The sequence below is a fragment of the Styela clava genome, chromosome 8, assembly GCF_964204865.1.
Source record: "Styela clava chromosome 8, kaStyClav1.hap1.2, whole genome shotgun sequence".
Classification (NCBI taxonomy): Eukaryota; Metazoa; Chordata; class Ascidiacea; order Stolidobranchia; family Styelidae; genus Styela; species Styela clava.
In genome coordinates this window covers 15,972,170-16,116,348 of record NC_135257.1, presented here as the reverse complement: position 1 = coordinate 16,116,348, position 144,179 = coordinate 15,972,170, and the positions used below count along the sequence as shown (strand labels likewise).

Here is a 144,179-nt window from a genome sequence, read left to right as displayed (position 1 = left end):
CTGAAACTCTGTCATTCTGCACTCCGCTGTCGCTGAACTCCACATTTTCAATAGTTTTAAAACTACCTCTCTAACTTCAGCGTGTCTTGGAATTTGCTTTAACCTGGAGTTATTTAGATCTCACCTGACTGAGTAATCTCAAAATTCATTCAAATACTAGAACAGCGGTGATCCAGAATACTCAAACTCCCACTACATGGATGAAGAGCATGAAAAAGACAATAAAACCTCAAAAAACACTCGCTGGCTTAAGGTCAGTAGTACGAAGATATATTTGAGAAGCAATAAGTGAAATGGAGTAACAAAATTTCACTATTCTATATAATAAGGTTCATTTAATTCCTATCGAAACTACACAAAGTCATATGATGTGGAAGAAAAAGGAACAACATGCATTTCAGCGAACCTAGATATTCATCTAAATCACGCTCTCATGTAAAATGCTATATAAAAATGAATGTGGGTAAATCAGTTATTTAGGTACCACACTCCAACTTAATTTCAATCATGTTTGATGGGCTCTCAGTTACCGTGTTTAGTACGGAAATATCAACACTGATTCGGTCTGAAGCTGGCAGTATTAAATCGGGGGTACAAGTCCATTATTACAATGGGGGAAGATTATTATGATAGTTAGTGCTTCGTTGCCAGGTTAATTTATTATATAATTTTGAGACAACAACCAAATTACCAAGTATTCAAGTAAAAACTGCATATCAAATAGAGTGAAATTAACTACGAGCTATTAGATGCATGGATTCCCGAAAATTTTGAAACATGAAAAAAAAAATTTTCACAAAGCAAGCCCACGTCTAGATAAAAATGATGGTAACAAGAGTGAATATACTTGGTAATAAGGTACTCCAGTAGTATATGTACCAGGCTAGGCTTAGGCCATGATTTTATCCAGTTTTCCCTTATTTTAGTTCTATTACGAGTTCGGGGAATGTTTGTGTTAGCCAAGTAATATGTCCATAGGCTTCCATCTCTTAATACAACTTGATGTAAAGTAGGCGAACAAAATTAGTAACCTCCATATTGGTACACATACTTCTAGAGCGCGCAATAATAATATATTGGAATTTCTGCTAAATTTGAAACATAAGCAGCAAATGTAATTTAACAATGCAAGCCTACATGAACCTACATTGAGATTTAAAAGATTACAATTGGTTGGCAAGGCACTGCAAAATAAATATCACTACAATCAGAGACAAAACAATTTTCCGCATCGTATAAAAATACTGATATGAGAAAACTAAACTAAATAAGGAAATATGAGATGAAATAAGACTTTGCATGAAAAAGTTTTCATAAAAAAGTGTTTAAGTATGGAAGTATCCGAAGATCGATTTTATACAGAAACATAGCATATAGAAGTGAATTATCAGGTGATAAGATAAATAACAATAGTTATAGACATGGTAATCATAGCTTCTTTGGAAAAGTATGGTAGAACAAGAGGAAAGGCAATTTGGACTAGCGATGCCATAACTTCCAACTAATTAAACTACAATATAAAAGATGTACAGTGGACTTCTACATTCTTAGGTGCAAATACCAAATTGAGAGACAGACATATTATGTGTATCAAACGAAATTTTATCAAAGAAATTTTATGATTCAAATTCAGAACCAGTATTTGATTTTAGATAGATAAAAATTAGCCAACTTGAAATTTGTGAACAATAGATCAAAACATACAAAGAATAATCTGTTTATAATGAAAGGTTATGATGGATCCTTGACACTCATGCTCGTCAGATTTATAAGATGGTTAAAAAGTCTTGCAACTTGACAGAAGTTATGTGAAAAATGTCCGCAACCATGAGGTTTGAAAGGTGACACTAAAAGATTAACCCGAATAAAATATAATAGTACACTTTAAAGTTTGAACAACTCTGAATTTAAGAGTTTGTTTTCAACAATATAAAGGGGAAAACTGCTACAATGGTAGAACCCCAATGATTGTAACCAAGTACGAAATTTCATAGAACTAAATTTACACTTATGAAAGTAAAACTAAAATTAAAATAATTGTTCATAGAAAAGCAAAAGCAGAGTCATCTTAGCCATCCATAATTGAGATTTAAATATATGAATGAAATATCAGATTACTGCCCTTTCAGTTGTGAAATATGAATTGTATTGAATCTGATCATCTATAGAAGAGTTTTCTCATAGGACAAATCTGTTATTGCAAATGATAATCTGTATGTGTTATTTTTGAGTAGCAACATGACAAATGTCAAATCTTATTCGATAAAATTCTACATTATTCATAGATTCATTGCAAATAGAAAATAATTTTGAATAACTAAATGCCCATGAAACATCTTTATTTATGGCATTGATTTTGAATTCCGTGGACCGCATTGCCTACTAAAATAAATTTAATTTGTGTTTTTTTTTAATATATATCTTTATATATAATATATAGCATACAATAAATTCTAGCTACGAACGACAAGAGTGGCAATTAGTGAAAAAATTATTGTTCACAGATATGCAAGAAAATGCAACGCTTCTTTCATTGACACTTCTATTATAGACACATGCTCGCAGATTATGTGTAAAGAAATCTTTAGACTCTGCAGTACGCTCATCAGCATAAATTTTTAACTGCTCTGAAGAACGTCTCTAACCTTTGCTTTGTTGACGTAATCTAATGAAGCATAGGAGGAAATAAGCCACTGCAATAGGAAATTCAGCGCAATCTATTATTGCGGCGTGGAACGTCATATTTTTTTTTTGCGTTACAGTGTTGAGTAGTGAGCGTGGCAAGATCACCTTTTTTCTTTTTTAGCCTCAAATGTTTTTGCACAATTAGTAAAATTTGAGTTATGTAATTCCTTCCACATTGCTATCATATCGTCACTACCGAGTTTATGCAACGTCATTATTTCTCTGTAAATACAAATGTCTTTTGGACGATTGACGCCCCAACTCTTGAATCCTTTATGATTCTGAGGTTTCATTCCCAATTTTCGCAAGCAAACTCCGAGAAATGCATCATCAATGGGAATAATAGGAGTGACTTTAGATACCTGAAGAATATAAAAAAAATTGAAATAAAATTTTGAATCTATAATCGACAAGTTACAAAACAAACTCAAATACTCGAAAAATAAGCAAATTCAATAAAAAAATTAAAATAATAATTCGATTCAAAAAAAAAATTCGGAATGAAGTCTTTTAATAGTCTAAACCTGTGGCTTCTATGAGGAGAAATTACATTACTGTCACATACCAATAATACCATACCATAGTTCCAAATTTTAGTAATTCAACAAAGTGGATATATAAATCATTTCATTAAACATGTCCAATGATAAGGCAAAACAATAATATCTAATAGCTGAAATGCTCATTTCAACAACAGTAGTTGTCTTCAGTCTTAATTTATTAGTGTGTGGGATTGAGAACAAAGCAAAATATATTGCTTCTAGGTATACTCTAAAAAAGAATTCTCCATCGGTGATATCATTCAATCACTTCATTCAAATTATAAGCAAATGGCAACTTTATTAAATGAATATTTAAAAATGTGTACACGACTTAGAATAAATACAATACTAATATAATATACATGTCCTTTCTAAAAACTGCGGAATATCAGATATTTGATTTTATATTGAATTCAGTCGACTTACCGGTTTACTCATGATTTAAAATATAGATTTACAACTATACAAACTTTTCGGGGAATTTCATACAATAAAAATCAACAAAGAAATATTTTAGCCGAAGGCAACATGATAGGAATTAACAGATAATACATCAGCAAAATGCTCAAGCGCATTCTATTTTTGTAATAAAATGGGATTGTAAAGTCAACACACCTACATCCTATATATTTATATATAAGTTGAGTGAATATACAAAAAAAAAAATCTCTGCCACGTCACACGAATCCGGTGTGGGATAGACAACAAAGTACACCATTACATGACTGACTAATTTTGTCTGTGACTGTGACCACACGAAACAGGATAAATTTTCTTTATACAAAAATATTTACCTAATTTTGAATTATTCTCTGAAAGATATTAAAAATCTTTTATGCTTGTACTATCTTCAAAAAAGCGAGAAAAAAAAAGATTTAACCGACCAAATGTATTACACAATGTTTTCATTTGGTAATTGTGATCATCTTACGCAATTCATTTAAAAATTTAAGTTATGAAAAGAATGCATTGTCCACTACGACAAAACAGACAAAGAATGGTTGTGATTTCAAATTACCAGTATTCTGGGCATTGTCCAGTTTCAACCGTTTGTTGTTTGTTGTTAATTCATTCAAAAACTTAAGAAAAAACTTCTTTGGTTTCATGAAACACTGCATTGAAATGGGTTAATATCAGTATGAATGACAGTATTCAAAATTGAACTGAACTATAGAAAAGAATATAAAACCATTCATATTCTAGTCCAGTTACCAACCAAATGGAGAATATATATAAAGTGATAGCAATAAACAGCAAATTGTCTAAAATTTAATTCAAACGTAGCTCATGTTATTCATAACAGTCATCGTTCTATTTATCCTTGTAGATCACTGATCAATTGACAATTTGATTGTTGTGCCGAAAGAGAGTAGGCTGCATGATAACAATTTAAATTGTGTACTGTATATATAATGATGAAGATGAATGTAATAGTAATAAATATGGATCTCTCAATACAAGTTATGTATTTAGGCATTTTCTGAGTTTTGATGTAGAACATATAGCAACATTTATTGAGAAATTATTTGCATTGATATAAGAAGTCATTATTATTACTTGAATATAAAAATTGCCATTTTTTCAATACATGTGGAATCCTCACTGCAATGAGAATAAAATATGAAAAGGCAACTTGGCATTTACATAAGGTAACAAATCCTGTATAGATGCCATATATATTTTGTTAATATTTTTCATTAGTGTAATTGACCCTACTGTTGAATTACAATATGAATTATTTATGGCGAATAATATAATTTAATCCACAGAATGCAACATAATTCTGCCACAGAGTGAATTGACTTAGCATGTTCAAACTAAAGGTAATATTATATAGAATTTCATTACTTTTCCATGAAATTGACTTAATAAAACAGGCTTGTGAAAACATTTTTATTTTTACTACTTAAAATTTTTATTTTGAAAATCACAATTGTCATCATACAATAAACCATTACAGTAATATTTAAGGCCTTCAACATGATATGGATTCCATTCATAAATTATTCTTTATTAAGTATAGAGTGACCCAAAAAAAACATGACCGATGAATTTCTTAATTAGGAAAATGAAGAAAATACTTGAACTCCTGTTTGTGTATGATTGAACCCAAAGTTTCAGTATCTAGGACCTATTGCATAAAAGTTATGCTCTCTCTAAAATGTGTTCCAAGTGACCTGGGTTCTGCTTTTGTTCTTGTTACTCTGTATATACCACAACAAACTGTTGTATTTAGTCAATACCCGATATCAGAAAAAAAGTACTCCTGTAGTGTGTGTACCAGGTTAGGGTTTGGCCATAATTTTATTCCGATTTTCCTTATTTTAGACATACTACGAGTTCAGAGACTGTCTGTGTCCCTTTACACAACTTGATGTAAAGCAGGCAAACAAAATTAGTTACTTCCATATTGGTACACATACCTTTGAAGCGCCGAAAAAAGAATATTATTTAACAGCTCGAATTCAATATTACTCACAAGTCACAATCTTGTGTAATATCAAAGTATGGACAAATTTCATGATTCATTTTCTAGCCATATTATTACAGGGCACTTGCAAGAATCATATCCACAAGTTCCATTGTTTTATTTCCCAAACGGAAGCGAGCAGTTGCCATGTTGGAAAGCACCATGACGAAAAAAGTCTCAAAATTTTCATTGTTTCAAGGATTGATCTTTTCTTTATTGTTTTTTCCAAGTATTAGGTACTAATAGATAATGCTAATGCCGCCTAATGCCAAATAAATGAAGTAATATTTTGCTTTATCCATCAAAATAAGTAGAAATTTAACTTGAGAATGCGCAAACGAGTAAATAAAATAGCCAAGTAAAATAATTTTGAATCAGAATATAAGATTTATTTTTCAAATATTAATAAATATAGCCAGGTACACAGAGAAATATATTTTTATTAATGAGACCAAATGTAAAAATGAGCTATAACCTCTTGATGAAATCTAGTTGAACGTATTGTCAATAATTGCCACATAAATCTAACTTTTTTGATAATGACAAATTGACATCCACGATCAGAAAGCATTATATCATAACACTTATATATTTTCACTGGCAATTACATGTCAAGGTAGATACTAGACACTGATTCTAATTTTATTTAAGGGTTTATATGTCTGATTGTAAGTCGCAATGAAGCTATATATTTTTATAGTTCACAAAAACCTTTCGATTTCAAATATACAAAAATTTTTGGATAAGCGAAATATTATAGTCAAAATATGATGACTTTTTCTAATACCTATCAATCTATCATAACATTCACTACAAGAAGTTCCGGGATAATAATTAATCCGGATCCTGTCCTTATTTTTGGAAATGAGACAAATCCTACGAAACTTAACATAATCCCTATTTACTTTTAAATTTAATAAGACGAACAATAAGTTAGCTTTCTATTTAATTAAAATTCGCAGCAAAAAAAGATCCAAGTATGAAACATGCATTATGAGAAAAAATTATCCATGGGTCATAATAAGCATGTGTGTAAATGAATAAGTATATATACATTCAAAAACCAGATTCACCATGGTAATCTGGGTGTAGTACCAGTATGTGCTAATATTGAATTAGTGACATGCGCTTGGTTAAAGGAAGGTGTGCAATTGTCCATATTTTACCAATGGTATGGATAGTCTAAAATTTTAGTTTGTGAACATATATATTTGTCCAACATCAATGTCTAAAGAAATATATTTTGTGAATTTGATTTTAAATAGTTTAACGACTACTTATTAACAAAACTATGATATATATCAAACTTTACCACATATAATTTAATGCAAATGATGACTTCATCAAGAAAACGGCCGATCCAATAAAAATCGTCAGTAAAAATTACGATACCCAGAATTCCAAACAAATATTCATTTCCATCAAATTTTTATTAAAAATTTTCTGGATATCTCAAGAAGATATCTAATATTATACCTTGCATAAGATTCACTTTCACATTTTCAAGTGAACAAAGGCGTCATTCAAACATACGTACATTTGCATAGATATAAAACGTTATGTCAGTAGCGTAGTAGTTATCATTTTACATTGACTCATCAGGGAAATGACAGTTCAGTGAGTGTCATCAGTAATAGCCTTTATTTTAATTATTCAATACAAACAATGCAATATCATTGAGTTGTAAAGTAGTATGCTCTGATCAAATCACAAAGGAATATGATCAAACATCACACATGTGAAAGCTTTATTATTATTAATATCAATTAATTCAAATGATAACTGGCCACAATGAATCATAATAGGAGTGCATCAATGCTAACCACACAGGATGCTACTGTTTGTACTGTCTTTATATCTCAACATGTATATCCATTGATATTTTCCTGAACTGTCGTGGGCAATGCCTTTCACAGTATACAAAAACAAGACAAGATTATTCAATAAGGACACAATTGTGCACAATTCATTTTTAAGGTGAAAAAGGGAATCTTAGAAATCAAGTTAAAGTTATGTTAACCCATGTGTACAATTGTTTATAGATATTGGCTGTAACGTGATAAAACTGTAATTGTAATATCATAATATTTTTACTCTAAGAGGTCATTTAGAGTTGCTGTCAATTGAACCCACTTTCATAATAGAGCATTAGTTCAAAGATAGTTCAATTTGGTAAACGTTTATCACGTCTAGGACCATTAATAACATAATAACATAAGTATTTTTGGTCAATTATCAAGTCCCATAGGACTGAAAAAAATAAAAGCATCTTTCTAGTGGCATCAACCAATCCAAAGTTATAAAAATTTGAAAGTGATTAGTCATTAACTCATTACTTTTAGAGAAAGGTATTTTCCCCAAACTTCAATCTAGCCAAACTATCCATGTGTTATGTTCAACAATGTATAATATTGTAATTATCTATAACACAAAAAAAAAATTGAAAAAAAAAACTATCCCACTGTTAGTTTTAAACCTATTACTAAGTCTGGGTGAATTTATCATGATAGAAAATATTATTATAGGTAACTAATTCTCATAATCACCAACACAGATAAGATGAGGCTATCAGAAGAAATAGTTTTACTTGCGCAATAAGTATCACCAAACTGTTCGATTAAGCAATCTACAATTAAACCTGAAAATGACCATCTATAATCTTAATTATATTTGACTGAAGTAAACAAAAACAACATATCCAAGTCCATCATTCGTTCATATATGACATAAGACAGTTTAAAGAAATTATTAGAATCAAAAAACAATTTCTCACCTCAAAAATTTTCTTTGCAACTACAGATGACATTAGGAATCCACCACCTGAGACATAGGGTGGATAATACTTTTCCGGCCACAGACTGACCGGAACATAATATTTGCTCTTGGGGTCTTTTATCCGTGGCGAAGGATATAAAACACTTCCTGTGAACAGACCTTTTCCATCTTCTGAAGATAGTGATAATAAATAGTCCACAATGTTTCCGAGATTCACAAATACATCATCATCTCCCTGGAAACCAATAGATTTAGTTTAATATTTATAATTAGTTCATTAAAATAGATACAGTTTAAGATGAAGGTAATTTGTTATTAATATGCAGGTTAGCAAGGACTCCACCCATGTAGCCCACTTCTATGCATATGGTCTATGAATGACAGAGGAATTTGAAGATAACAAAAATAAGCGCTCTAGAAGTGTATGTACCAGTACCAATATGGAGGAACTAATTTTGTTCGCCTATTTTAGATCAAGTTGTTTAAAGGGACTGAAACCTATGGGCAGGGGGTATATTCACTTGGCTAACACAGACAATTCCCAAAATCGTAATAGGAGTAAAATAAGGAAAATCGGAATAAAATTATGCCCTAATCTTAACCTGGTACACATACTAGGGGAGTACCCTAAAATGGGAATTAATATTATCAATTGTATTTCTGTGGGACTAAATATTCTTTTCCTATGTGTTTGCATCGGTGGGTATGTATGTGTATAACGCAAGAATGCGGTAGCAGGAGTATAAACAATTATTCTAAGTTATTCAAGACAATTTGGGGCTATAAATTGAGTTTCTGCATGACAAACTACTTAGCCTTCCTATACGCTCTTGCGCCTGCCAATGGTATGTAATATATATGTGTAAATTGTGCTGTAGGTAGGCACAAAAAAGGATGTAGCATAAATGAAAATACCTATCCTCAGTGATTCGAGAGCCAGTTAAACACTAACACAAATATATTTATGTAACATTTCATGGTACTTTGGCCATTATAAACATTATAAAAAATATATTTGTGTTAGTATGCAGCAAGCTTTCGAATCACTTGAACAGAAATTGATCTGATGAAATTCATTGCTATATTCATAAAACACACATTATTCATATTTACGTGTCTTAGTTTCAGTGTCGATATTACAATAAGTACAAATGTGATTAAATTGAGTTTCATTATGTTGTATCTTATATGATGTCAATGATATATAAAAGGAACTGTGTTCAATTATGTTCCTTTTTCAAAATAGTTCGAAATAAAATTCAAATACCATAACGACATAACTAACAGTGTATACCAGACATTGTTAGCAAGAAAAAAATTATAACAATAATAACGATAATTGACAAGTTAATGGTCCTCAACTACCGTGTGAATAGGTAGGTTCATATAAATTACATTATGAAAGTAAAAATAATTATGTGTCTGCGGGATGATATTATTGAAAATGTTTATCAAATACTGATTATTTGTGAAAAGGGATGTGAAAAGGGATATGCGTAACCTCATTATTCTCAACCGAACTTGACGTGGGGCAAATTAACAATTTACTAAATTGAAAACGGAGCGTCCGTTTGCATAAAACTAGAATGGAATATTAATCCAAAATCAATATCTGTTCAAAATTACTAAACTATTCAAAATGGTGTTTTCAAGGTGATTGACATATTTATGATCCAAGGAAACTAGAACTCCGTTACTGTCCTGATAATTGGTCTAGTAAAATATGTAGACTGTGGTAATTGATTGTGTGTATACTTTTGTACATTCAAGTTCATCTGTTTTGCAAACTTCTTTGCATTGCCTACCAATAATATTATCACTAGCAATAAATCATCAAACATGACAAAGTAGATGAATTTATGTTTTCAGAGACACAGCAGGGCATTTTCCACTTCATTGCCCAAACTGAATTTGTATAATACCACACACTGTTGAATATTTTGAAATATACTATCCATTAACAGCCATAAAAAGGCATCTTTTTTAGTAATACTACCTATTAAAATGCACATATTATAGGAAAATAATTCAAACTATACAACATTTGTATTTTGATACATCAGTGTGAAGTTATTTGAGAATTAGTACCATAGGCATATAGTTCAAAAAAAATTCAACCAATTTCGTATATCCTTAATTTCACAATACTTTATTACCCATAATGTTTGCGTCGTCGTTTAATATGTTGAATATGATTCATGCATTGGTACATCACAATCACGTTTCTCATCAAAAATCAAATTTTTATATTTGGCCGCCCAAGCATGTTTGCCTTGTTGAATTATCTTCTCTTATCAATCAAGTTAATAATTCATTCAGATTGAAGGTTCATATCATATTCGAAAAACTTGGTTAAATTTAATTAGGAATGAATTCCGTTGCCAAGTGTTTACAACAAGTAATTTGGAAATCCCCTCATTGAGTATAAATATCCTACCGTAAGTAAAATGCTGAACAGAAAAATAAAACGCATTCCTTTCTCATAACTTAACATCAATTTAAATCAGCGACTTCATCATCACAAGATATAACAATATTCAGATGTATAACTATAAAGTCAATAATATCAAAAGGGATATTTATGGTCGGAGGCGATTAATTTATTAGAAACAACCATAAGAATGTTTCATCGCCCAAATTTTCCTAAACCTTAATAAAATTACCTAAAAAACTATTTTTGTACTTAAATAACGCATGATTGCCACCAGGTGTATTTAGGTCGATGATATTTTTAAAGCACAACTGGTGTATAGCAAAATGATGTAATTTGTCATCGACGGCGAGAAATCCAAAAACGTGAAAATATTATAATAGACCCGGTTGTGCTTTATTTATCATTGACATATATTTGCACTTATTATGGATATGTGAATAAAATTAAATACAGGATATAAAGCTGATAAGAAAAGACCAACCTTGAATATATATTTAACTTGAGGACAATATGTCGTCATCCATCTCATAAACATAATATCTTTAATTGTGAGATTTCGAAATGAATCTTGAAAATCTCCTTGTATTATGTCATGATATTCGTTTTGCTCCATTTCTAATAACGCTTGCTTTTTTTCATCATTACCTTTTGCTAATAAAAATATCCTGTAAAATAAAATGCAGTCAGTATTCAGTTTATGTGACAAGATTTTTGGGCACTACAGAAGTATGTGTACCAATATGGAGGGAACTAATTTTGTTCGCCTACTTTACATTAAGTTGTATAAAGGGACTGAAGCCTATGGGACTATGGGTATATTCACTTGGCTAAAACAGTCTCCAAACTTGTAATAGAACTAAAACAAGGAAAATCGGAATAAAATTATGAGAATGGCCTAACCCTAACCTGGTACACATACTACAAGAGTACCAATTTTTGTGTTAAATTGTAATACCAATATATAATCTAATTTTGCTGAGCAAATATCACTAAGAGCCACTGCAAGAGCATCATACTCTTACCAGATGACTGTTTTCATAAACTATCAATTATATGATTTGTAAAGAAGATATTTATGATACGTTTTTTCATTTGGTAATTTTTTTTTTCTTTTTTATTGTTCTGTGTAAATGTAATTCAGATAACTTATTTATTATTTTAGATAACCATTACTGCTTAGAAAAAAACTGGAAACATTCTGAAACTCAAAATCCAACAACCGGATTATGAATATAAAATGAAGTATGGACTATTTATTTTGTACATTACTTATACTATATTTAATTAAACCATTGAAAAAAATATTCAATAAAAAGGAATTAAAAACACAGGACCGGTTTTAACATGAAAGTTAGATTTTGGAAGTATATACCAATTACCAATATTTTCAGTTTACTTAAAACTAATTTATGATCGAAATTATTTAAAGAAAATGCATTTTACAAGAGTATGAAAGTAGTAGCCTACATTACTAGGTTTTGTTTCAGAGCATTACTGAAAACAGCAAAACGAGAAATTATGTGTTCCACTTTTTTCCACCGATTTAGAAATTGTGCTCAAATTAGAGGTCAAAGATTATGGTCCCGGATCCTAACCTTCCAACCGGACTTTATAGTTTAACTATGTGGAAATGAACCAAGCCATGGATCCTGTTTCATCCTATAAACAATTTTATTACTTTCCTTTTACATTAAACACAATTCCCCACGCCCATGGTGTAGAAGGCTAGAAGCGATAGAAAAATAACTCAAATTCAAACAAATTCAAAGCAGACAAACAAGAAATCCCCTAGATAGCAAAAGCAGCTAACTCAGTCCTCACAAAACAACAACTTGACAAGAATCATTACCAATACAACTCGGAAAATGTCTTCTACTTGACTACTTGGCTGCAAAAACTGTGTCATGCAATACATAGGAGAAACAGGAAGACATTTACAATACAGAATTATCTGAACACATCAGAAGTATCAAAACGCAAAACAAAGATCTGATTGTTGGTGCCCATTTCAGTCAACCGGGACATTCACTTAAAGACTTCAGTGTCATTGGCATTGAAAAACTATTTCATGACCATATCTCTCGGAAAAACAAGGAATCTCACTTTATTCATCTATTTGAGACACATGAGTCACAAGGGATATCAAAGGAAGTTTAGAGGATATGTATTTCAACATTTATATTAGCCCGCCCGCTACGAAATTTCTAATCTAGCGATTCATAGTGCCTGTGTTACTTGATGGAGGTTCTGAGCATCTTTGAATGCGTACAAAGTTAGGATAAAAAAGGATAAGATTTACATATTTATCCCGGGGGAGAGGAAAGCCGATAAGGCGGCTTATCCATATGGCGAACCACGGCCTCTCGTCCGGTTACCATTCCAAGTCGGGTATGGGAACTGTAAAATGAATCTCACGGTTACAATTACAATGCATATAATTCAAGTATTTTACTAAACCATTAGTAGTGAGTGTAGTGACACACTATGCGTTCAACTCACAAATGTGGATTTGGAGTTGAATGTCCTTATTAATGCACTGGAACATAATGTTGTTGCACATTGATATTTAATAAACATTATTGAAATTTGGAATATCGGCAATTTGCACTATTGGTGAGCGCTATTGAAGGATTTTGATTGGTACTTGATCGGTATTGGTGAAAAAATGATATCAATACATCTCTAATGCCAACTTTAGTGAAATAAATTTGTAGTCACGTCATCACAAGGCAGAGCTACCCAACCTAACTAATTGCTATTCAGTCAGTTTAAATAATATTGTATGATATTTATCATGGCCTCACCTCCTCATATTTAAACCTTTAAATAATGTTTCATTTCCCCAAGTAGCTCTTATTGCTCGTCTTCTATCAAACTGTGCAGTTGTTGATTTGACAATGATTAGTAGAAATATTGGTAACTCTTCACCATTTTCATTTTTGCACTTGTTCGGTTCGTTGTACAAAAATGGATAATATTTTTTCTGTAAATTGATTTAAGAATATCGTTTATCAAACTCTGCTCAGGATCATACTGAGGGCATAGAGTAAATAGTCTATAACTACCGTAATCACTTCGCACTCGAAATCTCAAAGTCTTATTCCTAATGATCTACTGTCATTCTTAATCAAATTTAGACTTTAACGCAGGCCTAAACATGAAACAACGCTGATTTCCGAAAGGCAAATTGAGATGAAATTTCCAAATTTATTTGAAAATATTCCAAACAAAATTGTTACAGAGTTGCACTTTAAATAAAATGAAGACTATACGTAGAAATTTTACAAAGAAATATGCGTTCCTAATGCTGGTATCTAATCATTGTTTGAAGCAACTTTTAAGTATTTCAATAAAATAGTTACAGAGTTTAAAAAAATATATTTGTACCATATTTTCTTAAAACAGTTTTTTTTTCAGTTTCACCCTCGATTTATGAAAATCTCCTCACCTGTGAGTAATCTAGCTGTGGCTCTTCTTCTTTCGGTTTCTCTGGTTCTTTTTCTTTTTCAACCGTCCTTATAACTTTATTATTCAGTCTCTGTTGCTCTTGAAGAATCCGCACAGTGTTACTTAATTCCCGATATCGCAAAACAAAATAAAACATATTAGCGCTTAGCAATATTCCAATTAAAACTTTGAGAATAGACATCCTTCGATTCCACATAAAAGATGATGCATCATTGTTTCCTCTCATCTTGAAAATGTTTTTCAGATTTTTTGTGTAATTTGAATTGAAAAGTTGATAAAATACAGTTGTACAGTGTTGTCCAAGGTAAGAAAGTGTGTTTTTAAAAGCTGAAATGTCTATCTGGGCTATAGTCAGATAGCTAAGACATATTCATGGATACATCAGCAGTTTAATACAGTAATAATAGACAGCTAATGTTAGATACAAGACTGAAAGACGATTGGAAGGATTAATGTTTGGCATTATTTGAGCAGTTAAGACGTTCATTTCACCTTTCAGCCGTTATTTCAGTATTTAAGCAGTTACGGTACGATGTTTACTTCACTGGACCCGACTGGCCATCGTGTCTGCCTCAGGGCTGCCACTTTTGCCTGGAGTGGAAGTGGTGACTCCTCTTCGGCCCATGGGCCGGGGCCACGGCCCATCAAATTGGGCCTCGGCCCATCAGGCTATGGGCCGCGGCCCATCAAGTTGTGTAAAGAAACTATTCACTTGGCTAACACAAACAGTCCCCAAACTCATAATAGAACTATAATGTAAAAAATCTGAACAAAATTTTGCCCTAACCCTAACCTGGTACACATACTACAGGAGTTTATTTTTTGGTTCGAATATTGACAATTTTGTAAAAATTGAAAATTTTGGTAAGATAATTGAATTTTTACTAACGGGGCCGCGGCCCATAGCTTGATGGGCCACGGCCCATGTGGCCCAATTAGATGGGCCGTGGCCCCGGCCCATGGATCGTAGAGGAGTCACCACCCCTGTAGTTTGCCTGACTAAAAACATCTAGATTGACCTCGAAAAACATCTAGATTGAAAAATAAAACATATAGACTAGAAAATACATCTAGATATGAAGTCATTGAATTTAATGAAAAGTAACCAAAATACAGTAGTCTAATATCAGATGTCGAAGAAGCTAACATCATAATCTAGAATTCAATTCCCACCTGCAGAACTTACAAAAGGCCTTGTTCTTAAGCCAATCTTTTCTAATTATGGTAGTATACACTACGGCACTATGGCTTTTTGAAAAGTTGATGTCCGAAGAGAGACCAATTCAATAGCACTTACCGGTATAGACTCAAATAACTTAATAATTTTAAAACCCCTTGGCAACGATATCATCAGACCAACGGCGTCCTTTCTATTTAACGTTAATTAAAACGTCACATGTTTTAAACATGTTTAATTCGTTATTCTGTTATTTAAATATTTTAAGTACATATGGCAGTATGGCACCGGCGGACGAATACAATATAAATGAGTTTTATCAATCTTACATCAATACCGTAAAAGCAGGTAACTTCGGATGATTTCACTATATTATGAATATATAGTATATATTCATTCACCTATTAGTATTACAGTACCGGCATTACCGTATACAGGTACGGTACCGGTACACATCTCTCTATTTCAAGTATTTATTTCCCACTGAATAATATTTAAAACCTTGAAAAAAAATATAGATTCTATAGCTAACATCTTGGCTCCAAATTTTACATCTAGATATTGAAAAAAACATCTAGATCTAGCTATAAAACATCTAGAGTGGCAGCCCCCTCTGCCCAACCCCGTCGGTCAAAACTACCGTAACTAACACTGTAACGAGATTTCATAACCAAAGCTGTCGTATGTCATGCCCGCGCGTGACCCCGAATACTGGGCAGAAATTTGCCATATTACTAGGATGTACCGTAAATATATACTACCCTACTACTAGATGTCCAACTCTGCTCACCGTATAATAAACAAACAAAGACGATGTTGCACCTCCAAGTGGCGGGCGTCAAGGTCGGTAGGTTCAGACAACGTGCTCAACGACGACGACGCTCCTGCATCAGAGCTCGCAAACTCCCCTGTTCGTTGATGACTGATCGAAATATTTGCTGAAGGACGTGGAGAATTTGATAAAAATGAACAAATAATTGTAAAAATGAAGACACAGTCTGTCTTGCAAATTACCAGGATGATGTGACAACTTTCTTGTCGAAAGGAAGCAAGGCATCAAAAATGCAATGCATTGCAAAAAATGTCAGTCAGATGTAGGTAAAGTGGTGACGAAAATGAATACTTTGCACCTTATATAAAAAAAAACTTAGCAGCATAGCGTTCTGGTCTCACCAATGACATTAAACAACATGATGCGCAACTCCGGCATTTTTGGCCGAAGATCGTATCCGATAACACGCTCCAATGCACATACTTGACGAGACGAAAACGAGCGGATGTGTGCTGTTTTCAAGGCATAGCACGAATGGTGTTCGCGCCTGCTTTGACAGTTGTTGTCGATTTTAATGATATTTTGAAAAGTCGAGTTAAAAATAAATCGGAAAAAGGTAAGGTAAATACTATTGTTGTATATCACACCCGGGCATCGCACAGTTAAGTACATGTGGGAAAGCCAGCTTTTTCAAATACTACGAAGTTATTAATTCAGTACGGTACTTACCGGTAGTTGCCCATTTGCCGAAATTGCATATTTACTTACCACTTATGGTTTCAAATAGTTCATGCACCTCCATTTAGATTTTTCTAACCAATGAGGATATAAACTCATTGCTGTAACATACTATTGCTAATTCACTTTTATTTGCGTATTGAATCAAAGGGTTAACAAGTTCACCTAACATTTCACTCATACCGGTCTATATTGTATAGTCTGATCTCTCAAGTATATTGAGCATCGAATGCTTGTAATTTTCGGACTAAAGCCCTTTATTAGTTGGTTTATATACCAAATTCAGTAAAACATTTTACATGAGATATTGGATTTATTAGCTTTTCCATTCTAAATCATATAGATTGCTTCATTTATTCTTGACAAAAATTAATAAATCTCCTCTCTTTCTTGTGAATGTTGTGGACAAACCTGTCCAAGCATTTTGAGATTCCTGCAGCACAAGAAGTAATAGCACAAATAGTAAGTATATTAATCAAGAAATTGAGCCGACATAAAACAAAACTTTCATCTATTCGTCTAACCTCAATTTCCCATTATTTATTCACAGGACAACACTGTAGCAGAAGGGTAGATATCAGAAGTCTTGCGAAATATCAGTGACAGTGTGATTTCAATAAATACAATTAGAGTACTCCATAAATGTTTGAAATAGAAGAACAACCTATGGAGGCATGCAAAGACATTTGACCCTCCGGTAGAGTTGTGTATGGCTCCCACATCCTGCAGGGCGTGGGGAAAATAACTAAAAATTCTAAAGCGTAAGATTGCATAAGCGGTCTTATTTGTAAAATGGGAAAAAACACGCCAGACATACTTAAAATGGCTTTGTAAATGTAGATTACGGGTCACTCACTACACCTGTGTTAGAATTGGTTTATCAACTTTTGGTAGTACTATAGAAGAAATTCAGGGAAGGGTATAATCATGATTCATGATAAAATACTGTTCAATATTTTGGACAACTTCAATCTAGACCAGGGATGTCAAACTCGCGGCCCCAGAGAACTTCCAGTGCGGCCCTCGAACGCTAAACAAAAATTGTAATAGTATTTTGGAAGTTTTTTTGATTCAAATGTAAAAGATTTTTCAAACTTTTCAAAGTGAAATTGATTATTCACGCAGAAAACAAGTTACTGGAAGTAGTTTTGGATTAATTATTAATTTTTTTTGTTCACATTTTGACCCAATTAAGAATACACATCAAGCTAGCAAAAAAATGGACCTTTCCCCGAGCATCGACTTCCTTGTTTACTTCGTGACATTGGCCAATCAGCAAATTGCAAAAAGTGATGTAACAATGCTCCTTTTCGCATCCGCTCAGACACTTTTCTCACTCAGACAGATTTTTAAGCGTGGTCGTAAACATTATCTCGTTTCCGCATTTTTGAACTCTATTCGTTAGTTTTCAGTTGTGTTTTGTAAAATTGAATGTAAATCAAATAATTTAATGGTCACCCTGTCTTCCTGGTGGTTTTAATTTAATTGCAGTAATAAAAATTAGTGTAAAAATAGCTGTGATAGACTAGGCTAAAATTCTTTAACGGTACTTTTAAAAAACAGATTGTTGTATGCCATGAATCATAATGATAGTTTGAAACATATACCTCATTTCACAGGCGCCAACTTGCAAAAGCACTCTTAAAATAGCCCCGAAAAATTTTGCAATGGTAAAGTATAGGAAGAATTTTTCGGGGGTCAAAGGTCGGGGAAAGGTCCATACTTGAATAAAACACTTATAATAAATTAAATAAATTAAACGCAAAGTACATGAAGGAGGTGGAATTTTGGAAGAAAAATGGGAGTTTCAATATTTCTGCATTTCTCAAAATTCTGAAGCACATTGTTTAATTTCAATAATTTGTCATATTTCCATCAGTACAATAAAAAACACAATAAGCTCAGCAGTCAATATGACAAATTCAAAGACCAATTTCAAACAGAAAATTTCCATGTGTTTGTATATTAATATAATCATACAACGACTTAGTTACTAAAAATCAATATCAATAATAATTCAAGCAATCCTATGTCACGCAATGTGGCGCGAAATGTCTTGTCGAAAAATTCTGTCATTTGTTTGTGTACTTTTCTATACACTTTTTTGCATTACTGGAACTAATTAAACATTCTCAAGGATCCAGATTAACCCGTAATCATGTGACCTCGTTAGTTAGAGTTGGTACTATAAAATCACTTCAGCCTGACCTTAGTATGCAGGTGACACAAAAATGATGCCAAACGCCAGGACAAATGTAATTAAGTAAACATTGAGTTTATACTGTAGTATTTTTGTTAATTTTAGGTGCATATATTTAGATTAAGTCATTTTTAGTGTATGTATTATTCTTTCCTTAGCCAAAGCTTGTTCGAAAATGATTTTGATGGTTGAACATAGAATTTTATGATTTTTTGTAATAAATACAGTAACTTGCAATAATAGTGAATTGCAAATCTTAATATGTAATTGCATTTGAAATTGAAGAAAATAATAAAACTTAATTCAACTGTTTAATCGCATCACAATAAATGTCACAAATTAAAACTATCTTAAAAATATCTTTCAAGTATACATTATCCAAAACTGTTTACGGCCCATTTTACAATTTCCAAAATGCGATGCGGCATATTGTATGACTTGTATTGTAACTTGTATTTGCTGTCGCGATGTATTATCTCAATGTGTCAAATTTTTGATTAGTGTGCATATTTTGCTTCCATTGTCTTGTTTATAACCTCAGCTTGGAGTATTGACAAGAAAAAAGTGCCAGTAAATTACGTAAGAAAATTTTTTAACTCTTTGTTTTAATCAGAATTCACAATTAATAGGAAATATAAACAGCCAACAATCAATGAGAACTATATGCGAAATTCCTCAGATTAAATTTGCCTTCTAAAATCGGAGGAAGGCAAAACATATAGGTAGTTTCCATTCATCCAAGTCTTTCAAGAAGACTTGATCGAGCCAGACTAAATGAGCATCATCAGGTGATCGGTAAGGCTGCAAGTTGAATTCAGCCCTGCAACCTCCTGCATAGAAGATAATATTAATTAGTGTGCTATGAGCTAAATTCTTAAATTTAGACACAAACCTATCTACGAGGCAATAGGTACCATCAATGTTACCTACGATAAACTGAATATGTAATATGTCTAATAAATTCACCTACTAAAGCAAGTTCGATGGGTGCAAACTTTGTGTTATGGAATTGTATCACAGCACCGTTAAAAGAAGTATAAACAGTTTTGTATGACACCCTCTTTAAATGGAATTTCAATGTTTAAGTGCAAACATTAAAATTAGTAACTTTGAACTTTGTCATTATCTGTGTAGCGTACCGGCAGTCTATGTAATAATTATCCAAGTTCAGAATATCTTGCAATATGATCTGACGTCAAGTTTCCTCCAAATATTCACTTCAATTTATACTATTTTGTTCTATTTATTAATTACAATCTTAATACAACCAAATACTCCAATGAAATCAATGAAACGAAAAGCATACAATAAAAATAACAAATACCAGGCAGTACAATATGAGAAAACAATAAAAATTAGAGACGGACCCTGAAATCAAAGACAACTTTCAATAGCAGCCAGAATAATCCCTATAATACGGTACACTAAACCAGCTACTTACAATTTGCAAAATAGGCTGAGAATAACCCATGACGGGCACTTTAAAAAAACCACAAACAATTCCACAGGTGCACAAGATTTGAACAGCACTGTTGATAGCCAATTTCATGATTAAACTAAAAATACAACGCCAAAACAACTGTAATTGCACTGTACCGGTACTAAAACCATAATATCATCCTACTGTCTAGCATCAAAATATCTAACAATCCCAATCTAATAGTCATAAAACCAAGAGTAAACATCTTTGATAACCTACTTGAGACTTAGAGGCACTTTTGCAGATATAAAATACTCTTAAACACTCAAAATCTAACTGAAACAATCACAACTGCACTGCTGCAAACCACAGCATAGGCTAACAGGATACCAAAAAAACAAATCGACAGTGTCAAAGCGCCCTCAGTGTTAAAATACAAAATATAGCAATATTATCACATGACAACATTTAAAAGATAAAACAAGGGTCGTCACATTACCCCCCTCTTCTAGATGGAACATTATGACAGAATGTTTTCATCTTCATTAGAAAAATTAAACAACGAAAGAAGCAGTAGTCAACACAAAATATTTACACAAAGTCTTTAAAATATGCAGGTTGTCTACGCTCACGCTTAGACATCCTTAAAGTTTGTCCTTCTGGATTGGGCAACTCGTACCAAGGTATTATTTCCTCACAAGGCTGAAGATCCGCCCCTCCTGGTGTGTGTTCCGCAGAATTCGCCTCTTCCGATGTCTGTCCCCCCGAATCCGGCGCTTCTGGTGTGTGTTCCCCCGAATCCGCCGGGCTATCATCTAGGTAAGCACTTGGTTCCTGGGTCTCTTCATGAATAAAAGGTCGCAAATTATCCACATGAACCACACGCGTCTTGTCGCCTGGATTCCGTTGTATCTCATAAGTGTGATTTGAGAGACATCTCCTAACTGTGAAAGGACCCTGCCACGGAGAACTCAGCTTCTTTTTCTTGGGTGGGTAATAGTACCATACCAGGTCTCCCTCTTCAAACTTCTGTGGTTGCACATGAACATCAAAATTTCTCTTCTGTCGCAAGGCAGCTTGATTCAACTGATTTCTGGCCCATACAAAAGATTCCTCAGTGACATCTTTAAACCATTCCACATATTCGGTATAACAAGAATGTAGAGGAGTTTGAGTCGGACGTCCATACATGACATCGATAGGGAGGTCAATCTCTCGGCCAAGCATAAGACGATTGGGTGTAAACTGCGTACTTTCATGCACTGTAGCTCTGTAAGCCATGCACAGATAGGGAACATGGTCATCCCAATCGTCTCGATGATCGTTCACATAAGGCTTGAGCATTTGCTGAATCGTTCGATTAAACCTCTCCACTTGTCCATCGGATCGAGGGTGATAAGGTGTCGTATGCGTCTTGACTATACCGTACAAGTCGCACATCTCGGTGAACAACCGAGATTCAAAATCTCGACCCTGATCAGTGTGAATAATCCGAGGAACTCCAAATCTTGCGAAGAACTGGGTGACCAGCACATCGGCTGTTACCTCTGCAGTCTGATTGGGAAGTGGATAACACTCCACCCACTTGGTGAAATAATCTGATAGCACCAGAAGATGTTCATTTCCATTCTTGGTACGTGGTAGTGGTCCCAAGAAATCCATGGCGACCCGTTCCATGGGAGATCCGCAGAGCAGTTGTCGTAGATCCCCCTGTTTGCGCCCGTGAGTCATCTTAGCCGCAGCGCAAGGTTTGCAAAACCGGCACCAGAGCAAAATATCTCTTTTAAAACCATGCCAGTAAAAACGAGCACGAACACTCTTGAATGTTTTAATAGAGCCTAAATGTCCGGAGGTACGGGCACTGTGTAAATGCTGGAAGATTTCTCTTCTCAATGCCCCAGGAATGCAAAATTGATAGGCGGGAGCACTAGTCAATGTTTCGGGTATCAACTTGCGATACAAAATTTCACCAGTCAAATATAGCAAATGCCATTGAGCTAGATAACGCTTGGTCTCTAGAGATTCATGCATATAATCCTGTGGCTGGGGTTTATGATATGAACGGCGCTTCCAGGCAATAACTGCAGAAAGATGAGGGTCCTCGGCTTGGCAAGTTCGAATCCTTTCCTCCGTGTATGTGACTATGTGTCCATCCAGTTACAGCTTGTTGGTATCCCAGGCAAGTCAGCATTATACAGAGGTGCTACTACACGAACATTGATATCAGGTTCCTGTGAAGTAGACACACAATCTGGGCAGTCCGGGCGCTTACAGCGTCTGGTTTGACGAGATAGACCATCGGCATTACCATGTTTAGTCCCTGCTCAATGTTCAATGCTGAAATCATACGTGAACAGTGTAGAGATCCAGCGAGCCACCTTCCCTTCGGGTTCTCGGAAATTTAAAAGCCATTTCAAGGCACCATGATCAGTGCGAATCAAAAAGTGCCTTCCCCACAAATAATGGCGAAAATGTCGTACGGATTGAATCACTGCCAACAACTCCCTTTCAGTGGTACAGTATCGGCGTTCCGTCTTGGATAGAGTTCTGCTAAAATAAGCAATAACATGTTCTTCCCCATCTTGCAATTGTGATAACACAGCACCAGTACCAGAGCCACTTGCGTCGGTGTCCAAAATAAACTCTCCCTGAACCAATGGAAAAGCCAGGATAGGAGCAGATGTCAAAAGACGCTTAATGATTCCAAATGCTTCCTGACAGTCACCACTCCACTCAAACTTCACATTCTTTCGAGTCAAGCGGACTAAAGGCCACGCTATAGTGGCATAACCTGGTACAAAACGTCTATAATAGTTGGCAGTTCCCAAGAAACTTCTAACATCTGATACCCCCTGAGGTGTTTCCCACTCGACTATAGCTGCTACATTGTGAGAATCACAGCGAACCCCTTCAGCAGAAATTTCGTACCCCAGGTAGGTAACTGATCTACGAAACAACTGGCATTTAGTCAGATTGAGTTTCAAACCAGCACCCTGAAGGCGAAGGAAAACCTCCCGCAAACTGCTCAATGAAGTGTCAAAATCGGATCCGTGGGCTAAAACATCATCCAAATAATTAGAACATCCTTTCCCGATAATTCCACCCAACACTCGATCCATCATCCGCTCGAAGGTTGCAGGTGCATTGGATAGACCAAAGGGCATGACTACAAATTGATAGGTGTCCTTTTCCCGGAAGACTGAAAGCAGTTTTCGCTCTGTCCGACGGATCAACTTCCACCTGCCAGTAGCCGCTAGCCAAGTCAAGCGTCGAGAACCAACTTGACCCGCTAAGGGACTCCACGATGTCATCGATACGAGGTAAAGGGTAAGCGTCCTTGTACGTGATTGAATTAAGTAATCTGAAATCGATACAAAAACGAGTAGTGCCGTCTTTTTTTGGTATCAGAACAATGGGTGACGAGTATGGACTGTCACTCAGCTCAATAACCCCTTGATCCAGCATCTTGTCAACAGCATCCTCTGCTATTTGTCTCCTTGCCCAGCCCAAACGTCGCGGAGCCTGCCGAATAGGCTGCGGTGTTGTAGTTACTATGTGATGGCGAGCAACCGATGTACGCCCGAGTTCTCCATCGGGGCCGACAAATATGTCCTTAAACTCTCTTAACAAAAAAAACAATTGTCGGTACTGATCAGCCGAAAGTCCTTCCGTCGATGTAATCAGTCCTGAAGATGGTCAGGTAATCCATTGAATTCTTCCGCCGTTTCAGAGACTGGCGCCACCATTGTTTCACGGACAAAGTATGGTTGAGCTATGCCAATTAAAGATCCTGTGGGTAGGACAGCATCATAGTCGGTCTCATTGTTCATCCAAACGGGTACCTCCTTCTTAGACGGGTCAACCAACGTCAGCGAAGCGACCAAATTGAGGTTGCCTATCACCACTGGCTCAACAACGGCTACTATGTTAGGTCTCTGGACGGGCCACGGCTGCTGTAGCTGAGCGAGTACAACAATTCCAGAGCGTGCCGGTATTACCACATCCTCCTCTACCGTCACACGACAGCAAGGAACCGATGTTTGGTGCTGCACAGTAACATCTTGTCCCCCAAGAACAAAGCGACCCAACGAGGGATACAGAACACAGTCCCATTTGCCAAGATAGTCCATACCTAGAATGCCCATCCGTGACCCTAGATCAGCGACAACAACCGTGTGCTCCACAGACCAGCTTTCAATCGTCAAGTTGACATCAAGTGCACCATGAGACACTAATGACTCGCCACTGGCAGTACGCAGTGGTACTTGATAAAAATGCAGTTCTGGAATGTACGAATTTTTCTGTAACATCGAGTAAACAGCGGTGTCAATGAGCGAGACACCCGCACCGGTATCAATCAAAAACAAAACAGGCACGTTATTGACCAAAGCCTTGACATGCCATCCATTAGTCCATGTAAGAGAAAAAATCATAGTCGAGAGAAGTGGGTCCATATCATCATCTAAAATCATGTTAGCAGGGAGTGCGGACCTCATCCCTGCTGTTCGGAGTTTAAAGACTGGTTGGGAGTGGGAGCACTACTTACTGGTCTTTGTTCAGTGGTCTGGGAACAGTTTCGGCTAATATGCCCTGGTTGTCCGCATCGGAAACAAGTCGGTCCACCCGTGTTGTTTGGACAATCTCGAGCCCAATGACCCGTTTGCTTACAGCGGGGACATGGTGTGGACGGTAGTGTAAAAGCTTGTGGACTGCGACAATCACTGATCCTATGCCCCACCTGTCCGCATCTGAAACAAGAGGTACGAAAAGTCGGAGATACGCGGGATCTCGACGTTTCCGCAACTAAGGCCTCCAGTTGTGCCAGGCGGTTTAAAATCTCCTGGACTATATCAGCTCCAAATATCACCTCGGCCTTATCGCTAGAAATCTTTGCAACAGTAGCCCTTGGTTTGATCACCTTTTTTGCGGGTTCCCATGACTTCTCATAATATTGATATCTGGTAGCCAACGACATTGCATCTTCCAATGTGGCGGGTTGCAAAAGACCAATGTGCAAACGAACTTTGTCGTCTAATCCTCGCAAAAATTGCGATTTTGCCAAGTCATCTCGGTCAGCGGGTCTCAAGTATGGATAAGCTCGCCTAGCAAGCTGTCTCAATGCAACGCCAAATTCATTATAGGTTTCTCTTGCCAACTTCACGCGCTGACTAAAAGCGGCTCGAAGCGCTTCAATACCACCTTCCACTTCAAAATACTTCTCAAAATGGCGTACGATCGACTCAAAACATTCACGCTCATCCATAGACAATTCTAATAAATGACTCAGGCCATCGCCTACCATGCAAAGGCCCAATTCGCTCCCCATCGTGTCCATATCCCAACCATTAGACTTGGCTATAGCTTTAAAATGATATAGAAATGAGCCCCAAGGCTCCGATCCATCAAACTTCTCCGGCTGTCTTTCTGGCCTGAACCTAATCCCACATGCACTAGTACAACCCTTTGTCATAGGGGTAGAAAAACCAACCGGATACCTGGGCATGATAGGTGGAGACTCCATTTCCGGCATCGGTCTACTCCCGCAGTTGTTGTCAGGTGGTGTAACTTTTGACTCAGTGTGCTCTGCCTTGTCACTCTGGTCCTCCCTCATCACATAACTCTGTGGTGCCATTTTGCCTGCCCTTTCAGCTATTCCTCCGGATTCGTTCAAACCGACTTCGGCACTTTTGCTTTTCACTAATGTCTCAATCACGTTCTCCTGAAAACCATGCAGTGTCACTTGCAGCTCCTCTCGCCAATCTCTCACATCTTGATTAAGTACCATCGCACTGTCATAACACTGTTTTACATCATTCCCAAGTTCATCTACTGCTCCTTCGATTCCTTCTACTCGCGCTTCCATTGTTGTCCATTTAGCCTCCAGTACCTTCATTCGAGCAACGAAGTCATCCTCTCCCTTCCTTTGAGCGTTCTTTCTATTTCTGCGTGACATATTATGTTTAGAAGATATCCTGGCGTGCTCTCGCCAAATTTTGTAGCGTACCGGCAGTCTATGTAATAATTATCCAAGTTCAGAATATCTTGCAATATGATCTGACGTCAAGTTTCCTCCCAATATTCACTTCAATTTATACTATTTTGTTCTATTTATTAATTACAATCTTAATACAACCAAATACTCCAATGAAATCAATGAAACGAAAAGCATACAATAAAAATAACAAATACCAGGCAGTACAATATGAGAAAACAATAAAAATTAGAGACGGACCCTGAAATCAAAGACAACTTTCAATAGCAGCCAGAATAATCCCTATAATACGGTACACTAAACCAGCTACTTACAATTTGCAAAATAGGCTGAGAATAACCCATGACGGGCACTTTAAAAAAAACACAAACAATTCCACAGGTGCACAAGATTTGAACAGCACTGTTGATAGCCAATTTCATGATTAAACTAAAAATACAACGCCAAAACAACTGTAATTGCACTGTACCGGTACTAAAACCATAATATCATCCTCCTGTCTAGCATCAAAATATCTAACAATCCCAATCTAATAGTCATAAAACCAAGAGTAAACATCTTTGATAACCTACTTGAGACTTAGAGGCACTTTTGCAGATATAAAATACTCTTAAACACTCAAAATCTAACTGAAACAATCACAACTGCACTGCTGCAAACCACAGCATAGGCTAACAGGATACCAAAAAAATCGACAGTGTCAAAGCGCCCTCAGTGTTAAAATACAAAATATAGCAATATTATCACATGACAACATTTAAAAGATAAAACAAGGGTCGTCACATCTGCAAAATGTTCCACACAAATCTTTACACTATCGCGTTTGTAATCTTCTCTGAAAAAAAAAAACGTTTATGGTGTCCAGAATTACTCTTTACAGCTTGTCTGCCATTCCAGATTTCCAAGTGAGCAAAACTTCTTAGATATAATGATTATTTTCTTTCTTTACAGGCGCAAAAAGGCAGGTACTACACGTAAAGAAGGCACCGAGTAGCAAAAGCGAACGAAAAACGGTCGCGAAAGGCGACGCTAACTATGTGCATTGGAGCGTACCATGAAATACAATCTTTTGCCTGTAGTCTAATGGAGTGACGTCAGAGTTGCCTATCATGTTGTTTAATGTCATTGGTCTCACTCTATCTCGAATATTGTACCATTTACAGAAGATTTTTTCTCCACTTGATCTATAATCAAGGCTGCCATAACGTCCTTATTTCTAAGATTTGTGCTTATTTTAATGGCCCCTATTGTCTCAGAAAATATTTTTGTCCCTATTTTTAACAAACGTCCTTATTTTGACATGTGTCCTTATAAATGAATATACCGGAAAATTAAACTTTGAATTTGGTTTAGATCTGGAACTTCATAAGATATAAAATGAGTAGGCTAAATGTAAAAACATTAACGAAACAAATGGCCGGTGTTTTGCGCACTGCAGCTTTCGTGAATGTGACATTTACCTGGAATCCATAGGTAAAGCAGCAATTTCTGCTCACAATGCAACCCAGAAGGCAGAAGCACAAGGACTCTGCTCAAGAAATTGAATTGAATCAAGAGTCAATGATTATACAAGTGTCGCACTGCATAAATACATTCTGTTTATTTCATTCATTGTTATCTTATTACTATGTTTTCCTATCGTTATTTTGGGGTTCATATCGATGGCAGCACTGCCTATAATACTAAATCTAAAAGCGTAATAACCACCAATATCATAGTCAAAGAAATCGAAATTTTAGACTACATAGCAGGATATCTTATTAGAAAAATTTATCCCAATGAAGGAATTTCAGCTAGTCATAAACTCATATTGTTAAAAAAAATTACGCTTACGAAAGTGACAGAAAGAAACGATTTAACAACAAAACATGCTTATGGGGAACATTGGAATGGCTATCTCAATACATGCACGCAGCTGAAATTTATTTCCATCATCACATCATTGAACATCTGACACTTGATAAAGAAGAAAAACACATTCAAATCAACAAACTACTTGAAAAAGTATTCAAAAAATTAGAGCAAATGTATAAGCAAAGTATGTATGTATGTATGTATAAGCAAAGCAGCCGAAATAATAACAACAAGATGGACAATAGGATTCGTGGAATACGGAAACAATTAAAGAAAAATAGCAGCTAAAACGAAGATTAAGATATATGTGATTACAGTCAAGTTTCTGTACTCCTGAAGTGTGCGTACTGAGAATTGAGGACACGGAACGTAGTGTGTATACCACGTTAGGGTTAGGCCATTTCCATTTTTTCTATCTCAGTTCTATTACAAGTTCGGGGATTATTCAAGTGAGTTTTGTAGTATTTGTTAGTTTACATGGCTGTTTCAAATGTTTTTTTAGACATATCTTCATTAATTCTCTTTAGATGTGTTTCCATGCCAAAACCCCATCTAGTGACGGCAAATCATTCTTCAGAAGTGAGTTTCGAGCAGTCTGCAAAAATTTATATTTTAGTTACGATATTTTAAAATAAATTGCCTACAACAATTGGAGCTTGGGCCTTGTCTACCATCTAAGCATGTGTGTTTTATATATAAGTATAACAGCCACTTTGACAAAGTGTTATTTGAAACAAAAATGTGAATACCTCATAAAATAAATTGGAGTTAATAAAATGTAACGGTTCCAGGAGAAATATTCATGCATTCAATGAATGTGGTAGATTTTGCAGAAGCAAAAAAGTTCTTGCTATTTATTACAAATCAATAATTTAAAAACACTCGACAAAATATTGCAAAATTTTTTTGGCATATCTAATATTATAAATATATATATATGTTGAAGCCATGTTTGGATAATAGCAATGATATGTATCCAATTTATGTGAATAAGGGTATTAGTACCAGCCTGAAATCAAGCAAAATGGATTCACATGGCAAACGTAAAGCACCTCTTATGTTGTCATATGCAGCTGGTGACTTCGTATACAATGACAGAACGAATGAAAAAAAAATCCATCATAAAACACTCATTATTTGAAGTTAAAATATGTGTGTTCAATTTGTGTTTTCATACCGACCTTACAATTTCAGCGTGGTATCGTTCACCACATACCTTTTTTGCCGAAAGTTTTAGTTCCTCAATCAAAAATTTTCATTGATATGGTGTAAGTTGATTTTGATTTTTGAGATAAATCATCACCTATTAGTCAATTTATATCCTTGCTTACTGGTAAGCTACACAGCATAAATCGTCACACTGCAACTTTTTTATGATCCTTTTCTTCCTGAAAATATACATATTAGGTTACATAATATCTTGATCTCTTATCAAAGTTTACATTCCTTGACAAATCATTACTGTATTGGCTACCTAGGACATTCACAACTTACTCTTTTTATGCTGAACAATCGTAGCACAAAGTGATTCTCTACTACATTTCCTCATTGGAGCCTTGAAGTGAATTTAAAATCTTCAGATCTTACTGTCATTTGTCAACATGCTTCCAAGTGCATGGCCTTTCCTGTCAAATGATTGATCTTCATTTCGTCACTCCCAATCTGACACGCACCGACCGTATTTCGTCACCCTCAATCTGACACGCACCGACCGTATTTCGTCACCCCTAACTTGACTCGACGACCCTATTTCGTCACCCTCAATTCGACACGCAACGATCGCATTTCGTCAGCCCTATTTGGACACCCCCAATATGACTTTTGTGCTACCACCCCTACAGGGTGCGTGTCAGATTGGGAGTGACGATATACGGTCGCTGCGAAGAAACCGAAGATTTGATTTCTGCATGTCATGATAGTAGCAGCACGTTTTGAACTGCACATATATAATACCAAACATAGCGTATGTTCCGGTAATTTTATGAATAATATATGTGTATCATAGTCAAACGTGGAAAAAGCTACTGTTCTACTATGATGAAATGGAATCTATGAGGGTTTTTCTTTTCTTCCAATGTATCATAATACTGCCCTTATAAGACGTTTCCGAGAGCCATTCCAAAAACGATTTATTGAAAATTTTGAAAGGAGTCTACGGGAGGGCGTGATTTTTTGTTTTGTTATTCCAAAGTAAGCTATCCGCAACTTATTCCAACTTTGCGTGATATCCAGTGTCAATTTATGACAAAGTTAAAAAGATAATTGTTCAATTATTCAGAATATTTAGTTGAAATACGAAACCTCTAATAGGTTACATTTAAGTTACAAAATCGAAGAATATACGCTACGGTCGGTATTATAAGTAACCTTGTCAAACCGGGCTGCTTCTGTTCTGGTAAAATGAAATGGAATCTAGAAGGGTTCTCCTTCTCCCGCAATGTGTCCTAATGTTGCTTTTATTTGACATTTTTATGAAATCACTGTTTGAAGAAGACCTATTTTTACTATCGAAAAATTTTGAAAGAATCCGCAAGAGGACGTAAATTGTACTACTACTACATTGTAATTTACGCAAATTATAACAACTTTTTAACAAATTATTTACTCGAGTGTTAAGTAAATTTGAGTTGAACCACAAAACCCCACTGGAATATTTTTCGAATTGTTAAAAATTCGAAGATTATACGCTTTGTTTAGGATTATATACAATTATATTAAACCGTGCTGCTATTGTTCTGCTATAATTAAATGGAATCTAGAAGGGTTCTCCTTTTTTTTCTAATATTTCGTAATGTTGGCTTCATTGTAGGTTTTCAAGAAATCGACCAACCAAAACTGTAATTATTCAAAATAGAAAATAAAATCCACGAGAAGCCGTATAATGTTTATAGTTGTTTTATACCATTCCTAGCTTATTCCAAGTGTATTAGACGTTCCGTATCGGTGTATGATACGGTAAAAAGGTAATTGTTCATTTATTTATTAAATTTATTTGAAATACAAAACCACTTTTAACTATGATAAATATATATTTTTCATAAAATTATCGGAATATACACTATGTTTTTGGTATTATATATGGCCAGTTAAAACGTGCTACTACTATTCTGCTACGATGAATTCAAAAATACAAGATATCTTTTTTTCTCCCAATATGTTGTATAGGTGGATTTCGAAAAATCGCTCATTCAAAACTGTAATTTTTCTACATTTCTAAAGAATTCACGAGGTGGCGTAAAATGTTTTTTTTTTATTTATTTTATACTCTCCGATACTTGTTTTAAATGTATTAGACGTTCAGTATCGAAGTAAAAAGATACTTGTTCAATTTTTCAGTAAATTTAGTTACATAATTTATTTAAACTATGATACATTTATATTTTTCATTAAATTATTTGAATATGCGCTATGTTTGGCAATATATATATATGATCATGTTGAACCATGCTGCTGTTCCTGTCATCATAATGAAATCGAATCTATAGAGTTTCCCCTTTTTTTAAGTATGTCGTAATGTTGGCTTTATTGGAGTTCATCGAGAAATACCTGCCTAAAAACGGGTCATTAGATCAACTGTAATCAATCATTCTCATAATACTTGTTTTACAGTTTATTTATTGCTACTGTTGCTTGTCTATGAGAACTACAGGGTTGTCGCTATAAAAGCAGAAAATTTATCAAACATTTAATTTATACAAAGAATAACTTTAATGGAATTATTAAAGGCATATGCTATATTACATTCATGAATGCTAAAAATGTCGTCTGTGCAGAGCAGTATCTTAGTCCAAGAAATTAGTAGGAATGCATTTTATCCCTGATCTCATTCGAGCTTCCAAATTTCTGCTTTGCTAGCGACCACCCGGTATATTTCAAATGTGGCATCCAATGTCATCCAGCGAATTTAGAATTTAACAAACTAATTTAAAAGGTTCCACCGAATCGCACATAGCCGCATAATTATCATTTCGTATTTACATAAACATTTAAAAGATTCTCCGTAACATTTCGAGTGCAATCTTCTGATTGGACCCATTTCTTTCAAAACCTTTTCCTCATTTCGACTTTGTACATTCGTAGATGCATCAGATGGAATATATATGGGTGGCACTAAGGCAGGGTCGTCCAACCCATGGCCTGCGGGTCACATGTGACCCGCCGAAGGTTTCCGAGTGGCCCGCGCGATATTGTTCGAATCCCAATGTTTTCATAAATCTGAGCCATTATTGAAACCTCTAATAAAAAGTTATTCCTCGTCGAGAAACACCACTCAGCTATCGAAAGATTTTTTTATGTCCCTTTGTGGGCGTAATTGCTGAAGAGAGATGTTTGAATTTATTTTTATCGTCTGCCATGTATTTCAATCTGATTTCCTGTCTTTTTTCTGCGAAGCTGGAAGAGGCAGTTTTCATGACCTCAATATTTAACAGCATTCACTTGTGCAGCAAGTTTTTTCACAGATGAACCATGTCAAATCCCCCATGAGATCACTAATTTCGCTAATGAAAAATTCGCTCTGCATTGCTACCTCGTTCATCGCACCAAATATTGACAAACTTATTAGATAAAAGCGGTGTCACACTTGACATTGAAATATATATGCGTAGTAAAAACTTTTGACTTTACTGTATCTTCGTATTTTCATTGTGCTTATAATTTTGGTTTGCGGGCTTTGTTTGTGTTTCATTAATCTGCAGTCGGCATAGTAAAAACTAGAACATAACCACCATGTCAAGTGGCCCGCGCGATCATTCGTGAACTAAATGTGGCCCTTCGGCCAAAAAGGTTGGACTACCCTGCACTAAAGATGCGTTTCACTTACTTAACATCTTCTAAATAACGTTTCATCTCTTACAGACATTCTCATATAATTCGGTTCATAACTGAAAGAATGAAAAACCAGTGTAAATTACATTCTAACATGTGTATTCTTCCTGATATTTTACATGATGCTTGTAGACCTTATTCATACGAAAACATTTGAGCTCAATTTTGATATGATTGTTTTTTTATACCTACTTTGTTGCTCCGAACTTCAACACACGAACAACTTGACTATTGCAGTGACGTTTTAATGCCCCTATATAGATGTTACTTTGAGTCATTCATCATTTCCATGTTTTAATTTGTCTGAATATATATCTAGGTATATTTAATTAATGCTTATATCATCACGAACGATTGCCAACTAAATTATTCTTCCATTGAAAGTTATTGATTGTTCCGGACTAACCTACAATATCACATCCTAGATGTCTTATCGCATATAGAGCCCTTGTCTTTCACGTTATAAATATTGAGTGGTACTGGTAACTGATCTCGATTTCCACATGGTCGTATTGATACCAGTTGCTATACAGTCCATCCCGAGAATTGGTTGTTACAATTATATTTTGTCGTGTTATTGTTTTCTGTTTGACAAACAGTACTCCTGAAGTATGCACACCAAGATGTCGCATAACCTGAACCCTAACCTGGTACACAATCTGAGTTCAGGTTATGCGCCATCGTGGTGCTGATACTTCAGGAGGTCTGGCAGAACAAATAAGTTCTTTACTTAAAATAGGAGAAATCTGTTACTATTTCGAGATGTTCAAGACTTGAAGAGCAAAATGTAATAATATATCAAACATACCTTCACATTAAAAATTTTATTCAAATTGATAATCGAGAAAATTTGAAAGAAACTTCAAGAATTATTTATAATGTTTAGTTAAATAAATAGCTGATTTCGATTTTATTTAAATTTGGCATACGACTCGATCACTCTGCATAAAGAGATTTCGTTAATTTTAGTCTCTCTAGGCAGAGTGATCCCAGTCGTACGTCAAATTTAAATTAAATCACAATCACTTTGCACGATGACATAAAACATGTTTTTTCATGTCATTTCTATGCATAATTAGGTAACATAAAATATTAGAATTGGAAAATAAATTGTCTGACACTATTTGACGACATGGAAATTTTCTTGAAACAAATTTAACTAACTGTAAAATATTCTGTTATTCGTTTTTCATATCTTGTTTTAAAGCTCCCGACGAACACAAACGTATTTCAGGCGACATTGTACAACAAGATAATAAATATGCAGATGTATTTCATAACGTTGGCCTCCGAACTGTGCCTCCGTTTTTGACTTTCTGAATTTCATTGAATGTGACATCTAGGGCGCGAAATTCCGAGAGAAGATTGTTCCTTTGAGCGTTGACTGTTTTTACAATACGGCGTGCTCTTTTCCGAAATTTTGGTCCGTGATCGGTTCCTCATTCATGCAATAAAACACCAGATGCATGCACCATTTTATGAATCACAACTTTCAATACCTTTTCAAGGTTTGTCATCGCCGATTCCATAAATAATTTCTAATTAATTCTATATTCATAATGGCGGTGATGTTACCGATAAGCGGTTACGCGAGTCGCTTTCTATTATGGCATTTTAACGACATTGAAGTTACGATAAAATGCTACGTAAAACATTTCACGACTGAAACTTTTTAACAACAATACTGTTAAAAAACGTCAGTCATTTAACAATCAAATGTCATTTCACCGTAACTTTATATTTTTTCAATTCTAATAAGTACAGCTCCCACATTTCTTTGACACATGACACAGAGGTTATTTTGAGGATACTAATCACCAACAAAACACAAATCCGAATTCAAGATATAAAAACTTTCAAGCATTTTTTAACACACATTTACAAAAAAAGCAGAAAATGGTATTTTATTATTGTGTCACACACAGGTTGGCCTGACCAACGCAAGGGATTTGAGTTGGAATGAATATATATAATTAGTGACTTAAAACGCGTAAATAAACAGCGAACACCAGCAAAATGTTCAGAAACTACTGGCGTGGGATACAAAATGTGTTGATACATAACGGGGTTGCAGTCAGGTTCCGCCACAAACGACCACAAACAAAATAACTATTTATTTCAACTTGTTCAGGGCAAGAAATATAAAATATTTAAAAACCTTACCAATTTTCAAATATTTAGCAATACACAGCTCTTTCTGGAACATACATCATCTGTCAAACATGTGACAGATAGACCTTGAGTTATTCTATTTGAAGGTGCTTGGGATTTCTCAGTTTAGTGGATAATTTCTCTATCTTTATTTCTTACTTTTTTGGAAATAAGGTCTTTCTTTGACCAATCAAAGACTGGTTTGTCTAGTTTTTGATAGAAAAAAATTGGGCTGGGCAAGATTCTTGTAATTTAGGTCAAATATCTTGTAAGTTTGATGAAATGACCTAGTTGACGTTAAAAATATCGATGATTTCTTGTCCCGTGAATATGAAATCATTGTTTTATACCGGTTGAATATTACAGGTGCCTAAGATTGTGGATTACAAGATGAAGACGATGAATTGGAGTTGCATTCGATAATTTCAAAGCGACAAATCGTAGCATGGTTTAGGTGAACTTTGGTCGGTTTGCGCTTCCTCTGCCATCAATTCTAATGGCTTTCAACCTTTCTAAACCGGCCATCTGGTAGCAATATATATTATAAAATGTATTTACAGACCCGCGTCAAAATATTGCAATAAATGAAACAAAAAATAACTTGCGTTGTTTCGTCAAACCATGTATCTATTATAGAACCAAACTAAAAAAACTTCAAGCAACGAACTGTTAGTTAGGTTCCATTACATTTGAACTCAAGTACATTTGTTGAACCCGCGGATATACGGGTGCAAATGCATGAGTTCAAGTATACGTGGGTTCAAATGTACGGTCACCGTTAGGTAGACTCTAATATCCACATAATATAAGAAATAAAACAAAAAACATGTAGTCCATGCATCATAGGACTGGTAGCCGAAAGACACAGGTGGGCGGCAGAGAGCGTTACAATATTTTGCCCATTGTCTGAACAACATCGAACAAGCATGGACAATATATAACGGACTGAAATAGTTGAATAGCTATAGTTATTCATTCATCTTGTCATTCGGCGGGATTTGGGCGCTTACTGGATTTGGGAAAGCATTCCAGGTTATTTGGATTAAGTAATATCCAATATCAAATCTAATTTTCTGACATCTCTAAAATAGAATAGATATGCTCGTTTATGCAGATGTTTAGTCCGCTTTCGAGATTTTGTCTTCGTCATGTCTACTATAGTATTACCAAAAAAAGGAGTATCACATGATAGTATATTGAAGAAATTGAAAACTATACTTTCTTGTAAATTCTTCGAAACGAAATTAAAAGCTTTTTTATGCTTGGAAATTGGAAGTATCTGATATTGGAGGGTTATTTGGAATATTAAATGACTCGTTAAATGAAAAACGGTAGGATTGGGTATATAGATATAAAGAAAAACAATTTAATGGATAAAATCAGCATTTAGGATAGGATAAAGTTCCCATAGTTGTCCCGGGGGAAGCAAAGACAATAATACGGCTTTATCTTATGGCGTAATTAATGTTATTAATAAATATGTACTGTGCTAAATATATATTTAGAAGTTTTTATATTGATAAATTATCTTCATGGGAAAGGAAAATGATACAAACATAAACATGGCGGAAAACGCTTCCTCAAATACCATACCTCGTGTATCACAGAGAAAACTACAAAGAGAGCATTCGAAATGCAGCTCGAAGTTGAGATGGAATAATGTGAATTCAGAAGTGTCAAGGAAATCAATGTGAGCTAACCTAGTTTTTACAAGAAATCACATTTTTCATTGGCAGTAAATTGAAAAAGCTTGTAAAAATAATCAGTGAATTTTTATAGATTTAATCACTGATTGTAGTGCATTTTAATATTAGATAGTAATTCTGCAAAAACAAAATTAAATTTGAGATGAAATAGTTTATATATACAGATAAATTCATTGCCTTAAAATTATCTTTATTTCTAGGATGACACCAAGTCTGGACATCAAAGATTATGATCCTTCCTTTGCATTGCGTAAAATTGCTATGTTGTATGAAAAAGATGATAAACAAGAAGCGATTAATATCATCTCTCATCTTTCTATCGATACATTGCTTGATATATACAAAGATTTTCCGCTTGATATTTTTATGGACTCCATTCCTCAGTCTTTGGGAATATTAGATTGTATATTGACAAGGTTGTTTTTGCATGTAAGTATTTTGAGTAGTTTTTATGAGTTGCTTTTGCTCTGAGCAAGGCGCTGTACAAGCTACCACTGATATCTAATGATATGCTGATATGTGAGAAACTACTATTTTTGGAAGGACCGAACTCTTTCCGATTCAAAAAAACCTACCCAATAGAAATGATTTATACTCAAAGTTTTCTACTTATGAATTTACTATAGCACTTTGCAGATAGAAAATATTTAGGGAATATATTTGGCTACAAATTAAATTTTAAAACATTAGAGAGAATGCTTATTTTACTGCTAAATAAAAATTTTATATAAGCATGATTGGTAAATTGTTGGTATGATGCTTGCAACATTTTGACAAATGAAATTGTTTTATCACTTCCAATGTTATTGAGTTTATGTTTTTATTAGAATGCAGAAAAATTTCCAAAATCTGATTTTGAACTTGATGTCATGGTTATGCATATTGTGAAGTTGTATTCTCGTCATCAATCTGCTGATTTACCTAAACTCAGAAATTGGGAGTCAACACAGAAGTATTGTTCTAATATATTGAAAGTGAGATTATTATCTTTGGAAATCTATTTATGACTGTTTATTCTCGGAGTTATCAATTGTAATAGTTTATTTGGTACTCCTGAAGTATGCGCACCAAGATGTCACATAACCTGAATCCTAACCTAGTACACAACCTGAGTTCAGGTTGTGCGCCATCTTGGTGCGGATACTTAAGGAGGTTCGTTTATTTTATTGATCTAATTGATCTCAAGTTTACAAGTTCTGTCTCACACAAGTAGAAACATTTTGGAGTAAATTTGAAATGAATTTATACAATATAACTGATCACATGTAAAGATTCATGATCAAGTAGATTATCGAGTTTGACCCATTTTAGAGATCAAGTCAATAGTGAATTTGATATCATGTTGTATTAGTTGAATACCTACCATAAATCAGTTATTTGTCAACATTAAGCTACTCTGTATGCTTAGAAAAGTTCCAGTCCATCAATTTTGAGTCAGTCCTAAGCCATTGTTTACAGAATGGATATTTTTTTTGTTCAGATAATAGGTTTTGTTGACGGCTCAAGTATCTTGAAAATGCTTCGACATCGACGAAGATGTTTGCACAGGGCAATTGAAAGCCTGGGTAAACACGGCCTTGTTGAAGTGGAAATAACACCATCAAGTGAGGAGAAAATCATCAAAAAGCTATTGAGCCTTCCTGATGCACTCGGAGTTGAGTTAGAGAGGATGATTATAAACTCGAAAACAGCTCTACACAAACTTTCTTTACCAATAAGAGGAGAAAGTGATGCTCAATTTTCATCAAGAAGTTCAACGATCAAATCGAAATCACAATTGTCCTCGTCTACTGCACCTTCACAATGTAACCATCAAAGAATGATTGGGTTGACATCAACGCACATACAAGTATGATATACCATTTCAAATTCATGTCTGTGATATTATGCTTTATATAGATGGCAAAACAACAAGTTGAACTTATTCTTGGCACTGATAGAAGTCAGTTGGATTTTTGCTTTTATAGTGTTGTTAAAAACACATTCTTCATTGTGCTATAATTCAACTTCTTCCACTGCTTCCTCTACAATGAAGTTCATGAAGTTCAGAAACCAATAACAGGTCAACTATTCTCATACCCAACATGATCTTGTAACCGGAAAAGGTTCGCCACATGTTCAAGTCGTCTTTCCTCTTCCCTTGGATAAATGGAGAATCCTATTCTTTCTAATCACAATGCTTTACTAACTTTACTATTTCCAAGATAAAAAAATTAATCTTGTTTTATACATATTTTCGCTATGTTTTGTTTGATAAATAAGTAACAAAAAGGTTCAATTTGTTTCAGGAAAGGTTGTACCAGAACAAAATGCTGCTCAATGTTGTGGAACCTGTGATGCAATATGCACAGTTGCCATGGTTGCTGACTTTATTACAAGTATATGTTTTATCAATTTGTAAATATGTGCCTAATATACATGATAGATTTTTGAATTTATGATGTTATATTGAATCAAATTTGATCAATTTAGTTGTTCTTTTACCTAATTGCAAAAGTTTGTATTGTTACTACTCAGTCACGTTGATATGTGTTATGTGTAAAATGAAATAAAAAGACTCATTTAATTTAATGCTAGTTTCAAACCGGCCATGTATATGGTTTTTCATTTATTTATAAATTAAGGGTTTTCTATTTGGTAATTATAAAAATATTAACAGGAACGTATAGAACGTGATAAAGATGTTCTACTAACATTTTCTCAATTACGCAAAGAAATTACCTCTGTTCCTGCTGATACAAAGCTTTCACAAATATTATTACAATATTCTGATGCATTCACAGCAGTCATTGATATTCTAAAGGTAAACCTAATTTGAACAACTTTGATTATGTAAAGCAGTAGTAGAATGTCAAGATTTCATTTTTTTATGAAAGTTCTCAAGTTTTGTTAAAGTTCATTATTCTCATGACTAAAAGGTTGTGAGAACTGAAATGACACTAAGACAACAATAGTTTAATATTAACAATCAGGCATTTATTGCTGTGTCATTTTCTCAAGTCAAATGCTATAACACTATTATGGATAGGTAAACTGTAAAGCTGTCTAATGCATCAATGATATATAGAATCAAGGTCCGGTGATTTTATTGAATATTTTATGTTTGCCTCATCTCATAGGGTTATGTTCACCTTAACCATATTTTGTCTTGTTCATTTTCAAGAATTTCCAAAATTACTTCACATTTTATTTGACTTGTATATATATATATATCTTATTCAACTCGTATTACTCTGAATAAGGCCTATTACAGGCATCCACTGATATCTAACTACTTTCGTAAGGCGCTTAATCATGCCTCACACTCTGAACAAGGCCTCAATCAAGTGCCCAGGGATATCTAAGCAGCTACTATCAATTGGAAGGGGCGTGATTGGTCATCGCACTCGCACTTATATTTCAAATTTATTTAATTATATATTCAGGTATATGTCGAAGGTGACTCAGACATTCCTGATGTACCAGATAGCAGTGAAAATGGATTCAAGCCTTATATTTATGATGGAGAGTATCCAAAGCCTGCTTCACATATATCGACCGGATCACCTAGTGCAGGTATACAGATTATTATAATTACCGAAAGGAGAATAAATTTTTATGGACGTAATTACTTTGCACCAATAAATGCATTTGTTTGTATTCCATTTAAGCTTTCATGTACTTGGATGATAAACACACGAGGTGTCATAATTTTACGAAATTAACGTAATAAAGGTTCTCTTCGAGTTTGGTACAATTCAGGCTATTATTGCCAAAAATCATAAAAGCTTTGCTGGTCTGAGTAATGCCATCCTAGTAATAGAGTACCAACGTTGCTATTTTATGATGCATTGATGTTAGATGCTTATATCGCCTAATTAGACTGGACATAAACAAGAATAGAGCAAGAATTTGCTAATGGTCATAATATGCTGGCATATGGACTGATGTATGGATTTTCCAAATGTCTGCTAAAAGTAGAATGAATACTTACGCTACAACATGACAGTAATTGTTAAAATTATTGAATTCATTTATATCATGATATCACATATAGTAATTATGCTATTGTGCGGTATGGCTTCATATCCGATGATGTATTGAAAGTAGAATACTCTCAACCTATTATTGTCGTCAGACATTGTGGGGACATCGTTATTTAATCTCATCCTTCTATTGTATGAAACATGATTTCTAAACCGAGTGGAGGTATTGTTGAATGACATTTGATAGTTTTTGTTGTTAACATTTGCTGACCCAAATTCTTGTTTTTATAGCACATACCTTACCACTTAAGCACTTTGCTCTTTGGATAATTGAAATTTTTTGTTTTGTATTCATCTTTTCGTATTATTCTCTATAGGATTTTTGATATTTCATGTTTAAAGTTTATGAAATTCATACATGGCATTTTAATTCGATATTTCTGATTATATGCCCTTCTTAGTAATAAGGTATTGGGAAATATTTTGAATATGAATTATAGACAAACAAGATCATAAGCACCACTCCTTTTATTGTGTAGAGTTGAGGAGAACAGTAAAATCATTTTAAATCACCATGTTTTTTTAAAAGTGAAAACCTCATTTGAAATCTAATAAATGAATAAAAAATTGGCACTGTTGTCTATGCACCAATACATTGAAAATGATTTTGGTCATTACGGTAAGTTATCCGTGACTGGAACAAATGTCTGCAAGTTTTCATTACCACAACGAGACTAAAAATGTTAATGTCAGATTATATAGATTACCATACTTTTGAATATGACACAATTATCTTCAATTGAGTTCAATGTACCATATTCTAATGTACCATACCATAATCAATTGCACCATGTTTTTGTTTTCAACCTATTCAACTATTGAGATTTGTAAGTGTGTTCTGACAATTTTGCAGGTAACTCTACAGTTGGTAGCATAGAAAGATCACCAAGGAAAACTGATACAGGTAGAAGGCCTTCTATAACATCGAATAAATCCACTGAACAAGAATGTGAAAGATTACAGCGTGAATTAAAACGTGCTCAACAAGCAATCGATCATCTGAGAAAAAGGGAGAAAGACCTTGTCAGAAGGTATTTATTTATTAGCTTTATAGTTGTTCAGTTTGGCCAAATTTTAGATAGGTAATTTGAATCCAATGATTTGGACATGAAGTAGATCGTTGAATCACTTTTTTGAATTCCTGTAGTTGTTTGGATGATTGCTGTTTGGATTTGATTTCAAATTTTTAGTACTTGAAAATTGAAGAAGTGATTAGGAATCTACTACTTCCATTTTTCCAAGTCCTATATTGCAATGAAATCGTTGCTGTTTTATTTAGATTAATGAAGAACACTTTTTATTTCATATTGCACGGCTGCCCCCTATCTCTTGTCTGTTGATCCTTTCAGCAAACTCTATGCTCTATGTTTATTTTTTTTATGAAATTGAAAATGGATGTTTTATCATCTTTCATTCTTTGAAAGTAATTCAGTAGCATATTAAATATTCTCAATTTTTGCTTGTTCCTTCAGTTACGGATTTGATCCAGGTTTTGGTGAAAACAGTATAACAACAGTAAATTTATGGTTTTTTCACCAACTTGAATTCAGTATTCGACAATTTCATCAGTATAACATTTAGCACTAACAATATAACATGTCTTGGGAAAAAATAAACAAAATATTATTGCTTGATATTTTTTTATACCAGGTTGTCACAACAAGCTGAAACGTTTCTCAGCAAAAGTCCAAATTTCGAAACAATAACAGCGGGAGTCACAAGACCAGCTGAACTTATCAGACGATACCGTAATCTCTACAGTGAAGGAAGAGTACAAGCTTTTGATGCAATTGATGAAATATTAAGGCAGGATGAAAGTGACAGCTCAAATGCACGTGTGAATGATGTGAAGAGCAAGCTACTGTTTTCTGTGATTGTGGTACATTTATTTATGATTTGCTTTGGAATATGTAACTTTTGAATTTTGATTACTATATGTGTTATGTCATAAATAAGTCATAGTTTATTTTGAGTTCCTTTTCTAGTTTATTGAGTCAAGTTTATTTTTTCCGTCCAGTTAAAAATAGCATATTCAAAAATTAAACAAACATTTTTACTGGGGAAGGGAAGCCCGCGGATCCGAGGCTAGTTATAGAAAACTGGCACCCAAGATTGAATATCCAATTACGTTTAAATGGTCCGAAATTTTAGTTTTCAGATCACCATTGATAAGTATGGCCTTGGCGGACATCCTATTTATATTGTGAACCATGGTCGTATGCTGTTGCAGTCTAAGTTGGATGTTGGAAATTGTTAGCCAATTGATCAGTCTAAATGGAAGGACTTAATCTGCATATGTGTCTGTGCAAAATACTTATTTGAGCTTGCCATGCCAATAACTTTATACACACATATTCAAATGCACTAAACACCATGACAGAATCTCATATTGAGCAAATGGATACAGTCTTCTTTCTGTGTTTAATTTCCAAATAATGTAATATTAGTTAGTGGATAAAATCATGACGGAATTTCCACTTTGATGAAACCTTGTTTAAACTATCATACGTCATTCCAAAATTCCTATTATGCTGATCCTGTTCAAATATTATCATTCGTTTTACATCATCGATAGCAAACAATATGATTCATCCTTGAGTAAGTAAGTCGTGCAATAAAATTCCTAACTGGAACAATATGTGTTTATGAGCTTTTCCATTTGGCGTTTTCAAAGAAAACCCTAAAAATTAAAATTTTTTTTAAGTCATATTCATAACATTTAGGGCTGAGAAAGAATTTGTATTCAATGGGAAATCTGTTGGAAATGTAATTATAGCTCATTAATATATAATATACACTTTGGAATAAACTAAGCAATTTGTCGAAGAAAATTAACTCAGGGAATACTTTTTGAGTGTTCATTTGTCTTGTAATGGTAAGAAATATAGATAAGCGGACAATTATTAATGTTGAAGATAGGATGCATGCACAAGACCATGTTAGCCGGAAGCACAAATTTGTCAACAAATGTCATCATGCTCACTCAGTTTCTCAAGGAAGGGAAAATAAAGAACAAACGTTTATAAATGGCAGTCATGTCAAACTCCAGGACAAAAAAAATATCAAATATTCAAAGTATTTCTTTGACAATTTTATATTGCAACATTCCCAATAATGAACTTTTCATGGTTTGTGTTAATATATCAGCCAGGCTCATTTTTGACAAATTTGTGACTTATTTGCAGTTTTCTAAGCTTTTCTTTTCCATTGATCTTTTTTAGTTATCGTTTCGATCTGTCGCTGATACTCTTGATAACATTCGAATGAATATGAGGCAGACGTTATGCATGTCGAATGCATCAAAGAAGAGCAACATCACAAACGAAACTGAGAGAATGATATTTTCTTACTTGAAAAATACTGCCGATACATATGACGTGTCACATAATTTCAAGGTACAAAAAGTTTATTTTATTTGTTATCATTTTGTGTTTAATAAGGATTCTAAGATTGTTGTGCATTTTTTATAATGTATTCGTATATACACATAGTAAACGCATTGAATTTATTTCTCAAAAAAAAAAAAAAAATTGAGCCCTAATTGCATTGAGAAGCAAGGAACTACATTGACCAAGTTAGCTTTTGCTTTGGAATAGCTGTAAGTTGGTAAGGAGTACATGAAAAACAAATTTTTTTTTAACTTGACATGTTATGATATGTGATTTCTTCGAACGTATTAATAGTATCAGCGACATTGTAGGACTTCACTATTGCTAGATTGATTGAAACTTACTCTGGGTATTACGTTTTTCTTTTTTTGTAATATATTTGACAAAGAATCGAATTAGGAATTAATTGCTGAAATGGGTATCACCGGATATAAGGACGTTTTTTCTTACTTTAAATTTCATTGAAGTAATGTCAAACATTTCTGTTAATCAATCAATATTTCTCAGAACATTTCAGAATAAGATCCAAACCATGTATATCCTGGTTTTAGCTGTGCAGAATTTTCTCACACTGACACAACAAACTTCAAGCTTTATTGGAATTTGTTTTTACACTATGTGTATTTAATCATTGCATTTTAGTTTTATTAATTCTTGGTGCAGAAGTTGTGAAATGATACACTTTTCACTATAGTATGTGGTTTCTATGGCATGATAGAGAAAATTCAGGATAAATGTCTGCTTCACAAACTAACTCAGTGTTATTTTTATAGGAAGTATTCAACAGAGTATGCGATGCATTGTATGAATGTCCAGAGTTGCGTTCTTCTGTCGGGCTACAATCTTATGTCTCTGAATGTGTACACCTGTCTTGGTTACTGTCTGTACAGACACCACCATTTACTATAGAATACGATGCTGCGTATTTTGACGATTCTCGACATGAAAGATTTCATACTTCAGATAATGCTTCCAATGAAATCACATCATTTTTATGGCCAAGTTTGCTGGTAAAAGAATCTGGAAAATGTTATTCAAAAGGCATTGTTATCACTGGTGAATGATATGTTTCTCTTACTTGTAGCTTTAAATCAAAAGAATCAAATAATTACAAATCCCCATCCACTGTACAATTTTGCACTTAGTACATTTTTGCACTTTCACTATTATTTTTATATCCTATTCATGGTATGTAAATGTAATTTTTCATATTTTTGAAATGTCAGTATTGTAATTTTTGATTCTTTTCAAAATTATTCCAATTGTGTAGTTGACTATCCTATGTGCTGATACAACGTACACAAAATCTTACAGCATGATATAACATATATTTTTTATTGCTTTATTTTTATTGTTATTTAAGAAATACTTTATTCCATATATCAGTTCAGTTTGTATTTTTATGGGTAGTAGAAAATTACGCACTGCAATAACTCCTTAAACACTATTAGGTCGAAAGTGGGTAGGTAAAATTAATTCTATTGGCATGCATGATGATCGGTTTGATGTTTTCTTGTGAAATAAAAGAAAAATATCAGCTAAAATAAGATATGCATACTTTTTATCATATTCAATACATTGTAATATAGAATTTTCTAAATTGTTTTCTCATCCATGCCCAGCTATAAAAAACACATTTTTCATGTTAGCCCAACATTCCTGATTTGTGCCATGAAATTTTCTAATTTCTTGAAGAATGTTAAAATTTTTTATTCTTGTCCTGTTAAGAAGGGAAAATGAATTTGGATCTTATTTTTTGACTAAAATCATTTCACAATAGTTTAACAAAAAATCTGTGATGCCTGGTGATCTCCACATGGACTCTTGTTTTTAGATTGGTCTAAACCAGGAGTCGGCAAATTATGGCCCGCGGAGCAATATAATTCGGCCCACGACGCTTCACTGAATTATATTAACAAAACAGCTGTATTAACGATTATATTCTTTACGTTCTTTGTTTTGAGACACTGAATTATATTATTACCTAACAAGTATATAATTCACAATCCCTTAATGAGCCTATAATTGATTATAATTAGTCAAATGGCAACAGAATGTAAAAAAGTTGATGCTGAGTGCAAATGCTTTAATGACAAAGAAAATATTCAAATGATCAGTCTTCGCCCACTGCTTGAAATTCAACTGAAGTCTGTGTGAAAAAATGAGAATCATTGGCCAATCCTTCGGTTTTTAACTTTCTAAAAATATGTGCCGCCTGCCAATGACCTGCTACCTTCAATTTTGGCCCGCGAGCGACAAAAGTTTGCCGATCCCTGGTCTAAACTTATCGATATATTCACATTAAACTGGTATAAAAAGTCAGAAATTATTGATATATTTATATCACAAGAGTTTATAAAACTCCACGTAAGGTTTTGTGTGAATTTTTTGTGCCATTGTTTATTAATACTATCATAGATATTCTGACTGGTTTGAAGTCCTAACAGTCAATGGGTTGAAATGTTTCTGGAATTGATTTTGTTACATTTATCAATCAACTTTCTACATGTAATTATATTGATCTAAAGAGGATGGAGGTAAGTAATATATCAATAATGATTACCTTCCACTCGCTCAAAAAGTTTCAGTATTATATTTGTTCATTGTGTAACGGCATTGACAAATCTTGAAAAGACACTCAATAGATTTGTACATTATACATAGCTTAATCAAATGATGTTGGTATTGGCCCTAAGTAATAGCACTTTGCAGATTTTTATGTGGTTCCTTCTAGTGCGATTATTGATATTATTCATTATATTGTTATAATTCGGCCAATATATTATATACCCCCGGTCGTAAGAAGTGGTATTGCAATTGAGCTCGCACAAATTTGCTCGCATGAAAAAAACATAATCTGCGATAACTTTACTCGATCCCATTCTAGTACTGTTCAAAAAAATCTGGGATTGCAGAATGGATCCGACACCAGTCTGGTCACACAATAATGCTTTCGTGCATGATGCTAAGATAATTATGTTGCGATACATGCATGATGTTAAGATAATTACCAGTATGTTATATGGATTAAATAAATTATTACCGGCAATTTGATAGCTAAGTCAATATTGACATTTTTATGTGTTATGTTGCCCGCAGAGGGGTTCAGTTTGTTAATGATTCAAAGATATAGGTGCCCATTGTAAGCAGTACAACAGAGTGTAATTCTATTATCACCTGTCACGAGCATTATTCTACTGTGACTTTTGAGATTATAAATATATTCTGTATAGTCTTTATTTTTTCAGTGTTATATTTTATGTATATAATCTATTTACTGCATATGCATGACATTCGCGCATAAAATTTATTATATATGATAACATGACATTACACTTTTCTTCAAGCTAATACAGTTAAAATCCCAATATGGTACATACAACCAACTTTTCTATCCATGATGTAGCATTACACATTTTAAATGTACACAGAACACTGTTGGAATATTTCATCAGCTTTCTTGCCCTAATTATATATCAGAAGTAAGATTTTCAAATTCAACCTTGTTAATCCACTGTCTCTTGCCTTTTTAATTTCATTTCTACCTTTTTAGCAATCTAGCCCAGTAGTAGCAAAATATAAATACTGTCGACCATGGGGTACAACATGGAGAATCGCATATAATCGTAGAATGCTGTTTATACCTCTTCAATTTATGTAATAAACCATTTGAAAATTGTTAGTTTTTGTTTGCCTGTGGATTTACTGGAGTATATAAGGATAGGTACTCCTAAAGTATGCGAAACAAGATGGCGGACACCGGAACGTAGTATATGTACCAGGTTAGGGTTAAGCCATAATTTTATTCCAATTTTAGTTCTATTACAGGGACTAGCCAAGTGACTCCCGTAGTATTTGTACCTAAAATTATGGCCTAACCCTAACCTGGTACACATACTTCAGGAGCACCAGGAAATATGTATGGTACAAATATGTATGGTACTTCTGGTTCAATAACTACTCTTTGACTACTTCAAAAATACCCAAATACAAACCGGACAGAAATCTACCGAAAGCTTCAAATGGGTTATACAGGTTTCTTAACTTGGGTATTTAACAATATTCAAAATTTATCACTAAAACTCAGAATTCCACAAAAAATATATAAAAGTGCTGTGTAGATTTTAGCCTGCAATGTGTACTGTTCCCATCGTAAATTCTACTAATGAAAACAATTCATTTCATAAAACATTATCAAACACATACTCAACGATTTACAAGAATGTATTTTTGAATATGATGTAAAATAATAGTCTCTTAATAATCAGTGGCAGCTCATGCACATAAGCACTAGCATTTTGACTAGACATTGTTGTAATTGGATGCAGCTTTATATCTACCTAAACAGATCTTAACCATGAACCACCACTGCTCATAATAGATTGCAATAGATACCTAGAAGTGTAATCATTAATTGGAAGATCACACCAACTACAAGTGATAAAACTTATTCCTGTAGACCAGCTGATAAGAATTTTAATCAAGGATTTGTCAAATTAAAGATGAGGAGCAATTAACTTCAAAACAGTACTGTAACAATCAGTGTGCTAGATAAAAACAGGCCAACCAGCGAATCGTGTGTTACATTTCATAAATAAGAAATGAAATATATTTTGAATTTCCATACAACATCAATGATTTCCTAATCAATAGTTACTTAACTTTGATTTAGGTATTGATTAACAAGAGATTCTACAACCAATGATGATACATATATCAACTAAACGTAATGTCAAATACAATAAAATTACACAATGAGACTATTTAAAACAGTAATTAACCATAATAATTCACTTGGTTTTAAGCATGAGTGAGACTGCCTCTCTCAAATATTTTGCAATCTTCTTCAAATTATTGTGATAGAAGCTCAAATGGTTGAAGCTTAAATTTTTTGTCGATAAAAAAAACCAACAAAATACTTGGAATGGACAGGGGACAGCACACAACCATGATATTATAGATAGATACATATTTTTATTCAAAGTTTGTAAAATATATTGAGGCCTGATTACAAGGCAAATCAACAATTTAGACAAACCACAATTGGAAAATCATTGCTGGATAAGATTAAGAGAAGCGACAGCAAAAATAATTCATTTTTATTGAATCAATCATGATTTGCCATTTGCTTGTACTTTGTCTAGCATAAGCTAATGATCTTCTTAAAAGTGGAAAATATCTGTCCAAAACCAACGTCATGGCTGCTACTTTGCACTCATAGGCTTTGCGAGGTTGTGTTGCTTCAAATGGAGTAACGTGGATCGCATCCTAGATACATCCTTTGTGCCTTTGCTGCTCTTCGGATTGAAATCGCATAACTTTGACACTCTCTCCCATTCAGAACCTGGCCTGTTTTCATCACGCTCTGCAACGAATTCTTTTTCTGCCGTTCTGATAAGATTATAAAATATTAGTACAAAAAACATCTCAAATGGTATATTGGTCTCAGAGATCCTGGCAAAATCACAGCATACTGACTAAAGTACCAAATTGCATTTTTCTCCCTACAACAGCTTCACCTTAAATTACAATTCACACTAGTAACCGAAATGAGAGCAGGATCTATATGCCATACAAATTATGAAAATAAATTTTCATGTAATACAAAGCAGCTTTCCCAAACAGGATATATTTATAGTTAAGATTCTTAATAAGTGAAGAACGCATATTTAAGGATGACACCCTACGAAATCTGAACGTGATGGAGACCACAAATCACTGAATACTATTATCTATTGATCACAAACATGGATGTGAATAAAGAGTGATGTTCCCGACACAACAAGCCTAAAAACCATGCAAGTAGCGATGATTAAAAACTCACACCGACATGAAGACAAATGACACAACAATATTACATAGACAAAAGCAACGATCAACTGTGAAAGACACAACACCATAAGAGCAATGGAATTAACAAAACAAAAATAGAGACACAGAACGGAAAACTTTTAAACAATGTTCCATTTTACTTTGTGTTCAGTAATGAATTTTTGTGCTAAACATGTATGAGACACACACAGCATCGACAGAGTTGTGGAACATTAATTGAATAAGAATGCAACCCTCACATGCCCTCGCCTATGACACATAATACACCATGAATACAAACACAACAGTAAGGTAAGACTATACGACCATAATGTGAATCTCGCATATTCTACATGTACATTATAATAGCCCTCATTATACTGCACAGATCAGAGATATAAGCGGGATACTGTTTTCAAAAATAAACTATACTCAACCCCTGAAATCTATTAAAGGGCACAAATCAAGTCTTATTAAGTTACTGTCACCGAGAGTAAGAATTTTTGTTTACAAATTTTGGACTCTGATAAAAAATTGGGAGTCATATTGAAGTTACAATACTACTGCAGTAGAACAACAAAATAATTTTTCGGAAGGTATTTTTTGAAATTTTTATTTTGAATTCCTCCATTAAGAAACCTTCTGAAATCCGAGCAACTATTCACAAATAAGCCCACCACCAATTTACACCACAACAATAGGATGAGACACCAACACAACTACATGATACTAAGCGATCTTCTTAACATACGTGTATCCGATGGAATTCTTCTCATCACTCAGACTCTTGATAAAAGCGTCATTGGCAATTCTTTGCCATAAGATAAAGAACATGTTACAAATTATGCAGCCTATGAGGTTGTTCACCGATAAGAATAAAAAAGGCAATAAAACATACAAACTACAAAAAAGTAAACCAACATTCACAAAACTAAGAAAATTGCTAATCAAAGTGACAATACCAGTACATTTGGTACAAAGTGGATCTCCACAGTTTAGTAATCAGCTGATAGCATTATCAATGTATCGTTTTTATACTATTGAAAAATGAACGTTAGAATCAAAACTTTGATGTCTCTTTTATCACAAGCCGAAGTTGAAATTTTTAAACTGATTAGAAAGGTTTATCAACACAAGAGTTAATGCCGTAATCTTTAAATTCGGAAACACGAATCAGAGTTCAAGTTCATGTCAAACGAGACCCAAAGCGTCAAAATCCCGTTTCAATTTTCAATAGATCAATTTTAAAAGTCATGTTGAATAATTCCTTACTTAACAGCCTTGAACCAATCATTAAGATATAATTTTTTTCAGGCCTTGTATATGAATAATCACAGTACTGATTGAGATATGTAGTGTCGTTTAGTATGATAAGAATGGCAAATGTAAATAGTTATCACCTGTTGTTTGCTTTTGTTTTTTCGAGTTGTTCAAGTCTGTTTCTCTCCCAATCTTCTAATTCTTTCTTTGCAACATCGCGCCATTCTTGCTGCTTTTGCTCTTCATCTTGATCTATTTTCAAAATTAAACAACTATTGATAAAATTACTCGAAATAAAAAATATTTGCGAAATTTTGAGTCAAATAAATATTGACTATCGTGTTTGTATTATCTGAATTATAATTACTGAAAATATGTTATCAATTGAGATTTTATATGACCAACTGCTTATTCTTTTATGCTTTTGTGCTGGTGGATATGTATGCCTATAATGCAAAGATGCTGTAGCAAGAGTGATGATAACTATTCTAAATGATTCAAGAGTATTCATGCAAGCAACACACAAATATGTATAGGACATTCCAAATGCTGGAAATTGTACTTATTTCTGCGTTTAGTCTCAATGATCATTAAAACCGTAACCTACTGTTGCAGAAATCCGACAACTGAAAAATGTGTATAAATTTGTGGATATTTGACACATCGAATCATAGAAAACAGTGACTACCTTATTTTGTACATTTCTCCATGAGTGGCTTGATTCTGTTCTTACCTTTCTCTTCAAGCATCCTATTATGTTCTTCCCTCCATTGAATAATTTTTTCTGGTTCAGCTCTCAACTGTTGTATTCTGGCATCGGCGGCAGCAATGGCTGCATATGCCTGTGATGGATCCATGTCAGAAACATCATCTCCACCATTCTCTAACACTGCATTCCCACCATCATATGACGATGGTGCATTGAATAAATCATCTGTGAAGAGTAATGAATGAAATTAGTAGCACTTTTAGAATCTATATCCATAGTACACACCGAGTCTAGACATAAATTCCAGTTGAGTTATTCTCGGTTTTGTTAAATTGGCAAACTTTTGTGGATATTTTTTACATAATTTACTAGAAATGAAATTGCTGGAAAATCAACAATAATAGAGTAATCAACCAGCTTGGAACTAGTAAAAGCTGGTGAGGCACAGTAAAACAAAAGCACTTTTGAGGTATGGTAAACTATTGACATATTTTATACAATGTTTTTACCTCCGACATCCTGATTTTGTTCGGAAGCATCTTGCTGAAGAAAATCATCTGCATAACCATTTGTATCAGCATATTCAGTTGTTTGTTGTGTTGTTTCACCAATATTTCCATATGCTTCACTTTCAAGGCCTTCAAAAGTTACCAAACAATCATGTTTATTACATTAGATGCATTCACTCTCACTCGTCTCATTATTATTAAAGAATTTTCATATCAGATAACGAACATAATATTGTCAAAACAAGGCCTGAAAATCCATTTCATATTCATGCATGACTATATTACCAAAATAAAGATGCCTAGCTAAATTAGCTGTGATGAAACATCAATGATTTTGTTTAATACTATTAAAAAATTTCTTGTTCAGAATTCCAAATTTTATTCAAAACATTTGGTGCTGGGGGATTTATATTGAATAATTTCACTTAATACTTATTTCAAGATATCTGGTAAGTAGTAATACTGAATTTTTCGAGAACTTTTAGAATTCATTAACGAGTATTCGAAGAATTTAATCAAACTCATTCAGGCTAGTGATTTGAGCAAATAATTGCTCCCGGCAATCGCTGATCAATTGAGAAGATTGTAAGCTAAATAAGCATTTCTTCAAAAAAGGCATCTCAAGATTGGTAATATTAATAATTTACTAACAATTCAGCTTTATTTGTGGGTTCATTCCTGTGATTATAACCAATATAATTACCGTATTACAAGTAAAAAAACTCCATACTGCCATATCTCACTAGCATTCAATAACAGCAAACAATTTGCAAATAACAAGTTGACAAAAAAAATCAAGATCTTAATTAAAATTCATTCATTATTATTATACGACCTTAATTGTTCATGCTATATAGCAGTTGTGGCCAACACGTCGATCACGATCGACCGGTCGATCACCATGTCTTGAGTAGTTTCTACAAATTTTCAACCCCAAATATTCTATTACCAAGATTTCATGAGGTTGAGGGCAATCATTAAAAAGTTTTCAAGCACACTGAGAAAATGTAATCATACCTGCGATTTCATTTTCTTGTTGTGCTAGGAAAGCAGCTGCTGGGTCTTCTTCGACAGTTTGCTGATCTGTGGGTGGGACTGGTTCACCAAAATCATCTCCTAGAAAGTCTGCCATCGTAATATTGTTTAATTTTAAATTATTGTATATATTAATCTGTAAAATGTTGACATAATTACATAGCCATATAACTCTAGTATCACAGTATCATGTGTAAATAGAGTATTAGAAGAGAGGCCACAACATACAACAATTTTTTGAAGAAGACCCGATTCTATTCAATTGTCAGAGGAATTACTAGATTTGGAAGTCATTTTTCATACGTTTTCATTCAACAGTTCAAAGCGAACTCCCTATGCTATGACTGTATAACTCAGTAAATTGTGTGGTTATACATTACAAAGACCATCCTTTAGCAATTTCGTTAAAATTTTGTCACGAGGAATAGTTTATTTATTGTTATGTGAGTATGGAAATTCCATGGTAGCATTCTAAACTTTACACTTTATGTAAAAATCAATCATCCAATTTTATTTTTGTCGCTCTAAGGCCATTTCATTAGATACCGTACATATGTACACGCTGAGATACTACTGCAGATGTGACGTTTTCTTCCTCATTGTATTAAATAAGGCTGAAAGACACATTCCCCTCGCTCTCAAAGATCTGAAGATGGTCACGAGTTCCAGAGTTTCAACTGGCCGAGTTTTATTTGAATTGCAGTGTCGGCATATTGCCTGGCTGCACTGTTTGAATAGTCAAGTCTATTACAATGAAGTGATAAAACAAATTATATCAACTATCTTGAGTAGTGAGAAAGTAACAACAGCACGAGAACCTAATCCAGTCGCACATGTAGCCAGCCTCACTTGGCAAAAATTGCCGTACCAGGGAATCAAGGTACGGAAGAAAATCAACGAACCATGATAGAAAACGTCATCAGATCGATATCACGTGATGCATTTCAACACAGCTGATTATCAGTTATTAGTTACGAAACAATATAACTGATTTATTCCATTATGATGTCATGAAGTTATATTATTTAAATGCCCAAACTAGTAAATAAATAAATTTTGGGAAGATAGATAGTACCAGCGTATCTACGGAAAACTCTTCTCCATCACTTTAATTGATCTGTCGTTTTCACGAGATTCTTGTCCCAAATTGAAGAATGGATTTTACTATGGATATGTCGAAGTTTTATGCAGGTAAACTGACTAAGTACATTTGATATTATCTACAAATATAACGCCTAAGCCAAGTTCCTTGTAACAAGTTGCTATGCTTTCCCCAACGGGACCAAATGCTTTGAAATTCTCAGTGGTTAAAGATTGTATTTTTCGTTAGAAAGCTAACTTTTATTTATTTTAAAACTTCCTGTGGGCTCTATGTGATTTGTTTTTCACTTCGAAATTATGTGTGATGATCTTTTTAAAATTAATAAAAATTATTTGCATCGATTGTTCGACCTCTCCCGTGCTACTCTCTTGCCACCTGTACGCGAAAGTAGAAAGTCCTTTGACGGTGCTGTAAAATGTAGGATAGACCACTACTTCGATTCGATCTTCGTGTCCATATATTTGATCATCGCTGGCTTGCTGTCTCAATTTTGACACTGATAATAAAACCACAAAAATACTCCGAACGTTTGAAAATTTTTCTCATTTTTTTTCAGGGCGATCCTTATTCTTAACCGGTGTCACAGGATTCATGGGAAAGGTATTGCTCGAGAAAATTTTACGGTCCTGCCCAGGTGAGCAAACTAAGCTTGATTTTTATCAGATTCGTGTCGTAACTTGGTAAAATTACCAGTCAGTGTCCAATAACTGTTTTTTTTTTGAATTTGTTATTCCATTTAAATTTTACTTATTCCGCTTGATACCTGTAAAACTATTTTAAATAATAACTCGACAATTTTCATGTTATGATAGATGTATCAAAAATTTATGTTCTCATCCGACCAAAGAAATCACTTTTACCACATGAACGACTTGCATCGATCTTTGACTCGCCGGTATGTTGATTTTATTTTGCTTTGCTAAACGTTGATTACCGGTCACTTTTGTGCGTATTGTAGCCTATGTGTTTTACGTCACGCATAAAAAACTTTGGTTTGCTTGTTCCTAGCTGTTTGCTAAAGTTATCAAAGAAAATGCGAATTGCAAAGATAAAGTAATCTCAGTCAGTGGTGATGTTCTGCAACCGCACATGGGAATATCTGAAGAAGATAATAGCCATATACAGGAAGACGTTTCAATTGTATTTCATTGCGCTGCTTCTGTTCGATTTCAAGAACCCTTTCGGTTAGTTTTAAGCTGTATATGATTGTCGTATAGCGAGGCTTGTCAATGGGAAATGTCCAAGAGGGGGTGGGGGGGGGGGCAGCACACATTTGTATTTTCTATGGGACACTTGAGACACCAATTTATCTTCTTATCGTTATGAAAAAATCACTATCCTCCTAAACTATTACTTTGATTTATTCGTAAATTTTCTATGAATGGTATGGGATCCAAAATTTCGCTTTATTATTTTTACTCGTAGGAATATGGTTTTAAAATCTGAATCATGTGGCATAGAATATAGATCATCTTCACAGAGCCGGCAGCCGTGGCTGTTCAGGTTCGTTCAGGATGCCGTATGATTTTGGGGGAATTGATGACAATGAAATTCCGTTATGGATTTCGTGTCCATGTATTTGAGCATAGCTCTCTTATGTTAGTTAAATAATATTTCTAAATTTTTTAAAGTTGACAAAGTCAATAAAGTTTGTTGTTTTGCATGTTTCTTTGTACATGTAGTCTTATTTAGTAGACGCTAAACCTAATTTTTTTTATTGAAAATTGTTTTCAATGGGAATCCCATGGGATGGAATGGGACAGAAAAATATGTCCCATGGACAAGCCTATTGCAAAACTTCGAAGTCAATATTTTCATGCTAATATTTAATGCAAATTTTGGACAAAAAGATATCAAACAATAAAATTGAGTTATATCCCTAAATGAATAACAGAGTTAGTAAAGTAACTACTACCGACGGCGAGAAATTCGTCGCCGTTCATGATCGTCTTCCACGGTATTCAAGCTTGCAAATAACGTACAGTGTGATAATTGATATAATCTTATATTCAAGAGACATATTTACTATATATAAATACCTGGATCCTGATAACTACAATTCTTCTGTTTGCAGAGATGCTATTGAATCAAATGTCAGAAGTGTCGATAGAGTCATAGAACTCTCAAAGAAGATGCGGAAATTCGAAGTTAGTATGTAAATTTGGTTATCCTCTGCGACTTCACAGGCCTATTATTGCGGTGTATACCTGTCCAGGACAAGGGGCACTTTCCGTGTACACATAAACGTCAAAAATACAATCAATTATGATGTTTAACATACTGCTTCAATATGGCTTTGGTATATATTACGAAAAAGTAAAATAACAAAGTAAACTTTTACCATAGTAAAATCACCAGCTTTCTGGATAAACTATCTTTCCTCCGCAACACTTCCGTCCTTTTTCCGATAATTATCAAAAATTAGTTTGAAACTAATATATTATATAGTATTCAATGTTATATGAAATAATTTGTTTAATATTCCATAGGTTCTGGTTCATTTATCAACAGCTTTTGCCTATTGCTACAGAAAACACATTGAAGAGAAATTTTATCCGATCAATGTTAATCCGAAAGATTTACTTAATTGCTCCAGGTTTGTTATATTATTGAACGGGAAGTATCTGTATTACGTACAAAAATAATCCAATAATCGGAAAATGAAATATCAATGAAAGCATTAGAAAACACACACATGAAACGACAGTGACAGTGCGACTAAGTAACTTTAATATTTCTCACAGGAGGAAATTAATATAACAAACTTCTGCGTGTTTGATATATAAGCGAGTTATCATTGAATTGAAACTCAAAACAAACGTTCTGCGAATAATATCTAGCAGCATTATTTGTGTAGATGGATGTCAACGGAAATGATGGAAAAGCTGGCACCGTCGTTGTTGGGAGATCACCCAAACACATACACTTATACGAAATCAGTCGCTGAAAATTTACTGCTGCACCATGGGATAGAACATCGAACTGTCATTGTCAGACCTTCCATCGTCACTTCATCTTGGAAGGAACCAATGGCAGGTGTGATTCAGAAATTCTAAATTGGGTTAATACATCTACGATTACTACACCTGTAAATAGGATATGATAATGTTTCCAGTCATGAGGGGAAAAGGCCGATAATAGGACTCAATCCTATAATTACGAACTCGGCCCATAGTTCGTTGTCTCCAACTATAATAATTTATGCAGCTAAAAGAGGAATGTCCAATTCGCTTGCCCAGAAGATGATATGCCTGGAGAAAAACGTGATGAAGACAAACAAACGCAGCAAATACAAGTTCGTCGCTGTCAAGGTTCAAAAACAAACAGGCCGAGTGAGATGTTTTGAGCGACGAACAATCCTACAATCGATATTTCACTTCTTCATAATCATAAAGATTTTGTCTACTCTGGAATGCTATGAATTTTGTTCGCAACTGTAGCAGAACAGCGGAACATTCATTTATGTGCGCGAATTTATTATTGATTAGTCGATCGCACTGTATGCGACGATTCTAGTCAAAAATAAGCTGGCCACCACTGTTATATAGATTTGCTAATGTCCGCATACAAAGCGTTCACCAAGAGAAAGCGGGGTATCAAGATACTGTTTAAAAAGTTAGACAAAGGAAATCAGGGTGATGCTAGTTTCAAATTCATCTTGCTAATTCTGAGAATACTACCAGTTTGTTGGTATTCTTGTCTAGGTTGGTGCGATAGCATGAATGGACCTGTTGGACTCGTCATCACATTCGGAAAAGGTCTGTTACGAACAATGCTCGGAAAACGTAGTGCCGCAGCTAATTTCGTTCCTGTTGATGTTCCAATCAACCTAATGCTGGCCGGAGCCTGGAAAAATGTTACCCAAAGGTTAGTACACACGTAGAATGATATTTATGCTAATTCAGATCGGAACTAAATATTCATATATACAACTTAGGATACATAATTTGACTCGAAATTGATCAATAGTGCTTTTTTATTCTTATTTTATATTCGAGAATTCGGCAAGAATATTGGTACACTTGGAACTCCCGGCTCTCCGAAGAACAAAGCATCGCTATTACCTGAAATTTTATGAGCGCTTATGAATTGATTCAAACGCTTTCTTTAAAGATATTATAAAATACAGTATAAAAGCTTTGCCTAATATTCGATACGTCTCTCTTTTACTTTGATTCGAGTTTGGACTACCACGTAAACGGTGTAGGCTACATATGCGACACGGTACACGGAGTATGCACAACATTCGTAAAGTTAGCCTCAATCAGAACTTAACTTCTTATTTCTTCGTCTATTCAGAAACTACGAATCGGAACCAACGATTTACAACTGTACAAATCCGGACTCGAATCGGTTTCTCTGGGGGGATTTATCCGACCTCCTAGCTTACAACGCAAAACTGCTTCCATTGGATAAACCTGCAAGAATACCACTATATGGATCAAGTATTTCACCGAATCGCCTTCGGAATAAGCTCGAATGGATATTTTGCCACTGGATTCCAGCTTATACCGTCGACGGCATTCTAAGAATCGCACGGAAAAGACCCAAGTGAGAGAGATCAGACTTTCTTTCGTACACATGAAAATGATCCTATGTGGAAGTCGTAAATTTCTATGAGAATGTATTAACCCGTGGCGGAACTGGACACTGCGGTTCTGGTTCTTCATTAGACTTCAAAACATGACAAATTTCGAACCCTTTAGAACGCAAATTCTTTAGTAGTCTTGCGGTGAATCGAATCATGTTTTCTGATGAACCTAATCGCGACATTTTCAGATTGCGCTTCTTTTTAGTTTCTTTCCGATTTTTGGTTTTTGCAACGATATGGAGAAACCACGGTGGCCCGACAACGAACTTGTAAAGCGTAACACTCAATGGTTATGATTGTCTTCCTCAAACCTTGAAAATGTCGCTTCATTTGTGAAGTGTATATTTAGCTGAAACAAGCGTACCGTAATTTCACCCGGAGTTAGGATCTTTGACGCAGTAATATTACTTTGTGTCCATATCTTTGAGAATAGCTTTCTGCGCATACATGTTTCAATCATTGTTCAAATTCCTAAACATATTATGGAAGATTGAAAGTCAGATTATTTTTCAGATTCGTTCGATGGTATAAGAAGATTAATTCAATGTGTGATTGTCTGAACTACTTCACAGTCAGATCATGGAAATGGGAGAACAATAACAAACAAGAATTGCAAAAGATTATGTCAGACAAAGATAAAAAGGTACGAAATTTTTTGGGGAATCGGTGTAAAGTTGCTTAGGAGGAGTAACCAAATAACGCCGGCTTTCCTGTGGGTACTTCTGCTGCAACATTTTATTCAGCGTCAATCAAACACAACCACGAATAAACTACGCAGATTGCCGCCTCACACAACTAGTTATAATGTGAATTGTAATTACCGAATTTTATCATGACACAGTATGATAATGCTAGCAATAAATCATACAATATTAACACCTCCCCATTTCTTTCAAGCAGACGTTTTATTTTGACACTTCTACATTGGATTGGAACAAGTATATTGAAGATTATCATATGGGAGTAAAACGATATATCCTACACGAGAAAATGGATGAACTACCAAACACTCGCAAATGGATTCAACGACGACAGACAATCTCTAAGATATTAAAAGGCCTGCTTTTATTTCTAATTTTATACAGTTTACTGCAATACGATTTTGTCTCACAATCTAATATCTTGATCGCATGCCTATTTTTATTTGTGCACTCTGCTATCAGTTACTGGATGGATCCCGGTCAGCAGCCTATATCAAAACTAAGGTAAATCTGTGTCCAAAATCTTAAGAAATAATCCGAATAATCTTCTATGAAACTATTTATGATACTCCTAGTTCCAAATCAACTGATTCAGTATTCACCATATTATTAACCAGTTGGCACCTTACGAAATTAAAATTTGACACCATTCCAGCTGTGGCAAAAAAAATCCTCATCGCAACCGGTTTAACGCAAAAATCCACCGTAAATTTATTATGTTCATTGAACACCATTGTAACTGCATTAAAAACTCGTAAACAGTATTTACAATATTCAACACACCAGTATTTATCAATCCTTATTTCGTATTTTTTTATATTTTTTGTATTATTATATAAATTTTTATAACAAATAAATTTTTATACAAAAGAGTATATTTTGGAATTATTTTTATCAGAATGCTAAAATTCAAACTGTAATACAGCCTCATGTACTAAAAAAACTCAATAACAAGAAAAAGCAAAATTTATTGAAAAATGTTAGGATAAAACCATTTGGTTTTCAGTGGCAAAATTCTAAAACATTAAAATGCAACAAATATTTTGAGCAGAAATCAATTGGTGAAAAATTGCAATTTAGACAACAACTTTCGTAGAAATGTATTAAAAACAATTTTCCAGAGCCTTGAGCAGATATGACATGAGTTGATATAGACATAATGCTTGTTGCTTGCTCAAATGGGCGGATGTATTTGTACTACTACACAAAAAATAAGAAAGGATGCTTTTTTATTGTCAGCAGAAGCGAGAGTCAAAGGCCGGTTTTGGTGACTGTTGCACAAATTGAGGTCTGAACTGCGAAGGATATCATTATACTGAATTCAAAATGAAGTGTCAAAAATATGGTATAGACCAGGGTGGTCCAAGGTTGTCCGCTCCGGGGGCCACAAAATTATTTTTGCAATGTTCGCGAGTCACAATAGCGCCAAGAATAGGTAAACAGTGCAATACAAAACAAACACTTCTTTATTGTGAGAACACATTTTGATCAGTATTTGTCATTTATCAAGCTATAACATGCAAAATCCACCAAAAAACAGGCTATAAAGCTACAGTATGCAAATAAAAAGCATATGAGGTGAAGTCCAAAAACTGTGTCATGAATCTTCTTTAGATAATGCAAACATAAAAACCTTATATAATTCTGCTGGAAAGTTAGTCTGATGTTCTTCTTTTACAATCTTCATTCCTGCTTGTTTGAATATCCCTCGTAGTTGTGCATGTGTTCTTGTGACACTGCTATCAACTTTATCCCATTCCACATCACCTGATGAGATATTGTCTTTCAATATTAGCAGACCACCAGGCAAAAGTGCATTCTGGCATTTGCGTAAAAATTCTATAAAGTGAGCATCCGTCAAATGTCCTGCATAAATAAAAAAAAGAATTTACGGTACATAGTTTTCGTATAAAGGCTGCTATTAAGTGAAGTTTTCAAGACAAGTGTTGAATATGAGAGGCTAGAACTAATAGAAAGATAAAAATAAAATTTAAAAAACATGTCGTTTTGTAACATTTAAAATTCTATTTGAAAAGTGGTCAATATCAGCAAACAGTTGCTGTTAAACAACAGGCTTGGATTGAGCATGATGTGAAATATTGAACTGTGGTGTGTTACAATGATAATGCTGGGAGCAATTAACAAATAAGTGGAAAACAAAGTTTCTGTTTACGGTAGACAACCAACAGGTAAACATGTTTAGCAAAAAAAACGTGTCACAATTTTTGATTTAAAATTAGCAAAATTCTGTATATGTGGTGTGTTACAATGATAATGCTGGGAACAATTAACGAATATGTGGAAAACAAAGTTTCTGTTACTGGTAGACAACCAACAGGTAAACATGTTTAGCAAAAAAAACGTGTCACAATTTTTGATTTAAAATTAGCAAAATTCTGTATATGTGGTGTGTTACAATGATAATGCTGGGAACAATTAACGAATATGTGGAAAACAAAGTTTCTGTTACTGGTAGACAACCAACAGGTAAACGTGTTTAGCAAAAAAACCGTGTCACAATTTTTGATTTAAAATTAGCAAAATTCTGGATAAACAACATGGCCCACAGAATCCAAAGAAAATATGAAAAAATATCTTTCTAGAAAACAGATTATAATACAAACTACTTCTTGAAAACGCACCTGTTACCCATTGCACCCAGATTAAATCATAAAAATTTGGCTTCAAATTTACATCCTGTAATCCAGCACAGATATATTCTCCCACTTTCTTCGACAATTCAGGTCCTAAATAACTCGGTGCTTGCTTGAGAAATTCACCATTTTGTTCCAGAAGGTCGACAGTGTCAAAAATGTGCAAAAGAAATAATTTGGATACTCTTCCAATTCCTGCTCCACAATCTAATGCTCTCTTATGACGTAATCGCGGATTTGAACCCTGAACAAATATACTATACTTGAATATATGGTGGTAAATGATTACCAATACTTGATTCCTCCTCTAGATGAATGAAATTTCCATACTACATGCTAAATTTTTTTTTTATATAAAATTATAAAAGCAGACGATTGTTACCATCTTTTTTATAATGTTGAATTTTTTCCAACACAATAAGGGAACAAGAGCAATCATCGTTGAAAAAAATAGAATCTCATCGGTTGGGTATTATTATCCATTCATCCATTTAATAATGTGAGAATAGTCTTACTGTAATAATAGCAAAAATTGCTGTCATGCCTGTGTTAATTGAAGGGCTTACATTTTAAAGCAATAAACTGTGAAATAAATTAAAAATTATATTTTTTAGTGGCTATAATAATCCTCAAAATAAATTATTAAGTTATACTGAACACATCTTGGGTCTGGTACAGTTTAGTACCACATGCACTTCCAGTCGGCCTGGCTCAACAATTTTTGCATATGTCAATCCTAACCCCCACCTGACTACGTCACCGAAAAATTACGTCATTCCAACGTCACAGTGGCGTAACAAGGCCCACTAAAGTATGCAGATGGTCGTGCAAAGCGCGCAGACGATCACCGGAAATCGAGCAAGCTATTTCTCTCGTTTTCTTGTCACAACGATCACGATAGGAGAGAGAGATCGCCGGCATTAGCAAGTTCTTTAACTGCGGTGCAGATGCCATTTCGGGCGATCATAATTATACTTTGGCAAAGGCCTATGAAGTGGTGCCGGCGTAATGAATGACGTAATTTTCGGATGGCATAGTCAAGTGGGGATAGGAATAACATATGCAAAATTCGTTATGCTACGCCCACTGGAAGTACTTGTGGTACTAAACTATACTAGGGTCTCGTGTAGTTTCGTACCTAACGTACTTCTAGTGGGCTAGCATAACAATTTTTTGATATGTCAATCCTAACCCCGATCTGACTACGCCATCCAATTACGTCACTACGACATCCCAATCACGTCATAGAGCTTGCCAAATACACGTACAATCGCCCGAAATGGCATTGGCGCCTGCGATAAAGAACTGACTGACGTTATAGATCTCTTTCCTATTGGAATCGCCGCGACGAGAAAACGAGAGGAATAACTGTTCGATTTCGGGTGCTCGTTTGCGCGTCTTGGATGGCAGTTCGTATAGTTTGAAGGGCTCTATTACGTCACTGTAACGTCGTGTTGACGTAATTTTTGGATGGTGTAGTCAGGTGGGGGTTAGGATTGATACGTGAGAAAATTGTCATGCTACGCCCACTAAAAGTATGTTAGGTACGAAACTACACGAGACCCCTGTACTAGACCCCAGATCTTGACATCGTATTTTGTTTTTCTATTGGCTAATTTATTAGTTATAAAAATAGCAAAAAGCTAAAAACAAGTGATTTCTACTGGTAGCGAGTGATAACCTCCTTCAAAATATGAGTCAGTACAAGCAAACCTGTAGAAATTCTCTTAAAAATTTTCTAGAACCAAGAGCATCAGAAGTTGAGATATGGCTATAGCCTCCAAGCATTCCATCCAGGGTAGGTGTTATTGTTTTCCAGTATTTGTCAGCTTCCTCGTAAAAGCTTTTTTCTGAAGATACCTCCTTACATCCTTTGATCAAGTCCATCTCTCACCGGTCATTGCAACCAACGTTTTGACAGCCGTTTCCGCCACGCACACCACCACCGCGTGAAGTCAGCGGAATCACCTTGAAGTTTTGTAACCACAATTCCTAGCAGTGTTCACTTTCAAAATATTACATTCGGGGTACATTAACAAGGCTTATAAAATGGTTCGAATAACTTCAGTACTGTTTAAAAGCGCCAGAAGTTAACAGTTTAAGCAGCATTTTGCTGTAACTTCAATGCTGTTAAAAAGCATCAGTCGTTAATCATTTAGGAAGCATTTCAGCGCAACTTCAGACCTGTTGAAAAGTATCAGTTGTTAAACGCTTAGGTAGGGCTTCACCAAAACTTCAATACTCATATTGGAACTAAATTTTTTAGAACGCCCCTTATAACGGCATTCGTTAAATATCGATAGTTTTTGCTTTATATCTTTCAAACTAATATGGATTTTCTACGCTCTAAAGATAGGTTTAATTTAATGAACGGTACTTTTAAATATTTCAACTGTTAATGTGTCGATATTAAACGAAAAAACGAGACAAAATCGTAATTTTCACGGAGAAATGCGGATTACTTTTATCATTTTGAAAATATTTCTATCTCTAACGTCCGATAATTTAAAAAAAACAGAACTGAATTGGTTAAACACACCTATTTTTATATTTACCTACTGTATTGTACTTTCATTTCAAAAGACAAAATTTCTACTCCTAATGTTGCATATTTTAGCGCACAGCTACTGGCATTTTATGGGTTGCTGTTAGAGAGTTATCCTATTTTCGAGGAAACCTCTTGGTACGCAGCATCATCCGAATGTTTAGAAATGCTTGGTGCTCTAAAAAATGATCTACGATCAAGATAATGAAGATCCAAGCAATTCAGGAAGGTAGATGAAAGACACATGAATAATTCAGAAAATCTTTATTTGCCAAGAAAAACAACAATGGAAGGACTAGAACCACTAGAGTACTGCATTAAATTTCATTATTATGAAACGGGAAGTGACAAACTAAAAAGTAAAACAGTATACAAATAGCAGAAAACTTGTCAACACTCGATTGGCATTTTCAACGTATAACTTATAAACTGTCTCGTTGCTGTTATATTTCTCTCACAAATAAAGTCTCCCGAAAGCTACATAAACATCAGGAATATAAGACATTACTATATTGCACGCTGTGTTAAAGCCATACATCTAATATGTCTAAAATGCACAAAAATGTTTAGTGCTTTGCTCTCAGAATTTCAGCAAAATGAAAACATACTAAAAAAAACAAGTACGTATAGGACTGAATCATAGAGTCAAAAATTATAGGGCCAACACAAAAATCAATCCTTTTTAATTTGCAATCAAGGGAGAAGTAGAAAAATTAGGTGAGACCGCTAAACTCTCTGTGGTTATTGAAGCAGAGTTTCTCAAACTGTGCCTTCGGCTCCACCAGGGAGCACACTCAGCACAGAGAGGTTATCTGAGGCCACAAGCAAAAGCCTTCTCATATATACCATTCATGACTACATAATTTGAAGCGAAGATTCATTTATTTCTTCGACTGCAATACATATATTCTTTCACTTCCGTTAAACATGGCGCATAAATAAATTATGTAAATGCGTTTAAAAGCAAAATAAAATATTTTTATAAAAGAGAAGGCGACCACAGATTATGATAACCACCACTCCGTGGGTTACGTGCCTAGCATTGAATGCATCCTGCCTATTCACTTATTGCACTGCAATCAGATGAGCTGTAACTGATTGTATAATCATTCAGAGGACTTGATAGTTACATACATGATTTCTTTTTGTCATTCAATTACAGGACTGCAACATTATTTTGCGACTTTTTTCTAAATTTCGAACAGATAAACATGGACAGTACTCAATTCCACATTGAAAATTTGTGAAGCATATGTAAAATCAGCAAAATGAAATGAAACACAGTAACTCTTCATCATTGTCCACTGACTATTACTTTTATGCAACCATTAAAATCAGCAGATACAATTACGTTGACTTCTTGCGGATGTTTTTTGGAAGATAAAGATAAAATAGATTGCGGTTTTGATTTGGTTTTTGTCTCTGTATTATTATCAGTATCGTCGTTTTTGTATAAAAGCTGTGGATGAGGAGCAAAGACGGAACAAGTGACGACCGCATCATGAGCTGCAATGAAAAATAAGGTTACATTTGTATATTCATTGGAGAAAGAAATGCTTTAATAGATTTAAATATGGTATATCAAGTCAATGTTATTATTATCATGATGAAGGCAAAGACGATAAGAACAACCATGTCATAAAGAAAACTGCAGCCTCCTGCCCAGTTTGGATATGGAAAAAAGCTAATCGGTAAAAGTTAGCTGTACCTGGACAGCAAATGTTGGCAATCCTTTCCCTCCCTATGAAATTAGATCCCATAATTCACAACTAAATTATCAGACATTCAGTTGCAAGTGGGTTGTAATGCTCATATTCTGATGTGAGCCTGATTATATCTCTGATTATATAACTGTGATAGAAACATGTAAGCACTGTTTTGGAAAGCGATTTTATTTCATTCGATACCTTTCATACTTTCCCAGGAGTCATTACGATCTCTTCGCAGTGATGATAGTTTAGTTACATCCTGTGGTAAACTGGTTCTCCACATGTACACACATTTATCTTCTGATCCACAGATGATGTACTTTGAATCAGGACTAAAATAACAAAACAACAACTTGGTTGAATTGAGCCTACAAATTCCATTATAAAGGAATTCCAGGCTTTTCAAATATACCAACACTTCAATACCACACTAATATTTAAAAAAAAAAAATAATCTGTCTGAAAATTTCACATGAGTTGAATTCAAAATAATGATGTCTAATTCCTCAAAGAGATAAATGCCAACATTTTGTAGAAAATACCCCATAATTTTGATACTAACATACATGAGAAACCATAAAATTATGAAACTTTTTTCATCAATAATTTGCCTCAAAGAATAAAGGCAATAAAGAGTAATAATTCCATACATAGAAACGATCAACACCTCAAGATGACTATAAATTGGACAGCGCTTAACATAATCATTGAGATACAGACAGACGATGTTAGTTTGGCAACAACCAATCCATGTTCTGAGCTAACAACTAATAAAGAAGTTGTCATTTTTAACCAAACCAGCCTAACCGAGTGCAGAATATTATACAAATATGCATAATTCAAATATAATAAAAAACAAACCTGAAACTGGCTTTAATTTGACTGCTAAGATTTGTGTGTCCTTTGTATTTACAAACTAATGACAAATCTCTCAAATCATATAGACGTACTCGAGAATCATTTGACGTTACCTAAAATGATAGTCAAAAATATATTTTATCCAGTGTATCTAAATATTTTTTAGCCTTTGCAGATAATATTCTCTGAGATGAGGAACTTTGAAAAAGGGCAGAGCATGGTTTCATTATGAGGAAAAAACATTTATTTTCAAAAGAAATTCAAATATGAGTTGACTAAAACTTATCACGAATCTAACAGCACCAAATACAAGAAATGGGTTCTTATTCTTACCAAAATTTTATGTTCTCCTTGCAACGGTTCTATTCCTGTAATTTTGTGACCTTTCGTATTTCGACCTCTGGATGACCGAACATGGATTTGTGTGTGATATTTCAAGTGCTAGATGACAAAAAAGGAATAAATTAATTCCCTTCTACACATCATTATCATAGTGCAATCATTATCCATTTCTAACATCAACTGAACATAGCAATAAGGAAAGTGAAATATTGTCAAAGGCAATGAAACATACAACTCACCTCTGTATCAAAAAATATGCATCTTCCATCATAAGTTCCGCATACGGCAAATTTACCATTTTCACAAAAATTAACTGTTGTGATCAATGCTCCTCCAACAGAGCCTGATGACTAAAAATATTAATACTTTCAGAAAAACTCATATAATGATAAAAAACCTTAACTTGCTATCGAGATAATAAATAAAACTGTTAAATAGTGCATACTATGTTAAACAGATGTATTTTTTCGAAAACAGACACTGTCAAAATTTCATTTATAAACTCAAGATTTTCAACATACGGTGCCAAGCATGGGCAAGAGTTACACACCTTTCATGCACATAGTTACATACATAAAATGTCTGACAGATAATGAAAAAATTGATGATGACGAGCAAGATGCACAACTCGCGAATGAAAATCATTAATCTTAAAAACGCTTCAAAGGACATCCAGATTTAGAAAGGTAGAAAACAATGTTTATAATTCAATTTTAACATACTGATGATCCATCAGGAGATACTTCATTCCACAGTGCTACTTTCTTGTCTGGTATATTCCATAACCTTAGTTTGCTGTCTAATGAACCACTCAGAAAATACCTGTCATCCTGAAAAAAACAATACAATATATTATCAGACAGGCAAAAACCCTGCTGCAACAAAATTATTCGACAGTTTATATAAACAATGACAAAGCAATTACGACAAACTCATTACCCAATGAAATTTTTGATGGAGGCTCTGTCTGAACAAGCTGTCATAGTATCAGAAGGGTCAATAGCATACCAAAATGACAACAACCTGGTGAGGGCTATAGCTTGAACCAAAATCTTATGACCCATCATGCGAACCTTCACCTTTTCGTCGTGTTAAATACAAACTCAATCAACAATAAAGTTCGGTATTTTACAGACCATGGAGAGCCCCTAGTTATAAGGAACGCCATAAAAAATTGCTTGAGATAGGGATTTTGTCCATATGTAAGGTGCACCAAAATATGAGATGCAACAGTTTTAAGGAATATCACATACCAACCTGATTCATACTTAGGCGCACAGGCTTATAACAAGGCATACAATGGATTTTTGAGAAAAAAAAACATTATAAGTGCGCCTTATGGTCTGTAAAATACTGTACAGAGATTTATTAAATAGTCAGAATGATATTTTGCATAGAAAACCAATTAGCTAAGACTGCTAAGTATACTTACCCTCGGATGAAAAGCAATTGCAGTTACAAAGTCAATATGTTGGAAGCAACATAAACATTCTTTTCTTGATATGTGCCACAACCTCACAGTTTTATCCATGGAAGATGATAAAATGAAAAAATTCTGTAAAAAAAATGAATTAAAACTTGTGTTATAATGAATCTGACAAGACTCTGAATCAGGGAAGGCCAAAACCGAATAATTTAGTATTCCGAAAATAATCTTTCCGAATATGAAATATTGAATATATTCTGAAATGAATCTATTTCACAAGAGAAATTCTTCAAGACAATTGTAAATTCATATAAATCGAATTAAGTCATGTAGAATAATTGAGATAAAAAAAGTTTTAATTAGTATTCTCTATTTTATTTTGTTGGAAGTTTCTAATGTTTTGTCAATCATAAGATAATGAATGCTTGAAGACATTTTCAAATAAAAATATTCTAAATTTTTCAAATTAAGAATTTACTATATCGAATATAATCAATTTTGAATGTACTCGAATATTCACTTTGTTTTGAACATCCCTACTTTGAATTATGCTTTAATTGCGATTCAGTGCGTGATTTTCGTTACAAAAAAGTCCATTAAACAATTTTGCCCATGATTTTGAATTCAGTTTCACGCTTGTATTAATTCACATAAAAAAAACTGGAAATATGGGTTTGGTACAAACAATTAGGCGAGTCACCTTACATCTATTCAAGTGCAATAGCATAGTAAGCATAAAAGTTGGCTCGCCATGTGCAAACCCTTATTAAAAATAAATTTCCTTATACGACCTCCCAGTGAAGATTAGAATTACTATTGAAATGAAATTGATTTTACCTTTGACCATGCCAAGTCTAAAACATCAGCAGCATGACCAACATACGATGAGAATGGGACCTGAAATAAAAATGAAGTGTACAGGTAAAAAACGATATGAGGGAAAATATAAAAGCTTAGAAAGAGATTGTTTTAACTCTTTGCTATTTCAAAACATTCAATTAATGGATTAATGAACTTTGACCTTGACCTAACTACGGTATTGCAGATTATAGCGCTCAACCACCCTAGGTTTTGAAAGTCGCTGCAAGTGAATCCCTGTGCAATGTATTGAAAATTTTTAAAATCTCCCTTTTTTGGATGACCTGGCTGCACCCGACCTGCGGTGTAAGATATGCTGACCAGATCTCACCAGTGTAATAATTTGGGTAAGAAATGCCAATTTAAAGTATTGAATTCTCAAGTATCTGTGACCACTTGTACATTGTTAGGAGTGGAGGTAGCCCTCATGCTTCCCCAATACCTGTCTGAAAGGAGCCTCTTCTTCATCCTCTTCTAACTGACTCGGCCTCATTTGTGGTTCAGAATTAAAAACATCGTCTTCAGAATTCTGATGAAATTCTGAGGAATTTGACGATGACGAATGCACAACGTGCTTCATGGATGATGCATTGAATAATTCATCGTCTGGAAATATAGAAATCATTAGCCAATGAGTGGAATTTTATGAGTGCATTTATCGGTGATTCGGGATCAAAAATTTCGTATAGAGTGAGTGTCATTCGGCGCTTTAGGTTATTTAATTAATGATCATAGTTCAACATTTAATACAGAGTTTTATCTACTGCCAAAAATTACCCTTTTATCTACTGCCAAATGAAAGAAAAGCATACCTTTATTGTCATATTTGTTCCTCATATCATTAAAATAATTATAAAAATCTTTCAGCACCCAAACCCAGATGACATTATCTTGTCCTGAGGTTGCAAGTAATCTTCCACAATGACTGAACTTCATGCACCAAACAGCACCCTATTTGAGTAATAAAAAATTCAGGTCATGAATTTCCGATTTTTCTTGCTATAATCAGAGCTTTACCATGAAAGTTTAGTCCGTTTGAATATAGCAGTGAGGTAACTTACAACATGAACCGCAATATCCTGAATTTGTTTAGGATGTGAAAGTTGATAAGGTCCTTTATTACTAGAAGCTGCTTTTACTTTAATAGTTGAAGACGAACCAAATTCAGTTGAATCTTCATCACTCGATACATTCAGCTGATCAGTGTGAGTAACTGATAAAGTAAAGTGAGAAATCAGATAAATTACAGCTTTTTAACAGTAAAATTTATTTTACAGAACATTTACAGCAATTGCTCAGTTGTCTATTTATTAGGATAGGATTTATGTGTTTATCCCAGGGGAGAGAAAAAGCCGATAATACATCTTAAACACATGGTAAACCACGGCACACCCTCTTGTCCAGTTACCAGTCCATTTCGGGCATGGGATTAGTTTGTCATTTATTTTGTTTTCAGATGCATAACCTGGTACTCATACTATATTAAGGTTGTGCGACATCTTGGTGCACATACTTGTGGAGGTCCCGGAAATCAGCCTCAACAAATATTTTTCTAAATTGAATTTCAGTGTCAGTGAAATGTGCATTGGCTATAAAGTCAACTACCGTATTTGCTCGTTTTGTAGCCCGGGCCCATATTTTTTTAACCAAACTCACTAACCGGGTCCTTATTCAAACTGGCCCTTATTCAAGCACGGTTATTTTTAAATTAAAATTATACACAAAAATTACGGTATCTTTGAAGACAAATATTTGACAACATTAATCCATTGTGACAAAAGCGCACCTTATTTCCTATTGTTCTCTACCACTGAAAAATCAGCTTTTACATCGGGCGGGTATTCAAGCACCGACCCTCATTTATTTTTATGTTTTGTTCACACGGGCGGCTATTCAAACGAGCCCTATTCAAGATCGGGCGGTAAAACGAGCATATACTGTATTCACAAATATGATGCATGAGCTTTTATATGTTTTGTTGAAGATGTCCCAATTTGAATATATTCCATATTTGAAAATATAAATATATGTAATTCGAATTCGAAGGTATTCGAATATTAGTTTATTCGACTTTGATCATTGCAGTAGACCAGTAGTCCCAGCAGCATTGAATAATACGCCAAATAAAATCTCTGGACTCATGAACGAACAATATACCAACTCAACTTACCTTCATCTTTCACATGTTTCACTTTTTGCACCGCTTTTTCTACTTGCGTTCCAGCCGCAACCTTCACTTTAGATACTCCTTTCCCAACCATTTTTTTAAATTTCTTGCTCTTTGATTTCAGTTTCTTGCCTTCCTTATGTTTATGTTGTGACGCATCTTTACCTGTTTCCAAAAGGAATAATAATAATAGGTTTAATTGACACGTTATAATATCAAATTGACAATGTTATTATTAGATTGAATGGAATTGTTTAATGGTCAGAATGTCATCACCTCTGTTGACTTTTGCCTTACTAACAAATTGCAAATGTAAAGTTGATGAATTGAGAATTGAGGTGACAACAAGATGGGAAATCATTTCAAATACATAAATACCAATAACCATGAATGTCCAAAATGAATCGAATATTTGAATACGTTCAAAATTGGTTATATTTGATTAAAGTAAATTTTGGATATTAGGAACAATTCAGACATTAATAATTTAGATGTAAAATTTTTGCAGAATATCTCAAAATTTGAGGTCTTACAATTTTTTGTCTACCTTTTCTGTATGCAGAATCAAAAACACAAAGCTACATTCAGGAATGTAATATATAAAATAAATTTTAATAATGACAACACAGTTAAGATCGAGGTAAAATAATTTTTAGCAATAAACACATAATAAATTCAGAAATTAAGAAAGTATAGTAGAAAAAAAAATGGTTATTCAAAAGTTATATAGTTTTAAGAAAGCCTAAAACAAAAGGCAGTTTAAATACTACATATATTGATATTCCGAAATTCCATTTTGCATTTCATCTTCAATTTCATATACCAGTAATCTAAATAGCTTAAATTTACAACAAAAACTGCTTGGGATTATTCACTGGTAATCATCCTTCATATTCAACAAAAATTCGTTTAATAATACACATACCTATATCAATATCGTCACTAGCGATTGACAGAGAATCACTATCGACATAAACAGATTGTGAAATAGCTGATGCCGTGTTCATCTGACCGTCATGAGAACTCATTGTACTGTTGTTTGAGCCTCCAGAATATGAAAACTCTTTCGTTCTACTCATGATTTGCAATGCTAGAGGATTTATAAACTGAGAAACCTGAGAAATATAGGAGAAAATTTATGAAAAATAATCGTACAAGCTTTTAGCAATGCAAAGAGACAAATGTATTTTGAAAAGAGGGAGATGATCAATTTTATTCTCGATGAGTGGGTTCTCGATGGGGAGAAAAAGAAAATTTTCACCAAGTTACTGTTTATGGTAGGATCTTTATATATGACGTAAAAGAGATACATTGCATTGGCAGAATATATTTACCGTTAGCAAAATAAATGATTTATAATATTCAGAAAACGAACCAAAATACAAATGAACACAAACTCAATTGCATCAAAAAGTCGAAGCTAATCTGTCCTCTAACTTTTAAAAATCAAGTTCCGAAAAAAAAATTCATATTGTTCAACTTCACATGATCAAAAAATACTACACATTTCTATACAACCATTTCCAAGTCAAGGTATCGTGATACTGATCCTAATTTGATGGTTTCATGAACTCCTGTGTGCCCTGACACCAACTAATACAGACCTCCAGCTGGTATCAATATAATAGATTGGAATTCTATAGACATACATAATATGTCAAATAGGAAAGCAAATATTAATAGATTCTCTCAATAGGATCGGGCGTGTTCAAATATTTAGTGCTTTGAAATTTGACACATCGCCTTTTTGTTAAATGTTTTTATAAAGGTGTGTACAAAAACGTTTTTCTATTAGTTAATGAGAAATGTATTGTCTCTCCCTATCGATGTCATGTGATCCAAAAGTCAGTGAACTTTGTTATAATTAAATAGAAAAATATGAGTATGCATAATTTACATCAAGGAAGTAAGATCTATGAAAAAATTGTAATTCCTGATACAATATTATGCATTTGGGATTGGGGTTTTCGGTAGTAATAAATTTTGATAGTTTAAAACAGTGGTTCTCAAACTTTATGTACCATGGTCCCCGTACTGCACTCCATCATTGCCTGGATCAGGGTGGTCCAAGGTTATCCTCTTCGGGGGGCCTCAAAATTATTTTTGCATTGTTCGCGGGCCACAATAGTGTCACTGACAAGAATAGGTAAGCAGCGCAATACAAACAAACACCTTCAATGTGCAAACGCATTGATCATCATCACATTGATTGTAAAAAAGTCTTTCTGTATCTACATTTAGTTTAGAATTTCGAACTCTTCCTAACGGAGAAAGTGCTTCTGCAAATGTAAGTTATTTAGAACATCGATACGATTCTCAGAGCAAAAAAAACTTTAGAAAATGCTTACTGCTCGGGAGATTGTTAAATGCCATTTTATAAACTTTTGTCACCGACACAACAATGCAGGCATTGTGGTGTTTTCACACTCATATGCAGTTGAAAATCTGATTGAATTGGTCAGCTTTCTTTTCATATTCATGTTTACAAAATAACTGCAGATTGATTGTTTGCCAAATATGAGGTGAAGGAGGGTAATTACTAAATTTTCTGACATAATAGGCATCATTTTTTGTAATACGGTTTGGGTTGGTTGAAAAAAAATACATACATAAGGATTTATAATGTTAGGCCATAACATTAATATCTGGTTATCATGCATAAGCCAATATAGGCCAATGGATTTTGCATTCAATTTTTAGTTTTTTATGATGCCTATATATGGTTAGCGTATATTCCCGACCAAAAATATAGAAAGCCAGCGATTTAGACTGGCCAAACACAATATTAAACTTCGCTAGTCATAACGCTAGGCAATTCAGTGACATTAGTGATTTAACAATATGCCAAGCGATTTTTCTGGTTACATTATGACATTGAATACGATTTTTTAATTACCTCCCATCAAATGCGACGCGGGCCACAGATAATGAGGCTGCTTGGACCACCCTGGCCTAGATACCTTAGCATCATACTTAGATGAAGTAGAGAAAATGAAAAAGTGATAATACTCTGTAGAATGTGTATTTTTCATTTCTGTTAAAAAAGGGGCAAACAGCCAAAGTATCATTACTGTCACATAGCCTATTTAACGTACATACTAATTCAATGCTATTTGAACCCAAATATCTTTTTATGTCAAATTCGCCAAATGTTAATGATGTATAAAATATAAAATTAATCCAAATTATTCTTGCAAAGAAAATTATTTTCACAAATTGACATTATCAAAAGTCTTGCAAGACAAAAATCAGAAGAAACTAGTAATAATTTGTCAATAACATGATAGTTCATAATTGCTTCTTTTGAAGTCTACACAGATATCATAGTAAAGTACATGCTAACATGGTGTACACAGCATTTAATGATACATGAAGTAACAAATCAATATTATGGGTATTCAAACAACAACTTGTTAAATCAAAATTTAAAATTACTAATACATATCAAACTAGTATTGAACAAATTTAAAAAATCAGAATTATTCCACTTGTTAGACATCCACCTGTGGCTGTGAAGAACTATTGGAGCGTCTCACTATAGTAAGAGACCTACTTTAAGCTAGGTTGAGATCAACTGCTGCATTTCTATCTCTAATAGTTATCATTTATGTCTATATATTTAAGGTAATCGAGCGATAAAACCCTAGCCAACATATGAGTGTAGATTTCAAGATGTTTTAGCACTGAAGTACTACGCTAGCAGTGTTAGATATATTCCTTTTACACGAATAGACTGTTATATATGAAGATGTAAAATTACCGTTACTTACATGTTCTGCAGCTGTACTCAGTGGCATACTTTCACCAGTGTCCAAATTTTTTACTATAACACTTGCCAAGATATCCTGTTGTAAAATGAAATGATTAATAATTGGAATTGAATTTTTTTACATTTCCTAATATGAGAATCATATAATTAATCTTACTTCTTCCCTTCGTAATGAACTTGATGGTGATGTATGCGTGTTCACAGTTGATGCTGATCCAATGTGACTACTGTGTTCTGAAAATAAATTTGATTTTTAAAAATACTTCAAATTGGCTCGTATTTAATAACAACAAAAAATATTGAATTCTTCATCCATGATCACATTGAATATTTGTTCAGATTTTTTCTCTAATTTTATCAGCAATTCAGTAAAACTGATATTTTGAGAAAATTGTGCTGAGAATTCACCTCCAATATAATTTAGGATTAATAATAAAGAAGTGTTTCAAACACTTTGATCATTTTTATGAAGACTTTTTTTATTTCGTGCGAAATGTTTTTTCTTGGCAGTATAATATTTGGATTAAATATCAATTTTGTTTTAAATCGAAATGAGTTGCAAAAAAGAATCCCCACAACAGCAAATGGAAGAGTCAGAGAAAAAATTTAACAGTTACAAGTATTCTTCCCCATAAAATATCCCATGCTAGATTCAAAATACACGTGAGTTGCGACTTACATAATTCTTAAATAAGAAGTATCTTCAATCTAGCATATAATTGATTTGGAATAATCAAACAATTTGCAAATTCAAGAGCCATGTCAAACTAAATTCATATTCTGTAAATAGGTCTACATTTTCTTTTAAAATAAACATCAATCTAAATGTGGTTTTATTTTGATTAGGTAATTAGGAATTACTGATACTTAATGTTTTAAATCAATTGGTATTATAAGTTCATTTGAAGTGTGAAAGATTATAAAATATTCAAAATAGTCAATAAGTATGTATTGATTATATTGACAAATAAAACTAGCCTATGTTTATACTGAAGTAAAATAACATTGCTGCAAGTAAACTAGTAGGTAATAAAAATAAAACTGTACACTCTTACAATAGATATTCATACAACTATTTTTTGTATATATCTGGAGGTCTAAAATGGCTATCAGATAAAAATTAAAGAAAAAAATCTATGTTTTTGTTTACATTTCTTACTAGACGAGTGTCTTAAATTTAAGACCATAAACCAATAAAAAAAATATATGATAAAAAAAATTTAATTTTTATATCTGATACAAAGTTATAACATACCAGTTTGCTCTATAGTTTTTGTTGATACTTCATGAGATACCATAAATTCTGGGCTGAAATGAACAAAAAAATAATATACATGAGATTATGAATCCATCATAGATAATTGACATTTCAAGATCCGTTTTTACAGCAATAATGAGAGAAAAAAAGTTGAAAGCAAATCATATTTTGAAACCTTTCATGTAAATTGAATATTTATTCGGGAAAGCTTTTTTTATGCTTGCATTCTTTGAAATCAACATGATTGACTAAAAATCTTGAAACAGAACATTCAAAAATGTGCGCATAAGTATAAGTCCCGATTCCTAATAAGTATCTTATTGCAAATTAAATAGGAATTTTATTGATTTAATTTTGTTCAAATCACCTAGTGAAGATTTGGTCACTTTTAATTACAGAACAATGTTGGTGAAAAGTATATGTGATAATTAAAGAATAACACATAGCTCTTATATTATTAGTAAGAATGAAGCGTGTGCTTATATTTAATAAAATATTGTGAACTTGATTATGCTATGGATGTCTGCCAGGGTTGTCCAAAACGAATCGAATATTCGAAATTATTCGAATATCAAAGTATTCGAATACCTTTTCGGCTCATTTCCGAATAATTACGAATAGTAGTCACTTTTCGCCGTAAACACCGTGTTTCGTTTTACCGGAATCTTCAAACGACTTTTTACGCTTTCTCGCGTATTGTAATGACGATGAAATAGAGTCGGCATTTTGATTGTTTATATTCAGCGCGAATGTACGTCCCATAGTGTTGCGACACATTTGCACGTTTGCGTTGGTGAACATTGCCGACATTCGTCTTTTAATTCACAAAATCACTTCCATTAGTCGAAAAATCGACAATCACCGTATTTCCCGGCTAGTAAGTCGCTTTTGCTTTTCTAGACCCAATTTTGGCTTGATTTTTTGGGGGGTGGGGCGCCTTATTGAGAAAGCATGTTTATTTTATTTCTATGTGGCCTGCTTATTTTTCGCATTAGTCTTCTCAAGCATAATTTGTGTTGACCTTATATTTGGTTCTGGGTCTGCCAATCATGATATTTAATCGTAGGCCGGTTATCGTTACTTAAAAGAGAAAACACGGCCACCGCCACCCAGATAAAGTAAGTGATTTATAACCCTTTGGTTTTGCCGATTCAGCAGAAAATGACAGGGACATGAAACACAGCTGTGAAATAACCCGTGGACGTACCGTGTGGAACTTATCACATTATTATTAGCGCATATTAGCATAACTGAACAACAGGGAACAATTTTTCTTCCCGTCTTCTTGGAGGCCTATATGGAAAACCCCCTTTTTTTGAGTGCTAAAAATATACATCGTCCTATTTGCCATGTAGACTTATTAGGCGGGAAATACGGTATTTATAGCCGTAATTGTTACGATATCCAATAAATTGTCACAAGTTTGGAAACAAGTTAATTTATTAGAAAAATACTTTCACCCGCTTTCTTGAAAATAATTTTGATAATGATGGTCGAAAGTATCGATAATGAAAGTATTAATACCAAATACCACGGGTATTTGTGGGCATGAAATGTGTGGTAAACTGCCCAATTATAATTAATTTCGGATTCGTATTTACAAAATATTAAAACTATTATAACTCAAAAATACAACGGCGATTTGTGGACTTGAATGTGTAATAAAGTATAAATTATTTTTCCGACTTGTGACAATTTTTTCGTGAGTACGAAAATAAGAATCAAAAATTAATTATATTCGGGCACAATATCACGGCATTCTGTGGACATAAATTGTGAGGCAAACTCGCGATTGATATTAATTTTTGATTCCTATTTTCTTATTTACAAAATACAACCGTGATCTGTGGACATTGAATGTGTGGTAAACTACCCAATTATAAATAGTTTTCGTATTTATAAAATAATAAAAGTATTATTACACAAACATACAACGGCGATCTGCGGACTTAAAATGTGTGGTAAAGTTCCCGAATATAATTACTTTTTGATTCGTATTTTTGTACGCACGAAAAAATTGTCACAAGTCTGAAAAAGAACTCATACTTTATCCCGCTTTTTGACAAATAATTTGGATAATGGTTGGTATATAAAAGTATGGGCGTTTTACTAGGATGATTTTGTGTTGCTCAAGCATTCAAATCCATCTCCGATACCACTATTTAAAATGCCTTGTCGTATTATTTTAATTCTGTTAATTAACACAACTCATGTTATATAAAATATATATCGCAATAATCTGCAAACATGAAATGCCTGGTAATATAGCCAGGTTGTAAATAGAAGTTTTCCCATTGTTTATTGTATGAAAATTCCTTCATACACTTAGATTCTATTACTGGATTTTAATTTCGAAGTATTCGAAATTTCATATTCGAAAATAATAATTTCGAATGTATTCGAAATAGTGAACTATTCGGTATTGGCCATCCCTGATGTCTGCGTACTTCTGCTGCTTTTGCATTAATTAGGGGGTTAGGTGTTGAAAGAGGTTATTCATATTCTAGCACAATTCCAGAGAACTATTTAAATTGTGAGAGTTGCAAATGGAGAAACTCACTAAAATGCATAAACTTATCATTTAACAGAACTACATTCTTCTAAAAAAATTATATTTCAAATTTTCCTCAAAAAAAATGATAATGTTGTAAATAAGCATTTACAAAATCGATAATTGACAATGCCGCCACAACAATAAACAATTAAGCACTTTTTGGTTTCAATAATTTCAATTACTTGCACATTGTCACAGCAAAGTGTAGTGCGATTCTTACCCAGAAATCAATTCATACAATTCAGTATATTCAATAGATAAACTAAAAATTAAACGAAATATGAAACAATTACAAAAACATTCATTGAATGCAACTGTAGCATTACGCAAATAATCGCCATATTATATTTGGCATTTTTTGTTTATACTGTTGAGTGATCATATACTAATGATGAAATCAATCTTAATAAGTGGATTGTTAATCAAGATAACAGGCAAGTTAATATGGCTTGCATGAGTGTAATAGTTTTGATAAGAGTATCTGTAGACATGTCCCTGGTTTTATTGTAAAATTTTAGGTAACTCATGCTAAAATTGTATCCACTTTTTAGAACCCTATCATGAAGGTAAATTTTTCATTTGCTAGAGAAATTTCTTAGTTTTGTTCTCCCATTTTTTGCATGATTTATTGAGAATTATAAATACAGTACACACTAAACTGATATTTTTTAAATGAAGAATATCGAATATATTACAATACCCATTGTTTAATTGATTTTCTATTTTACTATGACATTGTCTACTTTTCGTTCAACACAATAACTTATACATGTCCTCCAATAATCAAGAGCTTATGGTATTCGATTTTGACCATGTTAAGCTATTTAAACAGGAACTTAGGATTAGTAAATAACACATTTCAGACCTGTTAAAGCAAACAAGGTACCAAGGTCACAATTTTATATACCAGAACATAACATGAATCTCAAAAATAGTATATTTCTATAAGATACCTGTCAGTATGTATAGATTCTTCATTTGCCTGCTGTTTATTAATACTTCTATCATGTTTCAAAGCTTCTGTAAATTCTCTTGTTAAATTATCAACAGTTGAATTTGGAGTCAAAAGGCCATCATCAGTTTCACTGCGAGTATAAAAGCAATGTAAAAGCACTATTTCATCATGATCCCCAAAACTCTACTCACAATCGTAGATTAGTATGTGGACAGTGGATTAGTACCTAAATGTCCATACCTAAATAGTTGATTCTGAAAATTCAGATCCACAATTAGTTTCATGTTGAATACCAGACAATTTTTTCAATCAATCCATGCCTTATGACATATTTTATTTCCAGACATTAAGCACAATATGAAATTAGGAGTCCTGCTTTACACTAACACAAATACAGAAACACAATGTGTTAGTGTGCATTATGACTTTTGAATTGCATAGTATGGGATTGTTATATTATTGCATTATACGCATACGATTCCATTAGCGCAAAGGCATTGAGGAACGATTGGGGGTTAGTCTACTAACCTCTACTGATAGTTATATTAGGCATAGTGCTTTAAAAAGATATTGAACAATCATAATTTAGGTTTTGATTTATTTATGCAAGATGCAATTTTTTTGTTGTTACACAAATCCTTAATTTAAAAATATACCCTAAAAATGATTCAACATGCTCTTACTTCAAATAGGGCTTCGCAGACCTAGCAGTCAAGTGTGTTCTTTTTGGTGGCGGTGGCCGTTTTGGAGGCGCTGGTCTTGATGGCGGAATCTTCCTTGGCCCAGGTGGTGGTGGAGGAGGCATGGTTGGACGAGTAATAACATCCACTGGTTTGACTCCAGGCAAGTTAGTTGGTCGATCTTGAACGCAGGCAAGTAAATCAGGCTTTTGCCCAGACATTGGTGTGTTTTCTGATAATTTTCCATTATTTTATGTTACTTTCAGTGCAATAATTACTTGCATAATTGTATTGAAAAACCAAATACAACGAAATGTATACTGCAAAATACTCTAATTAAAAAATTTAAAAAATGTAAATTTAATGAATCTTGATAAATTCTGTGCTGAAAATTTGAAAATACGAATTCCGTGGTTTTTGGTTTAAAATTGATAAATCTTAAAACTAGGATATCAGAAGAATTCTGAAAACAATACAATTTCAAAGTAAATTATCAAAGCTTTTGAAATCTTCATTCCAGTTAAAGCAAAACAGTGCATAATTATTATGATAATTTTGGCATAAACCAAATCCGAGCAAATAAATTTTTCTGACTATGACATAACCAAATTGTAAGTTTTGTGTTGCATTCAATGCATATTGCTATGCGCAGAGGACAAATCGGTTTCAGAAGTGTTATTAATCTAAAGTTTGATAGTATAATCTAATAAATTCTTAGAATTGTTTTATATGTCAATGAATAAAGTCATATATTTTTTAACACTCAAGGTTATTTTATGAATAAAAACAGTTCCAAATAATTTATTCTATCATTAGAATACCGCGGTTTATATTTTATTGAAAAAGAATAGTGAATGATTGAATACGGAATTGTCAGATGATGCAATTATTCAAGCAAAGATTTGCAAACATTCATAGTGGTAAAAATTATAATACAAATATATTGTGGCAGTGAAAGAACAAATTTTCTAAAAATGCCCCATAGTTAATATTAATCCCTAATTAGTTGATGGATTCAGGAAGTAGAAAGTAATAAATTAATATGTATGTTTTTGGATATTTAAGGCTCAAGATGACAATATCTTTTGCATAACGGTATACTTCAAATTAAAAATATGAAAGCATACTCAACTTACCAACAGTTATAGTCGGTGTCATTTCTTTTCGTTTCGTAGTATTTTTATCATCTAGTTTGGGTGAGCCAATCTGACTATTTGAGTCTCCATCTGCATATTTATCAGGTTCTACATTTATTTTAGAAGAATCAGGCTCATCATGGTTATCAAGTACTTGCTCATCATTTGTTTCCTCTTGTTCTAATGTTAGTTCATGTTCATTTTTCATCACATTTTCATGCTTTGATTCAGGAACAACTTCCTCTTTCTAAAGAAATAAAGAATTTAAATGTTTGTCAGTAACTCACAACTTAATCAAGTTCAGCTGCCCAAAATAAGTTTGTTATTACAAAGTAGTGAAGAAAATAACAAAATGGGAAGACCAGTAGTGTAACTTGGGCAGATGATAAAAGATTTACCTTTGAGCGATGGGAGTAAGAGACAATGTTAAAATGCTAATGCCACTCTTCTTTTATTCCATCAATCGATTGTGTAATATAAAACAGCCTTCATTCCAATTGTGCCGTAATAGTAATCTCAAAATTGACAAAGCCATGTACACAGTCCAAAGTCATCAAAAAATACATACCGGTATAATTATAACAATAACATTCAATAACACAGTATGTTAAAAACACCTTTAGTGAGGTACATCCAAAAAAGTTTCTGTATGCTTTGGTGTGTTTTATAAACAAAACACACAAAGTTGAATATATGAATGAAGATTACCTGTTTTGGTTCATTGTCAGGAACTGTGGGTAAAGAAATTTCACTTTTTGCTTCCTTCAGAGAAGATACCAATTCAGAAACAGGCTTTTGGCATGACCTAAATGTATCAAAATATAATTTATTTTTATCTTTTTCAGAATAATTTTATCAATTATAAACACAGTAACACCGCAGATTGTTACATCCAAAAGGCATACAAAAATAACCAAAAAACAATGTATGTATGATACCATGATGTACTAATATTCAATATTTTAAATTTTGGAATTCGCATGAAATATCATCATTTTGAAGCACCGAATTCTTAATCTTACAGAATGATCAAAAATGTCTTCATTTAAACTGTAAAAAATAGAAAACTAATCATACAGTTATATCTGTTTATACTACTTTACCGTACTTATGTTTCTTGCATTTTCAAATTTAATATCTATATTCAAAAATGTTATTTTAAAATGTATTTGAAATAATGAATTTTTCATTTGTGGCCATTACCGACAATTTTGTAGATTTATTAATTGCTACTTACCTTGGAGAGCTAACTTCATCTCTTGCATCAAAAAATTCCCCATCACTATCACTCAATGACATTTCTGAAAACTTTCTTTCCGATTAATGCAGATAAAACCCCTTGTCAGACATCAAATAGTCTGACAATTTTTACAATTCCGGAAAAAATCCTTCAACAACAGTAAAACCTGAAGGCTGAAATTCCCTCTGTCTTGTGTTAAATGAATAATGTACCGTAATATTCAAAGTAAAAGTAGATTTCTGTTGTTATAATATTAAGATGAAGAATATATTCTGTTCATGGTTTCATATTTTACTACTGGTACCAGTATAGGTGCACATTTTCTTAAACAAAAGAAAAAATCAAACATATTACTGTATTAGACATATTTACTTTATCTACCCACATACTAAATTTACAATTCAAATAAATTCTTTGACAAAATTGGGCAATTTTCTACTTTTTTCAATGTTGAGTCTATATAGCTATAAGTGATTGCTGTTCAAATTTGTTTGATTACTACATGCTGACATGGTAATCAGGAGTAGTCGATTCAAATATACCAAAGTTTTTAAATAACTATATTTCAGACCTACTACCTATTTCCCTGTAAAATAATCCTACCCTGAAAATAAGACCAAGCCTGAATTTTAGGAATGATTTTAATATAAGCCCTCCCATTAAAACAAGACCTAGTCAATAACGCAATTTTTTTTTACCTGGTCGATAGCAAGAAATCTCTCCCATACGCTATAAACGAGTAATCTAAAACGTGTGAGAGAGGAAAACGTGTCATTTAAGTAATGGATAGGCGAAACCCTCCTAATTCTGTACTTTCTAGTTTTGTTTTTGATAAATAAAATTATAAGACATTCCCCTGAAAATAAGCCCTAGTGGTATTTTTCGAAAGAAAATTGAAATAAGACACTGTCTTATTTTTGGGGAAACACTGTAATTGTGTGAAAAACCCAGAAACACAGCAATATTCAAATCTCTTCTTGTGGATAATATTTGAATGTAATAAATAAGCAGAGTCTAATAAAACACAAGTTTCATAATTTTTCTGGCATTATTTAATCACCTAGCAGTGTTTTCAGGTTTTCAATAAAATCAAAAACTTAATCAAAATATACACAATTCATAAATAAATAACAAATTCAGGTTCTTTTCCATATACTACGGTACTGTACTACCGCTACGCACAAATCATATTTCTTATTCCTGGTTTTGTTTCTATCCACATAACTGCTTGTAAACAAAATATTTTATACCGTATAATTGGTCAGCATAATAATATGAACATTTTCGCATACGGAAGGCTACAATACTTTTCGTGTTTTGCCTTGTATTGCAGTAGTCACTACGATATTGTCTCTTTCCTGCTTTATTCAGTTGTTTTGCTGCAACAGAAAATCAAAATAAAGCCTCTCTTCGCGCACTACATGCACTACGGTATTTATCTGATTCAAACATTGAATCAAGTTGCTGACTTACTTGTTCTCACTTATTAACACTCTCTTCTTCTAGTCATTCGCTTTGTTTTCACATTATAGAATCGATATCAAAGTGAATACAGTCCCTTTAATCCCCCAATCGCTTTTAGATATACCCGGTATGTTAGTCGTTGGATATACCTGACATCTGTACTAAAATCATAGTTATTCAGAAAACAATGCTCAAATCCCATGCGACATCCGGTGATCGGTTGAATTAGTTATGACCCCGCTCGCGTCCCCCGCTCGGTCGAAATAAATACCATATTCGAAATATTTGTATTTTCTTGCTATACTTAACAAATTTTGTGTGGCGGCAATAAATCGGTGTCCTACCATGTGAATTGTTTCAACACAGGATAGGATCAGGGCTAGATTACCGATTAAGCAAAATCAGCACGTGCTTAGAGCACCAAGAGAAAGAGAGCACCACAGAAATGTCCATAGTCGAATTTTCAATGGCGTTTCTCACGTGTATTATCAGAGCTAGTCTGACCGGTATGCTGGTTTCTTTCTAAGGTATCATCTTGAACCTCTATAAAAGTTTTTGGGCATGAGAAATACTCCCAAAAATATCATGCAAATTAGGCCCAATTTGGCTCTCATTCGGTAATGAATACTGAATCAATATACTGTATTCACTCCTCTCAAATCTATTTTTATCAATGCGGACCCTACGAACAGTAATTTGACTGACTTGTATACATCACCCATAGGCTCAAGTTTTTATTAGCAAAAAATATTTCTCATAGCATTAAGTCAGCAAACATAGATATAGTTCGAGTTATGACATTCCCTATAAATATATGTCCTATGAATATATAATAGGGGGCACTCAGTCTTCCGCATTATCAAGTCCAACATTCCTCAGATGTGTATAAATTTTCTTCTTGCCAACACATGCCTTTCAATGAAAGCTTTTCTCCCAATTGTCATCATAAAAGTTTATCATTAGGTTTTTGAATGTACTTGACGTTGACAATGTGAAAGTTTTATTTATTTTTTGCATAAGTTGCTAAGTGAAATTTTCCCAGACGTGACCAATTTTCATGATCATGATTTTCAGAAGTGGTTCTCAATCTTCTCCAAATCTTTTCTGTAACTGTTTTCAACACCGCTGCTCCTTCCAAGCTCCAATGCACATATCCCATGATTTGTTATCAGCTGGCATGTTGAACAAAAATTCCACCTAACTCAATATTAGATATCTAATTAGGATGTCATTATTTTCTGTATTATTTCTGTATTTCTTCTGTAATAGAAAAAAAAAAACTTTTTGTGGGCCTTTTTTTTATCATGTAACTTGGTAAAACAATTATATAGCCAAACCTAAACTATATATATTGTAGAAAACCAGACAACCTTATCCATTCTCTTTTATACCATATACTAACCCAAGAATTCTTATATGCATAATTAAAATAGTGAATATGGGGGGAGCTGACTCTGATGACCGTATGGTCGTATCGCTCCTCCCAGTCTATACCGAAAATCTATACATTTTTATTGTTGCTATTGTTTCAGTGTTGTTGTTTTTTCTGGTTGACGAAAATAAATCTCTCTCTCTCTCTGTAGATGAATTTATATCACTGAGTTGCATTTAATCATTTTTCACGTTGTGTTGGTTGTCAAACGTTTAAAAGTGTCGGTTGTCAAACGTTTAAATGGCGTTACATTCTAATTTCAATGATGTTTATGAGCGTCAGTCGTTTAACGTTTGAATAGATTAGATTTGTATCTCGTGATATCAACATGATCAAGGCCCATCCACCGGAATTAAAGAAGTTTATGGATAAAAGATTAGATTTAAAGTTTGTGTTTGGCAGTCGTCGGGTGCGGTCGCATTTTTGAACGGCGCAGAAAGATTAGATTGACAACAATGAACCAGCACTTAGGAATATCAACAAGTAAAGGCCGAAATATGAAATTACATGGCAGCATAAAGGCAACATACGGACATCATAACAGAATCGAAAGATGAATACAACAGGGATTGATTCAGATATTTTATTTTGTGACAAAGAGTATGATATACTGCTATTTCTAGAAATTCCGCTTGAATACTGAGTATTCAACTATATATGTGTAAATAGTTTGCAGTGTAACTTACAGTGTAACATTTTTAAACATTCATTTAGTGGCATATTTTTGATTTGTTCTCTCTGTGTGTATACCGGTACTGTTTTAACAATGTTGGCCACGTCAATGTATCAATTAGGCTACAGACCTGCTCACGTGTGATTAGTGTTTTTCCTAATAATTGCTTTTTTGAGTGTCCGCACACCGAATTTGCCGCCATGGTTTTGCGTTTGTTTGTATATTAAACCACTTATCACCTTTTCCGCAATGCCTAATTTAGCAAATGGTATCCCCGACAGACGAACCAGCGCCTTTCTGAGATGGAGTCTGAAAAGAAACCGTTAGAACTAAAGGTGACCCCAAAGACATCAACTCCACAAGCAAGCCGAAAATAAAAAGATCAAGGAAAATGAAAAACAACAACCAAATCAAGATTCAGACAGTATGAAAAATCAAGGAATTACAAGCGAAATACCAAAGACTCTGACAAAAAGAAAAAGACTGTTAGATTTAAAATGTGTATGAGATTCACATTATATGAACTATGGACTGTTATAAAAATATGTGTAAAACATTCATACTATATGAACTGTTTTACACCAGAAAAAAACTGTAAAATCAAAAACTAGTCAGAACTCTTGACTACAAAAACAAATGAGAAAGATATGAAACGAAAGACTTCAGAAAGAAACGCCCGCGAACCAACTTCAAGAAACCGCGCGATTGTAGCATTTTATATTGTACTATAAATATTTCAATTTCGTGTACAAAATGGACAGACATTCTTCTTCTTCACAGGTATTTCACGTTTCCTTCTTTCTAATCTTTAAGGCGTTCTATATTTGGTATTAAACCCAACGAGGTTTACTCAAAAATATTTAATTTATTCGATTTTGGCAGATATTAGCATTCGTTTTCTTTAAATATACTTTACGTTGACTTTAACATTTTTTTCAAAATATGATTTCATATACGATCGTATTTCGAATCAGCGCTTCAGGATGTATTTGGCTCATCACAATTATAGCCGGAAAAGCTTATCAACGCAACACGCGTATTTTTTATTTTTTTCAGCGCTTCAAAATTTATTATTGTGAAACGAAGTGTATTAAAGCTAAGCATTGGTAGTAATCTGTCACCTAAATTATAAAATTAAACCAACGCCAAATCTTTTTCTTTCCATACACTGTATAACACACACACATTCTGTCTCATAATCATAATTTCAACTTTCTTATGTATATATTTTCACTGCACGCCCAAGCTTGGCCACTGCTCCGCAGCTAAAGTAGGTGCATAGTATAGGATATTGGGTAATTTTGCTGCTTTTGGTTAAGTTACGTGTTTAGACTTAAAGTCATACTAATCTTAAAATTAGAAGCAATCTCTCAGTCATAAAATACGTAACAATTAGACGTCCTGTAAGGTACGATGACGATAACGCGTCATGCCCTAAGGACACCAAAACCAGCATAAAAGCGACCAATCGTTAGGAGAGAAAAGAAAGGATAACGATGGACAAGTAATTAACGAACTCGGGCTTGCAGTGAAACTTTGATTTTATGTGACTTATCAGTCATGACTTGGAACTGTTCTTTGTATTTGCAAATATACAATTGCAATATATGTATTCGGTACCAGGAGTATGTCTTCTTCATAAGATCAGATCAGAAACAACAGCAATACAGAAATAATAGCAAAAATTCAAATGTTCCCTAAAAATATGAACTGTTTAAAATACAAATGTTCCCTAAATAGTTTTTCATGGCTTGGTTTTTCTTAAAAGCTTTCATGGCTTCATGAGTATGACTATCGTCGCAAATTTATTACATTCCACTCCCCACATTATCTTTGCATGAGGTTGTAGGTATTGGTCATTATCAACGTAATTGTTGAAAGAGAGTACAACAGCCCGAAAGTTTATTACTATCGTGTATTTTGTTTTTTAAGTTTGGCCCAAGCCTCATTTAATTGGGCTTGTGTTTTTGTGTGCGTGCTGGTGGGCAGGCACATGAGATACTTCATGTTTTAAACTTTTTTGTAGGTTTTGCTTGCCCTCCAGAATTCTCCATTTTAAATTTAGGTTTGTTATGGAGTTTTCGAAATAAACTATCTAATAGCATTTCACCATAACTTGAATACTGTTAAAAAGCATCATTCATTGAACGTTTAAATTGCATTTCAACGTAAATATGCTAAAAAGCATCAATCGTTTAACGTTTATTCAGCATTTAAACGTAACTTCAATACTGTTAGAAAGTGTCGGTTGTCAAACGTTTAAATGACATTACATTCTAATCTCAATGATGTTTATGAGCGTCACCGTAACCCAAATACTGTTAAAAGTGTCAGTCGTTAAACGTTTTCATCGTAACTTCAATACTGTTAAAAAGCGTCAGTCGTTTAATGTTTAAATAGCATTTCACCATAACTTCCAAAACTGTTAAAAAGCGTCAGTCCATTAAACGTTTGAGTAGCATTTAGTTTCAATACCGTTAAAATGATTCTATTGAACATGGGTTAAATAACACGGGAGTGCAGACACGCAGACAGGGCCAACAATACCCTATAAATTCAAAAATCAGGGTACATGAAATACAAATCGAATATCACAGTGATAGTTACTAGATTTTCCACTAAACTTTCCAATCTCTGCTCCCAAATAGTAACCCATAAGGGGTATTACCAATACAATGATTTTTATTTGCGATTTAATTAGATATTTCAACATTTCAATATTTCAAGTCAAGATTCGTGGCAGTGTCATTAAAATGATTCTAAAAGTTGAAAATTCCCCTTCCTGGCTGATAACAACAACTTTATCTTATCAGACTTGGACATGTTTCCAACATATGGTAAAATTTAAAAAAAGATATACAAAATGCAATGTGTAAGTAACAACAAATAAATATTGCAAGAGTAGATCTTAGATTGAGCAATCTCCTTTCATCAACCCTTGAAGGTTAGTCAAATATTTGCCATCATGATCTTGCACTTCTTTCAGTCTCTATCAAGCATTCACGAACTAGTGCACGAGCATGAAGAATACCTGTTATTTGATTTTTAAGTTTATATTTTAAAGGCTTTAAAATTGCTTCCATGCACTGGCACAGTCTTCCCAAAGTGAAAAACTGCAGGCAGAACGTTTATCTTATTGATTACATGCGACACTTGACCAAGTGTCCAATACACAACAACCAATCTATTTTGAAAATGTGCTCATATCACAATCAGTCCATCGTATGACATATAGTCCCTGGTTACGACTTGGCTAAACCGACCTAATTTGTCACAACTTGCATTATTAGCATTGGACATTAGTAATTATGGAGCACAATAGTTTGGTCTCAGGGAACTACTGCTGGATTCCTTCGAAACAAGTGTGGGCGTGGCTCATGCCAGAGTTTATGAGGCCTGAATATAGGCTTGCTGAGGTATTAGGACTCTTCTAAGTCAGGGGTGTCCAACATGTTTTGTTGGTGGCGCGTGGGCCATATAACCTGCTGCACACCCCTACTACTAAGTGATTTGAGTCATGTCAGTGAACTGGGTTTAAGGAATGCTACCCAAGTGGAGCATACACATGATTATTGGTAATATAGTCTTCTTCAAATAAATATGAATTGTACCCATTCTCGAAGGTGAGTTTAGAAAACCTTGAATAACACAGATATTTCTAATTATGCTCTAATTATCTACCTCTTTTCAATCTCTCAGTCGCACTTCTACTTCCAGCATATGTTGGCTTGATATCCTTTCCTAGTTCTTCAATGACAGCCAGTAAATCGGCATATTTGCTCTGAGGAACTGGACTTTGACGAACAAACATTTGTTGCCCTGAACCACCAGAACCTAAAAGAGCCAGCAATTACAACAAATTCCAAATTTTCCTTCGCTATAGTTTATTTACTCCATGTTATCTACACCAATGAGGGAAAACTGTAATACATACATCAAGCACTTCATAATATTTGCTTTCTTATATTAAAGTAAATTTTAGGTCACCTGATGAAGATTGTTTGCTTGCCATTTGAAGACAGAACGGAAAACTTGAACAGTGCTTCCACAAAACAGTGAATTATACCAACAATTTTAGGATAGGCTATCGCTATTATGATTATATCTGTGATTAAGAAAATATAAGTAATTATTAGGGAGCATAAGTGTGCACTACAAATACGATTATAGAAGCAAATATAACTCAATCTATATATAATAAAGGCTATGGAATTATGCCTTAGCGGAAGGTGTGAATGAAAAAAAAAAGTCTGATTAGGATATTGTCCCTAGAGCAGGAGTTCACTACTGGTGCTTAAACTGTAGTTGTGTGAACTCAAAACCACCGAACTTAGACAATCACAATTCTACATTGAAATTACTTTACCAAACCATTTTCGTCCAATGAGCCATCATAGGTATTTGTAAAAGTGAAAATAAAATAAAAGATCAGGGGTAAATTTTACATTTGAAACTTGTAAAGAGTAAATGAGAGAATACAGGTTGAATACTCCTGAATTAAAATTTGATGCAAATACAGATATTAGCTCACGATAAAGTCAATAATAGGAAACAAAAGTTGACTAACAAAACATATAACAGTACAAATCAGTGGACAAAATTAACAAGCCTAAGTCAAACTACTAACAAAAATCGAAGAAAGTAATCTGCATTAATAAAATAGTTATTTTGCATAGAACTTGATTTTGAAAGTTCAATTTCAATTCAATAAAAAGTTCAATTAATATAACAGCATAATCATTAGAAATAAGAAAAATCATAATTTTGATTGGCTACTGATTGTCTGCAAAGATTGTACATCATGTTTTCCTTCTCTCAGACATTCAAGTTTTTTACTGATTGATTGGGCCTTCCTTCTTCTCACATGAACAATATGCTCGCCGGCTTTCTGTGTTAAACATATGCATATTGAAGCTAGTAAAGTGAACTGTAAGACAATGTTAAGCAATTTTTCCCCTAATATATATGTCAACCAATGTTAATTCAATACATTTTAGCTTCATAATATATCGGAGCCACGTCATAATATCTATGGCCAGATTTGAGAGCTGCCTACTTTACCTAAAAGAGTGCTTTTTTTTCTAAAAGGGTGTTTTGGAGCTTTGTTACTAATGAAAACAAGAGTAACTCTTTATTAGGATTGTACCAGTCAAATATTTTCAAATGAAAACAACTAAACACAGGCAAACCGTTCCATTTGAGGGATAACTTCCAATGTTTAACAAAGGTATATTCATATTAGCAATGGAAGCTCAGTTTTTGCCAAAAAATAATCCATATACCAGTGCTACTAGTGGGTCAAATTAAGTTTTTAAATTAATGTTCTATTAATTGTCACACAAAATGAAAGAGAAAATCATTTGTTTCGAAAACAGCATATATTTAAACGAAAACCAAAAGCGAACCTTGCTTATTCTCAGTGCCCCAGTCTTCTCTATGCCATGCACGCCATTGTTGATCATATCCTTGGATAAAATCTCGAGCATCACTTGATTATCTTCAATACTTTCTGCCATCCAAAGCTGAACAAGATTACAAAATTCTTTCAGCTCACGAGCATGATGGAATTGTGAAGCATAGTCACATATAAGTTTATAACAGGTCAAGAAAGGACGCAACAAATCCATGAGAAACGTTATAACGTTTTTTCCTCTGGAGTGATATCTCAAGACACTGCCATTTTTCTCTAATGCTCCGGAATGACAAAGAAAATTTAACCCTTCTTTGTAATCAGTATTTAACTGATTTGGTGCAAATATAAACTCCTTATAAAACATTTCCCTCATAAATTGAAATTCATTCGAAACGTCAGCAAAATGGATATCAAATTGTTCTGTGTCACATTCAAGTAGCCCATGTTTAATTTGAAGATCTATTGCTACCAAGGCTGGTTTTACAAAAACATGAATGAGTTGATTTCTATAACTTGCAACAATAATGTGAATTGCTGCTCTGTCACGAACCACAGGTTGCAATATAACCAGCTTTTTTGAAGATCGTGTAGAGATTGGTTTTTCATCTTGTTTAATTCTCACAGTTGCTTCCTCAGCGTTTTTGGAATCTACTTTTACAAGATGGTTGTACTGGAACAAAACATGCTTAACAACGTCTTCTAAGTTTCCACTTTGAACTCTGACTTTGACATTACATCTACGAAGTAAATCCAGAAGCCATTGAATCTGTTTTATTAAATCGATGAACTTTAACCCTCCAAGACTATGAATAAGAACGGTTGCGATCAATGACCAAACACTGATAACCATATTTTTCTGCTGAATTTGAATGACTTTGAATGCAAGATCATTAAGATAACTTTGTTCTGCTGAAGTTAAACGTAGCATGTATCGAGGATAACATGAATGTATTGCACGATCCATGTGACAGCACTCTTTTCTGATTGAAATTGGCTCAGAAAAATGAACGTGTAAACTTCCGTAGTTTTGTTGCAGAACTCCAGTTGCTTTAAATAGGCCTGATGTTGATTCCTTAGGTTTTGGCACACCAAGTAGCTCATATGCATATAAAGACTCTTCCAGGATTCTATCATAAGAAATGCTAACAGGAACAATCATGATGTCATATATTTGAGCTTTCAAATATGGCTCAGCAACAACAGAGAACAGACCCAATTTTGGATTCAAGGACTTTCCAGATCTACTTCTTGTACCTTCAATGAAAAATTCAATGGTACGATCGCCATTTATAATCAAACTGTGAACATATTCCGTAAAAAGAGCCCAATATAATCTATCTGTTCCAAAAGAACGTCGCATGAAAAATGCACCACTTGATCGAAGAAGAAAACCAACCCCTTTCATTGTCATGAAGTCCATGCCTGACGCGATTGCGGGAAGCGGCAATCCTAAATGTACAGAAAGAACAGAAACAACAAGAAAGTCCATATAGCAACGATGACTGGGCATTAAAATAACGGGGTGTTCTCTAATCGCTTTTTTTAATGCCTCCAGTGTATCAGTGTTATAATAAATTCCTTCTTGGTAAATCGTATTCATAACGTGATACATTGAAAATCCGAAAAATCTAACCAAATTCAAATGTTCCTTGTATGCCATTTCTTGAAGAATTTTCGAAGCATCTTTCAGAATCTCTCCCTTATCTTTTTCTTCCTCTCTTGCAATGTTTGATGCAATCCACTGTACACGGTCGGCATCAAGAACCCCTTTCCAAATATCTTGAGGAGTTCGATCAATCTTATGTTTATATTTTTCCGGGTAATAAATTCCTTTTGAAAAAGTGATAGGGCCAAACCAACCTAACTGTTGAACCTCTTTCAATAAATTGGAATATCCATGTTCTTTCAAATCTTCACTTGGAAGGTACAACAAGTCCATGATTTACTAGACTATATAATACAGGTAGGCCTACCTACTATCAGACTCTAAGATTCAAGCAACAATTTTTTTAACCTTATATCAGAAATATCCTATATACGGTACAAACTGATCATTGCAGTTATGTGGAATTATGGGGATACTCCTGTCTGCCTGACCTGAACCTAGTAGACTACCCTACAGTCTGACAGTAGTAAACGTTAATCAAAATTAATTTTGAATTCTATATTCACTAAATTATTATTTATCATTTTAAACTCATACTCGTATTCGTACCTATATCATTTTTAAAATTAGTGGATATTTTAAATTGTTAATTTTGCTGTTTTCTAGTGTCCGGTTGCATTTTTCAATAAGAAGGAAACAAACTGCTTAACTATGAAACACGCTACTATTCGTCGTATTCGATCGACACCAAACAGTGACACCACACTTGTAAAAACCAGTAAACAGAGTTGACAACTCACCAGGGGATCGACATGCAGACCTGACATACCGGTACCGGTATTCGTTCAGGTAAGCGCTCTTGTAACAGTGGACAAAATATTTTGTCTTGCCCCGACTGCCAGGCTTCGTTACTTAAGAATCGCGACAAAACCCAATTGCTCTCAGAATGCCTCGCCAACCTTCAGTTTAGCCACCGTTTCGTATGTCTGTTGTCTGTACAAATAAACTTCATGAAGGCAATGATTACGAAATAAAAGTCAATATCTATCTGATATACAGACATGCGGTACCTACCTACGCACTACAAGACACATGGGGTTCTCACTCCTCACACGCGATGCAACAATAAATTAATAATGGTTCAAAGGTTTTGTTTTTCAATCGAGCGCCGAAAAAAACATGGTTTCGACAATCAATCTTGTGCAGATGATGATAAACGACAGTGGCCGGTTTGTAGTCATTTACGGATATATTGTAAACATTTAAATGCCATTGGCACATTACATAAAAGTGGACGCCATAATATACTTGCTACTACTGTACTGATATTTTCCGGCCTCCGTGAACTCCAGCGGCATCCTCCAGACCAAGGGTGTGCAAAGCTCTTCTAAACAGGCGAATGAACTATAAAAATGTTGGGAAAAAAACAAGGCTCCTTTATGCCGATGCATACAGATCGTGATAAGTTATACATTAACAAAAAAAGTACGAATCATGCTATCGGCAATAAAACATTTTTCCGTAAACATCAAACAATTGAAAAATCCTTCAAAATATCTCAAAACAGTTTTTCAAATTTTATCTGCAATATACGCCCTGTGCCGTTAGCACATCGAAAACTAAGTCTTATTGTTATCCATCTCCTAAACCTTTGGTATATGCTTTACAGTTTAACTAATTTAGTAATTGGGACAAGATGGGGGAGAAGTATCCAACGACATTTTCAGACCACTTCTATTGAAGCAGATTCTTGAATTGTAATGGTTGTAATGGTCATTAATATCACACAATGATCAATATTTATTAAATAACAATACAGTCCTACATATAAAAACATATAAATCTACAAGCAACACATTTGACATTGATTCAAAACAAATGAAAAAATTAAAAATTCTATCAAATACTCCAGGCTTGATATCTTGAGTCATACGTTTAGGAATAAATTCATTTAAATTTCCATTGAACGAATGATGAGTGAAGATATAGCAAAACACATGCTCATATCTAATGCAAACGCTTCCATATATGTCCAATTACACGCATGTTCAGTTTGTAATATATTTAGCAAAAGTCTATAAGAATTATTATATTTATACCATTGGAGAACAAACTGCCTAATCATATGTTGAACAACAATCCGGATAACACTCAAGACAAAGATGCGTTAAGATTAGCATCATTGAAACAGTTCGAGGCTACGAAACAAAAGTAATGAAAACAGCAGAAATTCATCTTATGAAAACTAGGTAAGTAGGCATGTCCAAAATGTGTTTCGGGTTAATTATGCTGATTTTTTTCAGTTTTCTTGCAGCAAAGGCTATAATAAGACTCCATAACTTATTACCTGCACATAATTTTCATAAAACGTTCAAATCAAATAGATATTGATTTCCTCTACATTATATATAAACTTAATACAAAATATATAGCAACAGCAAATAAAAAGCAAGCATGTCATCTTGAAAGGCTCATACCAACAACACAGCCTTGCTTTTGATCAAAACGCATTCTTATCATGCATACTCAAAAGTGCAACACAGTATTCTATCAAAGTTTGCACGTATATTTGGAACAATGTGCTCTGTTTCTGTGTATGCGGTAGAAATATCATACAATTCAGTCAGAATCTTCTGTTTCCTCGTTTCGTTCAGGGGAAAGTTCAGAATTATCCCCAGCTGCTGCTAAATCAAGTATTGTGGATTCTAATTTGGAAACCAAATTGTTGCTGTTGTTGGCATTCACACTTTTAGTTGAATCCTTCTTGTCTGATGATTTTGAAAGTTTGAGCGTAGCAAAGTCAGCAGTTCCACCGGAATGTCCAAATCCTTCCTCCTGAGTTATTTTCTGAATTTTTAACATTAACAACATTAGTAAAAAAACCTATGGAGAATAATGTTGGCAATGGCATGGTTATTTACAAATGATAAAAATGATCCAGAAACTTACATCCTCCTGATGTGTTATAAACAACTACATTCACCAGTGTATATTCCCAAAATAGCGAATTGTCATGGTTATTACGGTATATAGAAAACATGATCGTAAGGTCTACCAACTACTTCATTGCAAATGGCCAATATTATTTCAAACATACAACCATAAAATCAACATTATGAGATTACACAACTTTTACAATTAATTTAATCTATTATAGAAATTGAAGATTGATCACTGTCGACTGACAAAAATCTAATAGCCGACTCCTGCCAACCAGAAGAGGCTGAATTCGAGCTGATTTAATATCCCCGGAATTTTGATTGAAAGTTAGATAGGATTCTGCAATGATAGCAGAACCTATTTAGATTGGAATCTGTTTTTGGGGGTGGGAGCTTGGAGCGTTGGACATAAAAATGTTGGCATCGCAGCTCGCAGGTTCGAGATGTTTGTTTTAAACTCCATGCCCAACACCTCACACAGAAGGCTATAAATTGGGTGGGCATTAGGCAATGCTAAACCGGATATAATCCGATGAGAAGCTCTTTATTTCTATCAGTGGCTGCTTGTGCAGAGAACTATGTGAAACGAAGGAGTGAAAAGACATCGAAAAAAAGAGATTTTGTAATTATTATATAGCAAACAAATCTAACTGGTTCGTCCTCTGATTGTTCCGCAGTTGCGGCTTGTATGATTGTCGTTGACAATGTATCATCTGTAGCAGGCGTCTCATCGAGAGGTGAGTCCTCGGCAGGTTGTCCATCTTCATTTTCAACCTATAACATGAAATTACATTAAACAATCATGTAAAACATATTCAATAAACACTTTTCGGCAAACTTAGCATAACATAAAGCAGTGATGCTAAACTGCGTAGAGTATATTTCATACCTGTGATGATACAAGAGTGTATGTCGGAGAGGTTTCCTTTGGGGATGGATCCTCAGGATCAGGCAGTATTGGAACTATTAAATTGTCTCGTGACATTAAATTGTATTTGACAACAAAGACAGTGAATCTACGACAGAGGTGACTTTCATTCTGCAATGTAAATAAAGTTCACATCTTGCTTCATAACACCTGTTCCAGGTTAAGCACAAACCGTAATAGCAAAATAATTTGCTTTAAAAAGATTTGAATAAAAATATACGTTAAAGATACATTTTAATCATGTTGGAAGCTAAAATTTTACGATCTTTACAGCGGTTCAGTAAGATTTGTCTAAGGAACTTACCGTAGTTAAACGGAATCCAAAATTAGTTTTATTTGCAAGTTTTTCATTAGGAAGACAGATTGCCAAAATTACCGTACTTTCGTTTACTACAAATCATTTAATTCATCAGCAAAGTAATGATTTATATCACTTTTTACAAAGAAAAATAGCCCTATAAAGTTAAATTAAATAAGATTTTGTTTACTATTTGACATCGTAGAACCACCCCTGAATCCCACATACACAATAAGAAATAATATTCACTAGCCTCGAACTCATCAAATATGTGTCTATGGTGATAATAAGCATGAGAAAATATTCTATAAACTCTTCTACATACAGATCCTAACTTCGCCACAGATGATTCTTTGATGCTGACTCTGAAAAACGTTAAAAATGTTGAATTGTGCATTGACAAATACTCATATGACTTTGAGCGATATACTGACAAACATATCACATAGATACCTTAAAATTAATAATTATTTAAAATGATATACCTGTGAAACGAAACCATTTACCATCAAGATGTATCATTTATCTTCAATTCTAATTTCATATTCAGATATAAAATTGAGTTTGTAGCATGAAGTAAGGTAAAATATCATACCAAAAAAACTTCAAGTTGCATTTTAACCTGCTTATTTCAAGAATTTCGAGCCGAGAAAAAAACAATATATTTGGTCGAACAATTTTCCATTTCATTTGTACATGTGTCATTATTATAATCAATTTTAGGCAAATATTGGTACAAAATCAGAAAAATCGACGACTTGATAGTTGGTTCATTATGCTAAGTATTAAGAACAGAGTGAGACTTCCCACTGTCTATTCTGCTTGCAATGGCATATTATGGGAATGATTATAAGCAAGAGAAGATGCTAAACTCCTTATCAGAGGATGATTCACATTACCGCTGGTTTGTTGCAGCATCATAAGTCATTAAAGTTCATGCATCTGAAACAACCAAATGTATAGCTATTGTCATACATGATCTGAAATGGTCCCAAGATGAGAGACCATTGAAATATTCCCTGTCAAGTGTTGTACCTGCTTGGAAAATACTTGTTGCTGTTTAATAAACATGCAGCACCATCTAATGTATGTCTTGTGTAATCTATAGCAGGACATTCTTTGGGAGTTTTATGAGCAGCACAAAGAAATATCCACTGCTCTGTTGCAGTCATCTGTGAACATGTTTCAGCTGTACATTCAGTCTGAAGCTTGACCGCAAGCCCATTAAGTTCCAAGCAAAATTGCCTGCAAATATAAAGAGATTTTTATAGGGTGGTAATTGTGTGATTACAATATTGACATGTGCGTTTTATTTTATAGGGCCCAAAGAGATTCATTTATGAGACAAGATTGTTATAGTGCAATATTATTGAAAAATCAGACTTCGCATCTTCCTGGTCAGCTTTATTTTCGATACAGGAAAAGTAGCAGAAGTCCTAATCTGAAATATGAAATCAAATTTTCTTATGATTCAATTTTGAACTTTGAAAAGTCAGAAAACAAGATTCTCGTCAACAATGTAAAAAAATATTACGATTGGTGATGTTTATGTAATTAAAAACCAAAACTAAAATTTTTGTTTATCCAAAGTCACTTTTTCTGAGTTACATAAAGGATAGGACTAATAGGTTGATGAAATATCATGCATACTGAATTTGAAAAAAAAATAATCAGATGGTACTCAATTGTATCGTCATAGAAATTATGTATTATTATGCGGTCACCTAAGATGTTCATATTTCCATACTCCTTCATCCTGACCCTCTGGAGCTGATAATATTTGATCAATATCACTGTAATCTTTACGAATGGTTTGTTGAATATATTGCTGGACAGCCAGTGTTGTATCCATCTCATCAAAACTCTGGTCTGGCCAGTTATAGAGATCCTGAATATTGGGGTAAACAAGTTAAAGATTTGAAATTGATCTGAATTGGAAATGACAATTTTAAAAAAGAATTGTAATTTAAACAGGATTTTGGAACATGCGCAACAATCAACTTTAGATATTTTGGTAAAAACAGTACAGCAGTACAATGCAAATGTTTGTAGGTATATTGGCTTTTCATTTTACTCAGAAGTTTGTTAAAGGGATTTGAGTTTTAGACAAGCCTATGTCACATTAAAAACTTACTCAAAACAGAAATAGGCCTAGGCATATTGAAAAAGACTTTGATTTGAAAATATTCAACTAAGGCAGTAAGGAATCAAAATAGAACAAATAAGCTCCAATTTCGAGAATTTGGTCAAATCTTGACACGCAAACTGATTTCTAATTTTTCAGTTTTAAATTACACTAACATGGCTTTCAAGGTTCACTTACAGCACTCTTTGTCCCAGGTGGGTTCCTTCTTAAAATCTGGCCAGAACTCATCTCGGTCTCTTTCATAACCATTACAGCTTGAATATAATTAAAGAACAAGTAGAATGTAAATTCACAGCAACCTAAACCCCAACCAAGTGACCAGTCTTTGAGAAAATCTTTATCATGTAGGCTACTTTTATGAGAAAAATATCCTCGAGAATTTATCCTGATAATAACTATTGCTTATCGGTGTAGCAATTTGATCCCACGCGTAAAAAAAAACAGTGCTCCCCCCACTGATCAACATTCTCTTTATTTCGACTCATCTTTCAACACAACACATAATACAATACGCAAGAATGAAAAAATATTATGTGCACAGTAAGTACAGAAACCCTAACTAAGATTTTAAAAAGACCAAAAAGAATCTTATCAAAGTTTAAATAGTAGATATTTCGGAAAATCAAGCGAACAAACATCTTGAACTTAGGATAAGATGGGCTTTACATATTTATCGCGAGGAAAGCTGATTTAGGCTTTATATGGCCAATTTACGGACAGTAGTCGGTTTCCAGTCCATGGCGGGTGTGGGATTAGTTAGCCAGTTATTTTTTCGGATGCAGGAACTTGATTTGATTGAACTTTGCCAACTGTAGAAAAATACAAATTTGGCACATACAGACATGATGCGTAGTCCTATATCAAGCGCATAATTTCAAAACTTCAGAATACCTAGGTGTTAGACAAGCAAGTATTTACAATCTAGGGGTGAAATTGTTACGCATTAGTACTCATTAGTAAATAACGATTGTGAATTGGAGTATATTATATTAACAATAATTAAGAATTTGATTATATATATGATGTATTTTTAACCCCGCCAAGGCATCCATTGCAACAAACAGGACGAAAATTTAGCAAAGTTGCTGTATCGTAAAATGCGGTGTGAGCCTTTTAAATGCATTAGTCAAAAACTCGAATTCATGAGGCACTGGCTGAGTATCTTGCGTAAAAATGTATATGCGGGAATTAAGATGAGTGCGCACAAGGCCTTCAAGTGCGTGATAATTGTGTTTCCCGGAAAATAAAATAGGGTGGTATTTCAAATTTTTTTCGAAAAATAACGCCTAGATCCTATTTTGGGGGATGTCTTTTGTTCTCATTGTCCAAAAACAAAATTACACAACGCGGTTCATATTTATTTAGAATGCTAAACATAGAATATTCAAAAATAATCAAGCTTTTAGAACGTGTAAGAGAGATTTTATGCTTTCGACTAACTAAGACTAAGTCAAAAAAAAAAAAAAATTTGCGCTATCGATTAGGTCTCATTTTAAGGGGAGAGCTTATATTGAAATCATTTTCAAAACATGCTGGGTATTATTTTGGGGGTAAGAAAATATATTTTGGCTGGTTATAGGTGTTGGTGGACAACAGTTTATCGTCTGTCGTTAAACGACGACAAATAGGCAGTAATAGATTAATATTATTAATCTGAAAAACAACAGTGAAATCTTACCAAAATAACAACATTATCCCTATATCATTTTAGGCTAGGTCTTATTTTTGGGGAAACACTGCATATGCCCATGTCGTACAAGAAAAAAACAGTGGAATCACAAACAATAAAGTGATGGACACCGACACATGTTGGAAAACCAAACCATCACGTAAGCGACATATAAATTTTAGATTTTTACCCAATAGACACAGGATGCAGTATTCGGGTATTTAATTAATGTTCTGTAAATCGCTTTGTACAATATCTTCAAGCACAAGTGAATATATTCTAATTGTACTGAACTAGGAGATTTTTTTTTCCATTTCTATTGAATGCAATGTACTGCAACACAATATCATTGGCGCACGAAGAATGCCACGACAACATAAATAAAAATGTTATGACTGTGATTTGATGACTTTTAAAAAATGTGAAATGGAATAAAATACAATTCACAGAAACGTCATCGTTTAAATTCTAAAGGAATCTTTATTAATCTACGGCCAATCTATGTTAGTACCACATCACAAAACCGGAATGAAGTTGCCCTCAGGCACTTGAATATAGTCTTGTTACAATGACAATTCTAATCGAAAATATTCTTCACGAGAATAGCATAGGATAATATGTATACTCATAGTCGAAGATTTTTACTGAAATCCCTCGTGTTATTTTTGGTTACCGTTGGGATAACCATTTTAGGAGTGCAGTTATTAAGAATGTGGAGATTTCGAAAGATTATATATATGACTGAGAAGCAAGTAGGTAAGTAAGTGCGTTAGAGTTACAAAAATAATCATATTGTGTAAAAGTTCTAAACAGGGCGCTCCAGAAGTATGTGTATGGTAGATCATTTGTTGGCCCATTTTACATCAAGTTGTGTAAAGCAGGGGTCTCCAACACGCGGCCCGCCAGGCATTTTTTTGCGGCCCGCGTCATGGTCGGGATTTTCCCACAAAAACCTAAATAGTACAATGTCAAAACTATTAGTAAGTTTTATCGTGTCTATTATCATCAAGATACTGTAAAAAGTGAAGCAAACATTTCCCTTGTTATTCCACTTTACCACGTTCATGTTTTATTCTATTGTTACAATTCAATTATAAATACAATGATTTCGAACTAAACGAGTTTCGGTCAGTTCATTGTCTCTGAAGAAAGGTTTGCAGAGCTAATTGCATATTCACGTTGCATACCTGCGATGTTTGGCAGTTCTTAAATTTGCGAGCAGTTTTTTTTTCAAATATGAAAGTTAGCAAGACAAAACATGCTGTTTTATTAAGACTAGCAAACTAACGCAAAACATCAAATCCAAATATCCAGCACAAGTAAATGAATATGTTTCATGTTTTGTTGGCGGTAAGATTCAAGTATAATTTCATCACGATACACTCAGATACCCATTTTTGTATCTAAGTTCTTGGTTTGCGGCCCGCGTGGTCAATAACTTTCAAAAATTGGCCCGCGACATGTTTTGAGTTGGAGACCCCTGCACTGTAAAAGAACTGAAATCTATGAGCAGTTGGCTAACACAGACAGCCCCCGTCCTCGTAATAAAACTGAAGAAGGAAAATCAGAATAAAATTATGCCCTAACCCTAACTTAGTACACATACTACGGGAGTACCCTAAACTGAGGTTTTACAGTGATGAAACTCAAATGTTGATCAATCGGTCTATTAAACAGGTGACGATAGCTAAAGCCCGACTGATTGCCCCGTTTCCTCGCCATCACAAAATGGTTCGCGTAATCTTCCGTTAACATGGAGTATCCGTGTGCTCGTGCTTGGAACGATTAACTGTTACCCATTATTTCCATACTCGATCTGTACTAACTTTATCGTCTCTACGGCGTGGATAGAGGAATCTTTTCTCATCTCTGATTGTTTTTAAATTAGATGTTACTTAGGTCTACTTGAATGGTGGAAATATTATATATACAGTTGTTTTTATATGATCGAATTAGGAGATTAAATATCGTTAAATATTAATTTTGCATATCATTCTCGATGCCAGGGGTAATAAATCACTTCGCTACGTTTTTATTTTCAGACGCAAAATCGGGTATGACAGAAAGAGACAGACTCGTGTTAGAATTCTACAAAAGAAATAAAAACAATGAGGTGATTTATTGTGCTGTGAGGAAATATCAAATAATCACTTACTATAATCTCTAAATAACTTACTGTTTTGTGCTATACATCTTGTTCAGAAAATGAAACGTCTTCCTGACATCATCGGAATAGGCGCTGAAAAATGCGGAACCGGGTGGTTGCAGTTTGCGTTACAACACCATCCAATGATAAAGGTTGGCTTGAACGAAGTTCATTTTTTCAATAATGGGGATTATTTCAAAGGAATGGAATTTTATCGGTACGTTGTATCCAGAAATAGTTTGCCAAAATAAGAAAGGTACTCCCGAAATATGTGAACCAAGATGGCGGAACGTAGTATATGTACCAGATTAACGTTAGGCCATAATTTCAGGTACAAATACTACGGGAGTCACTTGGCTAGTCCCCGAACTCGTAATAGAACTAAAATAAGAAAAATTGGAATACAATTATGACCTAACCCTAACCATGTACACAATACATATTACGTTCCGGTGTCCGCCATCTTGGTTCACATACTTCGGGTGTACTATACGAAATATATAATTTTCAGTTTTGGAATTTCAAAAATATTTCACAATATAATAAATAGAAATAAGATAACAGAAAACTGCACAACTTTATGAAAATGATTCCGTTCTTATTGTATTAATGGCTAAAAAGTGAGACAATGAGATGTGGAGAATTCCGCATATCAAATGTTTTTTTGCAGAAATAAAGATTATGGTGTTATTGCTTTGATTCAAATATAGAGTTAATTGGATTAAATTCAAAAACACATTACAGCACTATTTCACTGAAGTTTAAAATTAAAATATTTAAGTACGAGACACATGAAACGTAGAATTGACATGAAAAATAGTAACTTTTAACATTTATTTCCCTAAAAATGCCTCATATTGTTTGTGACGTATCCCCCAATGGGGATGCTAAACTTATGATCTGTTTCAGTAATAATGAATAGTGAATCAATTGCTATTTTTTATGTTACAGAAGTAAATTGCCTAATACTACAAAAAATGAATTATGCATGGAAAAGACTCCAGGTTATTTTAATTTTGGAACACCAGAGACGCCAGCAAGAATAATATCTCAGTTGCCAAATGTTAAATTGTGGCTCGTGTTATGCAATCCTACACTGCGAACGTTTTCAGATTTTGTTCATGAGGTAATTAGGTTACAATTAATGACTAAATAGCTTCATTCAATTATCATATTCTATTACAACCCCATCAACTCGGTGGTGAAGGGCACATCGTGCTAAGCGTTAGAAATACGCTTAGGAATAAAAAATAAAAATAAAAACGTTAGGAATACGCTCGCCACCGCATCTCTTACCCTTCGTGGGATCGAAGGTCCGAATCCCATGCGGGGATGTTCATGTACGAGAGGATTGCTGGACTCCTCGCCGCCGTAGGGTGGTTCACGTAACCGCTGGTCGATTACGGCTTCCTCCACCATCAAGTCCATGCTTCCGAAAACAAATAACTAACTAATCCCATACCCGACCTGGACTGGTAACCGGACGAGAGGCCGGGGTTCGCCATATGAAAAATTCGTCTCATCGACTTTCCTCTCCCCCGGGATAAATATGTAAATCCTATCCTATCCTGAGGCGTTCGCCAGTTTGCTACAAATATAAACCGCTCGATAATACAGTAAAACTGCGTGCTATCGAGTAGTACCCCCAACGGTTAAAATTACTACGTACGTTTATATATTATCAAGACATGATTTAATTGTAATGATTTCACAATCATATTATTCATATTGTGCATATATATTTTTTCAAAATCAATTTGAACATTGGCTCTGATTTAAAGTTGTATACTATATATATTTAGTCCTATAGTTGTTTATCAATCAGCATGGACTTGTTATAAAGCCAAATGTTCCGAATAGTTTTGTTTGTCGAGTTTAGCAAAGTTGTCCAGTTGCATACTTTTATATTATTGACTTAGACGGGAGCATTCATTAATTTCGTTTTTTCTACAGACGGCGCTGGGAAGTATAAAATTTCGGGGGAGCTTTGATAATTATGTCAATAAGTTTGTTCGTGAAGCAAGAATAAAATTCTCAAAAACTGATGAGGACAACTTTGAAACAATTTCAGATGCTTGGCATAAGCGTATGGGAGATTCTCATATTCTGACCAGAGGAATTTACTACCATTCGCTGAAAAGGTAATTTTAGGTGATTAGCATTAATTGCAATGCAAGTTTTTCGAAAGTAATGTTGCAACAAATTGAACCATAGCCTAGTATTTAGCGTGTTGACCCAGTGGCGTATCTACATAAAATTGCGCCCATGGCAAAATTTGAAAATGCGCCCCCTTGATAGTTAGTTCACAATTTATAATGACTCTCATGGAAATGAGTTAATTGTACGTTATTATTTGAGTAAAACTACGAGTTTCAGTTATTACTAATTCGAATTTGTTTTTATTGAAACATTTAACGATTAAAACTTTTCGCCTTTTTTGCGCCCCTATCCAAACGGCGCCCATGGCACGAGCCATGGCTCCCACACCCTAGATACGTCACTGTGTTGACCTGACCCGTTTCAGTGTAGCAGCATAAAAATACTGACTAGAACCCTAGTTCTCCCACAATCCAATACTTCTCAATATGTAACGAATTAAATAGGCAATTCCAGAAATATTCTAGTCTATTTTAATATTTTCATGCTTGTACTGGATATGTGCCGTAGCCAAGCTATTGAATACGATCCGAAAAAATATTTACATATAATATTTCTCCAATTTTACATATCTTTTTATTGAACATAGTAGACGTTGTTTTTGTCGAATTATATTTCCATATTTTCTTTATGCCAGGTGGTTGAAGTATTTTTCATTGGATCAATTGTTTGTAGTGAGTGGAGAAGAACTTCAATATAATTCTGGAGCCGTGGTAGAGAAGGTATGTGCGCTACATCTGATTTTAATAACTCAAAATCTTATTTCAGAATAATAACAACTATTACGCTTCACAGTACACGGCGTTTGGAGGTTTAAATGTTTTGATTTCCGGTGACGAGACCGGGCTTTCTTTAAAGTCCGCTCTATGAAGCCTCTGATACAGATTCGTAATATGTCAGTATATTATAATCTTCAATTCAAAACAACGAAATAACACTAAAATCAAATGAGCGAATCGGATGAACGATAAAATAACTTGACTTTAAAATTAGATTGAAGCTTCCGGGACAGACAGAACCTTGCGTCTGACACGTGTGTCTTGCTGCAGCTACAAGTAGAGCGCCAAACAATTTGAACCCCCAAAACCGAAGGCGGTAGGCGTTACGAAGCGGCCGAGTTGGCGTTAAGTGTCGCTACATATGCGCATATACTATTGCTGGCCTTTTATAGGAAGCGGAATCTTGAAGGCGGAATCCCCTTTTTGAAATAAATTTCAAAATGACTATACCGCATTTTTTCATTTTTTAATCATTCCGTTTCATTCTGCTTTATTTATTTCCAGCTTCAAGATTTTCTAGGAATTCCAAGGATGATTCTGCCTGACGATTTCGTGAAAAATCCAGATACTGGTTTATATTGCATCAGACCTACCAGTGTGGCTGACTCAAAAGTCAAGTACGCTCCGATGAATTGTTATACTGCGACAGCGCATGGGAGGGCGAAAGGAAGAACTCGATCAAATTCTACCTCATTCGTACCGAATCCGAACTCACTAAAAATTTTGGACACATTCTTCAAGCCTTACAATGATATGTTATTTGAATTTATTGGAAGAAAATTGTGGTAGATCAATATGTATTTGGCACAGTTCGATTGCATTATAACTTCGATAACAGATGACCCGACAAACAAAGTTGATATGTACATCTTTGAATGGTGTATATGCATATTGAACTGGCTGTATATGTTTGTATACATATCCCATTGACGGTTGGGTGTGCATATTTTATATATATTCATTTATGCAAATGTGTTGGCTGTATAATCATATCAGGTTCAACCCTACTCGCAAACATTGAGAGAGAGAGAGAATGAATAATACTCAGTTGTTTTTAATATTTCCTACAACAATCAATCAATTTTTACACACTGGCCACATCAACCTTTTTATTCAATATTGCTTTTAATAAACATATCTGCAAAAAGAAGCCGATTGCGTCATCCATTGATACATTCCAATATGTCAGGGCAAATATGTTATCAAATACTTGTTTTGCGGCATTGCTAGGAATTAATATATGAAAATGGGAGTAACATGATTACGTTTGCTCCATTTGATTCTCACGCCTGCTTCACTTCTGCTGCGAAAAGCTTATTGCTTGAACTATTGGTGTATTGTGGGGAATGGCTATGTAAGCCCTTTTATTGACTTACACGTTTGTATCTTGTTCTCGTTCTAATTCCGACTTTCTCTGTACTCGTTTCATTCAGACTAATTCGTGATATAACTGAGAATTATTTGTTTGATACTATTGGAAATCGAGCGTAATAATTTCCAGCAATAAAATCGCAAATTGAATTTATGCAGTTACAGGCAAGCTTTAAAGATAAATAATGAGTTTAGCCAATTTTTAAGGCTGTAATCTTTACCTGATAATATTTGGTAAATTTTATAAGGCCAGAATATCTTTGGAAAATTTGACAAGAATGTAAATGTGTTGCCAAATGATTGCCATCAAGCCAGTTTGACAGTCGTTCGAATCTAAATCGAGAGTTTCAAGTATTTGTAGTTTTTTAAAACTCGTCAGATGTAGGATTAAGGGCAGGAAGAAACCATTACTGGTGTGTTGCCATTTATTTATAGAAAAAAAATCTCACGTAAGCAATGGAAACCAAATGCAACTGTGCACTTATGACAATAGTGATTGGTTTTGGTAAGTTCCTATTTAAAGTTGTGCATTGACTACACAAATGTCTGTCGGGAAAACAAGCATATATATATTTTGTTACTCAGCTTTAAAATTGGTCAATGGACAAGAAGATTCTGACCGATTATTATCTGCTTTCCGTGTGCAAGATGACAGCGTCTTCAGAAAGGAGATAGATCTTGGAATTTCTGACAATGAGTGAGCGCAATTAGTATCAATATTTTCGATATTCAATATCAATATGTTACATGACTGAAGTTTTGGATTAATAACTGACAAATTTACGTATGTGATATTGTATTAAATATGCTAGTTATATATATATGTTATCGTTTATTTCTGCGTTATTCAATTCGGATAAATATATATATATATATACTATAGTGTTACTGCAAAGGATCAGTAAAGGCAATAAAATAATGTTGGCAAGCATTTATCTCTTCGCTGTGCTTTTTCTCTGGATGCTAGTTCACTTCATTTTTGTAAATTACTGCAGCTTTGCGCAATTACATTGGGTAAATGTTTTAACATTTTGACTCATGGTCACGTGTCTAACCTATACATCGTTAATTGAATTCATTACAATAACTCGCATATAGAATAATCTAAAATTGGATCATGAACTAAATTATTTTGGATGCAAGAAAATTGATGAATATATTTTTATTTTATAGATGATATAGACCAATCTTTGTACTTCTACTCTGAACTCGGTGCACCAAGAAAAATATTCACCTGTTGTCGCCCGTCAGTAAATTTTAAATTCTCACACCTTAACTGGTTATAAAAACAGGAAAACAATGTTGCACAATGTTATCGGGTCGTTCTATCGAATTCACTCCCTGGGATTTTCTATTTCATGAAAGGCCTTTAAAAACACGTATGAAAAAACGGTTGTCAGTGGTACTATATCTTTTTTCTCAGTGGATATCGTACTCACGGGGATTCTGAAACCAGAGCAGAGCTTATGACGTGTCAGAAAGCAGCTGAATTTTGGAACGAAACTGAATTATCATCAATATGTGATGGTCGAAGTTCGTTTATGAAGCGATATTCATCCATAGATGGGTCTTGTAATAATTTACAGAACCTTTTCTGGGGAAAAAATCAAAGACCTTTCAATAGAAATCTGGAACCCGATTACTGCGACAGTGAGTCAATTTTTGACGTTTTCTGGAAAATGTATGTTGGTGAATAAATGACGTATGAATTGAATAAATAAATTGGCTCCAAACAAAAACAAAAATCATACACAAAGCTGGCATTTTAAAGCTTAAAGACATGCAATGTATATAACAACATTCAATACAACACCACCGATAACGATGCTTGATCTGTAAGCGCCGGGGATATCTTGTTTGATTTGCGGTCTTATTCAGTTTATTCAAATTCAGCACGAAATTACTCATGTATTTTGTTTTACATTTAGTTCTTGTTCAGATAAACAAATGCCGAGATGTAGCGCGACAGGTTTTCCTCTTCCTAACGCCAGACGCGTGAGTACTAGTATGCAACTTGAAGACGTGGATCCTTCAAAACATCATTCTGCTATGTTGATGCAGTGGGGACAATATATTTCACATGATTTTTCATTCACGCCTATGGCTACAGGTGGGATGTATTCCAAAGTTCATCGCCAAGACAAATAATAATACAGCAGGACATAAGATTAATGAACGGAATTAAGTAACAAAACGTAAAATAATTCAGGAAGATAGATTTTCTAAATAGCAATCATTACAATTCACAGACCAACAAGGCCAGAAACTTGAATGCAATTGCGGAATGTCTTTGCTTCAATCTTGTTACAATATTCGGGTTTCAGTTGCTGATATAGAACTTGGAAGAACCACAGGATGTATACCTTTATCTCGATCTGCTGGAACTGTGCCAAATGGCTGCACAAAAAATGTTTATAGGGAACAGGTGGGGGACTTTAGAAAGGCATGAGTTTAGGATCTTTGAAATCAATGTTTTTGTTATAACGAAAACACAAATTTCGAAAGCATCTATGATATATAATCTACTATACACAGGTCAATCAGATAACATCTTACATCGACGCGAGCACTGTGTATGGATCCACACAGACACTACTGGAAACATTGTCAAACGAACACCAAAGCACTATGGAAGGTATTAGATACAGAATATATTATGAACTATTATATATTATTATGAATATATTAGAGAATAGAATATATTGAACAATAACACATTTTTACAATAAACATCGAAGGCTTTAGAATTTAATTATAATACTCAACAAGTAATATTCTATCAATAGTCACGCAATTTTGGAAATGATTTTAGAAAGCATTCAGCAAAGCCATCATAGTTGCTCGATATAATACATCATGAACCAAAAATTGGATTTTCTTTTCCATATCTCGAAGTAGAGAAAATTTCTATCTATGTCCTGTTTATTACATATGGGTCTAGCTTATTGTCTCTACATTTTCATGTATTTGACCCACTCCTGCTAATAAAGTACTAACTTCAGTTATATTTTTTAGTATCTAATTCACCAATGAAATATTTACTTCCTGAATACGACAAGGTGTCAACAACGTTCAGCAATAAATTCAAATGTCCCGGACCTGAATCACACGGAAAATGTTTTGCTGCAGGAGATTTCAGGTAAAAAACATCTGTGAAACTTCAAAGTTCACCCTAAGTTATTAGGTTGAATGTAAGAATTTGAAGCTTGTTCCTTTAAACCAAGGTGGTACAAGGTTGTCGGCCTCTCGGGCAACATCATAATTTTTGTATTGTTCGCGGGCCACAATAGTGCCAAGAATAGGTAAACAATATATACAAAAACAAACTCTTCTATTGTCCAAACCCATTTGTCATTTATCGAGCTAAAATATATGCAAACACCACAAAAAAAACTCACTGAAACGTGCAAAAATTTGGCTATGTCTACATTTATTGTAAGATTTCAAAATTTTCATCTATTGGAGAAAGTGCCATACGGAGAAAATACCGTTTTAGCCGACCGAAAATATAGAAACCAGTTAACAATTTGGACCAGCCACGCAAATTACTAAACTCCGCCAGTTGCCTCAGCTAGTCATAACACTAGTCAACTCAGTGATGTGATAATAACATAGGTGTTGTAACAATATGTCAAAAATTTTTTCTGGTTTTATGAAGAAACAACACCAAATGCGATTTTTTGTTTGTCCTTGCGCAAATGCGACACGGGCCACAAAAATGAAGCGGCGGAACAAATTTATCGAAACATTTCTACATTCTATTCTTTATGTCTGTATACCATTTAATATCAATTCAATGAATACCAAATTTTTTTTATACAATGTAGGGTGAATGAAACACCTACTTTGACTTTGATTCATCTTTTGTGGGTTCGAGAACACAATAGGATTGCTGAGAGTTTGAGGGAAATAAATCCAAGGTGGAGTAAACGAAGAATTTTCTGGGAGACAAGACAAATCATCATTGCTCAGCATCAGCATATAACATATTCAGAGTATATGAAAGAAATTTTAGGTAGCTTATAGTTAAATGAAAATGCATGCAGTTTAAAATTGAAACCTTACATCAATGTTTTTGTATAATGTAGGAGCATTTAAAAATATGCTAAATATTTTATTTTAGAACTTAAATTTCAAACACCTATTCACACATACAAAGATTATTGAAGCGTATATTATGTTTGAGCATTCTATCCTCGTCTTGTGGAATACTCTATCTATGACAAATCCTCGTTAGATTTACATTTCATACCAGATGGTCGTTTTAATGTTAAGCTGAGGTATACATTTTAGGTGACGAAATGGCCCTGTCTATTTATGATGGAGAATCTCTTTCACAATACAATCCCGAAGTAGACCCTACAATTTCAAACGCATTTGCAACTGCAGCTTTTCGGTTTGGACACAGTCAAGTTACGGACAGTTTTGTTCAGCCACAGGAGGCCTCTTCCAGCACAGATGAAATGAGTGACGACAGTTTGGATGTTGCATTTTTCAACCCTTCAAGCTTATACAATAATAGTATAGGTGAGTGACAACATCTAATCCTGTGCGTATATATCCATGGAGGCACATAATTTAACCTTGATGTTACTTATTTAATTTAGAATTACTCCCCTCGCCCCCGTTCTAATTTCTGAACCCCTTAACTTGAGAACTAATCTGAGGTAACATATTATATAGAGTATCTATACATCAATTGCGTAGCACAATTTGCGAAAGTGCTTGATGCGATTGAACCATTGTTAAATGGGTATCGATGATCAACGTACTGCTCTTGTTACATTCACAATGAATGTTACAACAAAAATATCCAAATGATCAAAAAATGATTTTTGCTTGCTAAATGAGAATGCAAAACACACAGTCTAGACTGGACGAGACTTCCAATACCAGGAAGCAGAACATTTCTATAATATATTATACTTGCACGTTTTCAATTACTATACTATTCACGTTACTATATTAGTGACTTCTCCAACAAGATTGATTGCCTTCTTTATGCACTCATTTCGAAAGTTCTCAAACTACAGGTCCAAATGGGCTATCTACTTGTCTGCTGTCAACTCCGGGAAACGAGATAGACGGCGAATTCACCAATGCACTCAGAAACAGGATGTTTGCGAACGGAAGTGGCCCAGGACTTGACTTGCTTGCACTTAACATTCAAAGAGGTAATACGCATTAAATTTTTATCTTAAAATGCCCATAGATAAATAAAAACCTTGTTGGGCTAAATATCCATGACTAATTGTATTATTTATGAAACTTGTACTGTAATCAAAAAAATTGTCGGATGACGCACAAATTTATGATTATCAAAGTTTTATTTATCTGAGGTCGGGACCACGGAATACCTGGATATAATAAATGGCGCCAATGGTGTGGATTTTCAAATATTTCAATGATGGTAGATTTGAACGTTGTGTTCAGTGAAAAACAATCCAATATGCTTCGAACTTTATACAGGTGCAGGAAGTTTATTATTGCATGTTAATATATATAGTGAATAACCAAAAGGCGATATTTTTAAACTGAACAACTTCACCATAATAAATAAAACATTATTTTGACACTGAAAATTTTAGTTGTTAGAACCTTGTGATTAACCTAGTTTTATATATATTCGCTATTTGTTTATATTATACTCCAGAATCGTTGCTTAAAACATAAAAAGTAGATTAGGTATGCACTGTAAACTATTGTAGTTTTTTTTTGGTATATATCTGTTTTTTTAAGTGACACTATAAAAAAATCATGCAGAGTTTCGAAATACAATATATAGATTGGGATCTAGAATTGAAAGTGAATGATTGTTGCACTATATAGAACAGGGGTTCCCAAACTTTATTGGACGCGGGCCAAATTTGAAATCGGGAGGCCGGAAGAGTTTACCGCCCGAAAGTTCGCGGCGGTTTAGCTGGGGTTCAGTGGATTCACTTTCATTTGACATTTTTTGCAATCTGTTTGTTTGACTCATAATGGCGCTTAATGTCGTATTCCTTCAGAACTGGAATATTTCATTGGCAAGACAAATCGCTGAAGTTTGATTCTTTGCAATACAGAAATATGAGAGCTACCATTTATCCCGGAAACGTCTATTTGCAAAGTCTAGTTTTGTTTGTTTTTTTGACATCTGTAAGCTTTCTTATACGGCTGATAACTTAATTACTGCTCTTTGTAATCCTACCGTGTTTCCCTGAAAATGAGACCAATCCCGTAAATAAGACCTAGCCTGAATTTTAAGAATTATTTTAATATAAGCCTCACCGTAAAATAAGACGTATAGTACCTAGTCGATAGCAGGAAATCTCCCCTACACGTTGTAAATGATTAATCTAACAAGTGTGAAAGAGGAAAACGTGCCATTTAAGTAAATGGATATTGGTTTTCATATTTTTTATATTTGAAAATCTTTGTAATTTTTTTTTGACTCATGAAAATAAAAGACACGCCCCGAAAATAAGCCCTAGTTATATTTTTCGAAAGAAAATTGAAATAATCTGTTCTATTTTTGGGGAAACACAGTAATACCGGTACGTATTATTGAGATATCGGCATAATTGAAATGGTACGCGATAAACACGTGCTTAAACTGTGGTAATGACATAACAACATCGTTTTACTCAAGTTCGGCGGGCCATTTTAAATTGTTACGCGGGCCGGAATTGGCCCGCGGGCCGCGGTTTGGGAACCCCTGATATAGAACGAGGAGGGGTTGAAATTAAAGTAAGTTCTGAGCAACCTGTTTTGAATGAGCAAATCAGAACAGTGTATTTCTGTTGACTTTCAAATAATCCAAGTTCTCTGTTTGCATTTATTCGAATTATCTTTTGCAGTAACATGATTATTTTTACTCCATCTGATCCACAATTACCCACAGGTCAGTGGAAGATATCGATCTTTATGTCGGTGGTTTATTGGAGAAAGCTGTTCAAGGCAGTACTGTAGGACCAACCTTTGCCTGTATATTGAAAAACCAATTCGTCAAATTAAAGCAAGGAGATAGATTCTGGTTTGACAACCAACCTCCTAATGCTGTTTTCAATCAAGGTATTTATATAACTTTGATATACGATGCAAGAAAGAACTTGTTATTGATTTAGGTTTCAGATAATTCTTAAAATACGACAATCCAACTTTCAAAAAAAAGAGGACATCCATCAGCCTCTATTTACAAACTTTGGATGGTTTTCAGTATTTTCCTTTCTCGCGGTCTTATGTTTCTCCGTGCATTTCCTTTTAATCCCAGGATGAATATGTAAATTCTATCCTATCAGTTTCTTTGCTATTTACTTCTTGCTAGCTGAACTTGAAACATTAAGAGGAAGCAAGTGCAAAAATTTTACAAATTTTTTTTTTGTGTATAAAATTGATGTTATCGATACTTGCATTCGCCTAGTGTAACCTCCAGAGAAAATTCACTTGTGTTTATAAAAAATTTATTCGAAATTCAATTTTTAAATAAATCCGAGAGCATGAATTTCTGCATTGTGTCCATTCGGGCGGGTCACAATTTTTGGTGTGAGAATGATCAGAATTCAAGAAATTCTAAAGTATTACTTGATTATTACTAACTTTCAGAACAAGTACGTGAGCTTCGAAAGACTACGTTGGCAAAAGTAATTTGTAACAACATGCCACAATTAACAAACATTCAACCATCAGCTATGAGGCTTCCGAACGTATTGACCAATACACCAGTACCATGCAAACTTCTTCCAAATGTAGACTTGAACATGTGGAGAGATTTTTCAAATACCGGAGGTAAACAAATTCACAATTCTCATCTTAAGAGCCTATTGGGTGCAATATCAGAATAGACTGTCGACTTTTGTGAATTTAGACGTAAACTATGTTATGGACAATTTTTTCATTTGACCAGATAACAATACGCAATAGATTGTCCCATAACCCCGTTTATTCACGTGGGTTCAAGCTAGAATTACGTTTTAATGTACTTGTCATGAACTATCTTCAGATCGACAACTTATTATACAAAAACCTGACGTTCATCGTAAAACTATGTCGAGTATACTCGGTTGGGGTGGACTTTTTCTTCTGAATTATCAACCAACGATAACGTTATATGCAGATTCTGGTTACACAAAACCATTGAAACCAGGTAAGTAATGAGTAGTTGGTAGTAAAGTTCCATAGCTATAGTTGTGCGCGGGTAGGACTGTGTGCGTGGCAAAATGTTTTGCTCGTTTCAAGCATTACAAACATGTAAATGCCGATGATCCTAATCAATGGAATGCTAATAACTTAAATTCATCTTGGATTTCAAACAAACTTTTAGGTTTATAGTAAAACTTTCCGAGTTGAATTTCCTAATATATTGTCGTCATTTAAATCATCCAAACTACAATTAAAGAAAACAATGAATAAAAACGAATAAAATACCAAGAAAAAATGAAATATGAAATTAGATGGCTGGTTCTGGTTTCTTCAAATACGTAAAATGATATCTTGTTAACAACGCTTTTTAGTATTTCACCCCTAGATGGCACTATCCTCCCACCTTTACAATGGCTGCATTGGGACTTTCAAAGCAATTAAGCAATAGTGCATTTTCTCCTGTGTATTCGTTTTTAATACATGCATAATGATGGTAATTACGGTGGCACAGATGGTGAATGAACAGTCAATCATATAGATTGAATGCTGACGTCATAATCCACGCGCAGTCCACGGAATGACGTCTTTATTCGATTCCTTAATCAATTATATTTTAGATCGTACGTTGCTCAATTTTAACTAGCTTGATCACATCACCACTTAAGCAAATAGTGCAATACCTTCTCCGCAAGTATAAAGATCTGTATTCCGATAAATATTTATTTCCACTAATGTTGGGTGAAAAAAAACGTCAAAATTCTAAATTTCTTATGGATGGAAAAGATCACAACGTGCTCGAATCTCTTATTATTATTTTCATGCTTCGATTCCCTCAAATTTGTTTGCTCATATTTAGTCAGTGGTATACGGTTAGGCAATTATCCTTTTGTGTTTTGAAAAATGTCTATTTTTACGATTTACTACTTACTACTGATGGTTATGTAGATTGTAGACCATTTGCCACTTCCGACATATTTGTCAAAACAAACTCATATCTAACATATAATTCACCATTCTCCCAGTATTCAGCTGTCAATAGCATATGGTATGTCTTGTCTATATTTATTATCCACGGAATAAATAATATTTGGATACCCATTTCGTTTTGTTTCTTCAGGCGCCCACAAACGTATAGGAGAAATGGTCTTTGTCGAGGTGGGGTACGATGAAAGACGCGAAAACTATTTAAAAGAAACCGTGCCTGCCCTCGCGGGAATCGAAGTGACTGACTGCACGGCATATTCTGAAAGTAACTCCAAATATCGCCAGCAGAGCGTACAGTTGATTCTAAATGGGTAACTTTCAATCTATTGAAAATATCAGATGCCAAGTATGATAAAACTACGACCAATTCTGGCCTCAATGGGACTTGACTGTGCAACAATTGGCTATTTGATACTGAAAGACAGATGACGAAAATGGCTTTATATACGTAGTTCGTTTCCATTTAGAAGATATATGCTAACAATCCGGCGATGTCGTGTTCATTTGGAAATAAGCGCACTGATATCGACGCAAACCTAATATTTTAACTTATGCGTGATTTCAACTCTTAACCTGAAAACAAAATTCGCTCGCTAGTCGAGTATTACTTCTCCCCCAGCCACACTCAGTTGTTTACGAATTCACGTGATTGCGTTTCCATGGGGCCTGCTTTGTTTGAATGGCATTATAAATATGGCATTATTCGTTCTAGGCTAAGTATATAGACTTAACACTTTCAACATTAGATTATCTAAAGTTTACCACAATATATCTGTTTATGCCACTTATTCATTAAAAAAAATATCACTAAATCGCATGATATGCTGTTTCTGGATACGAACTCAATTGACGTGTTTCTTGAATTACCTTAAAAATTCAAAACACTCAAAATAATATATCATACCGGAAAAAAGTGTAGTCTTTATGCGTATTATTTCCTGATTTCGAACTGTAGTTACAAATTCACGAAACTGAAATTAATTGAAATATTAATAGTATTGTTCAGGGTCATTATTTATTACAAAATACCGTTGTAGGATTTTTAAGTATATTTGACCAGAACATGACTCTTCAACTTATAAAAATAATATATTTCTCCTTAACTACAACTCCTACCATAGGTAAATCATAGCATATTTGTTTCTTAGTTGTCCGAATCAAAATATTGGACTACCGATAACAACTATGAAATCATTTTCCAACTTCCGCTTCCGTTTCCGTTACCAAAACTTCTCACTCAGAGGAAGGAAAGTGGATATCTCGTGCACAATTGGTCTCTGCTTCAAGAGAAATGGAAAGTGTTCGAGCAAGGTAAATGAAATTTTCATGCAAAGAAATTCTGTACTTCCTTCCCCCTTGTATTTACTCATCTGAGAACTCTTGAGGTCAACGGATAAATGAATTACAGCTGCCTTAATATTTTCAAATAAACAAACCACCCATGTAGGTCTCTGTCGGATTAAGGTATAAGCAGGTATAATTTACACTAGATTTATTGTGGTAATGCAACTGTCAACACCGTGTATGTCAGTATTAAGGAGGCTAAAGCTGGCTGCAATGTGCAAGTAACAGTAAACCAAATGCATACATTGCTTTTACTTCTCATCTTATATTGCTGTAAATTGAATACCTCTTTCACAAAAATTTCTGCCCAGTCAAAACAGTTACAATGTTTAAGTATTGCCGAAGTATTACTTTGCGAATTAATCGCGAAAAAATTATTTTCCAAATGATTTTTACATTTCGAAAATTTCAGGGTATCACCCAAGGATGCCTTTTGCTCCATTATTGTACCTGTTATCTATTGTACAGTTATCTAGCAAGAAACTACTCGCACCGAGTACTATTACACGCATTGCTCATAACGTTTTATGCGTATTATATGAAAGCAATTTTGGTTATGAGATTGAAAATGTTTAGATGGCTTTTTGAAGTAATAGCATACAATTACTACACCATGAATGTATATTTTGCCCACATTTTACCAACTGATTCAATGAGTTGGGTGTAACGTGGTTTTTTATCGGATAAGTGACCAGGACTCGACCATTATTATAATACTATGTTGGTTTATTTATTTCTTAGAAAATATCGTTGGATTTGTAAAGCCCATAGAATAAAAAATAGCGATTTTATCAAACTAATTTGCTTTTAAATCCTGCAGTAATAGTAACTTAGGAACTCGATATTAACTGACATAACATACAGATAATGTCGAGATAATGCTTTTTCTACGTCAGTTAACTGCGCTTGATATCATCATTGGCTAGACATGAGCGAGGAATAGACTAGATAAATTTCCGATCCACTATGCATGGCGAAGACTAAACTGAAGTATGATTTGTCAAATTTTGAAAAATCAGGTGCGAACACGAATTTGTAGTGAGGTTCGTACTTGAATCGTGTATAATTCAACTAAGATTTAAACATGATTATGATTGTGCTTTAGTTGTATTTCAAATTCATATCGTGAACTTTTTAAGTCCCGTTTTAAAACATAAGCCTGATTGACATATTTGCTGTTTGTTTATTTTTCTAGTCTACTTAACATTGATCAATACAAGTCAATTCACTTCATTAACGATCCTTCGTTTTAGGCAAACGCATTACTATAACGTGACTGATAAATCTCTCTGAATTCTATAATCCAAGGGCTCGCTCTGATGGTCTCGAATTGTCATTCTTAAGTGCAAACGATTCGGCATGTATATTTCAAAAAAACAAACAAAATGTTTGTGGTCTCATTATTTTTGGGGTCACATTTCAGGGAGTACCTAAGATGACACAAATGTTTTGTCTGATCTTGATAATTTCTTGGCCGAATTTTAGTGCTAATTTTCTTGCATGTTAATTTCCGGTTATAATCGACGGAATTTGGTAGGAAAACATTGCGCAAGAAATTAGGGGATATAATACATCATTACGAGGGAGAAATGCCCGTTTACGAATATAATGACCCATGTAACTCGGAAATTTATTTTCAAATCAAACGCTGTTAAAAATGTGTAAAATTAACAAGCTTATCCTGCGTGGTAACCTATACCATATAAAATTGAATCTTCACAGTACGAATACTGTAAATTTTGTCATATTATGTACATGATACTTCACAGGCATAAGATTTGAAATCCAAACAAAAGGTTTTTCTTACTTTCGCTCATTGTCGAATTTGAACTTTAAATGAATTGGTATTGATAAAAATCAAATTCATTTCCAGTTCAATGCAACTTCTGGATCATTTTCCTGTCTTTTTTAATAGTGTTTACTGACCGTTCGATCAAGCCTAAATGTCCGCAAAGTCGGTTGAGATGGCGTCATCGGGGTGCTTATTGTAGCGTAAATACATAATGTATCTCTTTGAAGTTGAAATGATTCATTGTTTCATTTTCTCAATTATTTGTGCATCAAATATGATGTATAGCACGATATATTACGTCCGTGATTTATATGCAGACCGCAAAAAAAAACATTACTCGATCATTTCTCCATTTCAAATGCAAATATAGGGATCTTTGTTTTGATATATATTTTGTTAAATTAAAAACAATGTATCTTGCCAAAACCGAAAAAATGTCATCGGCACCGGGTAATCGATCACCCTTTGCATGTCTCTGGATCAACAAGGGAGCAAAATATGAAACTAAATCAAAAGGAAGGTGTGTGTTTAAGGTTTTACTCGTGTCGTGTGATTGAAATACGAAGATGAATTATGAAAATCCCGGTAGTCCTGTTTATTACAAATAACATCGCCTCGCCAACTTATTTATTTATATTTATTGAGGGTGTAATGAATTGGTTCAGTTGCCAAACAAACTCCTTGAAAATTGTACACTTCGAATGCTGCAAGATTCGTTTACAACAGTCGTCTATAACTTGATACTATGTCGTTGCACATGATGCGTCATTTGATATGTCTTTCTTGCGCCGCGTTATCTGTACTATGATAGGAATCAGTTTTTTTTTCTCGTGCATGCTGTCGCTTTGATATGCTACTGACCTTGTACTAACCTCCCAGTTATTTTCAATAAGATCTTTCAATCACGAATAACGCATGTCACAAAAAAAATATTATTTTTTTGCTTCACACTGATAATTTGGTAATTTGACAGACATTTTATTACAGATTGTATGGTTGATTAGAGCGTGTTCCTAATTACTATTCTTTTATCTCTTCTTTTGTGTTAGTGGATTTATAATATGCACCCACTGCATGGATCTGTAAAAACAATGAAATGGGCCAATGGGCGGTTAAAACGCACTTTCGTAAATTTTATTTCACCTGATCAAAGTCTTACTTCCCTCAGATAAGCAATTTAAAACACAGATTGTAAATAATAATTCCACTCATATTTGATTATCAGATGTTTTAAAAAGAGAAAAAAAGAGAAAATTTTTTTATTTTATTTTGAACAATATTTTAGACCAGAATAGTTTGGTTTTACGGGATTGAAATCGTTGACTGTTTTTCAACTTACCATAAAAAATCGATAATGATCTGAACTTAAATCCTCAGAAGCTTTGAGCTATTTACTGATGCTATCGTTGACGACATCGACATATTTGCTATATTCAGTGTATACCGAACTGACGAAATCTAACATGGAAAGCAGCGTAAACATGCTTTTCCCAAGAATAGTTACTTCTCCATCTGATGGCGGAAAAGAAAACAATATAACAAACAGCAACAAAAGAGTGAATCACCACGTTTCGATGCAAACTTGCTTTTAATAATACAGTATAAACAATGATAGGAAGTGGACGATCATGCGCTTTAATTGATTTACTCACATATGCCTTATAAAGATACCGGTAGTTCTAAATTTCCAGAGGAAAAGATTTCTCAATTTATGATTATTGGGCCTTCAAGAAAATGAAATAATACTTGAAATGCTTCGGCAAATTAGCATAAAAATCTTAAACCAGAGGCCATTTACCTGTAATCTTAACATGGCTAGACCAGAAATTCCACTAGTCGACTGAATAAGAAGAACTAAGGAAAGTGAAAAACGTAACAATTTATGTATTATCGTAGCATTTTAGTGTTGTTAAATCATACTTTTATCCGTTGCCTTCACAAAAATAAATAATCAATACGAAACTGAGTTGAAATATTGCACGCGGGGTCGTATCATTTTGTATAACTAATGTTTTTACTGTTTGATCAGCTTCTTAGCTGACAGGATAGAGAAAAACAAAATATATTACGCAACATAACTACAAAATCGAATTACGGTCTATAGGCACGGATTGCTGTAAATGATTCATTTTGTTTATTATAAACGACACTAATTTATAACGTTATATCGGCGATTACAACCTTTACAGCACTGTAGATCATTTTAATCTAACTGCATCTTCTTCATATAGTATTCTTATATACGCCACATCGTTGAAATATTGTTATTGTGTTAGGATAATTGTAGTCTATATTGAATAATTGTGGTCCAACGGTTAAATATAGCGCAGTTTCATACTTGCATAAATAATTTTGCGAGCCAGAATAAACTCAATTTATTGAAAGTGTGATGATTCTGCCAGATAAGTGTAATTGCGTGCTCCCTATCTTAAAATAAAATTGTCCACAGTGACAGAAATATTCCGATTTCATACTACATCGGAGATGTGAATTATAAAACACTTAAGAATGCACATTTGCTTTTTTATATTGACTTCACGACATCCTTCATACACATTAAATTACTTGAATCAATTTCACAAATATTCACATTAAATCATCGTTTGATTTCACACATTTCGAACCAAAACACCTGACAATCCTAAATGACCCCGCACGAGAAGACAAAATCGACAATAAGTCTGGAGTGTGTGCGTCAGATTGGTGTCAAAAGTTGCTTCTGAACTGCAGGTTGTTTGAAATTGCAATCAATTTATGACTGATTGAGCTTGATTGGGGTGTATCTTATCCTATACTCAATATTCCGTCCCTGTAATTGCGGTACATTTTCGTCCGCCTGTGATCGAACAATCGTTCAAAACGAAGTCACCAGACGACGAACCGTTGATCTGGCGTCCAATGAATTTGATTCATTTTGTATAGCAAACAAATTGTTGAATTGCTCGAGGATGCGGGACAATTTCGCAATGATTCACCATCATTTGAATGAATTTGATCTTATCTCCATCTGGTAAAGAAGAAGCAATTTGAAGTACTTCGCGGTTTGAATGACACCAGTCAACAATCGTCTGGAAGCACGCAAAACTATTCTAATCAGAAAATTGGGTATCAGGTTCATGATACAATGAAGTATGGGACGACGATGGGCAAAGGGCAATTACTTATGTTTTAAAGCTTCTCCATGTCTGTAGGATTTTCTCCATATAAATATTTATGAAACTATATCTGTGATTTATTATAATTCTATAGTTGGCGGCTGAGTATTTCACACTATTGGTAATATTATGACCGCAACAACTTTTTTCTTATTAATACTCAATACAACGATTTAACTTCGAATTGCTGAAAAATACAATTTTATATTGGAAAAAAATAATATTAGCAGCGTGTCCATTTTTGTGGAAATTTCAAACATGGTTCATTTTTTATACCTTTTTAAAATGTAATCATGCTCGCCACTAAAGTATAGTAATTTAAACTTCAACTCAGAAGTTTGATATCTATATTTTCACCTTCCACGAACGACTCATAGTCTTTTTATTTTGAATATGCATGTTTCCAATTTGATGGCCTAGCAAGCGTTAGGTTTGCAAATATTACTCGTAATCCCACAATGTTCAGGTCAACTTGACAAACGACCCATGAAATTTATCTCAAAAAATCTTTCACGCGCTAGACAATTGTTTATCACTTTGAACACGTTCAGCCAAGCAAGATCAGACATGAAACAATACAATGGTATGTGTTTATGCTCAATCGAACATGATATTATATCAAATTTAAGCTTATAAATGTTAAATACAAGATCTTATCACAGCACTCGCGTAAAACCATGTCATGGGTTCGAATACACATCTGATAAATATAAGAGCTTAAAGTGCAGTCTCTTGTCCCCTTTTGACACCATGATATAGTGTTACTAAATCCATGAGATTTGTAACTAAAACTCAAGATTTGACGCTGAAATGAACTTAACTTAGTTCTGACTAACTTCTCTTAATTTATCTTCCTCATCGGGCCAGAGGATTTCATTCACTATTCTCAACACTGCTCGCCTATGCAGTTGGACAAAAGATAGAGTTTTACCAATTTAGGTTTGGCCTAGTATAACTGACAGTCGGGCGATTTCATAAATAAATGATATTCCCTCACGTTGATATTAATAATAATGTAATACTCGATTATATATACATATTTTATTTTTCATTATCGCAGGTTTGTTGAAGATGTGACAAGAGAGTATGCGATGACGTGTAAAGATAAGACATCGTCAAAGATGGATCAACATATTTCACAATAAACATTTTATGCCGTATTATGACATTGGATGGTCATGGCATTGCTTTGAGAAATTTACTGATATCAGCTGGAATTTTACTAGGGTCTACCAAGACTATTTAAAAATTTATCATATGGCCACATAATAATATTTTTAAACTGGTTAACTAAATTTCATTTACACCATGTATACCATTGCACATAAATAAAGTTATTAAGCGGTCTCAGTCGTTCTTTTCTAAAGTTGGTTCCTTATGGTATTTTTTCTGGCTTTAAATGCGAACTATACCAACTCATAATATGGAATTAGTATTTGTTGCATATGCTTGTATCTAAAGCTATTAAGACACAAACAAAATTTCAATTTAATTGATGCAATTTCAATTGAGTTAACGTTGAGTTTAAATATTTTGAGAGGAATTAGTTTGCCTTTACGCCACGAGTTTCTAATTCCCTATTTGGTGCTTAAGAAATTGGTATTTTTATGTCAAACGTGCGCTGTGTGCTGTAAACCCTGTGAAAATATTCAAAAAATGTACCGAAATAGTAGAACCTTTAATTGAAATGCCAAAATCGTTTCTCCACTATTACAAACTATCACTATTGCGCAATAAAACAATTAATTCTACCATGTTCAAGCCAGGGATAAATTAAACTTTAAATGTATATTTATCCAAGTCTTATGCTTAATTCCAGCATTACTTCACTTAAATGTATATCTCACACATGACTTGGTGTATATGACCAGAAAGACAAATTGTTTTTTACATTGTAATGGGATTATATTGCCACTTAACGTAAGTGTTAGTTGTTTCGGCGAAGTGCTATTTATTGCTGATTGCAAATTGTTGTTTTCGTTAAAAGCAATTCACGTTTTTTCACTTACGAATTGGATTCTTTTCAACATTTTGACATTTCAGGAAGCGGTTTTGTCAATTTTCTCTGCAAATTGCGAAATGCAGAGAACACTACAAATATTGCAGACGTTTGCAATTACGACTATAAAAGGCCCTAAAGGTTTAGGAACAATGAGAAACAACAAATCCGAACTTTCACAGCTAGAAACCAGTTCGAGATATGCGAATCTTTTTGGTATATTTTTAATGCGATGCTTATTCACGCCTTTTGCTACGAACCATGTCACATAATACATGCGGCGTCAGATATCCTACGATGTGTAAGGAGTTGCTGTTATTTGAATAACGGCATTGCCCACCAAGATTTATTACACCCTGAGTGAAGTCGGTAGCAGGGACTGAGATGTGTAATCTCCGACGCCAAGATAGTTATAAGTCTAAACCTTTAACAACTAGGACTAGATCATTACGACTACGCGAAGTCGCCAAATCCAAACTGGACTCGCTTTTTTAATAGAACCATTTTTCCTATCTATTGCTATAAGATTCCTTTTCTTCCATATATTTATAATATATAGACGGGAATCGACAATAGTAACCGGTTGCTTTTAGCAACATCTAACTTTGATTGGTAAGCGCACAAAAAGTGGTCCATCATATTATCATCGATTTTTCTCATCAGATTACATCGAAAACATTGCTTATCCAACTCGGCTTTTAGTTCCTGTACACACTTCGAATACCACAATAATTCGATCAATTTGCATTTTTTTTTATTTATAGCTATTCATTTCATAGTAAAGAAAATAGTAAACAAAAAATCAATAAGTAACAGTGCAAATGTACAATATACAGAAGATAATATTAAAAATAAAATGGAAAAAGTATATAATTTAATACAATTTAAAAGCATGATATCAAAATCTAAAACATCGTTTTGAGTTCAGGCAGTAAATTCCAGGTTTGAAACTCAAAATAGAAAACCACAAGTAAATATATCTTTTGAATACGTAGAAAATTTCAATCTGATATAAAATGGTGCGATTTGAAAGATAAATTCGAGCGGATTATTTTGAAATAGAATTATACATCAGCTTGAAGCACCCAAACAATCAACTAAATGACGTTTTAATATTTTGAAAGTGTTACAAGTTTCCCATATAAGATTCTACAATTTACTAAAAGTATTGTTTTCTCAATTCGAAAGCAAGACAAAATCACCCCAAAACAGCTTACGGCTAAGTTTTGGATTGCAGCAAACGTATGCTTTGAACATTGCTTATCTATTGAAAGTAAATACACATCTTGTAAAAAGCAAATAAACATTGTTTCGTTTTTACGATATACATGTGCTTCAAATTATCATATATCTTTAGCGTTTAAAGACATAACTTAAAATTTTCGAAACTTCGCTTAATTGCAAAACTGCCGCTGTCTTATAAGTCGGTAAATATATAATTGAATTCGCATTTTTTTCTCAGACCATGTCAATCAATCTAGAATGAGCCACGTATGCACGAACCCATAATGAAGCTTCTTATTCATGGCTTTTATTCTGCAGGCTACAGTTTGTTCAGGGTGACTATCTGCTAGCCCAACAAATCCAACCAGTTAAAAGGATTGAGGGTTAAGCTGAAGTAATATAAAGAGTATACAGTAGCAAATACTATAAGCTACCGAGAATTAAGTGATGTTACACTTGATTTACCAGTACTTTATATCGATCATTCCAAATAGGAGGATATGTACAGTAGAGAAATTTGTAAATGTTACCATAAATTCTACGTTTATAACAAATAATAACATTGCGTTTATTCATTATAGTTGGACGTATGCAGCCCAATGTATATTGAATTTAAAGAATATGATATTTGTCACTTATGGGGTTTTCAAAAATCTACAGACAAGGTCAATTTAACCTAATAGCGTGGTGGAAATGCGCTTCGTTGCCTAACTATAAATTATAGCGGAAAGGAGCGGTCACCCCAAAAATAACAAAAAAATTTTTTTTCTTGTGCCATCAAGTTTTCTTGGACAACATTGAACTGTCTGTCTCGAAACGGCTGCCAACGTACGAAATAAAGTATTATTTTTTATATAAACATTCATTTGAAGGCGATGCCCACAAAAACCTACTCACAGGTGTATAAACTCACTCAAAAGTACATTTTCGAGTGATCATAGACGTCAAACGTCAAAATCATATATATTTCAATTAAAGGTTGATTATATGATATATCCAAGTCTATGAGTTTGATGGGCTTAACCATTTATCATAATTTGCCAATACTACTTCCTTCATATAAATCATATTTGGTGGTTTCAATGTTGAAATATAAATTGTTTTGGGATTTGGTGATATTTTGTGATATTCTAAGGTCGGTTCAACATGAAGATTGAAATGAGAAATGGATAAAAATTTCAGATTTGATTGAGTGAATGTAATGAACGATGACCAACAAAAATATTTGCATTCAAATGTTCATACAAGAATGGTCCATGCTTAGGCTTAATGGCGAGTTCCAGTAGTCGATTGAGCCAGTTATTATTTTATTTTGATTTGAATATCACGGCCACATATTTACAGGCGGGCGTTGAGGGATAACGCACGACAGCAATACTTGCGCGGGAAAGCGATACAGAATACGATTTAGTAGTAAACGCGTTGCTCTTGGTTGATTTCGACTTACTGCACAATAAATGCCTGTATAATGGACAAAATGGCGAATGCACATTTCCATTTTTATTCGTCTGCCTCATTTAGGGCTTCTCAGTCTCTGGGGAACAGCCGTAAGAGCACTCTTTACTTTATTTAAAAAGCTATTGTTCCGTTTCAAAACACTATTTGGTGACGTTGGTAAACTAGCGTACCTGAATTCTGCAGCACAAGATACTTCAGGGAAACGAAATACCGGGAAAGGATTACTGGGTAACGGAGCTGAAAGAGGCGGGCCTCTATAACTGTCTTTCAGGTGTAATACTTCGTTATTGTTGTCATCCTCTGCGCCACTAGGTGGATATAAGACAATTGATGCAGGTGGAATTTTCTTGCGCTTGCGGAATGATATGGACTTTGGTTGCGGGCGCGATAGCGATTCTTCGTCGGCAAGTGCTGCCGCGAATGTATTGTCTTGTCTGCCATCCAATTCAAGGTCTTCTTCGACAATAGTAAAATCAACCGAAGGTAACCGGTCAGACAATCGTCTCTCTGGTGTAGGAGGCAGACCCAATCCACTACCAACAGTCGCTCTTCGGGGCAATTTTGCATCTGGGCCACCCGAACGGGACCTACGTGATCCCAGAGGAAATTTAAAGTCGTGTGGACGGTCTTCATCCCGAACGGTAAGATCGTTTGACGAAGCACTTGTTTCCATCATTCTACGTTTTATCACAAGACCAATTGACTTCGTAAATACTCGAGTTGCATCTCCACATGATGATTTCGCTGATACAGTAACGTGTGTAAACGAAAACTGGTTTTGCAATCGCTTCATTTTGGTCCCGTATGAATTGCTGTCAACGAAACACAACTTATTAATAAGTTATCATTAAGTAAACAATGTCAGGATCAGCTGCACAGCTGTATTTCACAAATTTCAAAAAATACCAATATAGCCCGAGGGCTGACTGACTTTTAAAGCAATATGCTGTTTTCTGTATTATATTACGAGATATCGACATTTGTTGGAAATGAATTAAATACAAATATAATGCAAACACGTAATGCTTTGCGTATATGGTTGAGTAGCGTGAGATTACTGCTTCTTTATTCTGACTAAGTGTTAGTGGATTGTGTATACATCGACTGCAAGGTGGTATAAATACCTTGCATAACAATTTCACGAATTTTATTCTGTAACGTTTGGTATTAACAAAGTCAGACTTCCTAAGACAAGCAGATGCAAGCACTGGAGCTCAAAACTTACTACATTTTTGTAGTGATGTACTCAAGTTTTTCATAAAAGAAACATAGAACTTCATGCAAAACACAAAGTTCGTGACAATGCTATCTCACCATGATTCGTCTAGATCTGATTTGTTCCCGACGACTAACAATGATGCTCTTGGTGCAGCTTCTGATAGGTGCGGCAATATATCGACGACAAAATCAAACGATGATCTGTCGTCAAAACTGTATACTAGCATTATGACGTCTTTATCCGTCTTCTGATTTTTTGCAACGTCAATGACTCGATCCTGCAATAAATAAATATGATATGAATATTGCCCGTTATTTTATTTCAAGGTATGCATCTGAGAAAGCGACATAAAATTTTATTGACTCAATGTTAATTTCAAAATATTCAAAAAAAAAAAAGCGCGAAATGTAATCGACACGGACTGATATTCTGCGGCAACTATGCCGCTTGCAATCTCGCTTTTAAAATATATATCTTGTATATATAACATCTGACTCACCATCAAGAAATATTATTTAAACAGCGTACTTCAAGAGATTATTCTTAAAATTAATACCTTAGTGATTAACCCCCGTGCTCCCCACGTTTGGAATTTAATTTTTACCGTATTTGTTGTCATAATCATTACCGCATCTTGCAGTACTTTTACTAAACCTGTATGTCATTTCTACCTGACACCCAAAACACAACTAATCTGTCAAAATTAAAAATAAGCGAGAATTTAACAGGCGTAAAGTGGATTCTTTGCTAATTATGGATGAGTTAGTTCGGAGGAAATTATATTAGATCATGGAAATTACACCAAAATGTATTTTGACTTGAGGTGAAAAGCTCATTAGAACATGAACTTCAAGGTGAAGATAGGAGACAGTTTGCTATGTGTATTTTAATAGTTATTTCCCCCAGTGCAAGGTCAACACGCAATCACATGAAAGTAGGGTTGCAAAAAATCATTGAGAGTAATTTCGGTAAACTTGGTTTCCAAAAATGGGTGTAATGGCCGAACACGATTACCTGCCGTTTGGAACAACCAATGATAATATTGTTGAATAATTTGTCCAAGCTAACATGCCCCACGTTACAAACATCTAAGTTGGGTCAAGGTTGAGATTAGTTACGTCCGCCGCGTGTTTGGGCTTAACTTTAAAATCAACAAACAAAATTTGCTTCTAAACATGATCAATTTTGTTATAGTTGGCACGCGGTAGTGAAGATAAAAATTGATTTTAATCGGTTGGTTTATTTTATGTTTGGGCATATTTCTGGCTTCTTGTTAGGCATGGTATTTTAATCGCATCTGCTCTCATTTTGGGCAAATATGTGAAAAAATCGTAAACCTAAATAAAGTTCATATCTAAATTGACATATTCAAGAGTTCTTCAGTAAAATATTCAACATACAAAGTTTTGAATATACGGTCCATTAACAATGCGCTGGAACGCCTCAAACCCAGATGCCATTATCGTCATTCAACATTGGCTAAAAATATTTTTCATATTTCAGTCCAATAACTTAATATTTTAGCCTGTTTACGAGCATCGATAAAATTTCTAATTGAAGATGAACTGGGCCCGTGAGTTGACGATGACGTAAAATACCACGATTCTAAATATTTTCAATTTAAATAACAGGTAACCACTCATTTGACGTAATTTTTGTTACATCGGCACTGAAAACGCAAAATATATACAAACACATCTTTTTCACTTTACAATAAACATCTTATTTCTCAAACCATGCGTCATGAGGTTGCATAATATATTGTCAGTTACAGAAATGACATCACAAACTGCTATCAATTTCAGAGGATTATGGGTACTTTTTCCACCCGCAATCCAATTGAGCACTTTTCTCGGCTTAGATGATAAATGGCTAAACATTGAGAATATCCAGGTGGTGCGCGCCATCTCAATATCAATAGCGTTTAAAGTTTGGTCCTGATCCCGCTGTGTAAGGGCTTATAGGTATTTTACAATAACAGACTATGCAACGACCGTTCCATATATATCGAAATACCTTAGATGTCGCATTACAGTTGCTTGAACGTCAAAAACGTACGGTGCAACTTGTAATACGTTTCAAAGTAATGACGCGACGATTTATGCTTGGTTGAGTGCGCGATCACAAAAGTGATAAGATTGAGGTTTTATCATGAGCTGTCAAGAACTAGTGACCACTTAAGCTTCTTATCGGAAGGCTTGTCAGTGATAAAATTCGAAAACAAATTTTTTTCGTGTTCATTTAAGAATAAATAATATAATAAAAATATTAATATCCCGTTTACTGATTTAGCTAACAGAAATTAAGGTCTATTGTGGCTGACTTCCTTGATTACTGAACTGACAATATGTACTGTGATAAAATCTTAAAATTTAATATTAGTTCAATAAATAAATTACATCAAGGTTGTAAGTTTAAAAGCACGTGTCAATCAAAAGTCAAGTGTTTAATAGCATATAATATGACTCAGAAAATGATCTACATTACAAAATAAAATTAATAACTATTGTGGTCTTATTAAATTTGACTGAAACAACCAATATGAATGTTTTCGCGCTTTTTATGAAAAATAACCGATTCTAATTGCTATCATATCCTCTGCTTTTTGTTGAAAAAATCGCCTATTCCTAACAATTGCATACCAAGTATTGTAAAGCATCGATGTATGCAGTTTCCTCGCAAAGCAGCAATCTTTGCAATGAAATGTATGAAAAGTATATCATTTATTGTCTCTCGTCACCAGCCGTGTGGTCTCAAAGGGTGCTAACACATGTACGCCATTTCTCCTGAGCTTAGACTCCATTACAGAATTTAGATCGTGTTTTTGACCAAATTTTTAGATTTAGGTTCACGCGAGAACGATTTCACAACATGTTAGTAAATAGCACATTCTTTATCCTATTTACCCAGTTTACCCTACGGATACGAAAATTCAAACAAAAGGCTGTAAGAAGACATTGGAATCGAATTTCGATTTGAGATACGCTTACTTGTGTGCACTACAATCAGTAATGCTGTAACGCAATCACGATTTTTAAACCTGATTTCAGACTACGTAGCTTTGATTTAACATTATCCGAAGATAAATTCTGCTTTTTACTTCGAAACAAACTAGTCCAATAAGGTAATTGCTAAAATGAAAATAAAAAATGGTTTTTACAAACTAAAGTTGCTTAGAGGTCAACAACATTGCATACATTCGTAACAAAAGAGATTTTCAATTCCCACGGTCTTACATACACTGCAGGTTTGGTTTAATCAAACTCACCTGACCTCAACGTTTATCGGTTAATGCAAGATCTTTGGAATCCAATTTATTCGAAGCCTTGACAAGCTCTACAATTTGACTTGAAATTTTAGAAGTGAAAAATTCACAATTAAAGGAATTTCAAGTCATACCTAATCACTTCAAACTTACAGTATATGGAAATAAATGGAAGTTTGCCTACTGGGAATAACAAGTCAGGTTACCCTCAAGTTACAAGTTAATTTTCGGACACGAAATGGACCTATAGATCATTTTTATATTATGTTGATATAGTTGTTGTTGTTCGAATTCTTCTTGTTGTTGTTGTTATGAAAATATCGCTTTTCTGTTTATCATTCATTAACGTCCATAATGTATTTGTCGAGATGCAAAATATCAGAAATTTACAAAAGATGATTACATTTGTTGTAGCGCGTCAATGTTTCGTTCTGTGAAAATATTACGTTCGTCGATAAACATTCTTATGCGTCATCTAGAATTTCAAGTCCAGTTTGCACAGATGTCTGTACGCTTTTGCTCGCGATCTTTACGCATATTTACTACAATTATCGACCGCAAACAAATACAGGAACTGCATTAGCGCACAAAAAGCCACATTAATTTTCATTTGTAACAGATGAATGAACAAGACACTCGCAATCGTAAATTTTGACGAAAGAGAAGAAAAAGGCATGTCCACTCATTTATGATTCATTGTGTTTTAATATCACCATTCTCCATATAGGCTAGACAGATTTAAAATCATTTAAAGAACAAACATTACATAAATCATTGCACTTGATGGACAGTACGCATCTTATTTTGGTTTTCTATTAATCAAATTCAATGTCTGAAAAGCACCCCAATAAAACGTAAGCGATTCAAGTAGCGATCGTGGCCCTATATCCAACCCCTATTCCAACATATTTATTGCGCTTATATATCCAACCAACGCTATGCCTAATTTACGTGTTCAAATGTCGGATACATGAAGAACAACAGTATGAAAAAATGTTGATACCCAGCGTTTAGCGATGCTACGGTACTGACGATATATCACTTATAATGAGGAGTCAGGTACAAGTTACTTCAAAGCATTGATTGATTGATATAAATAAACACATATATTTCACTGATGATGTATGAATGATTTCATCGTTCACAAATATTACACAACTCGAAGTTATACAACATGTATATTGATTATCAGCCAAGCACATCTGAAATATCAAATTTAGAAGAAAGTGAAAATAAAAATAGGGATTCTGTATAGCGCTACGCATTTACAGTACGAAACAATATAAAACAATATACAACCCGAAAATAATATTTTTGATATGCTATGTATCTTACGTAGGTCTTATGGATATGAATTGCGCAAGTTTAGGGATGTTTCCCTAGCCCTTGGCCACCACAAGAACGAGTTAATGTTTACCACTATACTTATAATCTGTCCAGGCGAAAAATATATGAGCGCGGCAAAAAACATTTACGTCACAGTCGCTGATTAGACACGGAAGTAAACAAGGAAGTCGGTGCGCAGGGTAACATCCCGTATCCTTAAGATTAAGAGTGAAAATGAATCCTTACCTTGCTGGTTATCCCACTTGTATCAACAATCTGAACTTCGACCTGTCGTCTCATGAAATTTAGTTCACATTTGTAAGTGATGTCTGAAAAGATAAATTTTGTTTCAATTTCAGAGTAAAGGTCAAAACAAAAAAAAATCCGTTAGAAAATTGCGTTATCGGATATAAAAGTTTTGATGCTGTTTCATTGATCATTTTACCGAATATCATTTTACAAAACTTGATACAATTATGTTATTATAAGAAAAATTACGGCTTGCTTTTCTGAACAGCAGACGGTTGGAAGGCCGCTTCTAGCGACAAATTATCGATAACTATAAGTAGCCACGGGTGAATTTCGGATTAACGGTAAAATGACCACAGAATTATGCGAACGACGTGAAAATTGGTTTGCGATATAAGATAATTTTAAAATTTCAGGAATAATAAGTCACGCAGGATTCGTTTTTGGACGCCTTACTATGAAGCGCCAAGTTCACGCAAAAGCGGTTTAAAATGGATTGTTATCCCTAAAATACCGCAAGTTACCGCGAAATTACATAACCTCGAATTATTTGTCAGCCGATCATCAACCGCTTTGGCGCCTGATTTTTAATTTGGGCAACAATACAAAACACGGTGAAGTAATTAATATGAAATTAGCGGTTACGTTCATGCAAAACGATTGAAAACAAGTTGAAAAACAATGCGGTTTAATTGCAAAACAGCGTTGGGCAAAACGAAAAAATTAAAGGAAACGAAGAAACTTCAAAACTGCTTAGGAATATGGTTTAATACTGAAGGGGTTGAGAATTTTAAGAATATTACATCTATTTTTCGGTAATAATTTACCGAATTGCACGTATACGTTCATAAAATACTCAGCACGTTTCGAGTAGTCAACAAATTTTTAGATTTTTTTCAGCATGTTTTTCTATTATTTACCAAACTATTAAGTTATAAAGTTATAAAACAATTATAAAATGTTTAGGAGATTGTTTAAATCAAAGTAATTATTCGTTAAAAATAATGACCTGTTAAAATTAGCAGTCTCTACTCCAAGTATTTTAAATTGTTGCGCATTGTTCACCTTTTTACCCGTTTCGACGGTATTATTTTATAATTGCCCCAAAAGTTGAGATGATAATTGGATAAAATTTGGCAATGTTGTCAAAATCGTGAGAGCAGCGCAAATAAACAATTTTTTAAATTAGGCCCGAGTGTCTTTGAGAACCAAAGTCATACCATTGGAATAAATTTTGATGGCGAGACGCCTGATCTACATAGTCTCATTTCAAAATGCTTGAAATAGCGTTGTGTGACCATTCATAATCTGGGAGCATGGAATTTGCGCCTTATCCGAATGCAGCTCAGTACAACATGCTTGTTTACGAATTTAATTCATTTGTGTTTACTTTTCTCGAAATGATTTAATTTTTATTGAGGCAATAAAGTAAGAGATAAGACATATAAATTATTATACCTGTCCCGCTAATGTAATCTCCTATATATCTCTTGGTCAAATATCGGACAACCAGAGCTGCAAACAAAGAACAAAAATTTATTGGACGTGTCAAATGCCATGATAAGGTGAATAGTACTGTTAAAAAGATGGTAAAATTAACTTGCAAATCTGAAAAATGCGGTGTTTTTGAGAAACTGTTGAGTTTACATCAAAAATGTTGCGCGCAAAAAGGAACGATCAATGAGTTATCCGAGCTCAATTCCACATAATGTTAATTCCAACGCTTAAGTTTGTTTATATACTATCAAATTGTATAGAATTAATGTTTTTGTTTAGTAGTATCGTTACAGAGCAATTAAATAAAGGCTAGGTTCTTCTCAGGAAAGTAAATAATACGGTTTAAGTAGACGTACCCGACAATTAGCGCACAAACACAATAAATCTAAATTTAGTCTGTCGTTAAACGAATAATGAAATTTAACAATTATAAATTAAATTGCAAAAATATTTTCAACTTAAAATTGAACGGTTTTATCTCAAATCGGTCGGGCTATGGTAAACATTTTCCTGGAAAAAATGAAGGTAAACAACAATTATATAAAAAATCTCAGCTTTCGATTTAAAAAAAAAAGTTATAAAATATCGTCCAAAACAAATTGAAAATTGATTGAAATTTTAACACCTAATATTCCAACCCTAAACATTTCAAATCAAACAGTGAAATACGCTAATATATACTAATAGCAAAGTTTTTCGAAATTTATAAAAAAAAAACATTTGGTGTTGTCTGTCGAAGAAACAGCTGGTAGGAACGATTGAAAATCAATTTTCAAAATTATTTCCAATCAATATAATACCGGGTAATTATTATCTCAATGTTTACAAAAACAAGCGGTAATTACACGTTACGTAAAAATACAAATAATCCTTATCTGTTATTTCCGGATTTATTGCATAAGGACTTTGGGAAACCGAATTATCAGACTCTTGAAGAGAGTATTAGAATAAAGAGTGAATATTGTGCGCTCCAGAAGTGAGTGTATCAATATGGAGATAACTAATTTGTTCGCCTACTTTACATCAAGTTGTGTAAAGAGACTGAAACCTTTGGACAAGGGGATATTCACTTGGCTAACACAGACAGTCCCCGAACTCGTATTAGAACTAAAATAAGGAATATTGGAATAAAATTATGGCCTAACCCTGACCTAGTACACATACTACGGGACCGGGACTATCGAATATTGTGATTAATAGAACATGAATAATAATACTCGTGCGTAAGTGGCCTATTTGGTCATGTTTAGCAACAATTTTTTTCAGTCTACACTTAACAGATTGTACATACACAGCAGTGTTTCATATAGCATGCCGTGAAAATAACATTCATCTCTAGCTCTAGTTGGACAGGAATAATATTGATTGCACAATGCATGAACTTTAGTTAACAGGATGTATCGATGGTCTAAGACTCTAAGAAATTGCATTATTTTAAAGAATGCGAAACAAAGTAAATTTCCTTTATATCAAAATGAGTGCGCGTGACCTTGCTTAATTAACGAGCGATTTCTCCTAAAAATTCATGTAAATTTTCACTTAATTCACTGTCATTTGCAAAAAAAATCGCATTTTTCAGAGTTACCATTTCACAGATTGTTTGAAATCACAGTCACAGAAAGATAGATAAAATATCCGTTTTTGTTCATACTTTTTCAATATTTGCTTCATATTTGAAATAGAAAACCCTTAAAAATTCTGTTTGGAATTGTCACATTTGCAAATTTAGGAATTTTTCTAAAGTGTCAACCATATGTGGTTTCTATATGGCCATACGCGACTCATTAATATATATGGAAATGGCGACATTTGTCCGATTCAAACTCGCCCTTTATCTTGTACCATTTCATGTAATTTTCAGGCACGCCTTCTACAAATTATATTTAACTACTCAGCAAATTTTTAGGCATTAAGAAATATTTTCTTAATATGGGTCGACAAAATTTATGGTAAATAATAAAATTGCCAACAGTGGTAGAGAACACGTTTTTGGTTGGAAACGAGTATAACAACAACGGAAATTACCAATGTTCCGATGGATTACTGTCGTACGTATGGTATTGTAGCATATCCTAACACAGTAATATTTCATTCTTTAAACATGTATATATAGACTGAGGTGCGCCACTGTCGAATCTAAAATCTTTCTATTTTCATGATTTGATAATTCGAAAAGTCTAACTAACTGCTCAATTGTTCAAGTTATTCTTGGGATCGACTATACGAAAAGACGCTTAAAAAACTCTAGAATAAATTTACCATTTTTTTCTTACCTGTCTTGCCCACACCTGAGCATCCAAACACAGTTACGGTAGCAGAAATACTAGAATATTTTTCGTTCGACCACATGTTGTACACTTTGATGTATATATATCTCCAATACAATCACCACAACCTCTCTTCGGCAATGCTAAACTAGAATTAAAATCAAAAGTTGAGATCGCAGTCGCTTAAAAATTACTTCTCTCGTTTTTTTGCGCTCATGACGTAGCGTAGGGACGTACTCGAATGACGACGTTCTTGCGTACGCATGGAAAATGGCCCATATATTATTATACAGTATAGTAAGTAATTGGGTATTGCGCTCGACCATGGCTACGTAATTTGTAATAGTATAACTAATTACTACGTATTTATTAAATGAAACAAGCTTGGGTATTTTCTAAATATGCCAATACGTGTTATTTAGTATTCCACGCTTATACAGTCATGGTGAGCGCCGTTGGACTACGAAATACTAGTTTACTTTGTTTTCTAATGAACCGTAGAACCGTCATGGCGTTTCCCAACACGAATTCGGATTATATTCCAGATAAACACAAAAACGCCATTTTGCGGCCACTGTTTCACTGAATTTCTAGACACAAAAATTCCTTAATCGTGAGGTGACTTATAATTCTATCTAGAATTACTTGTATCTCTATCGTCATTTTATCATTACCGTAATTTATTATCTCATTTTCTAAATGCAGAGGGTGTGAAAAAGAGAATGAAAAAGCTTCAGACATTCCACTCTAATATATATTCACAACAAAAATAACAATGCCATGCTAATTTAATTTACAAAAGTTACAGTTGCAACTGTAGCCGAGTGGGCTTAATTTGTATTTTATCCACACAGTATTATCTGACTCAGATTGAATACGACGGAATTGATTAATTCATCAATATTAGTCGAGGCAATGATTCGTCATTAGGACGATATGGAATCCATCTTAAAAGACTACACAACTTTAAGTTTCAAGGCTGATCAATCTGTAAAATATTTTTTTTCACATGTTTTAGCGTGATTTTTCCAATACTTAGAAAGCGCCAGATTTAATCGTATTAGTCACTAAAGTGACGTGTTGTTTCCTATTTGGTATTCGATTGCCCCCAGGACTGACTTTCTCACACCGATTTAAAAGTGAAATAGACAAACAAACAAAAAACATGATCACGTACGCACCCATGGTTACGTTTTGGAAATAGTACTCTTTTCCTATTTAAAGAGTAAATTTTTATTCAAAATTATCAATTTTTTTTTGAATACCCGAAAAGAACAAAATAACGTATTGCGACGAAATAAATACGCCTGGGGCCTATTCCTAAATCGTTCTCAAACTCCGATGGGGTGATGGAGCAGATCATTTGAATCAATTTCAAAATATGTGTTCAAATATTATTTACACAAATATATAAGATTGATAAATTAAACTCCACTTTCATCCTCAATTAAAAAGAAAACTGAAACGTTATTCCAATACATAGGGCTGAGTTACTATACAAGCACACGTGAGTAAACACACACTGGGCATGTGGTTTATTCAACAGCTAATTTCAAAGTCTAACGTTTCATTGCTATCCACCATAATTTATTTGTTACAAGTTCATTGTAGGACGGAGTCGTCGAGGGGACGTGGCCAAATTTCTCCGTAAACGTATAAAAATCTCGAGTATATATATTTGATCGTCAAATGTAAAGAATCAGTCAAAGGGCTAAATAGTTCGTATATATGCATAGGTTGCATAGGTATATATCTTTTTCACATTACTTAACAGAATACCAAACTTCAACTATTATTGTCAAGTCAAAATATATATTTACATAATGCATTGATAATGTGTGTGATAAAAATAAAAGACAGCATTGCACTTTAGACTTTTTCAATATATTTTTGATTAAAGATTCACGTCCCAAAAAATAAATAGTAATTTCACCTTTGTTCCACATTTTATCGACAAAGTGCCATTGAAAAATTCACGTTCATGAAAGTAAATTTTGAAGTTAAATATTTGCTTGACTTTTGTAGTTGACTGATCAATATTCGTAAGTCATTGATATTTATGCCGGCGATTGTCCCCACTCGAGAGAAAAATTAATATCGTCGATACATTGAATTATCAAGAAAGGTTCAACTAGATAGAAGAGTGACGCACACAGTATTTATTTAGTTGTATTATGGCGTATGGATAAAATATATAACTTGATTACACAAAGGGTGTGCGTTTTAATTTTATTATTGAGCTTTTTGATAGACTATGTTTGGTTTTTAACAAAGATACAATTCCGGAGTGAATACAAAAACAAAAGTTTTTCATATATGTTATCAAACTTAAAGTGACATTCCAGTCCGAATGTTTTCAAGTATTCTAATATAATCAAAATATATATAATTGTTTAAATTTATTATTCAATGGCACAACATAGGGCAGTTCGACTTGATGAGATTGAGACAGAAGCCTAAATCTAGGGAACATACAGACAAATCATTTCAAATCGGCGCTTTTTTCTATCTTGTACCATGAAAATGTATGTGTTGTATATGTATATGTATACTTCAAACGTACTTCAATATTAAAAATAGTTATGGTGTCATTATCATCTTTCTGATAAGCCATTGTTGTGGAAATAAACAGGCAAATAGAAAGCAAGTTCTTTCATCTCAAAACATTCCGACTCTTCACTGACACCTAGAGACATTTTGGAAGCCCCAAGCTTGATTGATAATGTAGAATGGAACGATAAAAACGAGTCAAAAGTGATGTTCAAATCGAGTTTCAGTAGAAAGATTCCATAAAAGTATAACATATTGAGCATTTTTGAGTTAAGCGGTTCTTGTAAGCGACATTATTTGACAAATCCGGTTTCATGTATTTGTTTCTATGACTTTTTACGTGGAAAGTGGGCTGCTGTGACGTTCATTACCAAAAACCATGTCATATTTAACATGGGCTTGTAGTTTTATGCTTCATTACTCAAGATATAGAATAACTATATAGCGAAGATGCAACCATAGATAGGCCGAGTACGCCTACTAGTGGGTTACAATATTTCTCAGATAATAACTACTTAGTTGAGCAAGCGAAGGTGTGTGTGTGTAACTTCTGAAGAATAATAAACTATCGAAGACAACTTATACTCTATGTTCATGAAGCAAATAATGTTCGCCTAATACCACGTTTCCTAATAAGAAAGGTATTTATCCCCGACGAAGAATTTTTTCGTTCTTGGGAAGGATATTAGCTTTGTATTTGCTGTTGTATTTCGAATAATATTAAGTTCTTTATTCTATTTAATATAACAATACTTATTTATTCAATTATTATAAACTACCGGTACGTAATCTGTACAGAAGCGGAAGTGCGACTTGTGCACTGGCTAAGAATCCATTGAAGATTGAATAATTAAAGCACTCTTTATGAATAGTGAGGGAGGAATACAGATTTCAAAATAGCCCTGGTTGAGACACTATTTTAACAAAGCGATGAGTTGTACTTACACCAGTGAAATTGTGCTTCACACATAGCATCATGAACTGACTCATATCCGTAACCTGACCGCTTTAAGACGCGCGATTATAGTTATTCGTGACAAGCATGACATGTGGAAATTACAAACTACCAGTTCAGAATTGAAACCGTGGGCAAAATATATAAAAATCGTATTACAAAGACAAAAAGATAGATCCTCTTGAGTGAAAAGCTGCGTTGTTTCTAGATCTATTGATGCTAATGGATTATATTTGTATTAGTACTGTTGTAAATAAGATGACTTATTAAATTGAGGTATTTTTAAGACAATTTTTGCATTTGCATTAAGCATGGTTGCAAATGGCTGGCGACTAAGTTGATATGAAAAAAGATTGACAAAATTAGATATAAGGATTCTTTTAATAACAAACAAGCAGAAGCGGTATTTCCATAAATCAGAGGAAATTATGTTATTTAGTAAAATTTTATCCGCGTTGTTAAAACTTCAAGATATCTAATTCTATTATATCATCGACCAATCGCGCTACAGACATCTGCACTTGAGGCCATTCGTACCAATGGATATCTGCACCTCTAATTTGCATGTACGGGCAGTTTCAAGAGCTTGCATTCAGGAAAATTACATCCGCAAAAATATGCACTTACAAAACATTGCATCAGTATATCGCCGGATGAGAACAGAAGGGGTCTAAGTCACATTTTTTGAAATTTCACTTTTTTGGGTTTTGAGCCATGCTCTACCCACAAGATGGTAGTCTTGAAATCCTGAATTTCTCAATAATAAAAATTTTAGCCGGACTTAGGACTATAATATTTTGTAGAAATTAAAAACAGAATAGGCCTAAGTTCCAATGTGATGGGCATGGACATCAGAAATGAAATGTCCGAAACTTTCATCCCTTAGAATTTGTTTATCCCATGCAAAAAATTTCAGAAGTTGTTGAAAACAGAATGGGCCAAAGTCATGATGGTAAAAAACAGAAAGGAAGTGCAGTGCCAAAAAATATGGATTACAAAGATATTCTCATTCACATTAAAAAACCCAGAGCTCAATTCTTTACTAAACGTTAATATATAGAAATTCAAAAATAACGAAATTTAAAATTGTTTTTCGCGTTTTTCTTAAAACTAAAATTTGTTACATTCGTCTGTTCTGTTCCCATCCGGCAATATGGACCTTCTCCTGTTGACGCATTTGCGACCTTAAATATTTGAATTATAATTTACATGTTCTGATAATTGCATTTAGGAATATTTAAACCCACGCAAATTTTGCA

At 34.0% G+C, this 144,179-nt stretch overlaps 12 protein-coding genes across 15 annotated transcripts; 4 read left to right on the top strand and 8 right to left on the bottom strand.

The window, feature by feature from the left end:
- Positions 1–250: 250 nt before the first annotated feature.
- Positions 251–14,821, bottom strand: LOC120345465 (beta-1,3-galactosyltransferase 1-like). The gene is made up of 5 exons (XM_039414922.2): positions 14,355–14,821; positions 13,711–13,889; positions 11,388–11,571; positions 8,471–8,707; positions 251–3,047 (listed from the first exon to the last, which is right to left on the bottom strand). The coding sequence occupies exons 1-5, from the start codon at positions 14,598–14,600 to the stop codon at positions 2,787–2,789; spliced, it is 1,107 nt and encodes a 368-aa protein (XP_039270856.2). The 5' UTR covers positions 14,601–14,821; the 3' UTR covers positions 251–2,786.
- Positions 14,822–36,798: 21,977 nt separating this feature from the next.
- Positions 36,799–48,247, top strand: LOC120346698 (uncharacterized). The gene is made up of 11 exons (XM_039416504.2): positions 36,799–37,195; positions 37,412–37,640; positions 38,039–38,185; positions 38,692–39,060; positions 39,500–39,589; positions 39,871–40,014; positions 40,637–40,766; positions 42,090–42,267; positions 42,887–43,115; positions 44,458–44,631; positions 45,399–48,247. Exons 1-11 carry the CDS (start codon positions 37,038–37,040, stop codon positions 45,687–45,689), a joined length of 2,139 nt encoding a protein of 712 aa, XP_039272438.2. The 5' UTR covers positions 36,799–37,037; the 3' UTR covers positions 45,690–48,247.
- A 584-nt stretch (positions 48,248–48,831) lies between these two features.
- Positions 48,832–54,094, bottom strand: LOC120345405 (clathrin light chain B-like). Of its 2 annotated transcripts, XM_039414837.2 has the most exons (6): positions 53,932–54,094; positions 52,915–53,043; positions 52,430–52,630; positions 51,837–51,948; positions 51,188–51,247; positions 48,832–50,016 (listed from the first exon to the last, which is right to left on the bottom strand). In XM_039414837.2, the coding sequence occupies exons 1-6, from the start codon at positions 54,044–54,046 to the stop codon at positions 49,830–49,832; spliced, it is 804 nt and encodes a 267-aa protein (XP_039270771.2). In that variant the 5' UTR covers positions 54,047–54,094; the 3' UTR covers positions 48,832–49,829. The 2 variants fall into 2 exon arrangements, with proteins under 2 accessions (XP_039270771.2, XP_039270772.2); XM_039414838.2 differs by lacking the exon at positions 51,188–51,247.
- Positions 54,095–54,987: 893 nt separating this feature from the next.
- On the top strand, positions 54,988–61,151 carry LOC120345404 (fatty acyl-CoA reductase 1-like). Its single transcript, XM_039414836.2, has 11 exons — positions 54,988–55,140; positions 55,608–55,685; positions 55,864–55,946; positions 56,060–56,235; positions 57,126–57,198; positions 57,541–57,647; positions 57,909–58,087; positions 58,756–58,918; positions 59,351–59,602; positions 60,156–60,285; positions 60,543–61,151. The coding sequence occupies exons 1-11, from the start codon at positions 55,104–55,106 to the stop codon at positions 60,849–60,851; spliced, it is 1,587 nt and encodes a 528-aa protein (XP_039270770.2). The 5' UTR covers positions 54,988–55,103; the 3' UTR covers positions 60,852–61,151.
- Positions 61,152–61,291: 140 nt separating this feature from the next.
- Positions 61,292–65,044, bottom strand: LOC120345406 (N-terminal Xaa-Pro-Lys N-methyltransferase 1-A-like). Its single transcript, XM_039414839.2, has 3 exons — positions 64,711–65,044; positions 62,986–63,241; positions 61,292–62,209 (listed from the first exon to the last, which is right to left on the bottom strand). The coding sequence occupies exons 1-3, from the start codon at positions 64,882–64,884 to the stop codon at positions 61,941–61,943; spliced, it is 699 nt and encodes a 232-aa protein (XP_039270773.2). The 5' UTR covers positions 64,885–65,044; the 3' UTR covers positions 61,292–61,940.
- Positions 65,045–65,791: 747 nt separating this feature from the next.
- Positions 65,792–84,807, bottom strand: LOC120345689 (WD repeat-containing protein 44-like). Of its 2 annotated transcripts, none has more exons than XM_039415229.2 (21): positions 84,492–84,807; positions 83,963–84,059; positions 83,255–83,501; positions 82,122–82,299; positions 81,437–81,568; positions 77,927–77,979; positions 76,829–76,905; positions 76,673–76,747; positions 73,828–74,017; positions 72,906–73,067; positions 71,797–71,948; positions 71,548–71,686; positions 71,178–71,341; positions 70,715–70,774; positions 69,884–70,006; positions 69,174–69,281; positions 68,691–68,801; positions 68,443–68,550; positions 68,113–68,222; positions 67,450–67,583; positions 65,792–67,048 (listed from the first exon to the last, which is right to left on the bottom strand). In XM_039415229.2, the coding sequence occupies exons 1-21, from the start codon at positions 84,551–84,553 to the stop codon at positions 66,837–66,839; spliced, it is 2,694 nt and encodes an 897-aa protein (XP_039271163.2). In that variant the 5' UTR covers positions 84,554–84,807; the 3' UTR covers positions 65,792–66,836. The 2 variants fall into 2 exon arrangements, with proteins under 2 accessions (XP_039271163.2, XP_039271162.2); XM_039415228.2 differs by having other exon boundaries at positions 82,122–82,350; positions 84,492–84,805.
- A 5,623-nt stretch (positions 84,808–90,430) lies between these two features.
- Positions 90,431–92,170, bottom strand: LOC120346755 (cyclin-dependent kinase 2-associated protein 1-like). The gene is made up of 3 exons (XM_039416572.2): positions 92,051–92,170; positions 91,745–91,897; positions 90,431–91,094 (listed from the first exon to the last, which is right to left on the bottom strand). Exons 1-3 carry the CDS (start codon positions 92,073–92,075, stop codon positions 91,027–91,029), a joined length of 246 nt encoding a protein of 81 aa, XP_039272506.2. The 5' UTR covers positions 92,076–92,170; the 3' UTR covers positions 90,431–91,026.
- A 154-nt stretch (positions 92,171–92,324) lies between these two features.
- LOC120346752 (dihydroxyacetone phosphate acyltransferase-like) lies at positions 92,325–95,480 on the bottom strand. The gene is made up of 2 exons (XM_039416566.2): positions 93,469–95,480; positions 92,325–92,951 (listed from the first exon to the last, which is right to left on the bottom strand). Exons 1-2 carry the CDS (start codon positions 95,413–95,415, stop codon positions 92,820–92,822), a joined length of 2,079 nt encoding a protein of 692 aa, XP_039272500.2. The 5' UTR covers positions 95,416–95,480; the 3' UTR covers positions 92,325–92,819.
- A 1,382-nt stretch (positions 95,481–96,862) lies between these two features.
- LOC120346754 (MOB-like protein phocein) lies at positions 96,863–101,796 on the bottom strand. The gene is made up of 7 exons (XM_039416571.2): positions 101,571–101,796; positions 100,972–101,135; positions 100,283–100,492; positions 99,501–99,612; positions 98,911–99,060; positions 98,673–98,795; positions 96,863–97,929 (listed from the first exon to the last, which is right to left on the bottom strand). Exons 1-7 carry the CDS (start codon positions 101,640–101,642, stop codon positions 97,702–97,704), a joined length of 1,059 nt encoding a protein of 352 aa, XP_039272505.2. The 5' UTR covers positions 101,643–101,796; the 3' UTR covers positions 96,863–97,701.
- Positions 101,797–103,678: 1,882 nt separating this feature from the next.
- LOC120346753 (heparan sulfate glucosamine 3-O-sulfotransferase 4-like) lies at positions 103,679–109,294 on the top strand. 2 transcript variants are annotated; one of them, XM_039416567.2, is made up of 7 exons: positions 103,679–103,818; positions 105,105–105,175; positions 105,265–105,425; positions 106,160–106,334; positions 107,162–107,349; positions 108,003–108,087; positions 108,649–109,294. In XM_039416567.2, exons 1-7 carry the CDS (start codon positions 103,680–103,682, stop codon positions 108,931–108,933), a joined length of 1,104 nt encoding a protein of 367 aa, XP_039272501.2. In that variant the 5' UTR covers position 103,679; the 3' UTR covers positions 108,934–109,294. The 2 variants fall into 2 exon arrangements, with proteins under 2 accessions (XP_039272501.2, XP_039272504.2); XM_039416570.2 differs by lacking the exon at positions 105,105–105,175 and having other exon boundaries at positions 103,680–103,818.
- A 591-nt stretch (positions 109,295–109,885) lies between these two features.
- On the top strand, positions 109,886–126,257 carry LOC120346751 (salivary peroxidase/catechol oxidase-like). Its single transcript, XM_039416565.2, has 17 exons — positions 109,886–110,020; positions 110,101–110,212; positions 110,939–111,165; positions 111,455–111,625; positions 111,765–111,940; positions 112,051–112,150; positions 112,531–112,654; positions 113,343–113,530; positions 113,809–114,042; positions 114,549–114,689; positions 114,855–114,984; positions 116,399–116,568; positions 117,100–117,282; positions 117,497–117,640; positions 118,754–118,931; positions 119,769–119,931; positions 125,972–126,257. The coding sequence occupies exons 1-17, from the start codon at positions 109,972–109,974 to the stop codon at positions 125,978–125,980; spliced, it is 2,499 nt and encodes an 832-aa protein (XP_039272499.2). The 5' UTR covers positions 109,886–109,971; the 3' UTR covers positions 125,981–126,257.
- A 1,391-nt stretch (positions 126,258–127,648) lies between these two features.
- LOC120346157 (ras-like protein family member 12) lies at positions 127,649–139,581 on the bottom strand. Its single transcript, XM_039415824.2, has 5 exons — positions 139,422–139,581; positions 137,110–137,166; positions 135,649–135,731; positions 130,907–131,088; positions 127,649–130,404 (listed from the first exon to the last, which is right to left on the bottom strand). The coding sequence occupies exons 1-5, from the start codon at positions 139,495–139,497 to the stop codon at positions 129,648–129,650; spliced, it is 1,155 nt and encodes a 384-aa protein (XP_039271758.1). The 5' UTR covers positions 139,498–139,581; the 3' UTR covers positions 127,649–129,647.
- Positions 139,582–144,179: the final 4,598 nt, after the last annotated feature.

Bases quoted from the DNA above. Each gene is read 5' to 3' on its own strand.
- LOC120345465 (XM_039414922.2), bottom strand. From the start codon at position 14,600: ATGAGAGGAAACAATGATGCATCATCTTTTATGTGGAATCGAAGGATG. The intron at 13,890-14,354 runs GTGAGGAGATTT...ATCAATTTACAG, and splicing joins CACAGCTAGATTACTCACAG to AAAAAATATTATCCATTTTT. The intron at 3,048-8,470 runs GTGAGAAATTGT...TATATTCTTCAG, and splicing joins TTGCAAAGAAAATTTTTGAG to GTATCTAAAGTCACTCCTAT.
- LOC120346698 (XM_039416504.2), top strand. From the start codon at position 37,038: ATGGGAAAGGAAAATGATACAAACATAAACATGGCGGAAAACGCTTCC. The intron at 39,590-39,870 runs GTATATGTTTTA...AAATATTAACAG, and splicing joins GGTTGCTGACTTTATTACAA to GAACGTATAGAACGTGATAA. The intron at 40,767-42,089 runs GTATACAGATTA...ACAATTTTGCAG, and splicing joins GACCGGATCACCTAGTGCAG to GTAACTCTACAGTTGGTAGC.
- LOC120345405 (XM_039414837.2), bottom strand. From the start codon at position 54,046: ATGGCAGACTTTCTAGGAGATGATTTTGGTGAACCAGTCCCACCCACA. The intron at 52,631-52,914 runs GTAAAAACATTG...TACTCTTCACAG, and splicing joins ACAAAATCAGGATGTCGGAG to ATGATTTATTCAATGCACCA. The intron at 50,017-51,187 runs GTATGTTAAGAA...TAATCTTATCAG, and splicing joins AAGAATTCCATCGGATACAC to AACGGCAGAAAAAGAATTCG.
- LOC120345404 (XM_039414836.2), top strand. From the start codon at position 55,104: ATGGATTTTACTATGGATATGTCGAAGTTTTATGCAG. The intron at 55,686-55,863 runs GTGAGCAAACTA...ATGTTATGATAG, and splicing joins AATTTTACGGTCCTGCCCAG to ATGTATCAAAAATTTATGTT. The intron at 57,199-57,540 runs GTTAGTATGTAA...AATATTCCATAG, and splicing joins AGAAGATGCGGAAATTCGAA to GTTCTGGTTCATTTATCAAC.
- LOC120345406 (XM_039414839.2), bottom strand. From the start codon at position 64,884: ATGGACTTGATCAAAGGATGTAAGGAGGTATCTTCAGAAAAAAGCTTT. The intron at 63,242-64,710 runs GTTTGCTTGTAC...ATATTTGTTCAG, and splicing joins TTTTAAGAGAATTTCTACAG to GGTTCAAATCCGCGATTACG. The intron at 62,210-62,985 runs GTGCGTTTTCAA...TTATTTATGCAG, and splicing joins CTGGGTGCAATGGGTAACAG to GACATTTGACGGATGCTCAC.
- LOC120345689 (XM_039415228.2), bottom strand. From the start codon at position 84,553: ATGTCATTGAGTGATAGTGATGGGGAATTTTTTGATGCAAGAGATGAA. The intron at 74,018-76,672 runs GTAAGTAACGGT...TATATTTCTCAG, and splicing joins TGAGTACAGCTGCAGAACAT to GTTTCTCAGTTTATAAATCC. The intron at 67,049-67,449 runs GTATCGAATGAA...TTTTCATTGCAG, and splicing joins CTCCTGGGAAAGTATGAAAG to CTCATGATGCGGTCGTCACT.
- LOC120346755 (XM_039416572.2), bottom strand. From the start codon at position 92,075: ATGGCAAGCAAACAATCTTCATCAG. The intron at 91,898-92,050 runs GTGACCTAAAAT...TGGCTCTTTTAG, and splicing joins AAGCAAACAATCTTCATCAG to GTTCTGGTGGTTCAGGGCAA. The intron at 91,095-91,744 runs GTAGATAATTAG...ATCAAATAACAG, and splicing joins GACTGAGAGATTGAAAAGAG to GTATTCTTCATGCTCGTGCA.
- LOC120346752 (XM_039416566.2), bottom strand. From the start codon at position 95,415: ATGGACTTGTTGTACCTTCCAAGTGAAGATTTGAAAGAACATGGATAT. The intron at 92,952-93,468 runs GTTCGCTTTTGG...TGTTTAACACAG, and splicing joins GGGCACTGAGAATAAGCAAG to AAAGCCGGCGAGCATATTGT.
- LOC120346754 (XM_039416571.2), bottom strand. From the start codon at position 101,642: ATGGTTATGAAAGAGACCGAGATGAGTTCTGGCCAGATTTTAAGAAGG. The intron at 101,136-101,570 runs GTAAGTGAACCT...CCCAATATTCAG, and splicing joins CACCTGGGACAAAGAGTGCT to GATCTCTATAACTGGCCAGA. The intron at 98,796-98,910 runs GTATGAAATATA...TTCATGTTATAG, and splicing joins ACACTCTTGTATCATCACAG to GTTGAAAATGAAGATGGACA.
- LOC120346753 (XM_039416567.2), top strand. From the start codon at position 103,680: ATGTATACTCATAGTCGAAGATTTTTACTGAAATCCCTCGTGTTATTT. The intron at 105,176-105,264 runs GTGATTTATTGT...CATCTTGTTCAG, and splicing joins AAAGAAATAAAAACAATGAG to AAAATGAAACGTCTTCCTGA. The intron at 108,088-108,648 runs GTATGTGCGCTA...ATTTATTTCCAG, and splicing joins CTGGAGCCGTGGTAGAGAAG to CTTCAAGATTTTCTAGGAAT.
- LOC120346751 (XM_039416565.2), top strand. From the start codon at position 109,972: ATGGAAACCAAATGCAACTGTGCACTTATGACAATAGTGATTGGTTTT. The intron at 111,941-112,050 runs GTGGGGGACTTT...TACTATACACAG, and splicing joins AAAATGTTTATAGGGAACAG to GTCAATCAGATAACATCTTA. The intron at 114,985-116,398 runs GTGCAGGAAGTT...AATTACCCACAG, and splicing joins ATGCTTCGAACTTTATACAG to GTCAGTGGAAGATATCGATC.
- LOC120346157 (XM_039415824.2), bottom strand. From the start codon at position 139,497: ATGTGGTCGAACGAAAAATATTCTAGTATTTCTGCTACCGTAACTGTG. The intron at 131,089-135,648 runs GTAAGGATTCAT...TATTTATTGCAG, and splicing joins CAAGTGGGATAACCAGCAAG to GATCGAGTCATTGACGTTGC. The intron at 130,405-130,906 runs GTGAGATAGCAT...TTTCGTTGACAG, and splicing joins TCAGATCTAGACGAATCATG to CAATTCATACGGGACCAAAA.